Source organism: Phacochoerus africanus, chromosome 8, assembly GCF_016906955.1.
Source record: "Phacochoerus africanus isolate WHEZ1 chromosome 8, ROS_Pafr_v1, whole genome shotgun sequence".
Lineage (NCBI taxonomy): Eukaryota > Metazoa > Chordata > Mammalia > Artiodactyla > Suidae > Phacochoerus > Phacochoerus africanus.
This window is the reverse complement of record NC_062551.1, coordinates 51,250,124-51,379,950: the sequence shown is the minus strand read 5'-3', so window position 1 is coordinate 51,379,950 and position 129,827 is coordinate 51,250,124. Positions and strand designations below refer to the sequence as shown.

Sequence of the window (129,827 nt, the reverse complement as noted above, 5' to 3'; positions counted from 1 at the left end):
AGTTTTCTTTTTATTTATTTATTTAATTTATTTACTTATTGTCTTTTTGTGCTTTTAGGGCCACACCTGTGGCATATGGAGATTCCCAGGCTAGGGGTCTAATCAGAGCTGTAGCCACCGGCTGCGACCTACAGCACAGCCCACAGCAATGCCAGATCCTTTACCCCCTGAGCGAGGCCAGGGACCAAACCTGCAACCTCATGGTTCCTTTATGATTGCTTTCTGTTGTACCATGATGTGAATTCCCAGTTTTCTTTTTATAAATTTTTTTTTTTTGGCTTTTTAGGGCAGCCCCGGCGGTATAAGGAATTTCACAGACTAGGGGTCGAATAGCAGCGGTAGCCGCCAACCTACACCACACACATAGCAACGCCAGATTCATAACCCAACAAGGGAATCCAAGGATCAAACGAAAAACCTCGGGGTTCCTAGTCAGATTCGTTAACTGCTGCCTCACGAATGGGAGTCCAAATTAAAAAAAAAAAAAAAAAATATTTATTTATTTATTTATTTATTTATTTTTGTCTTTTTGACATTTCTTGGGCCGCTCCCACGGCATATGGAGCTTCCCAGGCTAGGGCTCCAATCGGAGCTGTAGCCGCCAGCCCATGCCAGAGCCACAGCAACGTGGGATCTGAGCCTCATCTGCAACCTACACCACAGCTCATGACAACACTGGATCCTTAACCCACTGAGCAAGGCCAGGGATCGAACTCGCAACCTCATGGTTCCTAGTCGGATTCGTCAACCACTGTGCCATGATAGGAACTCCTAAAAAAATTTTTAAATGGAGTTCCCATCGTGGCTCAGTGGAAACGAATCTACCTCAGAGGGTTTGATGAAAGTGTCACGTTTATTTATTTTCTTTGCGTAGGTAGCCTACTCGTTTCACCAAATAATGAGTGCCCGTGCCAGGCCTAGTCACGTGCTGGGTTATGCCTGAGCGCACATGGTGCCGATGAAGCCCTGTCCCTGTCCCCCCAGGGCTCACGGTCCAGTGGGGTGGGGTGGGGTCGGGGGGACAGGCCCATCCATCCCCCGAGAGTGATGACCCAGAGTAGACAGGGCTGAGATGAAGGGGCTCGATTCAACCTGGGGTCAAGGAGGGCTTCCTGGAGGAGGGGACATCAGAGCTGAGACTTGGAGAGGGGGGTTGGTCGGTCTGTTTGAGGGCTCTAGCCCTTGTCCACCTTTGACCTCTCTCACATCCCCCTTCATTATCCTTTGAAAGTGTAATCAACAGGAGTTCCCACCGTGGCTCAGCGGAAATGAACCTGAGTAGCGTCCATGAGGACGTAGGTTCGTTCGATCCCTGGCCTCACTCAGTGGGTTAAGGATCCGGTGTTGCTGTGAGCTGTGGGGTAGTTTAAGATGCAGCTCGGATCCCACGTTGCTGTGGCTGTGGTGCAGGCTGGCAGCTGCAGCTCTGATTCGACCCCTAGCCTGGGTACCTCTATAAGCTGTGGGTGCAGCTCTGAAAAGACAAAAATTAAAAAAAAAAAAAAAAAAAAAGGAGTGTAATAAATGCCTTCTATGTGCCTGGTGGTGAATCAGCCCAAGATAATGTTCCTTATCTTGGGCAGCCCAGCCCAGGAGGAGGGTAGTGGAGTGATTGCCTGAGGCTGGGGGCCCCGATCCAGTTGTCCACATGCTGGCTGTGTGACTTCACATCTCTGGGCCCTCTGAGGGTATTACCCCTCATGGCCTTAATAATGCATAGCACCCAAGTTCTTGGAAGGATTCTTTTTTTTTTTTTTTGTCTTTTTGCCATTTCTTGGGCCGCTCCCATGGCATGTGGAGGTTCCCAGGCTAGGGCTCCAATCGGAGCTGTAGCCGCTGGCCTACGCCAGAGCCACAGCCACACGGGATCCGAGCCACGTCTGCAACCTACCCCACAGCTCATGGCAACGCCGGATCCTTAACCCACTGAGCAAGGCCGGGGATCGAACCCGCAACCTCATGGTTCCTAGTCGGATTCGTTAACCACTGAGCCACGACGGGAACTCCTTTGTGAGGATTCTTTTAAGATCATGAAGTTCAAAGTCCTCAGCACAGGCCAAGTAGAGGATGCTCAGTCCATTTGCAACCTTGCTGCTCTTTCTCAGAAAAGAATCCCCGCCCTGGGGAATAGCCCTGGCCACACGGCAAAGACTTTCGCTGCAGCTCCGATCCGACCCCTAGTCTGGGGACCTCCATATGCTACAGGTGCAGCTGTAAAGAGAGAGAGAGAAAAAAAGAATTTCTCTACGCGCAGAGGCGATAGGGCACGTTAGGGAGGAAGTCATCCATCTTTTCTTTGTTGGCCGCCCTGGGGCATGTGGAGTTCCCAGGCCAGGGATCAGATCTGAGCCACAGTTGTGACCTAAGCCACAGCTGCGGGAACACCAGATCTTTAACCCACTGTTCTGGGCCAGGGATCAAACTTGTGGCCCAGGAGTTCCCACGGGTGGCGCAGCGGAAATGAATCTGACTGGGAACCGTGAAGTTGCGGGTTCCATCCTTGGCCTCGATCAGGGGTTAAGGATCCGGCGTATGAGCTGTGGTGTCGGTGGCAGGCGCAGCTTGGATCTGCTGTTGCTGTAGCTGTGGCGTAGGCCAGTAGCTGTATCTCCAGTTCGACCCCTAGCCTGGGACCCTCCATGTGCCAGGGATTCGCCCCCCCCCCCAAAAGTGAAAAACAAAAACAAAAAGCCTGGGTCTCAGCAATCCCAAGACGCTGCCCATCCTGCTGAGCAACAGCAGGAACTCGTTCTTTTATCCTTTTGGCTGTGCCTGTGGCATGCAGAAATTTCCGGGCCAGGGATGGAACCTGTGCCTGTCCAAGCCCAGCCCAGCAGTGACAACACTAGACCCTTAACCACTGAGCTGCCAGGGAACTCCTGGCCTGGCTTTGGAGGCCCACCATCTCTCTCTCTCTCTCTTTTGTTCGGGTGGGGGGGGGCACACCCACAGCACATGGAAGTTCCCAGGCGAGGGGTCAAGTTGGAGCTGCAGCTGCTGGCCTACACAGTCACAGCAATGCTGGATCCTTAATCCACGGAGTGAGGCCAGGGATCGAACCTGCATCCTCATGGGAACTAGGCGGGTTTGTTTCCTCTGAGCCACAGTGGGAACTCCAGGCCTGGGGTCTTCACCACCACCCAGGACCATCTCTGCAGTGTGGCTGAATGGGAGTCAGGAACCTGTCCCCTGAGATCTGAGAACCATCTGTGAGACCACAGGACTTGGTCAGCCTCTCTAGGCCTTAGTTTTCCCAGTGTGTAAATCCATCCATACCCCAGCCGTGCCTTGCCCTGGAAAAATTCCGTACATGGCCTTCGGAGGAGCCTTGCTGGTTTTTTCTTTTGGTTTTGCTTCTTGTTTTGGTTTTTTTTAGGGCCACATCGGCAGCAAATGGAGGTTCCCAGGCTAGGGGTTGAATCAGAGCTACAGCTGCCTGCCTACACCACAGCCACAGCAACGCCAGATCCAAGCCGCCTCTGCAGCCTACGCCACAGCTCACAGCAACACCGTATCCTTATCCCGCTGAGCGAGGCCGGGGATCGACCCTGCAACCTCACGGTTCATTTCCGCTGAGCCACGACGGGAACTCTGGAACTTTGCTGTTCTTGACCACTTGGACACCCTAGGTCGTCTCATGGGTTTTTCCAAATTTCATCCCCTTTCTGGGGATATAGTCCAAGAAGCTGACAAGGCCTGGGGTCACCTAGGCTGGGGCTGAGCCTACCCAGAAAAGGGGCAGGGGTGCCAAACATTCAGTATTGGGAGCTCTTGGGGTGAGACTCCAGGGATGGTAAAGGAGATCCTTGAATGTGAGTCTTGGGGGTCATGGTGTTAAAATGTAGGAGAGGGTACTAGAGCGACCAGGTGGGGCTCAAGATGCTGTGACGTGCTTTCCTCTCAGCACTAGACCAGGACCCCACCCTTTCTTAGCTGTAAAAGCAAGACAGCCAATCCCGGAGGAATGGGCATGACTACGTCATTGGCTGCCAGGGCTCCCCTGGGCAGATCACCACCCCCTGGGGGCAGCCTGAGAAAGCCTGAGCGGAACCCCGAGAGAACCCAGGTGCAGCTCCGATTCGACCCCTAGCCTGGGAACCTCCATATGTCCATATGCCGCCGGTGCGGCCCTAAAAAGAAAGAAAAAAAGAAAGAAAAAAGCCAGACAAGTAATTCAATTTACCCTGTGTCCCCAGGCCACCTCTATGGCCCCCTCCCACTTTTTCTTTTTCTTTTTTTTTTTTTTATCTTTTTGCCATTTCTAGAGCCGCTCCCACGGCATATGGAGCTTCCCAGGCTAGGGCTCCAATCGGAGCTGTAGCCGCCAGCCCATGCCAGAGCCACAGCAACGTGGGATCTGAGCCTCATCTGCAACCTACACCACAGCTCACGACAACACTGGATCCTTAACCCACTGAGCAAGGCCAGGGATCGAACTCGCAACCTCATGGTTCCTAGTCGGATTCGTCAACCACTGCGCCATGATAGGAACTCCTAAAAAAATTTTTAAATGGAGTTCCCATCGTGGCTCAGTGGAAACGAATCTACCTCAGAGGGTTTGATGAAAGTGTCACGTTTATTTATTTTCTTTGCGTAGGTAGCCTACTCGTTTCACCAAATAATGAGTGCCCGTGCCAGGCCTAGTCACGTGCTGGGTTATGCCTGAGCGCACATGGTGCCGATGAAGCCCTGTCCCTGTCCCCCCAGGGCTCACGGTCCAGTGGGGTGGGGTGGGGTCGGGGGGACAGGCCCATCCATCCCCCGAGAGTGATGACCCAGAGTAGACAGGGCTGAGATGAAGGGGCTCGATTCAACCTGGGGTCAAGGAGGGCTTCCTGGAGGAGGGGACATCAGAGCTGAGACTTGGAGAGGGGGGTTGGTCGGTCTGTTTGAGGGCTCTAGCCCTTGTCCACCTTTGACCTCTCTCACATCCCCCTTCATTATCCTTTGAAAGTGTAATCAACAGGAGTTCCCACCGTGGCTCAGCGGAAATGAACCTGAGTAGCGTCCATGAGGACGTAGGTTCGTTCGATCCCTGGCCTCACTCAGTGGGTTAAGGATCCGGTGTTGCTGTGAGCTGTGGGGTAGTTTAAGATGCAGCTCGGATCCCACGTTGCTGTGGCTGTGGTGCAGGCTGGCAGCTGCAGCTCTGATTCGACCCCTAGCCTGGGTACCTCTATAAGCTGTGGGTGCAGCTCTGAAAAGACAAAAATTAAAAAAAAAAAAAAAAAAAGGAGTGTAATAAATGCCTTCTATGTGCCTGGTGGTGAATCAGCCCAAGATAATGTTCCTTATCTTGGGCAGCCCAGCCCAGGAGGAGGGTAGTGGAGTGATTGCCTGAGGCTGGGGGCCCCGATCCAGTTGTCCACATGCTGGCTGTGTGACTTCACATCTCTGGGCCCTCTGAGGGTATTACCCCTCATGGCCTTAATAATGCATAGCACCCAAGTTCTTGGAAGGATTCTTTTTTTTTTTTTTTTTGTCTTTTTGCCATTTCTTGGGCCGCTCCCATGGCATGTGGAGGTTCCCAGGCTAGGGCTCCAATCGGAGCTGTAGCCGCTGGCCTACGCCAGAGCCACAGCCACACGGGATCCGAGCCACGTCTGCAACCTACCCCACAGCTCATGGCAACGCCGGATCCTTAACCCACTGAGCAAGGCCGGGGATCGAACCCGCAACCTCATGGTTCCTAGTCGGATTCGTTAACCACTGAGCCACGACGGGAACTCCTTTGTGAGGATTCTTTTAAGATCATGAAGTTCAAAGTCCTCAGCACAGGCCAAGTAGAGGATGCTCAGTCCATTTGCAACCTTGCTGCTCTTTCTCAGAAAAGAATCCCCGCCCTGGGGAATAGCCCTGGCCACACGGCAAAGACTTTCGCTGCAGCTCCGATCCGACCCCTAGTCTGGGGACCTCCATATGCTACAGGTGCAGCTGTAAAGAGAGAGAGAGAAAAAAAGAATTTCTCTACGCGCAGAGGCGATAGGGCACGTTAGGGAGGAAGTCATCCATCTTTTCTTTGTTGGCCGCCCTGGGGCATGTGGAGTTCCCAGGCCAGGGATCAGATCTGAGCCACAGTTGTGACCTAAGCCACAGCTGCGGGAACACCAGATCTTTAACCCACTGTTCTGGGCCAGGGATCAAACTTGTGGCCCAGGAGTTCCCACGGGTGGCGCAGCGGAAATGAATCTGACTGGGAACCGTGAAGTTGCGGGTTCCATCCTTGGCCTCGATCAGGGGTTAAGGATCCGGCGTATGAGCTGTGGTGTCGGTGGCAGGCGCAGCTTGGATCTGCTGTTGCTGTAGCTGTGGCGTAGGCCAGTAGCTGTATCTCCAGTTCGACCCCTAGCCTGGGACCCTCCATGTGCCAGGGATTCGCCCCCCCCCCCCAAAAGTGAAAAACAAAAACAAAAAGCCTGGGTCTCAGCAATCCCAAGACGCTGCCCATCCTGCTGAGCAACAGCAGGAACTCGTTCTTTTATCCTTTTGGCTGTGCCTGTGGCATGCAGAAATTTCCGGGCCAGGGATGGAACCTGTGCCTGTCCAAGCCCAGCCCAGCAGTGACAACACTAGACCCTTAACCACTGAGCTGCCAGGGAACTCCTGGCCTGGCTTTGGAGGCCCACCATCTCTCTCTCTCTCTCTTTTGTTCGGGTGGGGGGGGGCACACCCACAGCACATGGAAGTTCCCAGGCGAGGGGTCAAGTTGGAGCTGCAGCTGCTGGCCTACACAGTCACAGCAATGCTGGATCCTTAATCCACGGAGTGAGGCCAGGGATCGAACCTGCATCCTCATGGGAACTAGGCGGGTTTGTTTCCTCTGAGCCACAGTGGGAACTCCAGGCCTGGGGTCTTCACCACCACCCAGGACCATCTCTGCAGTGTGGCTGAATGGGAGTCAGGAACCTGTCCCCTGAGATCTGAGAACCATCTGTGAGACCACAGGACTTGGTCAGCCTCTCTAGGCCTTAGTTTTCCCAGTGTGTAAATCCATCCATACCCCAGCCGTGCCTTGCCCTGGAAAAATTCCGTACATGGCCTTCGGAGGAGCCTTGCTGGTTTTTTCTTTTGGTTTTGCTTCTTGTTTTGGTTTTTTTAGGGCCACATCGGCAGCAAATGGAGGTTCCCAGGCTAGGGGTTGAATCAGAGCTACAGCTGCCTGCCTACACCACAGCCACAGCAACGCCAGATCCAAGCCGCCTCTGCAGCCTACGCCACAGCTCACAGCAACACCGTATCCTTATCCCGCTGAGCGAGGCCGGGGATCGACCCTGCAACCTCACGGTTCATTTCCGCTGAGCCACGACGGGAACTCTGGAACTTTGCTGTTCTTGACCACTTGGACACCCTAGGTCGTCTCATGGGTTTTTCCAAATTTCATCCCCTTTCTGGGGATATAGTCCAAGAAGCTGACAAGGCCTGGGGTCACCTAGGCTGGGGCTGAGCCTACCCAGAAAAGGGGCAGGGGTGCCAAACATTCAGTATTGGGAGCTCTTGGGGTGAGACTCCAGGGATGGTAAAGGAGATCCTTGAATGTGAGTCTTGGGGGTCATGGTGTTAAAATGTAGGAGAGGGTACTAGAGCGACCAGGTGGGGCTCAAGATGCTGTGACGTGCTTTCCTCTCAGCACTAGACCAGGACCCCACCCTTTCTTAGCTGTAAAAGCAAGACAGCCAATCCCGGAGGAATGGGCATGACTACGTCATTGGCTGCCAGGGCTCCCCTGGGCAGATCACCACCCCCTGGGGGCAGCCTGAGAAAGCCTGAGCGGAACCCCGAGAGAACCCAGGTGCAGCTCCGATTCGACCCCTAGCCTGGGAACCTCCATATGTCCATATGCCGCCGGTGCGGCCCTAAAAAGAAAGAAAAAAAGAAAGAAAAAAGCCAGACAAGTAATTCAATTTACCCTGTGTCCCCAGGCCACCTCTATGGCCCCCTCCCACTTTTTCTTTTTCTTTTTTTTTTTTTTATCTTTTTGCCATTTCTAGAGCCGCTCCCACGGCATATGGAGCTTCCCAGGCTAGGGCTCCAATCGGAGCTGTAGCCGCCAGCCCATGCCAGAGCCACAGCAACGTGGGATCTGAGCCTCATCTGCAACCTACACCACAGCTCACGACAACACTGGATCCTTAACCCACTGAGCAAGGCCAGGGATCGAACTCGCAACCTCATGGTTCCTAGTCGGATTCGTCAACCACTGCGCCATGATAGGAACTCCTAAAAAAATTTTTAAATGGAGTTCCCATCGTGGCTCAGTGGAAACGAATCTACCTCAGAGGGTTTGATGAAAGTGTCACGTTTATTTATTTTCTTTGCGTAGGTAGCCTACTCGTTTCACCAAATAATGAGTGCCCGTGCCAGGCCTAGTCACGTGCTGGGTTATGCCTGAGCGCACATGGTGCCGATGAAGCCCTGTCCCTGTCCCCCCAGGGCTCACGGTCCAGTGGGGTGGGGTGGGGTCGGGGGGACAGGCCCATCCATCCCCCGAGAGTGATGACCCAGAGTAGACAGGGCTGAGATGAAGGGGCTCGATTCAACCTGGGGTCAAGGAGGGCTTCCTGGAGGAGGGGACATCAGAGCTGAGACTTGGAGAGGGGGGTTGGTCGGTCTGTTTGAGGGCTCTAGCCCTTGTCCACCTTTGACCTCTCTCACATCCCCCTTCATTATCCTTTGAAAGTGTAATCAACAGGAGTTCCCACCGTGGCTCAGCGGAAATGAACCTGAGTAGCGTCCATGAGGACGTAGGTTCGTTCGATCCCTGGCCTCACTCAGTGGGTTAAGGATCCGGTGTTGCTGTGAGCTGTGGGGTAGTTTAAGATGCAGCTCGGATCCCACGTTGCTGTGGCTGTGGTGCAGGCTGGCAGCTGCAGCTCTGATTCGACCCCTAGCCTGGGTACCTCTATAAGCTGTGGGTGCAGCTCTGAAAAGACAAAAATTAAAAAAAAAAAAAAAAAAAGGAGTGTAATAAATGCCTTCTATGTGCCTGGTGGTGAATCAGCCCAAGATAATGTTCCTTATCTTGGGCAGCCCAGCCCAGGAGGAGGGTAGTGGAGTGATTGCCTGAGGCTGGGGGCCCCGATCCAGTTGTCCACATGCTGGCTGTGTGACTTCACATCTCTGGGCCCTCTGAGGGTATTACCCCTCATGGCCTTAATAATGCATAGCACCCAAGTTCTTGGAAGGATTCTTTTTTTTTTTTTTTTTTGTCTTTTTGCCATTTCTTGGGCCGCTCCCATGGCATGTGGAGGTTCCCAGGCTAGGGCTCCAATCGGAGCTGTAGCCGCTGGCCTACGCCAGAGCCACAGCCACACGGGATCCGAGCCACGTCTGCAACCTACCCCACAGCTCATGGCAACGCCGGATCCTTAACCCACTGAGCAAGGCCGGGGATCGAACCCGCAACCTCATGGTTCCTAGTCGGATTCGTTAACCACTGAGCCACGACGGGAACTCCTTTGTGAGGATTCTTTTAAGATCATGAAGTTCAAAGTCCTCAGCACAGGCCAAGTAGAGGATGCTCAGTCCATTTGCAACCTTGCTGCTCTTTCTCAGAAAAGAATCCCCGCCCTGGGGAATAGCCCTGGCCACACGGCAAAGACTTTCGCTGCAGCTCCGATCCGACCCCTAGTCTGGGGACCTCCATATGCTACAGGTGCAGCTGTAAAGAGAGAGAGAGAAAAAAAGAATTTCTCTACGCGCAGAGGCGATAGGGCACGTTAGGGAGGAAGTCATCCATCTTTTCTTTGTTGGCCGCCCTGGGGCATGTGGAGTTCCCAGGCCAGGGATCAGATCTGAGCCACAGTTGTGACCTAAGCCACAGCTGCGGGAACACCAGATCTTTAACCCACTGTTCTGGGCCAGGGATCAAACTTGTGGCCCAGGAGTTCCCACGGGTGGCGCAGCGGAAATGAATCTGACTGGGAACCGTGAAGTTGCGGGTTCCATCCTTGGCCTCGATCAGGGGTTAAGGATCCGGCGTATGAGCTGTGGTGTCGGTGGCAGGCGCAGCTTGGATCTGCTGTTGCTGTAGCTGTGGCGTAGGCCAGTAGCTGTATCTCCAGTTCGACCCCTAGCCTGGGACCCTCCATGTGCCAGGGATTCGCCCCCCCCCCCCAAAAGTGAAAAACAAAAACAAAAAGCCTGGGTCTCAGCAATCCCAAGACGCTGCCCATCCTGCTGAGCAACAGCAGGAACTCGTTCTTTTATCCTTTTGGCTGTGCCTGTGGCATGCAGAAATTTCCGGGCCAGGGATGGAACCTGTGCCTGTCCAAGCCCAGCCCAGCAGTGACAACACTAGACCCTTAACCACTGAGCTGCCAGGGAACTCCTGGCCTGGCTTTGGAGGCCCACCATCTCTCTCTCTCTCTCTTTTGTTCGGGTGGGGGGGGGCACACCCACAGCACATGGAAGTTCCCAGGCGAGGGGTCAAGTTGGAGCTGCAGCTGCTGGCCTACACAGTCACAGCAATGCTGGATCCTTAATCCACGGAGTGAGGCCAGGGATCGAACCTGCATCCTCATGGGAACTAGGCGGGTTTGTTTCCTCTGAGCCACAGTGGGAACTCCAGGCCTGGGGTCTTCACCACCACCCAGGACCATCTCTGCAGTGTGGCTGAATGGGAGTCAGGAACCTGTCCCCTGAGATCTGAGAACCATCTGTGAGACCACAGGACTTGGTCAGCCTCTCTAGGCCTTAGTTTTCCCAGTGTGTAAATCCATCCATACCCCAGCCGTGCCTTGCCCTGGAAAAATTCCGTACATGGCCTTCGGAGGAGCCTTGCTGGTTTTTTCTTTTGGTTTTGCTTCTTGTTTTGGTTTTTTTAGGGCCACATCGGCAGCAAATGGAGGTTCCCAGGCTAGGGGTTGAATCAGAGCTACAGCTGCCTGCCTACACCACAGCCACAGCAACGCCAGATCCAAGCCGCCTCTGCAGCCTACGCCACAGCTCACAGCAACACCGTATCCTTATCCCGCTGAGCGAGGCCGGGGATCGACCCTGCAACCTCACGGTTCATTTCCGCTGAGCCACGACGGGAACTCTGGAACTTTGCTGTTCTTGACCACTTGGACACCCTAGGTCGTCTCATGGGTTTTTCCAAATTTCATCCCCTTTCTGGGGATATAGTCCAAGAAGCTGACAAGGCCTGGGGTCACCTAGGCTGGGGCTGAGCCTACCCAGAAAAGGGGCAGGGGTGCCAAACATTCAGTATTGGGAGCTCTTGGGGTGAGACTCCAGGGATGGTAAAGGAGATCCTTGAATGTGAGTCTTGGGGGTCATGGTGTTAAAATGTAGGAGAGGGTACTAGAGCGACCAGGTGGGGCTCAAGATGCTGTGACGTGCTTTCCTCTCAGCACTAGACCAGGACCCCACCCTTTCTTAGCTGTAAAAGCAAGACAGCCAATCCCGGAGGAATGGGCATGACTACGTCATTGGCTGCCAGGGCTCCCCTGGGCAGATCACCACCCCCTGGGGGCAGCCTGAGAAAGCCTGAGCGGAACCCCGAGAGAACCCAGGTGCAGCTCCGATTCGACCCCTAGCCTGGGAACCTCCATATGTCCATATGCCGCCGGTGCGGCCCTAAAAAGAAAGAAAAAAAGAAAGAAAAAAGCCAGACAAGTAATTCAATTTACCCTGTGTCCCCAGGCCACCTCTATGGCCCCCTCCCACTTTTTCTTTTTCTTTTTTTTTTTTTATCTTTTTGCCATTTCTAGAGCCGCTCCCACGGCATATGGAGCTTCCCAGGCTAGGGCTCCAATCGGAGCTGTAGCCGCCAGCCCATGCCAGAGCCACAGCAACGTGGGATCTGAGCCTCATCTGCAACCTACACCACAGCTCACGACAACACTGGATCCTTAACCCACTGAGCAAGGCCAGGGATCGAACTCGCAACCTCATGGTTCCTAGTCGGATTCGTCAACCACTGCGCCATGATAGGAACTCCTAAAAAAATTTTTAAATGGAGTTCCCATCGTGGCTCAGTGGAAACGAATCTACCTCAGAGGGTTTGATGAAAGTGTCACGTTTATTTATTTTCTTTGCGTAGGTAGCCTACTCGTTTCACCAAATAATGAGTGCCCGTGCCAGGCCTAGTCACGTGCTGGGTTATGCCTGAGCGCACATGGTGCCGATGAAGCCCTGTCCCTGTCCCCCCAGGGCTCACGGTCCAGTGGGGTGGGGTGGGGTCGGGGGGACAGGCCCATCCATCCCCCGAGAGTGATGACCCAGAGTAGACAGGGCTGAGATGAAGGGGCTCGATTCAACCTGGGGTCAAGGAGGGCTTCCTGGAGGAGGGGACATCAGAGCTGAGACTTGGAGAGGGGGGTTGGTCGGTCTGTTTGAGGGCTCTAGCCCTTGTCCACCTTTGACCTCTCTCACATCCCCCTTCATTATCCTTTGAAAGTGTAATCAACAGGAGTTCCCACCGTGGCTCAGCGGAAATGAACCTGAGTAGCGTCCATGAGGACGTAGGTTCGTTCGATCCCTGGCCTCACTCAGTGGGTTAAGGATCCGGTGTTGCTGTGAGCTGTGGGGTAGTTTAAGATGCAGCTCGGATCCCACGTTGCTGTGGCTGTGGTGCAGGCTGGCAGCTGCAGCTCTGATTCGACCCCTAGCCTGGGTACCTCTATAAGCTGTGGGTGCAGCTCTGAAAAGACAAAAATTAAAAAAAAAAAAAAAAAAAAGGAGTGTAATAAATGCCTTCTATGTGCCTGGTGGTGAATCAGCCCAAGATAATGTTCCTTATCTTGGGCAGCCCAGCCCAGGAGGAGGGTAGTGGAGTGATTGCCTGAGGCTGGGGGCCCCGATCCAGTTGTCCACATGCTGGCTGTGTGACTTCACATCTCTGGGCCCTCTGAGGGTATTACCCCTCATGGCCTTAATAATGCATAGCACCCAAGTTCTTGGAAGGATTCTTTTTTTTTTTTTTTTTGTCTTTTTGCCATTTCTTGGGCCGCTCCCATGGCATGTGGAGGTTCCCAGGCTAGGGCTCCAATCGGAGCTGTAGCCGCTGGCCTACGCCAGAGCCACAGCCACACGGGATCCGAGCCACGTCTGCAACCTACCCCACAGCTCATGGCAACGCCGGATCCTTAACCCACTGAGCAAGGCCGGGGATCGAACCCGCAACCTCATGGTTCCTAGTCGGATTCGTTAACCACTGAGCCACGACGGGAACTCCTTTGTGAGGATTCTTTTAAGATCATGAAGTTCAAAGTCCTCAGCACAGGCCAAGTAGAGGATGCTCAGTCCATTTGCAACCTTGCTGCTCTTTCTCAGAAAAGAATCCCCGCCCTGGGGAATAGCCCTGGCCACACGGCAAAGACTTTCGCTGCAGCTCCGATCCGACCCCTAGTCTGGGGACCTCCATATGCTACAGGTGCAGCTGTAAAGAGAGAGAGAGAAAAAAAGAATTTCTCTACGCGCAGAGGCGATAGGGCACGTTAGGGAGGAAGTCATCCATCTTTTCTTTGTTGGCCGCCCTGGGGCATGTGGAGTTCCCAGGCCAGGGATCAGATCTGAGCCACAGTTGTGACCTAAGCCACAGCTGCGGGAACACCAGATCTTTAACCCACTGTTCTGGGCCAGGGATCAAACTTGTGGCCCAGGAGTTCCCACGGGTGGCGCAGCGGAAATGAATCTGACTGGGAACCGTGAAGTTGCGGGTTCCATCCTTGGCCTCGATCAGGGGTTAAGGATCCGGCGTATGAGCTGTGGTGTCGGTGGCAGGCGCAGCTTGGATCTGCTGTTGCTGTAGCTGTGGCGTAGGCCAGTAGCTGTATCTCCAGTTCGACCCCTAGCCTGGGACCCTCCATGTGCCAGGGATTCGCCCCCCCCCCCCAAAAGTGAAAAACAAAAACAAAAAGCCTGGGTCTCAGCAATCCCAAGACGCTGCCCATCCTGCTGAGCAACAGCAGGAACTCGTTCTTTTATCCTTTTGGCTGTGCCTGTGGCATGCAGAAATTTCCGGGCCAGGGATGGAACCTGTGCCTGTCCAAGCCCAGCCCAGCAGTGACAACACTAGACCCTTAACCACTGAGCTGCCAGGGAACTCCTGGCCTGGCTTTGGAGGCCCACCATCTCTCTCTCTCTCTCTTTTGTTCGGGTGGGGGGGGGCACACCCACAGCACATGGAAGTTCCCAGGCGAGGGGTCAAGTTGGAGCTGCAGCTGCTGGCCTACACAGTCACAGCAATGCTGGATCCTTAATCCACGGAGTGAGGCCAGGGATCGAACCTGCATCCTCATGGGAACTAGGCGGGTTTGTTTCCTCTGAGCCACAGTGGGAACTCCAGGCCTGGGGTCTTCACCACCACCCAGGACCATCTCTGCAGTGTGGCTGAATGGGAGTCAGGAACCTGTCCCCTGAGATCTGAGAACCATCTGTGAGACCACAGGACTTGGTCAGCCTCTCTAGGCCTTAGTTTTCCCAGTGTGTAAATCCATCCATACCCCAGCCGTGCCTTGCCCTGGAAAAATTCCGTACATGGCCTTCGGAGGAGCCTTGCTGGTTTTTTCTTTTGGTTTTGCTTCTTGTTTTGGTTTTTTTAGGGCCACATCGGCAGCAAATGGAGGTTCCCAGGCTAGGGGTTGAATCAGAGCTACAGCTGCCTGCCTACACCACAGCCACAGCAACGCCAGATCCAAGCCGCCTCTGCAGCCTACGCCACAGCTCACAGCAACACCGTATCCTTATCCCGCTGAGCGAGGCCGGGGATCGACCCTGCAACCTCACGGTTCATTTCCGCTGAGCCACGACGGGAACTCTGGAACTTTGCTGTTCTTGACCACTTGGACACCCTAGGTCGTCTCATGGGTTTTTCCAAATTTCATCCCCTTTCTGGGGATATAGTCCAAGAAGCTGACAAGGCCTGGGGTCACCTAGGCTGGGGCTGAGCCTACCCAGAAAAGGGGCAGGGGTGCCAAACATTCAGTATTGGGAGCTCTTGGGGTGAGACTCCAGGGATGGTAAAGGAGATCCTTGAATGTGAGTCTTGGGGGTCATGGTGTTAAAATGTAGGAGAGGGTACTAGAGCGACCAGGTGGGGCTCAAGATGCTGTGACGTGCTTTCCTCTCAGCACTAGACCAGGACCCCACCCTTTCTTAGCTGTAAAAGCAAGACAGCCAATCCCGGAGGAATGGGCATGACTACGTCATTGGCTGCCAGGGCTCCCCTGGGCAGATCACCACCCCCTGGGGGCAGCCTGAGAAAGCCTGAGCGGAACCCCGAGAGAACCCAGGTGCAGCTCCGATTCGACCCCTAGCCTGGGAACCTCCATATGTCCATATGCCGCCGGTGCGGCCCTAAAAAGAAAGAAAAAAAGAAAGAAAAAAGCCAGACAAGTAATTCAATTTACCCTGTGTCCCCAGGCCACCTCTATGGCCCCCTCCCACTTTTTCTTTTTCTTTTTTTTTTTTTTATCTTTTTGCCATTTCTAGAGCCGCTCCCACGGCATATGGAGCTTCCCAGGCTAGGGCTCCAATCGGAGCTGTAGCCGCCAGCCCATGCCAGAGCCACAGCAACGTGGGATCTGAGCCTCATCTGCAACCTACACCACAGCTCACGACAACACTGGATCCTTAACCCACTGAGCAAGGCCAGGGATCGAACTCGCAACCTCATGGTTCCTAGTCGGATTCGTCAACCACTGCGCCATGATAGGAACTCCTAAAAAAATTTTTAAATGGAGTTCCCATCGTGGCTCAGTGGAAACGAATCTACCTCAGAGGGTTTGATGAAAGTGTCACGTTTATTTATTTTCTTTGCGTAGGTAGCCTACTCGTTTCACCAAATAATGAGTGCCCGTGCCAGGCCTAGTCACGTGCTGGGTTATGCCTGAGCGCACATGGTGCCGATGAAGCCCTGTCCCTGTCCCCCCAGGGCTCACGGTCCAGTGGGGTGGGGTGGGGTCGGGGGGACAGGCCCATCCATCCCCCGAGAGTGATGACCCAGAGTAGACAGGGCTGAGATGAAGGGGCTCGATTCAACCTGGGGTCAAGGAGGGCTTCCTGGAGGAGGGGACATCAGAGCTGAGACTTGGAGAGGGGGGTTGGTCGGTCTGTTTGAGGGCTCTAGCCCTTGTCCACCTTTGACCTCTCTCACATCCCCCTTCATTATCCTTTGAAAGTGTAATCAACAGGAGTTCCCACCGTGGCTCAGCGGAAATGAACCTGAGTAGCGTCCATGAGGACGTAGGTTCGTTCGATCCCTGGCCTCACTCAGTGGGTTAAGGATCCGGTGTTGCTGTGAGCTGTGGGGTAGTTTAAGATGCAGCTCGGATCCCACGTTGCTGTGGCTGTGGTGCAGGCTGGCAGCTGCAGCTCTGATTCGACCCCTAGCCTGGGTACCTCTATAAGCTGTGGGTGCAGCTCTGAAAAGACAAAAATTAAAAAAAAAAAAAAAAAAAGGAGTGTAATAAATGCCTTCTATGTGCCTGGTGGTGAATCAGCCCAAGATAATGTTCCTTATCTTGGGCAGCCCAGCCCAGGAGGAGGGTAGTGGAGTGATTGCCTGAGGCTGGGGGCCCCGATCCAGTTGTCCACATGCTGGCTGTGTGACTTCACATCTCTGGGCCCTCTGAGGGTATTACCCCTCATGGCCTTAATAATGCATAGCACCCAAGTTCTTGGAAGGATTCTTTTTTTTTTTTTTTTTTGTCTTTTTGCCATTTCTTGGGCCGCTCCCATGGCATGTGGAGGTTCCCAGGCTAGGGCTCCAATCGGAGCTGTAGCCGCTGGCCTACGCCAGAGCCACAGCCACACGGGATCCGAGCCACGTCTGCAACCTACCCCACAGCTCATGGCAACGCCGGATCCTTAACCCACTGAGCAAGGCCGGGGATCGAACCCGCAACCTCATGGTTCCTAGTCGGATTCGTTAACCACTGAGCCACGACGGGAACTCCTTTGTGAGGATTCTTTTAAGATCATGAAGTTCAAAGTCCTCAGCACAGGCCAAGTAGAGGATGCTCAGTCCATTTGCAACCTTGCTGCTCTTTCTCAGAAAAGAATCCCCGCCCTGGGGAATAGCCCTGGCCACACGGCAAAGACTTTCGCTGCAGCTCCGATCCGACCCCTAGTCTGGGGACCTCCATATGCTACAGGTGCAGCTGTAAAGAGAGAGAGAGAAAAAAAGAATTTCTCTACGCGCAGAGGCGATAGGGCACGTTAGGGAGGAAGTCATCCATCTTTTCTTTGTTGGCCGCCCTGGGGCATGTGGAGTTCCCAGGCCAGGGATCAGATCTGAGCCACAGTTGTGACCTAAGCCACAGCTGCGGGAACACCAGATCTTTAACCCACTGTTCTGGGCCAGGGATCAAACTTGTGGCCCAGGAGTTCCCACGGGTGGCGCAGCGGAAATGAATCTGACTGGGAACCGTGAAGTTGCGGGTTCCATCCTTGGCCTCGATCAGGGGTTAAGGATCCGGCGTATGAGCTGTGGTGTCGGTGGCAGGCGCAGCTTGGATCTGCTGTTGCTGTAGCTGTGGCGTAGGCCAGTAGCTGTATCTCCAGTTCGACCCCTAGCCTGGGACCCTCCATGTGCCAGGGATTCGCCCCCCCCCCCCCAAAAGTGAAAAACAAAAACAAAAAGCCTGGGTCTCAGCAATCCCAAGACGCTGCCCATCCTGCTGAGCAACAGCAGGAACTCGTTCTTTTATCCTTTTGGCTGTGCCTGTGGCATGCAGAAATTTCCGGGCCAGGGATGGAACCTGTGCCTGTCCAAGCCCAGCCCAGCAGTGACAACACTAGACCCTTAACCACTGAGCTGCCAGGGAACTCCTGGCCTGGCTTTGGAGGCCCACCATCTCTCTCTCTCTCTCTTTTGTTCGGGTGGGGGGGGGCACACCCACAGCACATGGAAGTTCCCAGGCGAGGGGTCAAGTTGGAGCTGCAGCTGCTGGCCTACACAGTCACAGCAATGCTGGATCCTTAATCCACGGAGTGAGGCCAGGGATCGAACCTGCATCCTCATGGGAACTAGGCGGGTTTGTTTCCTCTGAGCCACAGTGGGAACTCCAGGCCTGGGGTCTTCACCACCACCCAGGACCATCTCTGCAGTGTGGCTGAATGGGAGTCAGGAACCTGTCCCCTGAGATCTGAGAACCATCTGTGAGACCACAGGACTTGGTCAGCCTCTCTAGGCCTTAGTTTTCCCAGTGTGTAAATCCATCCATACCCCAGCCGTGCCTTGCCCTGGAAAAATTCCGTACATGGCCTTCGGAGGAGCCTTGCTGGTTTTTTCTTTTGGTTTTGCTTCTTGTTTTGGTTTTTTTAGGGCCACATCGGCAGCAAATGGAGGTTCCCAGGCTAGGGGTTGAATCAGAGCTACAGCTGCCTGCCTACACCACAGCCACAGCAACGCCAGATCCAAGCCGCCTCTGCAGCCTACGCCACAGCTCACAGCAACACCGTATCCTTATCCCGCTGAGCGAGGCCGGGGATCGACCCTGCAACCTCACGGTTCATTTCCGCTGAGCCACGACGGGAACTCTGGAACTTTGCTGTTCTTGACCACTTGGACACCCTAGGTCGTCTCATGGGTTTTTCCAAATTTCATCCCCTTTCTGGGGATATAGTCCAAGAAGCTGACAAGGCCTGGGGTCACCTAGGCTGGGGCTGAGCCTACCCAGAAAAGGGGCAGGGGTGCCAAACATTCAGTATTGGGAGCTCTTGGGGTGAGACTCCAGGGATGGTAAAGGAGATCCTTGAATGTGAGTCTTGGGGGTCATGGTGTTAAAATGTAGGAGAGGGTACTAGAGCGACCAGGTGGGGCTCAAGATGCTGTGACGTGCTTTCCTCTCAGCACTAGACCAGGACCCCACCCTTTCTTAGCTGTAAAAGCAAGACAGCCAATCCCGGAGGAATGGGCATGACTACGTCATTGGCTGCCAGGGCTCCCCTGGGCAGATCACCACCCCCTGGGGGCAGCCTGAGAAAGCCTGAGCGGAACCCCGAGAGAACCCAGGTGCAGCTCCGATTCGACCCCTAGCCTGGGAACCTCCATATGTCCATATGCCGCCGGTGCGGCCCTAAAAAGAAAGAAAAAAAGAAAGAAAAAAGCCAGACAAGTAATTCAATTTACCCTGTGTCCCCAGGCCACCTCTATGGCCCCCTCCCACTTTTTCTTTTTCTTTTTTTTTTTTTTATCTTTTTGCCATTTCTAGAGCCGCTCCCACGGCATATGGAGCTTCCCAGGCTAGGGCTCCAATCGGAGCTGTAGCCGCCAGCCCATGCCAGAGCCACAGCAACGTGGGATCTGAGCCTCATCTGCAACCTACACCACAGCTCACGACAACACTGGATCCTTAACCCACTGAGCAAGGCCAGGGATCGAACTCGCAACCTCATGGTTCCTAGTCGGATTTGTTAACCACTGAGCCATGACGGTAACTCCTCTTCCCACTTCTTAGTAGGTGTCTTCAGCTCAAGAGTCTTCAGGAGTCTGTGGTCTCATAGTCTGCCTCCACATATTTGCCCACCATGCCACCTCCAATATCACTTTCAGACTAGCCCTTCCAGTCTCCCCTCTCTCTGCATCTTGGAGACTCCCAGGTCTCCCTGGACGCTCTCTGGAGCCTTAATTTCACAACCCCCAATCTTCCTTCAGGGGAGGGTCTCTCTCTCTCTTTTTTTTTTCTTTTTGGGCCGTACCTGTGGCATATGGAGTTTCCCGGGTTAGGGGTGTTATCGGAGCTACAGCTGCTGGTCTATGCCACAGCCACAGAAACACCAGATCCAAGCTATGTATGCGACCTACACCACAGCTCACACAACGCCAGATCCTTAAGCCACTGAGCGAGGCCAGATATTGAACCTACAATGTCGTGGTTCCTAGTTGGATTCGTTTCTGCTGTGCCACAATGGTGAACTCCTGGCGGAGGGTCTCCTGAACCTGTCAGAAGTGCAGATTAATTTCCGTTGTGGCTCAGGATGCCAGTTCCATCCCTGGCCTCACTCAGTGGGTCAAGGATCCAGCATTGCTGTAAGCTGTGGTTTAGGTCGCAGAAACAGCTTGGATCTGGCGTGGCTGTGGTGTAAGCCAGCAGCTGCAGCTCTGATTCTAATCCTAGGCTGAGAACGTCCCTATGCTGCAGGTACAGCACTAAAATAAAAAAGGAGGCAGAACCTCAGCTGCAAGGCTCCTGATCTGTGCCCTCCACGGGGTCCACCAGAAACCCAGTTCCCTGACGCTGGGTTCCCTGCCTCTGCAAGCCTCCAGGTCCCTGGAAACACTCCATCTGCTCTCATGCCCCCTCTTGGCCACTCCTACCACCACGCACCCTCCCTGTCCCTTCCTCCACATTGGTCGGCAGAGCTGCCGGCCAAGGCTGCCCCCTTCCTCCAGCTGCCTTTGACTGCTCGTGATCCCTGGCAGCTGGGGAGAGGGGCCCTGGCCCCAGACGCTAGGTTGGCTGGCCTCGTGCCCAACAACCACGTGTCAGCCTTGGGGCGAGGGGGGGATGGTTGTGAAAGACAAGCACAGACGCTACCCTGGCCGGATTGCAACAGCCCTCCGAGCGCTTCCAGCCCCCGCCAGCCCCCCAGGCCCCTTCGATGACGGCTGCTTCCAGCCCCCGCCAGCCCCCCAGGCCCCTTCGATGACGGCTGCTTCCAGCCCCCGCCAGCCCCCCAGGCCCCTTCGATGACGGCTGCTTCCTCTGTGAGCCCAGCGCTCCCCACATCCACCCGAATATCTGCTCTCCTCCCCTCCCCACTGGTTTGGCCAGTCTCATCATCACTGTCACCTCCGTTTAGGGAGGGGGAAACTGAGGGGCAGCTAAGAACGTTCAGAGGCTCAATGAGAGGCTGCATGTCGCCCCCTTCTCTGTCCCTCATCATCTCCCCCCCTTCAGGCTGGCTCTCTGGATCCCTGCTGGGGTCAGCCACCACCCCACTGCCCCCCCTGCCAGCCTCCTTTCACTGAGAGAGGAACCGGGGCTGCTGGGGTGTGGTGGTGAGCGCCTCTCTCTGCCTAGCTGGCTTCAAACAGAATTTGAGATCCAGCTTTTTACTTTTTTATTTTTATTATGTATGTATGTATGTATGTATGTATTTAGTTACATATGCATTTATTTATTTTAGGGCCGCACCCAGTGCACATGGAAGTTCCCAGGTTAGGGGTCAAACTGGAGCTGCAGCTGCCGGCCTCCACCACAGCCACAGCCCCATCTGCCACCTACACCCCAGCTCTTGGCAACACCAGATCCTTAACCTACTGAGTGAGGCCGGGGATCGAACCCGCATCCTCATGGATACTAGCCAGATTTGCTTCCACTGAGCCATGAAGGGAACTCCAAGATCCAGTTTTTAAAATGGGAGATATGGCTGAGAGCCCCACCCCTGACATCTGGGGAACAAGATGCCCAGGCCCTGGACACACAGTGAATCAGCAGAAAATCAGGGCAGGACCAGGCCCTGCCTCAGAGCCGCAGATGTAGCCCCGCCTCACACAGTCCCAAGGGTGGAACATCTGGCTGGGGGGAGGCAGCCTGATTCCACAGGGGCAAGCAGGGCAGGGAAAGCTCGGAGTGAGCACAGAGTTTACCAGAGCCAAGCGGGGCAGAGGCCCGCCTGGAAGACACAAGTCCGCTGGCTCTGGATGGAATCCTGCTCCCCTCCTGAGAACTGAGGGCGTGGGAGGGAAGCTCCTGCTTCTCTAGACTCCAGCCATGCTGCGTGTCAGCTCCCAACACAATGGCCCCGCCCTTAATACCAAAGGTCACAGGCTGGCCCCTCTCTCCAGCCTGCGCCCAGCACCCGGTAGGCTTGTCAAGGTAGCCAAGAGGCCAGTGACCCAGGGGAGGAGAGAATGATGAGGGGAGATGGAACTCCCTGGTGGGCTAGTAGCTAAGGATCTAGCATTGTGACTTCTATGGCTAGGGTTCAATTCCTGGTCGGGGCGGGGGGGGGGGGGGGGAAAGAGGGCCCACGTGGTGGCGAGGGCAAACCTGGAGGAAGGGCAACTAGAAACAAGCAGGGCCAGGGGCAGGAGCAACCAGAGGGGGAGAGGACAGAAAGAGGCGGAGGAAAAGCGGAAGCCAGAGAAATGAAGCCTCTCAGGGAGAGCAGGACTGAGAACAGAGGCCAGGAGCAGAAAGGAGGCAGAATCGGGTAAGAGAGGGAGAGGGAGGAAAAAAAAATGAAAATGGCTCAACAAAAATGGCAGTGGGGGGAAGGGGAGGGCGTGGGATGGACTGGGAGTCTGGGTTTAATAGACGTAAACTATTGCATCTGGAGAGGATAAGCAATGAGATCCTGCTGTAGAGCACTGGGAACTATATCTAGTCACTGGTGATGGCGCAGGATGGAGGATGATATGACAAAAAGAATGTATATATGTGTGTGACTGGGTCCGTAGAAAACTCACAGAACGCTGTAAACCAACTACAATGGAAAAAATAAAAATTGTTAAAAAAAAAAAAGACACTTAAAAAAAAACCCAAATGGCAGTGGTTTCAGGTCTTTTGAGTAACAAGGCCATGAAGCAGGCATTGTAAAGCTGGGCCAACCGAGGCTCAGATGTTGATTTTTTTCCCCCCTCTTTTCTAGGGTTAAACTCTGGGCATAAGGAAGTTCCCAGGCTAGGGGTCGAATCAGAGCTAAACTGCCAGCCTACGTCACAGCCATAGCGGTGTGGATGCAAGACATGTCTGCTACCTATATTGGAGCTCATGGCAATGTCAGATCCTTAACCCACTGAGCAGGGCCAGGGATCGAACCCGCACCCTCATGGATACTAGTTGGGTTCATAACCCACTGAGCCACAACAGGAACTCTGAAGTTGCTTTTTTGCCCACAGTAGTCAGGGGTGGGGTTCTTGCCGTGGCTCAGTGGTTAACAAACCCGACTAGTAACCATGAGGATGTGGGTTCAATCCCTTGCTCAGTGGGTTAAGGATCTGGTGTTACCATGAGCTGTGGTGTAGGTCAAAGATGTGGCTTGGATCCTGCATTGCTGGGGCTGTGGTGTAGGCCGGCAGCTGTAGCTCCAATTTGACCCTTAGCCTGGGGACTTCCACATGCTGAGGGTGCAGCCCTAAAACGCTAAAAAAGGGAAAGAAAAGACAGAGTTAGAAAGGATGGAGTTCCCTGGTGGCCTAGTAGTTAAGGATCCTTCGTTGTGGCGGCTGTGGCATGGGTTCAATCCCTGGCCGGGGAACTTCTGCATGCCATGGGCGCGGCAAAAAAAAAAGGGGGAGAAGAGACAAATAGACACACACAGGCAGAGGGCAGGACAGAAAACTGGGTGGTCAGTGCAGGGAAGGAAAGGGAAACTGAGGCTGGAGCTGAGAAATCACACGGGGACACCCAGAAGCTGCTGTGAAGCTTGATGAATCTTTATTAAGCAGGGGCCCACCAAGAGGGCAGCTGAGGCTGGGGGAGGCGGGGGAGCTGGGCAGGAACGGGGCCCCCAAGGGGGTGCCCGGATGAGAGGGCACTCACTGATTATCGCTGGGCGCAGAGGTGGAGGAGCTTGTGCTCACGGCCGACTGCATCCTCTCCACCAGCCCGGCCCACTGGCGCCGCATGTCTTCCACCAGAGGCTCGAACCAGCCTTTGAGGCGGGCCTGGAAGGCCTCGGCCTGCAGGCGCAACTGGCTGCCCTGCTCCTCCACTTTGGTGCGCACCTCCTCCAGCTGCTCGCGCATCTCATCCAGGCGGTCTCGGGTTCGGCTGCCCATCTCCTCCAGCCGTCCGCGCAGCTTCTGGCCCCAGGCTTCGGCGCGCTCGCGCAGCGGCTGGCCGGCCCTGGTGCTCAGGGTGGCGGCGAGCAATCGGCCCTGCTCCACCAGGGGCCCGAGGCGCTCGCGGAGGGCGCTCACGCTGCGCTCGGCGCCCTCGCGCAGCCCGGCCTGGTAAACAGCCAGGCGCTTCTGCAGGTCCTCGGTGTCGCGGAGCAGCCGCTTGCGCAGCTTGCGCAGGTGGGAGGCCAGGCGGCCCCGCAGCTCGTCGGTGGTCTGGCCCAGCATGTTGTGCACCTCGCTGCGGTAGAGCACCAGGCGGTTGCGCACGTCCTCCATGTCGGCGCCCACGCGGGCCTGCGCCGCCTGCAGCTCCTTGGACAGGCGCGCCTGCGTCTCCTGGGTCACGGGGCCCAGCTGCGCCTCCAGCTCCTCGCGGTAGGCCTTCACCTCCTTCATGCTCTCCTCTATCAGCTCCCTGGGCGCAGAGAGGGTGGGGGCGGGGAGGGGGAGAAGGAGGGCTCCTGAGCTGGCGATGGCCAGGACGTGCCAGAGATTCAGAGACAGCAAGGACGGCAAGACTGACCCAGAGACAGGCGAAGGCAGGAGCTCAAGATGGAAAGAAAGCAAGACATGAAGTCAAATGAAAGAAAAAAGAAAAAGTAAACTCCCCCCAAAAAAGGAAGGAAAAAAAGAAACAGAGACCCAGACCCCCAAGAGTTGGCGACAAGGACAGAAGGAAACCCAGACGGGTGGAGCCTGAGGGTCCAGAACACACGGCCTGCCAGGAGGGTCAGGCGCGCGCACTCGGCGGGGGTGGGGTGGGCACTTACGTCAGTTCCTGGGTGACCTTGGTGCTGAGCAGCTCCTCCTGCACTTGGTCAGACAGGGACTGCACCCAGCGCAGGTAATCCCAGAAGCGGCCCAGGGCCTGCTCCCAGGGCTGGCTGCCCTGCCACTTGGGCTCCTCCCACCACACGTACACCTCCGGCGGCGGCCCCGGCTCGTCCTCTGTCCGGCATCCTGCACCGAGCCAGTTCACAGCCATCAGGTCCTCTGCCCCCTGGTACAGAGCAGGTGCTCCCCCAGCCCTGGTGGGTGGGCTTCTCTAGAGCACTGGTGGGCAGGGAGGGGGTGGAAGGACACCCAGCCTGTCTAATTACTGGACGAGCATGGATTGTGTGCTCCGTGCACAGCTGACACGTATCTAATGCTCACGACCTGCCAGGCAACAACGCATTAGAAACAGAAGCCCCCTTTCCTTTCTTTTCTCTTTCTTTCGTTTTTGTTTGTTTGTCTTTAAGGGCCGCACCGGTGGCATACATGGAAATTCCCAGGCGAGGGGTCCGTTGGAAGCTATAGCTGCCGGCCTTCACCACAGCCACAGCAACACCCGATTCGAGCTGCATCTGCGACTTATGCCGCAGCTCATGGCAACGCCGGAGCCTCATCCCGCTGAGCGAAGCCAGGGATTGAACCCTCTTTCTCATGGATACTAGTCGGGTTCTTAACCTGCTGAGCCACAGAGGGAATCTCTCAACATAACTCCCATTTTAAAGATGGGGAAACTGAGGCTCAGAGAGTAAAACGAGCTGTTCAGAAGCAAGGAGTGCCAGAGAGGCCTCCGATCTAGGCCTCTCCTCAAGGGGAAGAGACCAGCAGAAGAGACCCAGGGCTGAAGGAGGGGCACCGGGTACAGCGGGGATGGGGGAGGGGCAGGGAACCTGAGCAAGCCCCACCCCCATACCTGCCAGGAGGGTCACCACCAAAGCAACCCACAGAACCCTCATCTTCTGGCTTGCGATTGGCCAACCTGCAGGAGGGAGAAATTGTCACTCAACAGCGGCGGGGCTCGCTCCTCCCACCCAGAGCCCCGCCCTGTCCAGTCACAGCCTTCCAAGCCTTGCACGCCCTTATCTGAATCAGCCTAATCCAAGCAGATATTCCCCGAGCAGATCCTTTCCATTGTCCGTATAATTCCCTCATTGTCTTCTCCTATCTCCCCATCCCCAGGTCGGCTGCGGCCAAAAGCCTTCCCTCTCTCCCAGGGTTCAAATTCCACCCACGTCGCCCCCCACCCCCTCCACCCTGGAGTCCCATGTGAGCCCCAGCCTTGCTTTCTGGGCTCCAAGTTCACGTTCCTCCTGGTACCTTCACATTCCAAGCTCCAACTTCACATCTAAACCCTGTTTTCCACTCATTCCCTAATTTAATCCTCATTTACATGTCCTTCCACCAACGCTCTAGCTACCCTGCCGCCAGCCCGGTCGAGGTCACCCCTGGTCGCCGCCACCCCTGGGTCTCCTCGATGGAGCTCTTAGTGTGCTCAAAACTTGAGTAGATGCGCCATACCTGCCAGTGACAATTCGTCGGCTCTGGCTCGTCTGGTTCTTCCTACAGGTCCCGCTGCTCCCCTGACCTCCCCTTCCAGCCAAGGCGGATAACCTCCTCCTGCTGCCCACCCTCCTTCTAGGTCCAGTCCCGGGCTCTAGCCTCATCCCCAGCTCCTGCCTCGGTGGTGGCCCCGGGGGGCCAGGTCATTTCCCCCTCCCCCCACAGCCCTCCCCCCACGAAGCCCCGCGCCCATCTCTGTGCCCCCAGGTCAGCTCCTCACCGGTTCCTTCCTCCTCCTCCTTCCTCCTTCCTCCTCCGGGGCTGAGTAGGATTCAGGGAGCCCAGATTCGGCCAATTATAGGGCTCCCCCCGCCCCGCCCACTCCTCCAGAGCTGGGGCCAGCTGGGCCAGCCCCCGTCGGGTCACGAGGTGGGCTGGCCTCCCCTTTCACACAGCAGGGAGGGGGAGGGGAGGGGAGGGGTGGGGCTTGGCAGCTTATCACCCCCCCCCCCCCCCCCCCCCGTTACTCCCAGCCCCCATGGAAAGAGGTGTCTCTCACCCAGTAACTCCCGAGCCTTTCTCCATGCCGCTGGTGGGGGTGGGCTGGGCAGGGAGAAGGAGCAGGACCAGAAGGCCCGGCCCTGCCTCTCTCTTGTCCTGTGCTTGGATGAAGAGAATTGGGGCAAGGCTGGGGACCCGAAATCCTGGGTCTGAGGTCTGGGATTTCTGGGTTAAGGGGGAAGGGAGCTGGAGGCCCAGACAGAAAGGGGATGAGAGTCGTGGGGGCGGTGTAAGGCATCTGCTCAAAGTTTAGGCTTTGAGAGTGTTCTTTTTGCTTTCGTTTTTTTTGCTTTTTAGGGCCACACCCGTGGCTTGTGGAGGTTCCCAGGCTAGGGGTCGAATTACAGTTACAGCTGCAGGCCTACACCACAGCCACAGCCACAGCCACAGCAAAGTGGGATCCGAGCCTCGTCTGCGACCTACACCACAGCTCACGGCAGCACCGTGCTGGATCCTTAACCCATTGAGCAAGGCCGGGGATCCTACCCACAGCCTCATGGTTCCCAGTTGGATTCGTTTCCGTTGCACCACAGAGTTTTAACCCTCACTCCCTCTCGAGGACCGTGACCTTGGGCACATCTGAGTGCTTCTCTGAGCCCCTTTCCCGATTTGTGCAATGAGGATGCAGCTCTCTGCCCCCACATAAGCCTTGCGCATTCCAGGAGCTCGCGGCCTGCATACCGAGCCTTCCACAGGCCTGGGAGCGTCGCCTGGTTCGGACTGTGAACTCTGAAACCAAAGCCTCCAGGCCTGAATCCAGGCTCTGCGGGTTGTCAGCTGTGTGACCTTGAACAAATGACCTAGCCTCTCTGAACAGCGTTTCTCGGTCCACTAAGACGGGGAAAATGGTTGCATTTAACCCCATCATCCGGGGATAGAACAAAGAACAGTTCCAGTTAACTTCTGTGACAGGTCGGTGAGCGCTGACTGCCCCCCCCCTCCCGGCAGCCCTGTTACAGGACTCCCAGACTCAGAGTTGAGGTGTGTGGTGAGGCCACGTGGAAGTGGAGGAGCTGGCACTCGTTCCCAGGCCTTTGAGACTGTGGGAACATGGGATTCCATGGGGTCAGGGGAGGCTGGAAGCCTGGCAGCCTGGCCCCAGGAAGGGAGCCCCGAGGCCAGCCAGGCCTGAGCCTGTTTGCTTTGGCTTCAGAAGGCGTTGGCCAAGAGTGGGTGGGGGGGCTTCTCTGGGCTGAGGGGTTACCTCTGGCCAGCAGCCTCCCTCCCCAGACAGTGTGTCAGACATGGTTTCAGTTCCTCTGTCTGGAGAGGGGTCAGGGGTGTCAGCTTGCTGGCGTCCTAGGTGGGTAAAACCGACACTTCATTGAGTTTCCAGGCAGCTCAGCAGGTTAAGGATCTGGCCTTGTCAATGCTGGGGCCCAGGTGGGATCCCTGGCAGGGAACTCCCACAGGCCACAGGCCGAGACACAGGTGACCCTGCCCCCATCCTCTATCCCCACCAGGGGCCAGGAGTCCAGGCCTTTGCCCCTCTGAAGTAACTGACTCTGAAGCCTTTCCAGGTACTTGGTTATTATTATTTTTTGCTTTTTAGGGCCACAAGCCACATCTGTGACCTATGACCTACACCACAGCTCATGGCAACGCCAGATCCCTAACCCACTGAACAAAGCCAGGAATTGAACTTATGTCCTCTTGGGATGCCAGTCCGGTTCTTAACCTACTAAGCCATAATAGGAACTCCTCCTGAAGCTTCTTAAAAGCTCTGAGCTTCCTATTCCATGTCTTGACATCCCTTCATCCCCTGCCCCTTTGGGAAGCAAGACCCCCGAGGAGTCCCAGCTCCCTGCCCCCAGCCCCGCTGCTTGGTTTGCAGGGACAAAGTCCCCATCGGCCGTGCTGGCCAGGCCAAGCTGAGGTGAGTGACCACCAGACCTCGCCCTCCTGATGAGGGGAGGCCCGAGATGTCCCTGCTGGGAAGGGCACAGGGAGGCAGTGTGGCCAGTGACCAGGTATGACCCCCTGGCTGTTCGCACCCCCACCCGGCAGCACAGGAGGTCAGGTCAAGGGAGCAGCCAAACGGGCCACGGTCACGTCACACAGAGGAAGAGGCCTCTCAGTTCATTTGTTTGCTTTTTTTTCCATGTATATTTTTTGTTGTTTTTTTTTTTCTGTAAAATGTCCCGGTTCTTCCATAACTTATAAACATGATTTATACCGAGCGAGGGGTGGTGGGGAAAGTGGGCGGGGGGCGGACCGGGGACGGGAAGCTCTTCTTGCTGCCCCCTCAGGGCAGGGCCCGGGGCCCTTCGGGGGACGGGGACACCCCAACACCTCCCTGAGGTTGTCTGGCCGCCTCTGCCCCTGGTGCTCAGAATCTCGCGTGCTCGATTCCAGAATCCCTTCCTGGACCCCAGGCCCACCGGGCACGCTGCTGCTGGTCCTCCGAGTCCTGATGTGCCCGTGGTTCCAGAATCCCCCCTCCGCTACTGGGGTGATGCGTCCCCTCCTTTCCGCTGCCCCCCTGACCCCCAAGGAGGGAGGGAAGGGAGGGGGAGGGGGGCTCAGGTCTCCCCTCCGTGGCAGGGGGCGGTGGAGGTGGGGCTGAAGGAGGAAGGGCGTGGAAGGCGGGGCCCAGCAGGGGCTCAGCCAATGGTGAGGCCAAAGCCGCACTGGAACTTGTTCTTCCGGTGATTCAGGAAGGCCCCCAGGGCCAGCGTCAGGGGTAGGGGCGGGAGCTTCTTCTCCAACGTGGCGCCCACGATCCAGTTGCTGTCCACGGAGCCTGTGGGTACGCAGCCGCACTAAGAGCAGCCCTCCAGCCCGGCTCAGACACCACCAGCCAGACTGCAGGCGTCCAGAGCGCCGCCCCTGTCCTGCTCTGAGCTCAGAGACCCCCTGGCCCCAGGCCCGTCCACGCTGGGTCGCTGCTCTGCTCTCTGGGGCTGGGACTGTCCCTCCCGCTGAGCTCCGGGGGGTGGGGAGCCACCTGGGGATGGGCGCAGAGCAGGTGCTGAGCATCCGCTGAAGGAAAGACTGAGATCCCCTCTAGGGCCTCCGCACCAGACCCGCTGGGTGTGCAAGGGCCTGGAGCCACCCCATGCCCCACTGAACCCGAGCAGAGGAGCAGAGCTGGGACCCAGCCCCAGCCTTGGGCACAGGGCTGACCGCAGAGTCAGCGTCCAGAAGTGAGCAGGGGAGGCAGGCTTCAGGGCCAAGCCCCTCCCTGGGCCTCCAAGCTGCCTTTGGAAGCCCAGGCTGACGGAAGTGGCCTTTCCGGGGCGGTCCCCACACCCCAAGCCTGAGAACCACGGGGGGCCTAGAAGAAACTTAAGTCAGCCTGGGGGAGGGCTTGCATCCGGCTGTGACCGTGCCACCTCCTGAACATTAGCTAGTGGGACAGCCGGGCTGTGCTCTAAGTTGCCCTCCACTCGTGACAAAAGAAAAGAGCGGGCTGGGGAGGGAGACTGGTGAGCGCAAAGCTTGGGGCCCAGCACGCTGGCCCCTGCGCCTCCTCTGGCCTCCACACTGGCTCAGAGCTGAGCCACCTCTCGCCTGTTCCCCAAACACGGAAAGAGAGACCCATACCTTTGAAGAGGAGATTGGCCTTGGGCAGATCCAGCTGGTACCCGAAGGAGACACTTGTGTCCTGCATCCTTGTGCTGGCCTCGAACTCCACACCCACCTGTAGCTGGAGGGGCCAGGGCAACACGCGAGGTCAGCCCCCTAGCCCCTGGCACCCCACACCCCACGGCCGGCAAGCATGCCCTCCCGGCCGGTCCTTGGACCAGCTCACCTGGTCACTGGCTTTGTGGTAATACGTCGCGTGCATGCCCGCCTGACCCAGTGTTACTGTTGCCAACCAGTTGTTCACTACAAGGAGAGGTAGGCAGGTTTCAAGGGGGTGTGGGCATCCAGGAACCCATGTTCCCCACCAACCTCCCTCGACCCCAGAGTCCAGGGCCCCCAGGCTCACGTGTGTATTTCCCAGCTAGTGACATAACGGTGCCCTCCTCCCCGGGCCGCCGGTGGTAGACTAGCTCTCCGCCCAGTGCTAGACACGGCGTGATGCTCTGGAGGTAGTGGGCCACGAGGATTCCTGCGGGCCAGATGGTGAGGTATTACTTCGGCTTGGAGGCTAGTTTCTGGCCAGGCAGGGGCCAGGCTGGAGGCCTGCTCCAGGCAGCCTTCTGGGCTCGCCCTGCGGGGAGCCTCACACCTCCCACGTGGGCCCCTTGCTGGAGCGGGTCACAGGGCTCTGAGGTCGGCCTCCCAGGCCCCAGAGAACCTCATCTCCTCTGCGTCCCTTCGCCTCTACTGACAGAGGCAGCCACGAGGCTGAGGGATTAAGACACTCCCACAAGGTCACAAAATGGGTCAGAGACAGAATCCAGGCTTCTCCACTTCTCACGCCCAGGCTCAGAGTCACGCTACAGCTGAGGCTCTTGAGCCCCAGGACCGAGACTCCTTCCCGTCGGCCTGCGGCGCCCCGGGGAACAAACAGACACCGGGACGCCCTCTCTGCGGGTGGGAAGAACCAGGAGCCAGAGTGCGGGGGACGCAGAGGTGGCAGTGACAGAGAAACGGAAAACAAGATACACCTCTGCAGAGACGGGGAGACCATCAGAAATGGAGCGGGATGGGGAACCGAAGGTTCCTGGCCTGACAGGACAGGCGAGAGCCGGCTCGGGAAGCACACGGCTGGCCGAGCGAGCGGTGTGCAGGACTGGAGCAGAAGGGATGGCGGGAACGGGACCGCCCGGAGCTGGGGTGGGGCTGGGTGGAAGCCCTGGGGACACGAGCAAGAAGTGTGAACCCAGATTCCAGAAGATGCTTCCCAGGCAGATGCGAGGCACAACTAGGGCTGCCTGAGGGAGCAGGCACGTCCGGGAGGGGCTGCCACCAGCGGGGTCAGGGTGGGCTAGAGCTGGTTCCCCCACCCCCACCCCCCGCCCCGAGTGAGCAGCTGTCCTTTTCTTCTCCCTGTGAGTAGAGGATACAGATACCCCCCACCCCCAGCCCTACCCCTGGAGCCGGCTGTAACCATCAGCAGCACACCCCCGGCCAGGAGCAGCCCCTCCTTCAACAGAGGGCGACTCTGAGGCCCCAGAGAGAAAGGTGACCATTCAGAGGTCACACAGGGACTTCAACTCGAGTCTCCAGCCACGACGGGGACCCAGTGCCAAGAGACCCCGGAGCGTCTCACACCCCAGCTTCTGGGCCTGCCCCCCTCTCTGGTCTCTGGATTCCCCTCCGAGCAACTGCGCACAACCATGGTCAGCAGGAGCCGCGCGGCTGTGAGGAGACAGCAGCGCCCAAGGCGGTGGGGCCTCCCCTGCGGAGTCCTCCTCCCTGCCGCACCCTCACGGCTCGATCCCTAGTGCCCGAAGGACAGGATGAAGGATGCGCACATGGGGTGCTGAGGGCCTGACAAGGGGGAGTGGGGTGAAAGACGGGGCCTGATGTGGCCACTGCTCGGGATTTCTCTGAGCTCGTATTCTGTTCCCAGCACGGTTCCAGGCGCTAGGCACACAGTGGTGAGGCAGCCACTTCCTTCTGCCTGGGAAGAGATGCCGTCGTGGTGGGGGGGAGGGCAGGCGAGGAAGTGGGGATCTCTGAGGCCTCATGAGCTGGCTGCACAGCCCGACATGCACTCATTCGGCCACGGCAAGACCAGAAAGTTCCAAGCGGCAGGGACGGCAGATGAAAGAGGGCTCCTGGGCATCCAAGCCTTTCTGTGTCCCCCGTTTCTTGTTCTCAGGGAATAAGCCTCTGCCTCCATCACCTTCCCTGAGTTCCAAAGGGCAGCTGATATGCAGGGAAGGGAGGGGATGCGGAGTCGAGGGAGGAGCAGGGCAGCCTCGGGGCAGGTCCCGGTTCCTCCTCAAGGAATGTACAGAACGATACCTATATGCCTTTCTGCAGAACTAAACCCCCCAAAAGGGAAGAGCTACTGGATGAAGCAGTCTTCACGCAAGAGAAAGACCAATGAACTGGTCCCGGGGCCGACACACACCGGCTTGGAGAAACAGCACAGGCCGCCTCAACCCTGCTCCTTACCTATGGCCCATTTGCCACTCCCCAAACCATGAAACCACCTCTCATCACTCCCAAGGGGAGCACAGCCTTTAAGGCATTAGCCTGCTGGGCCCCCTCTGCCTGGCGAAGCAGTAAAGGCATCTCCTCCTTCACCCCAACTCTCCATTCCTATTCAGCATCTGCGGACGGAGTTTTGGCACCAATCCCAGCTGCAGTCCTCCTGGAGGGGCCGGTGAAGGCTCCCATCTCAAGGCCTCGGCACCTGCTGGTCCTTCCGGCTGCAGGTCTGCGGGGCCCCTTCCCTGACACCCTCCAGTCTGCCTTTAAACACCGCCTATGTAATGAAGCCTTCCCGTTGGGGTGGGGGTCTGCAGAGACCCCACCCGCCCAGCCACCCCTCCTGAGGCTGCCGTCTTTCTCCCCAGCACCATCTCCCCTAGTCCTTGTGGGCCGCTTTCCGTGGCTCACTAGAATGGAGGCTCCCAGAGGACAGACGTGATTGTCCCCGCTGACAACCGTGTCCTCTGGAGAGAGAACACAGCTGGTACGTGAGTGAGGAAGCCTTGCCCCGCGCATGCGGAGACATCAAAGACGGATGCCCACGGACGGGACGTGAAAAGGGGAAGCAGGGTAGAGAGGGCGGGAGGCCCTGGCCCAGGCAACCCAGACGGGAAACTGCCTCCTCAGCCCCGTGCCACCTCCCCGCCTCCCTTCAACTGCACGGGCCCCACCTGCCGTGCGGGCTGTCCTGTGCCCTGGACCAACCCCAGGGCCCCGCAAGTAATAGCGGGAGCAGCTCCGCTCCTGGGGACCCATCGGGTGCCTGATCCCGTGGGAAGCACGTGAACTCCCATGACCTACTCAACGACCCTGTGAGGCAACCTGACTTCACAGATGAGGAAAGCAAGGCCCTCAGAGGCGATGGACGTGCCCACGGTGGCGCCAGGTCAGGGGCAGAGCTGGGGCTTGAACCTGCTTTCTCATCCACAATGCGACTGAAATAGGGCGGGAAGGGGGCAGGGCACAACCTTCAAAAGAAAGACAAGGCCCTTGAGGACACACAACCACACTGGAACCAATTTCAGCCTAGCTGGATTTTACTAGCCTCAGTGGACTCTCCTCCCTCTTTGCCCCTTATCCTTGACATTCCCTCCATCACTCGTTCTGCCCCAGGACAGTTCCCCACCTGAGCAACCCTAAGGGAGGCGCTTCGGACACGCCTTTCCAGAAGCGTGTTTCTGAACATCTGCTGCTGTCAGCATTTATAGAAGATGGAACCAATTTCAGCCTAGACTCCAGGGACCTTGGGCCCTCCTTCCATCCTGACCTACATTAGTGCTCAAATGACACGCCCAAGGGTCCCAGGACAGGTCCAAAGCCAACCAGCAAAGGGACGAAGTGGGCGCGACCCAATTTCTGGACTTCCCCGCTCCTCCCCCCAGTGGCTGGACTAATGCTGGCGCTCGTTAGCCTGTGAAATGACCCAGCCCCGGAAAACCCAGCACCCCACTTCTGCGGGTCTGAGAGGCCCCCGCCCTGTCGGAGGGGTGTTGCTGTCAGGGCGGCTCTCTGGCCCTTTGCGATGGACCGCATTCTGTTGGCGGAATGCGGATCTTCCAGGGCCTTCTCTGTGTATCTCTCTCCATGTATCTATTTCTCAGCCATCACTTGGCCTCTTGCTGAATTCCTCTGTGTAGAGACACAGAGAACCTGAACCTCGCAGTAGGTCCTGAGACCACACACGCCATTCTAATGAAACAAACAAACAACACAGGGGGTCTGAGCCCCAGCCTGGGTTTTGGCTGGATTCCAGCCAAATCTGAGTTGTGCAGTTTGATGTTCTGAAGTCACACCTGTCTCAGGCCATTTCTTGGATGGCAGGAAGGGGCGGGGGAGTGCGAGAAATGGATTTGTTGGTGAAGCTGGGACTGGGATTCGAGCCATCCTCCAGGCCCTGTGCCTCTTACCTGAACCCACCAGGACATCTGGGTTCCCCAGGGTAACGGCTGCCGTGAAGTCAGAGCCCCGGTACTCCCCGTCCACCTGCCAGTTCACAAACTTCGACTGCTGGGTCTGGGGGGGAGGGGGAGGGGCAGGCGTGAGGGTACAACCTAGCAGGACCCCATGGGGCCCTCCCAGGTCCAAAAAGCCTTTCCCCCTTTTCTTTTTAGGGGTCCACCCGCAGCACATGGAAGTTCCCAGGCTAGGGGTCGAACTGGAGCTATAGCTGCCGGCCTACACCACAGCCACAGTAACGCGGGATCAGGGCCACGTCTGTGACCTTATACCACAGCTTGTGGCAATGCCAGATCCTTAACCCACTGAGCGGGGCCAGGAATAGAACCTGCACCCTTGTGGATGCTAATCAGGTTCTTAACCTGCTGAAACACAATGGGAACTCCACCTTTTTTTCTTGTATGTAGGAAAAAGGTTTCAGCCTCCTAGACCTCCAAACTCTACTAAATGGAAAAGCGAGGCAAAGCGAAAACAAAGGGAAGGCAGTCAATCAGCTGCCACGATAAGGCGGAGTCTCAGAACCTCCTCGGGTGCACGCCAACCATACGCGCCTTTGAGCTCATCCATAGGGACGAGGGCCCCCACCCCTGGGAGGTGGGTACCTTCAGGCTGAGCACAGATTCCGGGTGTACCACTCTATTCCAGTCCACCGACCAACCCGAAGAAAGGTGCATGCCTTGTAGCCCTCCCCTCAGGTCTGCCTTGAAAAACTCCTTCCTGAAAACTATTAGGGAGTTTGGAATTCCTGCTATGGTGCAATGGAATCGCCAGCATCTCTGCAGCACCAGGCCACAGGTTCGATCCCTGGCCCAGTGAAGTGGGTTAAGGATCCAGTGCTGCTGCAGCTGCAGCACGGGTTGCAACTGCAGCTTGGATTGCATCCCTGGCCTGGGAACTCCATATGCCTCGGAGCAGCCAAAAAAGAAGAAAATAACAACAAAACCAACCAACCAACCAAACAAACAAACAAAAGTTCCCCTTCTGGCTCAGCAGTAACGAACCCAACAAGTATCCATGATTGGCACGGGTTCGATCCAAGGCCTTACTCAGCAAGTTAAGGATCTGGTGTTGCTGTGAACTATGGTGTAGGCGGCTGCAGCGATTTGACCTCTAGCCTGGGAACTTTCATATGCCGTGAGTGCAGCTCTAAGAGAAGAAAACCAAAAACAAAAAAAAACCCAACCAACCAACCAACCAACCGAAAAACTACTGGGAAGCTGGGGACTTCAGCGCATAGGCCACGCCTGCTCCCTGCTTGGTCTTCACAACAAACCTCTTTCTGTTCTAAACCCGATGTTTCAGTTTGTGGGGCCTCTCTGTGCGTGGCGCGCAAGGACAAGAGCAGCCTGGGGCTCAGAGGGGTACGGGGAGCCACCGACTCCCCCTCACCTGGATGGCCATCTTGGACCTGAGGCCGGGGCCCAGCTGGTGAATGACCTGAGCATTGAGGCTGCCGCTATTGTCCATGTCACCCACCAACACGGGGAACGCCTGTGGGGTAGAGGACAGGGTTAGAGGTCAGAGATCTAGCATTAGGGAAGAACACCCATGATGGGCCTCGGTAAGAAGCCGAGGATTAGGAAGCCTCAGATTGGGTCTTCTCCTCCAGGAAGCCCTCCAAGGCCACCTAGGCTGACCAAGGCTCTCCTCTGAGCTCACACTGCTTTTGGGTTCTCCCATCTCAGTCTTGCCCACCCTGGACTACTGCTGTCTGGGGACAGGCCTGTTCCCTTTCTCCACTGGGCTGTGAGCCCCATGTCTGTTTGAATCACTGCTATGTCCCCAGCACAGGGCTGGGCACAGAATGGGGGTGCAAGGAAGGCTGGCTGAGTAAATTACCTGGAAATGGTTAACATAAGCAAAGACTAATTTAGTCCCTTAAGCCCACCCGTGTCCTGGCCCAACCTCCTTCCAGGCCCTCAGTTTTTTTCACTCCCTTAATAGCCTCCAGACAACTTGAGAAATGCCAGTTCCAAAGCATTCATCTGGCCTCTTGGCCTCGTATTTCCCTCGTTCAAATCTTTCAGTGGCTCTCCACTGCCCCCTAGTGCCCCCGAGGTGAAATGCCTAGCTTGGCCTTCGAAGCCCAGCAAGGATCCACACAGCCCAGCCCTGCCCACTCTGGGTCATCACTGGTGACCTTGGCGTCCTCAGCTTCACTCGGCACAGGGCTAGGCTGAGAAGTGGGGGTCAGGATGAAGGAATGAACCAGGCTCCAGGGCACCTTGGAGAGACAGACACCACGTCCCAACACCCTTGGCAGCTCTGACCTCCTACTGACAAAGCCTTCTTTACCTGTTTGGCTGCATTATGTGTTACAAGAAAGATACAATGAATGAATGGCAAAAGGAAGCTCACCTCTGTGGGACTCAGCTGCTTTGTCCCCACGTACGTGACCCCAAAGTGGTAGTTGGACTCCCCGATTGTGCTGAGGGCGACTGTATGGTTCACCTGGGAAAAGAGGGAGGGCTGTGGCGATGAGTCCGCGGACCACGCCCCTGCCCAAGGAATGCAGCTGAGCTCATGCCTAGGACAGCTCCCCTCCAGCCCAGGATCCGGGATCCTCGTCAATCTGGCTTTCCTATCAGGCTGGGCTGGGCTGAAGATGAAGACTGGGAGGTGTGCCCTGACTAGATTGGAAGCTTAGAGGAGGGATGTGCCAGGGCTGGGGTCACAAGCCTGGCACTTTATTCCCGCCTGGATCCTGGTTGGGGGTGAGGTGCATTATTTCTGGACTCTTGGTCCCCAAACTCTACACTGGTCGTCATGGAGTGGTCAGTCTGGCAGCAAGGAGTCTCTAAGTTTCTTCAAGCATCAAAGAGCCCACACCTTTAGGCTGCAATAAAAGGGTTGTGTGGGCAGATGCAGGGGGATGGGGGGGATGACCCCTGGAGGAAGAGGGGCCCAGGAAGGCTCACCTGGAAATGATTACTCAAACCTTTGTTGACTGTGAGCTTGACACCTTCCATCTGAATAGGAAACAGCTCTGAGGGAGAGAGAATGCTGGTTGTCACACTCCGAACACACCAAACACACACACACACACACCTCTTCTCAGGTGCCTTCCTTCCCTAGAATCCTCACTCTCCATTCCCCAGGTACCCACAAGCAACACATTGCAAAATACCCCAACCAATACAGAGGCAAAACAGCCTAGTGTTTTGATGTGCTCAGGATCAAGGCCTTTGCCTACATCCAAATCCCAGGGCCACCACTTACTGCCAGTGTGACAGGAGACACGTCAACTCATCTCAGTCTGTCAATTTTATCAACTGGAAGTTGAGGATATTCACCGCATAGAACTATTGCAAGGGTTTCATGAGTTAACACGTACTGAGTGCCAGTGCTCAGGATGTGGCCACCACTCTTCCATCATAACTATTCACGTCAGGATCCAGAAGCCTTGGCTTCTACCCCCACTGCCCCTTGCTGTCACGGTGACCTTGGGCCTCAGTTTCCCTCACGATCACATGAGGCTGGCTTGGCTGATTCCTGGGGCTCCTGAGGTCCCTATAGCTTTTCTCTGCTGCCTTGGCAGTCCATCCCGAGGTTCCACCATTTGATCCCATCGTTCTAAGCCCCGAGTTCAGCGTTGCACCATTCGACCCCAACATCAGCTCCTAACGCTGTGTTCAATGATTCCAATGGTCCGTGCCAATTCCCAAGGTCCTCAGTGTGCTCCCCCTCCCCCCGAGATCCGGGCCATCACACTCCAGCCGGGCCCCTAGCCCCTCACCCTTGCACTTCCGGTGGCACTCCTCGAACGTGCCCGGGTTGGGCAGGCAGCCACAGGCCCCATCATCCCCGGTCCCTCCAGCGTTAGCGGCCGCAGTCCCAGGGGTCCGTTCGGAACCTCGACCTGTACCAGCCCCAGCGCCCAGGCCGCCCCCGAGCGGCGGCAGCGTGAAGCCGGGAGGAGAGGGCGGAGGCGAAGGCAGTCCCACGAGGGGAGGCGCAGGTGGCGGCGGCGGCCCTGCAGGCGGCGAACTAGCGGCCAAGACGTTCCCCATGGTCGCCTGCAAAGGGAAGGGTCAGAGGGCAGAGGTCAAGGCCCGCGGGCTCCAAGCCCTGTCCCCAGCCAACACCCCCTTGCTCGTAACCCCGGTTCTCACCCGCGGCAGCGCCTCCTCCCGGTCTGGGCTCCGCTCCCACCCCGTGCGCCACGCGCAACCGAACCCGCTGCCGCCGCCGCCGCCACCGTCGCCCCGCCCCCCCAGTCCATTGGTTTAACGGGCCTCTGCGTCCGCCCACCGGCTTCAGGGTGTGGCCTTACTATTGGTGTCGTGGATGAGAGTTCCACCCACTTCCTTGGAACGTCCTTTTCTGTTGGTTCCCACTCTCAGACAGGTCAAAGCACACCTCCCCGTCCTTCCCACTGGCTCGGAGAGCCCACGCCGATTGGCTCGCGATGCCGCGGGTTCCGGTGCTCGCCCGCCATTGGCCTGTGCTGCTTGCTTTGCAACGCCCTTTTGACGTATCGCCTCCGCCCCTTTCCAGAAGTCACCCCCCCCCACACTTTCGACTCCGCCCCGCGGCGAAGTTGCCATGTTTATTGGTCGGCCTTGGTCCTTGACGCACCCTGATTGGCTCCGACAGGTACAAGGTCCTACCCTATTGACGTAATCTATCTGGTGTGTTCATTGGCTAAAGTGCCGGGGTCAAGGGACATGGATAAAGGTGGGTTGCGCGGCAGAGGCTGCTAGGCAGCAAGGTCAGGCCTCGCGTCCCACCAGGCTTCGCGGCAAAGGGGCGGCCCCCTAGTCCCGAGTCGCGGACCGAAAGCCGGAAGTGCTGGCCGTTGCCACAGTGCCACGGGAGAATTCTAACCCGTTACATGAACCCTGTCCTGTTTCTTCTTACCCACAATGCCCCTTACCTATTTAACAGGACAGTTGCCGTAGACCCACCCCTTTCGTTACCCATGATGTCTTCTGGGTCTCCTCCCACCCCTGGCCGAGTCGCTGCGGCTTCTATCTTTGGCCCATTCATTCAGGTCCCATTACCCAGCATGCCTTCCGTCCCATTCATTTCAGCTTGGTTGCCTGTACTACCTTTAGCCCCTTTATGCCTGTTCATTCCCTTCATTCTTCTAGCTCTTCCTCAATTGAGCATCTAGTTTTGGGTCCATTACACATCAGCTCCATTATTCATCCCTCTATCCCTGGCTTATTCATTCGGATCCATTACCCATCGTGCCCTGAGCTCCTATTAAAACAATACTGGAGTTCCCGTCGTGGCGCAGTGGTTAACGAATCCGACTAGGAACCATGAGGTTTCAGGTTCGATCCCTGGTCTTTCTCAGTGGGTTAAGGATCCCGCGTTGTGGTGAGCTGTGGTGTAGGCTCGGATCCCGCGTTGCTGTGGCCGTGGTCTAGGTCGGCGGCTACAGCTCTGATTCGCCCCCTAGCCTGGGAACCTCCATATGCCGCAGGAGCGGCTCAAGAAAAGGCAAAAAGACGAAAATAAATAAATAAATAAAATAAAACATTAATACTTTTGCTTTTGGCCTGTTTTTATTACCGTTTATTTATTACGCCCAAGCCCCTCGTACTTAATTACTGCTATTTCTTCTTTGTTCCCTTTATTTCTATTATTCATTAGATTACTTTTGAGGATTCCTTTTCCTTAACCACCATGCCTGGACTCCTTCCCCTCTCCTTCCATTACCCATCACTACGTTTTTGGCTTATGCATTCTTGCTCTTTAGGCCCTCCATTATCTTTGTCATATCTTTTGTCCTTTTTCTTTTTGTCTGTAACCTGTCTTGACTTCTGGTCTACTGATTCCCTCAAGTCCTCAGCCCCCTATTCATTTCCCATCCTGTTCCATCTCCATCCCCTTCACAGCCCACAAAAAAAAAAAACACTAGGTGAGACCTGGTCAAAGTACAAACTCGTATCTTGTAGGAAATGCTCTATTACAAAACAATATCACATCCCCAAACCCAGGTGATCCACTTTCCCATCCAGGGAGATGCTTGGTCCAATCCCACTGGACAGGAGTAAAGGGACTCAGTAGTCTTCAAAGTAACAGCAAATTCTCCCAAGGCTGGGGTCAGCAAGGCACACTCAGCATGAGGCTCAACCCCCATGTAGCCCTGAGTTGGGGCTTAGTTCCCTGTAGATAGGAAATGGGGTAGTGGGGGCTCAGGGAAGGGTCTGTACCCTGAGACTCCTGCCTGCAGGAGGGAGGAGATGGGGAAGTTCTGCTTTGAGCTGGGGACTCCCCTCCCTTCCACTTTTGGGGGGCAGGGTGGGGACTGGGTGAGAGGAGCTCTGCCACCTGGAGGGCTCAGGTCTGAGCAGCAGGATGCCCCCAACACCCACCCCAGCAGACCTACTGGGAGTCACCATCTGAAGACAAATCAGCGATCTGGGGTCTTCTTTGGGATTTTTTGGGGGGGTGGATCTGGAGATAGTGAGACATGAGAGGTATGATCTAAGGTCACAGTCTTAGGGGTCCTTGGGTGAGAGGTTGTGCAGAAACATACCTTCCCCAGCCCCTCAAGAGTCAAGGTGTTTCCATTGTCATGGCCCATTTCTCTGGGTCAGAGATCATGGATTAGAAGTCTTAGCAGAGCCACCGGAGTAGAATTCAGATGAGATGCATGTGTGTTAACTGACAGTGGCCTGGCCAGAGGTCAAGGAGTCCTACATCCCTGGCAGAAAGCTGAGGGATCAAAAAAGAGAGGCGAGAGGCCAGGGCCATGGCAGTTTACACATACATGGCCCGGGACATGACAAACCCTTTGCCCTGGTAGGAGTCAGAGGGGCTGGAGTAGGACAGGGCATCATAGATGGGGTTGATCTTGTCCAGATAGTCTTCCTCCTCCTCCTCGTCCTCCAGATCCAGGGAAACCCTCTCCGCAGCAGGTGGCCCAGGGGGCACCAGGATGGGGGACCCCATGCTTGTGGCCCCGAGCAGCAGGGGCCCTGACCGCTCTTCCAAGGTGGGCAACTCATGGTATCGAGGCATTTCCTGGGGGCACAGAGGGAATGAGCCCAAGGTCACCTCTTGAGCATGACACAGAATCTCAATCTGCTCCTTGACCCCCAAATCCTGACCACCCTCTCCTGTGCCAAGCAGACCTCACTCAATATCAGCCCTTGTCACGTGGACAGATGTTGCCCTGGAGCAAACATATGGCTCGTCCCTAACTCAAAGCCCAGGGCGTGGACCCCGCCCAGCTATCCTGAGCCTCTCTTTTCTTTTCCTTTCTTTTTTTTTTAGGGCCACGCCCGGAGCATCCCAGGCTAGGGGTTTAATCGGAGCTGCAGCTGCCCGCCTACACCACAGCCACAGCAACACGGGATCCAAGCCGGGTCTGCGACCTACACCACAGCTCGTAGCAATGCTGGATCCTTAACCCACTGAACGAGGCCATGGGTTGAACCTGCATCCTCAAGGATACTAGTTGGGTTCATTACCACTGAGCCACGATGGGAACTCCAGACTTCAATCTTGACCTAAGCTTCACCTCTAATAGACCTTTGAAACTCGACTTGTCTCCAACTCAACATCCTATACCTGACCTCCAGGAGGCCACTAAGGGCAGGGACCATGTCTTGTTCCAGCTCCGGGCACAGTGTCCGGCAAATGGAGATGCTCGACCAGTCTTCTCTGATGACTTTAACCTCGTATCCTTGGACTTTTACGACCATGACCTTCGCCCCTGAATTCTAGATGCATCTCAGTGCTTTAAATTCAGAGATACAGGAGTTCCCTTCATGGCTCAGCGGTTAACGAACCCAACTAGGATCCATGAGGAAGCAAGTTCGATTCCTGGCCCCGCTCAGTGGGTTAAGGATCCGGCGGTGCCGTGAGCTGTGGTGTCGGTCACAGACGCGGCTCAGATCCTGCATTGCTGTGGCTGTGGTGGAGGCCGGCAGCTGTAGCTCTGATCCAACCCCTAGCCTGGGAACTTCCCTGTGCTGTAGGTGCAGCCCTAAAAAGCAAACAAACAAGCAAAAAAGTTCAGAGACGCAGCCCTGAACTTGCATTGTAATCTTTAGTGTGTGACCTCTTAGGTCAGGAGGCCCTTTAACCCAGACACCAAACCCAACTCTGTCCTCTCCGGAGCGCCTACCTGCTCAGGGCATGGGGCGCCAGCATCAAAGTAGGGAGTCTTGAGCGGGCTGTGTTCCGAGGCCCCCAGCGTGAAGAGCTGGGAAGGCTGTAACGGGGAGAGAGGGACCAGTCAGGACCCCCTCGCAGTCAGCCTCTCCAATCCGCCCTCCCTCCCAGCCCCGGCCTCTGTGGGGAAACGTGGGTGGGACGGTGGGGCAGCCGGGGGTTCCAGGGGGAGGGCTCACCATCTCTGGCTCCTCCAGCTTCGCCTTGGGCGTCGGCGGCTTGTATGAGGGAGGCCCCTCCAGGCTGTAGGGGAGAAGGCAGGTCAGGTGGAGGCCAAGCCCCGAGAAGCCTGGTAGCCCAGGGCCCCAGCACAGTTCTTGCCTCTGCCTGATCCCCTTTCCACTGCCCATGTCCCCCTGCCCAGCTAACTCCTCCACACTTCTTCTGTCCTGGCTCTCCGGAAGGATTAGGAAACTCCTGGTATATGATCATAACTAGCTACATCTTCCTCGTGGGGTGCTTGCTGAGTTTGTATATGAAACATTACTTCCGGTATCATCCAACGGCTGTGCCGCACTATGAGCCACGTGAGGGCAAAAAACCAGATCTGACGCTGCCAACGGAGTGTTCCCACAACCCACTATGGGGCATATAGGGAAATACTTGTTAAAAGAAAAAATGAAAAAAGTGAATGAAATGCTTTCCTGTCCCCCGAATTATGTTAGATTCTGTCATTCTACATACGCACAGACCAGAGCATCCTGTATCTGTAATGATGATGGCTGCTGACTATGCCTTCAAGCCCCAGCTTGGATGTCCCCGCCTCCAGGAAGCCCTTCTTGACCTTTCAAGCTGAGTCAGGTGCCCCCTCTGGCCTCGTGTCGCTCCCTCAGCTTCCCTAGCCTATTGCTGGCTGTGCTAGACTGTCGCTGCCTAGGGACAGGTCTGTCTCCTCCAGACTGTGAACCCCAAGAGGGCAGGGTCAAGGCCGTCTCAGGCACCACTGGGTCTCATGGGCTTAGAAAAGGGGATCAGAGTTCCCACAGTGGCTCAGTGGTAACGAACTTGGCCAGTATCCATCCGGACGTGGGTTCGATCCCTGGCCTCCCTCAGTGGGTTAAGGATCTGGCATTGCCGCACACTGTGTTATAGGTCAAAGACGTGGTTCGGATCTGGCGTGGCTGTGGCCAGCTGTTGTGGCTCCGATTCAACCTCTAGCCTGGGAACTTCCATATTCCACAGGTGCAGCCCTAAAAAGCCAAAAAAAAAAAAAAAAAGAAAGAAAAAAAAGAAAAGAAAAGCAAAGGGGATCAATAGCAAGTCTCTGGTCTGCACTGCCTGGGTGACTGAGACAGAGCTTCACACACTTTCTTATGCATCGCAGGCAGCTTGTTATAAATCTGGGCACCAAACTCTTCTTGCAAAAGTTCTGATTCGGTAAATTTGATGTAAGCCCAGGCATACCCATTTTTTTCTTTTTTGGCCACCCTCCCCCTGGCTCCCGTATACAGAAGTTCCTGGTCCAGGGATCGAACCCGAGCTGCAGCTGCGACTCACTGAGAGAGGCCAGGGCTTGAACCCATATCCTCACGGAGGCCAGGCTGGGTTCTTAACCTGCTGAACCACAATGGGAACTCCCAGGAATATGCACTTTTAACACGTGTCCCCCGCACACAGGCTGGGTAGCCGTATTTCGGGACCACTTTGCCCCCAGGACACTTTCTTGCGGGATAAATTTCAGCAAGTGCTTTCGGCTCTCTGAAACCTGTTTCCTCTTGGACAAAATGGGTATCCTTAGCTCTGAGAATTTAGGTGTCCATGGTATGATATATTTACGTGTGTGGACATCTTGGAAAGGTTCATTGTGTCCCTAACTTTCAGGGCTTTACCCCAGGTGGGTACTTGCTGAATTGCCATGGAACGAACCAGCGGACGCGAGGCTTCATTGAGTTGCTGGTTTCTTAATTGCAAGGGCATTTGCGGCGTCCTGCAATTGTGCTCCCCCTCTTCTCAGTAGTTCTGGTTTGGGGAGCTATATTGGGGGGTGGATGAGTTCCCACATTTACTCTGCCTTTGCCGGTGAGCCTTGTCATTTGTCATTTTTTTGTTTCTAGTTGCGACCTTTTCTTTTCCACCTACAGAAGTTCCTTTAGTATTTGTTGTAAAGCTGGTTTAGCGGTGCTGAATTCTCTTCGCTTTTGCTTGTCTATAAAGCTTTTGATTTTCCTCCTTCAAATCTGAAAGCATTGCTGGGTAGAGTAATCTTTTTTTTTTTTTTTTTTTTGCAGCACATGGAGGTTCCCAGGCTGGCAGTCCAATCGGAGCTATAGCTGCTGGCCTACACCACAGCCACAGCGACGCCAGATCTGTGCTGGGTCTGCAACCTACACCACAGCTCACAGCAATGCTGGATCCTGAACCCACTGAGCGAGGCCACGGATCAAACCCGTGTCTTCATGGATACTAGTCAGATTCATTAACCGCTGAGCCACGACGGGAACTCCAGGGTACAGTAGTCTTGGTTGGAGGTTTTTTCCTTTCATCACTTTAAGTATATCATGCCACTCCCTCCTGGCCTGCAGAGTTTCTGCTGAAAAATCTGCAGATAACCTTACCGGGGTTCCCTTGTATGTTATTTGTTTCTTTTCCCTAGTTGCTTTCAGCGTTTTCTCTTTGTCTTTTAATTTTGGTCAGTTTGATTAATATGTGTCTTGGGGTGTTCCTCCTTGGGTTTATTTTGTATGGTACTCGTTGTGCTTCCTCGTTTGAGGGAGTGGTTCCTTTCCCATGTCAGGGACGTTTTTGGCTATTATCTCTCCAAATATTTTTTCAAGTCCTTTCTCTCTTCTCCTTCTGGCGCCTCTAAAATGTTGGATGTCGGTGTGTTTAATGGTGTCCCTGAGCTCTCTTAAATTGTCTTCATTTCTTTTCAATCTTTTTTCTCTTTTCTGTTCCACATCAGTGATTTCCACTAGTCTGTCCTCCACCTCGCTTATTCGTTCTTCTGCCTCCTGTATTCTGCTGCTGGTTGCTTCTAATGAATTTTTTATTTCAGTCATTGTATTTTGCACCTCTGCTTGCTTACTCATTAAATCTTGTATTTCTTTGCTCAGTGTTTCTTGTAATTTATCGATCTTTGCCCACCAGTTTATTTCCAATTTTTTTTTTTGGTCTTTTTTTTGCCATTTCTTGGGCCACTCCCGTGGCATATGGAGGTTCCCAGGCTAGGGGTCTAATCAGAGCTATAGCTGCCGGCCTACGCCAGAGCCACAGCAATGAGGAGTCCGAGCTGCATCTGTGACCTACATCACAGCTCATGGCAACGCTGGATCCTTAACCCACTGAACGAGGCCAGGGATGGAACCCGCAACCTCATGGTTCCTAGTCGGATTCGTTCACCACTGAGCCACGATGGAAACTCCTATTTCCAATTCTTGAATCATCTTCACTATCATCAGTCTTTTTCCTGGAGGCTGATAATCTCCAGATCACTTAGCTGCTTCTCTGGTTTTTTTTTTTACTCCCTTATCTGAGTCATAATTCTTTGCCTTTTCATTTTTATAGATTTTTGATGTGGTCTCCTTTTTGCAGACAATAGAGTTGTAGCCTCTCTTGCTTCTGATGTCTGCTTGCCTTGTGGCTGAAGTTGGTACGGGGGCTTGTTGTAGGCTTCCTGAGGGGAGGGACTGGTGCCTCATGAGGCTTCAGTGAAATCGCACGTGTAAGATGCATCTTACCAAGCCTGGCACACAGCAAGTGCTCTATACAGAGAAGTAGGGGTAGTGTCCCTCAATATCCAGGCTCCTCTTTCCTCCTAGTAATAGAGATTTTGGCTGGGGACATGGCTATCGAGAACAAAGACTACATTTCCCAGCTTCCTCTGCAGCTGGAGCAGCCATGTGACTAGATTCTGTCCAATGGGAAAGGAGAGGACATGATAGGTTCCCTTACAGGGCTGCCGACAGCCGTCTAGTTCCCTTTCCCTTTCCCACTGGCAGGAATGGGGTCATTGAGGCCAGGATGGCCACGTCTAGTTGTCATGTACGGAGACAATGATACAAGAGAGGGGAGCCATCTTGGAATGGGAAGGAAGGCCAGGCTCTTGCGTAGGTGGAACAATGAGATAGCAGGAGCCTGGGCTCTGATGACATCACAGAGCAGAACTGCCATACCCATGCTTTTCCCTCCATTTAAGTCATAGTGCTTTGGGGGTCACTCTGATTCACACAGCCCTTACGGATGACCTCCTCCCAGCCTCCTCCCCCGCCCTGCCCTCCCTAGTTCTGGGACCCCTCCCCCACCCACTTCCTAGGGCCCATCACTCACTCCTCCTCCTCCTCAGCCCCCTGCAGCCTCTGCTCCTTCCGCTGCTGCCGGCAGATGAGGATGCCCGTGGCGGCCACAGCAGTAGCGATGATGGCAGCAATGATGCCCCCAATGATGCCACCTGTGGCCCCTGCGCCTGCTGTGTTGGGTGTCTCTGCAAACAGAGGGACAGAGTAAGAAAATCTCTAGCAGGAAACCACAGCAGTCCCCTCCACGGTGCAATGGGATCAGCGGTATCTTGGGAACACCGGGACGCAGGTTTAATCCCTGGCTGGCACAGCGGGTTAAGGATCTAATGTGGCCACAGCTGTGGCTTAGGTCGCAACCGTGGCTCAGGTCTGATCCCTGGCCTGGGAACTCTATGTGCCATGGGGCAGCCAACAAAGAGGAAACCAGAGCACCTTATTTCCAGCCCTGCCCCTACCCCCAAGTCACCACCTACCTGCCCACCTCCTCTTCCCAGGGCAGGGGACTTTTTAAAAAAAATTCTCTTCATTCTTACCGAGCAATTATTGTGTGACAGAGTGGTCAACAAAACATATACAAGTCCCAGTCCCAAGGGACTCTTTTTTGGGATCGAGGAGACCAACGACCAATAGAGAAATGAACATAGTAGCTAATGTGCCAGGTGAGAGAGGATGTGGTACATGGGAAGGTGATACATGACAGAGCAGGGGCCCTCAAGGGTGGACAGAGAGCCTTACTGCTAGGTGACATTTGTGCAAAGACCTGAAGGAGTAGCAGCGAGCAAGCCATGAGCACTGCAGAGCATTCCGGGCAGGGCCAATGGCCAGTGCAAAGGTCCTGGGGAGGAAGCCTCCCATTGTTCTTCTTTTTTATTTTTTGCTTTTTTTTAGGGCCAGATCTGCGGCATATGGACGTGCCCAGGCTAGGGGTCAAATCAAAGCTGCAGCTGCCGGCCTACACCAGAGCCACAGCAATGAAGGATCCAAGCCACGTCTTCGACCTACCCCACAGCTCACAGCAACGCCCGATCCTTAACCCAATGAGTGAGGCCAGGGATCGAACCCGCATCCTCATGGATACCAGCTGGGATTGTTATCATTGAGCCACGACGGGAACTCCTATTGGTTTTAAGGACAGCTGGGCAGCCATAGGACCAGAGTAGAGTGATGATGAGGAGAGCAGGAAACTGAGGGGAGGTAATGTGGGGTGGAAAGAAAACGCAGAAAATTGGGCGAGGGGGGTGATTCTGGGATTGGGATCAGAAGCCCTCTTTCTTTATATGGAATGGAGTCATCCTGGGCAGAGGATCACAGCTCCTCCAAGCTAACAGGAAAAAGGGTCGAGAGAAGCCCAGGCCCCCAGGTCTCTCGTTTATAAGCCCTCCCACTTCCTGAGTTGTTATGGGAGCAGTCACCTGTTCACTTGCCAATTTCCACACTGTGCACTCCGAGGGGCGGGGTCTGGCACACAGCTGGCATTTCCTAGCCGCGTAAGGAGGGGACCAGCAGGGACCCTCAGGGACCTACTCTAGGCCAGGCTGACCAAATTCCCACGCCTGCCTTCCTGGCACTACCTGCCTGTGGTGGGAGGAGGTGGCAGCAGAGGGCAGTGGGGACAGAGGGGGAAGGGGGCTGCACAGGGTGGTACAGACAACAAACAACCAGAGGAAATAGCCCCTGTGCCAAAGCCCCCACCCACAGGCTGCCCCCTTCCATCAACCCCACCAGGGGGACCAAGAGGGAAAAGCTGCCAGGGAAAGGCTGCCTGCCTCCCTGGACTATCCGATTTCCACCACTTCCCGTTCCACAGCCGGCATCCTCTGGACACCTTCGGGGTGTGGGGGAATCAGAGTAATTGCCGCTCAGGCCACACATGCTCACCCTGCCTGCATGTCCGGGAGGGCAGGGCGGGCTCTGCCCGAGTAAGTGGAAAGCACTGCTGGTGGAAAAAACAGACTTGCCATGGGCGTTCCCTTCGTGGCTCAGCAGTTAACGATCCCGACTAGGATCCATGAGGATGCAGGTTCAATCCCTGGCCTTGCTCGGTGGGTTAAGGATCCGGCGTTGCTGTGAGCTGTGGTATGGATCGCAGATGTGTCTCAGTTCCCATGTGGCGGTGGCCGTGGCTGTGGTGTAGGCCGGCAGCTGTAGCTCCAATTTGACCCCTAGCCTGGGAACCTCCATATGTTGCAAGTGTGGCCCTAAAAAGCAACAAACAAACAAACAACAAACAAAAAACCAGACTCACCAAGCCCCCTCTCCAGCGCCCAGGTGCTCAGGCCCCTGCTGGGTGTTCAGGTGCAGCCTGAGGCCCTTGACCACCTCGGGAACAGAGATGAAGTCCATCTGCGTTTTAGCGAGGTGGCCGTGGGGCTCAGGAGGGCAGAGGTGACTGAGACTGAGCCTCACCCACACCCTGTGCCCCCACCAGTCCCCAGCCTGGGTTTAGATTTTTCTTTTTCTTTTTTTTGATTTTTAGAGCCACACCTGTGGCGCATGGAGGTTCCCAGGCTAGGGTTCGAATTGGAGCTGCAGCTGCCAGCCTACACCATGGCCACCACAGTATCACCAGATCTGAGCCACATCCACAACCTAGGCCGCAGCTCACAGCAATGCTGGATCCTTAACCCCCTGAGCAAGGCCAGGGATGGAACCCGTGTCCTCATGGATACTAGTTGGGTTCATTACCACTGAGCCACAACGGGAACTCTTGGGAGATTTTTCTAATGGGGGGGGGTGGGGCATGAGAAGGTTACAGAGCTGCAAGTCCTCCTTCTGAATCACTGAAAAGCCCCTTGGGCCCAGCCTGGGGACAAGGAACAGGAAGGAGGTAGGAAAGACCACTGCGCGGTCCTCCAGAGGTGGGACCACTCCGGTGGCTCAGCACTACCACCTGCCCGGTCCCCTCAGACCCCTGAGAATGCAGGTGGCAGCCCTCCCTCCCAGCAGCCTAGGCCACCTGGGGGAGGATCAGATCACAGCACCGCCCCACCCCGAGGCCCAGGAGTCCAGGATCCCAGCTCTGCGCTCCCAGGGAACTCAGGCCTCCCGGCAGTCTGGCCACTCCACCAGCGAAAGCAGCCTGGAAGCCCAACCTCTAAGCCCAGTTCTGGGTCCCACGGTTCATAGGCTTCTCAGCATCCAGTGTATCCTTCAAGGACCCAGATGACCAGAGGCCACCTCCTCCCACCAGTCTCCCCAGTTCTGGCCCCCACCAGGCTCCCAATCTCCACGGAGTCCTTCCCCCCTCCCCCTCCCCCCCGGGGGGGGGACCTAGCTGTCCCTGTCCCACCCCCCAAGGAGGGGGGTCTGATGTATTGCGAGACATCCCCGATGTTTTCCTCCAAGGCGTTTATTAACTCCTGAGTGTCACGGGGCCGGGCAGGCTGCAGCCAAACCCGAGTCTCTGGTGGGGGAGGGGGGCCCAGTCCCGAGCTCCCCCCGGCCTCCCCTTCCCCATGTGGCCCTGGAGACAGAAGTCCAGTGTGTGATGTCCACCTCCCGCCGGATCCCAGGAAAGGAAGTGGGAGGTAGCATCTGAGCTCCAAAGTCGACCGGACAAACGAGTTCAACCAGCCTGGAACCCCTGGCCGGTGAGGAAGGGGCGTGCCGGTCTCTGTCTCTGTCAGCTTGGCTCCGGGGGTCACACGTAAACCGCCCGCCGGGAGATCAGAGAGCCGTCCAGCTGGGACTCCATGTCGTCCTCGATGGCCGGGGGTGAGGGCAACATGAGGCCCTTCTCCTCCTCCTCCTCCTCGTCCTCCTCCTCCTTGCCCTCTGGCCTCAGGGGACCAGCGGCTGTCGGCGTCCAGAAGACGGGGCCCCCATTGCCAAACACCTGAGTTTTCGGATCATCGTAGGTCCCTCCTCTGCCGCCGTGTGCTCCTCCTCCAGGGCTCTTCCTCCTCCTCCTCACCCTCAGCAGGATGAAGGCCAAGGACCCCCCAGCCAGAAGCAGCAGCACCAGCAGCGTCCCGCCCACAGCCCCCCACACCACTGGACCCACGTCTTGGGGCGAGGCCCGGGGGGTGTCTGAGGAGAGAGAAGAAGGGATGAGAGAGAGAGAGAGAAAGGGAGACACCAGGTCAAGAGGATACATCTGGGGTGGGGGACACAGGGCACAGCGGGGCAGCGACAACGGGAACCAGGGAAGTGACCAGACCCACCAGGCAGAAGAATGGAGGAGGAGGTGGAGGAGGGAAGGGCGAATCCCTCACTCTTCGCTATAGGTTGGAGGGGTCCAAGGGGTGGCCCCCAGAGAGGCTTCCTCTTTTCTTTTTCTTTTAATCCTTAACCCAGTGAGCCCCCAGGGAACTCCCCGGATGGCTTTCCTTACAGTTGCACAGTGTTTTCCAAAAATTAAACTTGCTAACCAAACCAAATCACGAAAAATAAAGCAAGAAAAGCCCCTAAACTGGCTAGCCAACACTGAAAGCACCAAGCCACTTCACTGCAAATTCCATATTTCTTTTAGAGGAGGAAAAAATAAAATCAGATCTGTCGACACTAAACTCTCACATCCCCCACCTGGTGATGGGCTGTGGCTGAGGGAGGCAGGTGACCCTGAAGGGGACATACCTGGCCACCCAGTCACTCACCAGGACCTCATCGGCATCTGAGTTTGCGACCCCCTCCCAGAAGCTCTGAGGTCAGGGTCATGGCACTGCGGGGCCCATCCAGCCAGGAACAGGCAGATCTGGATTTGAACGGGAAGCTCTCTGCTTCCAAAGCTCTTTGTGAGGCAGGACAATAACTCAGGCAGGTAGCGTAGGAGCACGGACTCCAATGCTTTCTTTGATACGGCCACTGATTAACGTCTGTGGCTTAAGGGCTCCAGGGAGCAACATCCCCACAGGCCTTGTTTACTGTAGGGAGTGTACCTACGCCCACATGGAAGTTAGTCACTAACCCCACTAACCCGCCCCTCAACTGATCAAAAAGGAATGAGAGGAATGGCGACTCTCAGTCTAAGGAAGAGAAGAGCAAAGACACCATAACACCTAGGGGGCGTTTCCACCTCCGAGCCCCCTAGTGGACAAGGACTGAGAGAGGTAACTGGCCAAGGCCCATGGGAGGAAACCACATCTTTCTGGACCCCACGCTGGTCCCCCCATCCTCAATGGGTAACCCTCCCATAGGACAATAGAGAGGGGGACTCGTCTGCCCCCTCCCAGTGTCTGTGCTGGGAGCTGTGCGCTTTCCTGTCCTGAAGACTTTGCTTGCTGGCTGCCTGTGTGTTCTCGAAGGTCATGCTTCAGCGCCCTGAACAAGAACCCGGATTCGGTAACATCTTTCCAGCATCCTCTTTTGGGGGGTCGTCCGGGATCTGATCCACGACACCAGCGCTCACAAGGTACGCGGCACTTTCTACTTTATTCAGTTTCGTTTGCCTCCGAGAGGAGGGGGAACCCGTGACCGAGCTTGCCTGGACATGAATCGAGGGCGGAGTCCCGATCCGCTGTTCTGTTTAAGCTCCTGCGCGACCTTATGCGGCCAGAAGTCCTGTTGGGAGTTTATACCGTCCTGCCACATGCCCAGAGGCACCAAACTGAGTGTCCCAAGAGGGAGGCGGCTGGAGATGGATGAACAGAGTCCCAAGCAAGCTTTCCCTCCCAGTCTCCCACCCTGAGGTCTCCTCCCTCTATCTACTCTGCCTCTGTAAAGCATTTGGGAAATCATAGGTTACCATAGTTCTGAAGCTTAGCAATTTGTTATTATTATTATTATTATTATTATTATTTGTTTTTTAGGGCTGCACCAGGGGCATATGGAGGTTCCCAGGCTAGGGGTCCAATTGGAGCTACAGCTGCCAGCCTACACCACAGCCACAGCCACGCAGGATCCTTCACCCACTGAGCGAGGCCAGGGATGGAACCCGCAACCTCGTGGTTCCTAGTCGGATTTGTTTCCGCTGCTCCACGACAGGAACGTCAGCAATTTTTGAAAGACATATAAGAAACACAAATGTTTTTGTGAATTCTTGAAGGGTTCAAGTGGCGTCCCTAACTCCTTACGAGACTCTCATCTCCACCTCCCCTGCCTCATACAGTCTGTTAGGAGCCAGCATTTTACAGTAAATGATGCTAGTCGAGGGGCCGGAGTCTGATGGAAATCCACCTTTTAGCACCCCTAAGAGGCCAAGACGCAAGGAGACCCCTTGCCCTGCGGGAAAAAAGGTCCAGGGCTGTATGGACAAAGCCCTCATAATCCGGTTCTGTAAGCTTTGAATGATAAGTCCATCCCACTACATCGCACTTCCGGTCTTCTGTCTGCCCCTCGCTATTTTTAGCCAGTTCGGCTCAGCCCCCCTCCCCCGGGCTTTGATGCCACCAATTGGTACCCCCTCTTATACGACTTCAGCCTTGTCCCCTGGACTGGCTCATAGTCTTCTGGTCAAGCGATGCCTGATCTCCTTAGGAGTCCTTTAAGGGACTAATCTGCTTCCATCTCACTTGCTTTGCTGTTACCGTGAATGGAGCCCGAGGGCAAAGGAAACAGCCATTTAGATGCTCGGAGCACCCGGGGCTGTTACCGTGCCTGCGAGGGAGAAGGGGTTCATAACCTGATTCATCTGAATTGGGCCAAGGACCTCGGTCAGGACCGGCAGGGTCAGTTTTGCTTTTTGCTATTTACTTTCACCCTGGTTGGAGAAACCCACAACCGGTTCCTCCAACTTAGCCGGTGACTGTGGCTCAGAGACTTTTCCAACACGGGTCAAGGGCACGCCTTGTCAGAGTAGCACAGAATTTGCCAAGCTCAGGACAGCGCCTGTGTGCCTGGGTTTCTTCACTGCTGTCCAGAGACAGGCCATGGGGTGGGGGGGGGAAACGATGGGAGGAGAGGCTACGCGGGTAAGGAAGTGGTTAATTCCAGTCGGCCTGGGGTCGGGTGGGACATTTGACCACGAATGTCTAGCTGCTCCTTCCAAGAGAGGGGACACCCTCCCATAGCTGAGAAAGGATAGTAGGCGCTGGACGCTGGCCTTTTCTCTTTTTCAGATGGGACCCCCCTCCTCGAACCTGGCCCACAGCTCAGCAGCCACTCCTCTCACACGTGCCTTGAAGAACTGGGAACAACTTGACGCTCAGACTCTGAGAAAGAAACAGTTCATTTTCTTTTGCACAAAAGCCTGGCTGCCGCATAACCTGTCGGACGGAGGGCGATGGCCATCTGAGGGCTCTCTGGATTCTGCTACTATTCTCCAAAGAGACCCACTGTGTAGACGAGAAGGGAAATGGTCAGAGGTGCCTTATGTCAGATCTTTGCAAGGAGGAAGACACTACACTGAGGAAGGAAGGCTTGTGGACGTCCTGTTATTACTAAACCAGACATTGACAGTAAGTGAAAAAAATAAAGCCTTAGAAGAGCCTGAGGCTGGGGAGATGGGCGGTGTGCTAGAAAACGCCAGAGGCAGATCTGAAGAGTAACCAACAAGAGTCCCCACAGGGCATCAGGCAGTCCCTGTGAGCGACCCTAATTGGTCTGCTGATGAGGGAAAAGATGATTGGCATAGGAACCACTTTACCACCTGCATAGTTGAGGGACTAAACTAACAGGCAGCATGAGTGAAGCCTGTTAACTACTCCAAACCATCGGAAGTGTGTCAAGGGGAACGAGAGTCCATCGGCTTTCTCAGAAAGACTCAGAGAGGCACTGAGGACGCATACGCCAATGGACCCAGAATCCGTGCAGGGCCACATAATTCTTTTTTTGGTTTTGTCTTTTTCTCTTTCCTTTAGGGCCGCACTCACAGCATACGGAGGTTCCCCGGCTAGGGGGTCTAATCGGAGCTGTTGCTGCCGGCCTACGCTACAGTCCCAGCAACGCGGAGTCCGAGGCTCATCTGCGACCTACACCACAGCTCACAGCAACGCCGGATCCTTAACCCACTGAGCAAGGCCAGGGATCGAACCCGCAACCTCATGGTTCCTAGTCGGATTCACTAACCACTGCGCCACGACGGGAACTCCTCAAATAATTCTTAAAGACAAATTTATAACTCAATCGGCGCCAGATATATGGAGAAAGCTCCAAAAATTGGCTTTTGGCCCTGATCAGGACCTGGAGCATCGCCTTAGAAGAGCGACTCAAGTATATTATAATCGGGACCAGGAAGAACGAAAGGAGAGCAAGAAGAGAGACAGAGAAAAGGCTGAGGCTCTGGTTATGGTGCTACAGGGAGTCAGTCTGGGAGCTTCCAAGGCGAGAGGACCAGGGCAAAGGCCTAAGTCTGGAGTCTGTTTCCTCTGTGGAAAAGAGAAACACTTTTTTTTTTTTGTCTTTTCATCTTTTATAGAGCCGCTCCCGCGGCATATGGAGGTTCCCGGGCTCGGGGTGTAATCGGAGCTGTAGCCGCCGGCCTACACCAGAGCCACAGCAACACCAGATCCGAGCCGCGTCTGCGACTTACACCACAGCTCACGGCAACGGCGGATCCTTAACCCACTGAGCAAGACCAGGATTCGAACCCTCAACCTCATGGTTTCTAGTCAGATTCGTTAACCACTGAGCCACAACAGGAACTCCCCTGAAAAGAGGGACACTTTAAATGGGAATCCCCCAAGGCTCAGACACAGCACTGAGGCCTTGCCCCATATGTTGGGGCGATCACTGGAAGAGGGACTGCCCCCAAAGACAAAGGCCCTGGGTCGACCCCTCAGGCCCAGGAGCAGGACGGATGGGACCTGGGGTTTTCCATATTGGCACCTCTCCTCACCACCCAGGAGCCCCGGGTGACTCTAAATGTGGGAGGACAGCCTATCGACTTGCTCCTGGATACAGGGGCCACCTTTTCGGTCCTCCTCTCCAACCCTGGGCCCCCTTCAAAGAAATCTGCCACATTCGCGGTATTTCTGGCAAGCCAGTTACAAAATTCTTTGCACAACCTTTGAGTTGTGACTGGAAGGCCATTTTCTTCTCTCCTGTCTTTCTGATTGTTCTGCAGAGTCCAGCTCCACTTTCGGGAAGAGATTTTTTTTCTTTTTTCTTTTTTTTTTCTGTCTTTTTGCCATTTCTCGGGCCACTCCTGTGGCATATGGAGGTTCCCAGGCTAGGGGTCGAATCGGAGCTGTAGCTGCCGGTCTATGCCAGAGCCACAGCAACGCGGGATCCAAGCCTCATCTGCGACCCACACCACAGCTCAGGGCAACGCCGGATCGTTAACCCACTGAGCAAGGCCAGGGGCCAAACCTGCAACCTCATGGTTCCTAGTCAGATTCTTTAACCACTGAGCCATGACAGGAACTCCTCGGGAAGAGATATTTTGTCAAAGGTGAAAGCCTCCATGCACACGACCATGGAGCCTCATCAAGGTTTGGGCCTGCCTTTGATGGGAGTAGATATTGACCCAGGAGTCTGGGCTGTAGGTGGAAAGACATGAAGAGCAGAAAATGCTCGACCAGTGGAAATAACTCTTAAAAATCCAAATGTATTTCCTTGCCAAAAGCAGGACCCTCTGAGAGCCGAGACACGACAGGGACTTACCCCGATTATAAGACACCTAACAGAACGAAGACTATTAATCCAATGCCACAGCCCCTGTCACACCCCTGCGTTGGGAGTGTGAAAGCCTAACGGGGATTGGCGCCCAGTGCCAGACCTTCGTCTAATAAACGAGGCAGTGGCCCCATGACATCCAGTGGTGCCCAAGCCCTACTCACGCCTCTCGCAAGTTCCAGAAACAGCAGCCTGGTTCCCTGTATTAGATTTAAAGGACGCCTTTTTCTGCATTCCCTGGGCTAAGGCTTCACAATTTTTATTTGCCTTTGAGGAGCCCTCCGACTCATCCACACAATGAACTTGGACCGTCTTGCCTCAGGGGTTTCTAGACAGCCCTCATTTCTTTGCAGGCATTGGCCAGAGATGTGGCAAACGTTAAGGCCTCCAAGCCTGTGAAAGGTGTTCAAATGTGGGCGACATTCTTCTCTGTGCTGACGCCAAAGAGCAATGTGAGGTGACGTCTTGTGATCCTAACTTTTTAGCAATGTAGCCATGAGGCCTCCAGATCCAAAGCTCAGATATGTTGACCTGAAGTAAAATATTTGGGTTTAAAACTGTCTTATGGGCGTTCCCATCATGGCGCTGTGGAAACGAATCTGACTAGGAACCATGAGGTTTCGGGTTCGATCCCTGGCCTTGTTCCGTGGGTTAAGGATCTGGCGTTGCTGTAAGCCATGGTGTAGGTCGCAGACGCAGCTCGGATCCTGCTTTGCTGTGGCTGTGGTGTAGGCCGGCAGCTGTAGCTCCTATTCAACCCCTCGCCTGGGACCCTCCACATGCCCCGAGTGCGGCCCTGAAAAGCAGACAACAACAAAAAACAACTGCCTCATGGAACCAGAGCTCTAAGCGAGGAAAGGACGGGACCTATCCCAGAGGACCCACTCCCCAGCACTGTCAGACAACGCCGGGGATTCCTCAGCTTTACGAGAGGCTGCGGGATGCAGATTCCTGGTTCTGGAGAGTAGGCACGCACCGCAGAGAAGATGTCAAAGGAAGCACAGCAGTTGGTACCTGCACCCTACAGTGGGAACCTGAAGACAAAAAAGCCTTTAAGGTGCTTCAGCGGGCCCTTCTCTAGGCCCCAGATCTTAGTTTACCTACCAGACAGCTTTTTTTTTTTTTTGCTTTTTCAGGACCGCACTCTTGGCATATGGAGGTTCCCAGGCTAGGGGTGGAATCGGAGCTGTAGCCGCCAGCCTCTACCACAGCCACAGCAACGCGGGATCCAAGCCGCATCTGCGACCTACACCACAGCTCGAGGCAATGCTGGATCCTTAACCCACTGAGTTGGGCCAGGGATCAAACCTGCATCGTCATGGATGCTAGTCGGGTTCGTTAATCGCTGAGCCACAATGGGAACTCCACGGAGAACTTTTTAATCTCTTTGTCACGGAGACATCTGGAGTAGCTCTAGGGGTTTGAACCCAACCAAAATCGGCATCTCAACAGCCTGTAGGGTACTTAAGAGCTGGAGTCAGTAGCTCAAGGTCAGCTGCCCTGTTTATGAGTCGTAGCCTCAGTGGCCTTACTAACCTCTGAGGCCAGTAAATTAACCACAGGCTGAGACTTAGCCACACCTTGCACCATCTAACAGGGGTTCTAAACTCCAAGGGCAGACTTTGGCCCTGTGATAATCGGCTTCTCAAATATCAGACCTTACTCTTAGAAGGACCTAGAGCCCGGTTACACACCTCCTCAGCGTTACATCCCGAGACTCTTCTTCCTGACTTGCGAGATCAGAAAGTCCCGCTTGATTGTCACCAGATCTTAGCTGCCAATTACGCAGCCAGGGAGGACCTAAAGGATGAGCCCTTCCCTAATCCTGATCTTACTGGGCTTACGGATGGCACCTCCTTTATCGAAAAGGGACAAAGCGGCGCAGGATGTGCAGCTTTCACTCTACATGAGACCCTAGAGGGGGGACCTTTGAGACCAGGAACAAGCATTCCGTGAGCAGAATTAATGGCATGAACTACAGCATTGGAATTGGGGTCAGGAAAGAGGATACATGTTTACACCGATTCCGACTATGCCCTCTGGTTCTCCGCGCCTGTGCAGCCCTCTGGAAGGAAACCAAAGTTTCAGACCTCAGACGCAAGTCCTATGAAGTATTTTCAAGAAGTCATGCATCTCCTAGATGCCATCAGACTGCCTTAAATTCACTCTCGAGGACACCAACAAGATGCCTCCGAGACAGCTGAGAGGGAAATCCCAGGGCAGATGAACGAGCTAGAAATGGCTGCTCCCCAATCCTCCTGTTGCAGACACCCGGGCAGCGGAAGGAGACAAACAGGCACTGGGAGATGCGGCACAGCAAGGTTTATTCAGCACGAGTGCGGCTCAGAGGAGTCACCTCTGCAGTCTGAGCACCAGGTCTTTGTTCTCAGAAAGCGGATACAATACAGGGTCTTGTTTTTCCCATGTAAGCAACCCGGGACCTCCTTCCCCGAGCAGTGTTCCTGCCTAAGGAACTGAGCAAGCAAGGTTACAGAGCGAAACTGATAAGCCACGCTTGGAGAAGAACTTCGGGGCTGCTGCCTTGGACATAGCGCGCGGAGTTGCTGCAGAATTACAAGGATGGTATGAGGCCAGCATAGCTGAAGAGGCATGCAGCTGCCTCTTCAGCCCGGGCGGGGAGTGGGGGGGTTTGTGTTCCTTAGTTAAAACTCTTTTTTTTTTTGTCTTTTGTTGTTGTTATTGTTGTTGTTGCTATTTCTTGGGCCGCTCCCGCGGCATATGGAGGTTCCCAGGCTAGGGGTGGAATCGGAGCTGTAGCCACCGGCCTACGCCAGAGCCACAGCCATGCGGGATCTGAGCCGCGTCTGCAACCTACACCACAGCTCACGGCAACGCCGGATCGTTAACCCACTGAGCAAGGGCAGGGACCGACCCCGCAACCTCATGGTTCCTAGTCGGATTCGTTAACCACTACGCCACGCCGGGAACTCCGAAACCCCACCACTCTTAATTGACGCCCTAAATCATACTCCTCACAAGGACCTCATACCTCATAAGGTAACTTTCTGTTATACGCTGACCAAGGACATGACATACAGATATTTCATGGTGAGAATACAGATATTTGATGGCGAATCAGAAAAATCATACAGGTTATAGGTATTTTAATCCATTTTATCAAATACGGGTTCAATATATGTGATCACTCCTGAGAAGGGTTATTTATTAACCCAGCCTGCAACTATTGGCTGGGAGCAAAATCAGGATTGTGTCGGATTTGGAGCGGGGCGGGGGGGGGGGGGGGGGGGGGAAACACCCCATCCTCTAATGAGCTAAAACCTTTAGGATATTTAGTGACTGAATGTTGTTTACAAATCATCCAGGCCACATACAATCCAGATAAGACCCCCGTACGGCCTGGAACAGACTGGGGATTTAATCGTGGAGTATGATGGCTAGCCCCAAATGGAATTTATGGGATATGGGGAACTAATCTGTGGCCTTGGCTGCCCCCAGGATGCCGTACGGCGCTGCATTGTGGGATTGGCTTTTGCTCACGGCAACATTATGAAAACTCTGCGCCAAGCACCAGCCAACCTTCCCTATGTATGTGCTGGATGGGCCCGATCAGCGTTCCACTGGTCTGATTACTTAGCAGCGACATTTGGGTTTTTATTGGGAACCACGGACATAGCGCTGCGGGTGGAAGCCCTAACTAATTTTACCCTACAAGCTCTTAATGATACTGCGGAAGCTATTTTTACCCTAAATATGGAACAGCAACAAATAAGAGAAGTAGTGCTACAAAACCGAATGGCCTTAGATATACTCACCGCAGCTCAAGGAGGAACCTGTGCTATGATAAAATCTGCATGTTGTGTCTATAGTCCTGACTATTCAGAGAATGTGTCTGATTCCCCGTGAGATCTCCAGCAGCAGATTCATAAGCTGTCCGATCCAGCTCCAGCTTTTGGAGCTGCTCTCTGGAACCGGCCGACCTCCTGCTCCTGGTGGAAACATATGTTTACCACCCTCATCACCGTGATCTTGATCTTTTATTCGGACCCCGTATAATTAATTGTATTCCTCGATTCATTCCATCCCGATTAGAAGCTATCAACCTTCAAATGGCGATGGAAGGGGTACCCAATGGAATGGATCCAAGCCCTCTCGGCTGTCCCAGGAGGGGAGACCTGCTTTCAGCTAATGATGCCCCTTGTCCGCAGGAAGCAGTCAGAGGGGTCGAGTCGCCACACACCACCCCCCCCCCTCCACCCCCGCAGTTAGCGTGTCCAACTCTAGAGAGGGGATGCAGGCAGGATAATAACAGGTAGTTAGTATAGGAGCACTGGCTTCGAGGCACTGATTAACATCTGTGGCTTAAGGGCTCCAGGAAGCAACATCCCCACAGGCCTTGTTTACTGTAGGGAGTGAATCTATTTTATGCCCACATGGACTTTTGTCACTACCTCGCTCCTCAACTGATCGAAGAGGAATGAGAGGAATGGCGACTCTCAGTCTAAGGAAGAGAAGAGCAAAGACACCATAACACCTAGGGGGCGTTTCCACCTCCGAGTCCCCTAGTGGACAAGGACTGAGAGAGGTAACTGGCCAAGGCCCATGGGAGGAAACCACATCTTTCTGGACCCCACGCTGGTCCCCCCATCCTCAATGGATAACCCCCCCTATAGGACTCGTCTGCCCCCTCCCAGTGTCTGTGCTGGGAGCTGTGCGCTTTCCTGTCCTGAAGACTTTGCTTGCTGGCTGCCTGTGTGTTCTCCAAGTTCACTCTCCCTGAACAAGAACCTGGATTCCCGTGACATCTCTCCGGCATCATTTGCTCTTAGGGGAAAGGGGACAGAGAAGGGCAAGGGGCCTCCTGGGAATTCCTCCCTCCGGGAGTGGAGCGGGGAGCGGCTGGGAGCTCAGTCTCCAGTGTGGACAACGGGGCTCCTAGAGCCCACTGTCCTGGTTTCCTCTCCCGCAGGGGCTGGGCTGGCAGGAGGGGAGGGGTCTAGGGAAAGTGGGGGCGGGGGAGGTGGAGAAGGAAGCGGATCGCTGGCGGGGGTGGGGGGGTGGGGGGGGAGTGAGCATGAGAGAGGGCGGGGCCTGGGCACTGGCATTTATCCCTCCCGCTCCCCCCACCTCTGCAGGCGGGGCCTGTCCGGGAGTGACTGGACGGGATCTGATCACACCTGCCCCGCCTCTCGGGAGCTGGGCCTCTGCACACAGGAGGGGCTGGGACCCTGGCTCCCAAGGGCATGGGGGGGGCGGGTCACGGCCTAGACCTAGGGGGCTCAGCCGATCGCCTGGGTGACTCAGAGCCGCAGGACAGACAAAGCAGAAGAGAAAAAGGTGGCCTCAAGCCTGAAGGGTAAGTACAACTCCGCGAAACTTTCCTTCACACAGAAGAGGACCCACGGCGCCTCCTGCGTCAGGAACGTCTGGAGAGCAGGTGGAGCGCATGTTGGAACGTGTGTCAGGAGGTGGTGTTTTGGAGACGGTGGGTGGCTCTGTGCCCGTCTGTGGGTCTGAACCTCTCTAACGCTTCCCTGACGCCCCGTCTAGCCTGTGGCGTGACCTCTGTACTTCTGTTTTCGAGCGTGACAGCGCATGCGTGGGTCTGCGTGCGCAGGAGGCTGGGGAGGTGTCTCTGAGACCCTCCGAGGTGACTCTGCCAAGAGCTGCGAGGGGGTCACCCCCTGGGGAGGCCCATCTGGTGGCACACTCACTCCCTGTGACTGGGTTTCCTGGGTGCTCAGAGCGTGCCCCCTGTCCACGGGTGTCCATCTGTAGGTGTGTGTCTTTGGGAGTAGGTTTTTGGTTTTTTTGGTCTTTTTGTCCTTTAGGGCCGGATCCACGGCATATGGGCGTTCCCAGGCTAGGGCTCGAATCGGAGCTATCGCCACTGGCGTACGTACAGCCACAGCCACAGCACTGTGGGATCTGAGCTGCATCTGCAACCTACACCACAGCTCACGGCAACACCAGATCCTTAACCCACTGAGCGAGGCCAGGGATCGAACCTGCATCCTCGTGGATGCTAGTTGAGTTTGCTAACTGCTGAGCCATGACAGGAACTCCTGGGAGGAGATTTTTGACCGTCTGCAGTTCTGTGGTTGCCTTTGGAGGAGTCGGGGGGCGGGGTCTTTGCATGGCACTGAGTTTCTCTCTGGGGGCTGTGATTTCTGCCCCCCCCCCAGCCTCGCCCCACGATCCTGAAGAGGCTCTGAGTCCATGGGTTTCACTGGGTGAGTGTTGCCACGGCTGAACTCTGAAGCTGGTGTTCTCTTCGGTGGGTTCCTTGGGGTTTCTGGGTGTTTCGGGGGCAGTGTCCTTGCTTCCGTGGCTGTGTGTCCCCCGATGGCCCTCCCGTGTGATGGCCTGTGCGTCCCACAGGCTCTGCTCCAGACATGGACTGAGTGTGGGTGGGGAGACATGTGTCTCAGGCGGTGTCCGGGGTCGAGGTTGCGGGGGTGCTATTTCCAATCGAGCACCTTGCTGACTAGGTGGAACTGACTCTCCTCTGGGTGTGCCTTTCAGGGCAGGGACTGTGACTCGGTCGCCTGCTGTATCCCCGTCATCGAGAATGCCTGGCCAAGAGGAAACCTCAGCAAATATTTGCCATATGATTTGTTGAAAGAGAATGTCGGCCATGGGGTTTGGGGAGTTTCTGAGGGCGCGCCCTTGAGAGCGTCTTTGAGTTTCTTTCTCAGAATCTGTGGATCAGGGGCGATGCTTCTGCCTGTGGGACTGCTGCTGTCCCAGGTTCTTGTAGCTTCTAGCTCGTCTGTGTGACAGCGTCTCTGTGCAGGTGGCCGGGAGTGTCAGAGGTCTGAGGGTCGGCCAGTGGTCCGTGGCTGTTTCTGAGGGGGCTCCTCCCACCGGCCGAGCCCCCCGACAGTCCCCGCTTCCCTCTAAGCCCATGGGTCTACATGTGTGATTTCTACCCCATTTCCATCAGCCTGCACCCAGGCTTGGCTTCATTCTTTTCCTCTCTGGCACATGGACGTTCCCGGGCTAGGGGTCAAATGGGAGCTGCAGCTGTGGCGTAAGCCACAGTCACAGCAACACTGGATCCAAGCCACATCTGTGACCTACACTGCAGCTCGTGGCAATGCTGGATACTTAACCCACAGAGTGAGGCTAGGGATGGAACTTGCATCCTCGCGGAGGCTATGTTGGGTTTTTAACCCACTGAGCCACAACGGGAACTCCATCATCATGGAAACTCAGAGAATTTTTGACCCACAGACATCAGCCACCACCTCCAGAAACACAGACATCCCAACACACAAACTGGTTTCTGGATGGTACTGACCAGCGCTCACTGTAAAAAGTCCATTGTTTCGGAGTGTTTGATCCTGCGTCGCTGTCTCACCAATTTCATCCCCGAGTCTATGGGTGTGGCTCGTTGGCCGCAGGCGGGGCCAGTGACCCTGGGTCTCTTTCTGAAGACAGTTCCCAGGCCTCTCTACCTTCTAGAAAGCCCCCAGCACAGGCCTCGACCTCCTAACTCCTCTGTCAACACCTAACCTGTCACCCCGATCCATCCAGATGCCACCTAGGGGCGAGAATAAAAGCCACAAGGCACCTCCCCCATCAGCGAGGCGGGTCTGCACCCTCCCTAGGTCGGCGGCGCAGCCTCCCCCAGTGCGTCCCCAGAACCCAGGCGGGAAAAGCATGTGGGGAGCAGACCCCGTCGTCACACAACATCCCCGCGCTTACCTCGAACGAGGACCACTTGCTCGGCATGGCCGGTGCCCACGGCGTTGGTGACTGTGCAGATGAAGGTCGTGTTGAACAGCTTGTCCACCGAGTGGATGATCAGCTTAGGGCCCTGGGCGACTGCTGACGCCGGGAAGACGCCCGAGGTCCTAGAGGGCAGGGGGGTCACGTGAGAGGGACGGCAAGGTCCATGGGGAGCAGAGGTCAGGTCCCCGCTGCCACAACCCTCAGGAGCCAAAGTCTGTGGACCTGAAATTTACTCCTGGACACCCCAAACTGACAGTTCCCTCCTTTTAGAGGACTCACGGTCTAGGGCTCTGTTCTCAGGACCCAGGAGTCCCACCCCCGGCCCCGCCTCCCTCAGACCCAAGATCCAGGCCCCCCCAGCCCCTCCTCCTTCAGACCCAGGATCCAGGCCCCCGGCTCCTCCTCCCTCGGACCCAGATCCAGGCCCCTGGCTCCTCCTCCCTCAGACCCAGAGTCCAGGGCCCCAGCCCCTCCTCCCTCAGACCCAGGATCCAGGCCCCCTGCCCCTCCTCCCTCAGACCCAGGAGTCTGGGTCCAAACAGGAACTCACGTGCTCCAGTCGTAGCCTGTGGGCTCTGGTTTGCTGCGAACGTCACAGTTCAGAGTGGCCTCACTACGGCCAATGTACCAGTTGTCATCATAGCCGGATATGGAGACCTCGGGGGGGTCTGGAGGAAATAGGGGGACTGGCTCAGAGACAGGGAGAATCCCAAAGTGGGTCATAGGTGAACAGATAGACGGGAACCCCAAAGAAATGGGGTAGGAGTTCCCCTTGTGGCTCAGTGGTAAAGAACCCGACTAGTATCCATGAGGACACGGGTTCGAGCCCTGGCCCCCTGGCCCCACTCAGTGGGTTAAGGATCCAGCGTTGCCGCAAGCTGCAGCTCGGATCTGGCACTGCTTTGGCTGTGGCATAGGCCAGCAGCCACAGCTCTGATGTGACGCCTAGCCTGGGCACCTCTCTATGCCATGGGTGTGGCCCTAAAAAGACAAAAGAAAGAAATGGGGTGGGCTGTCCTCAGGGACGCCACTGAGGGCCATTTCGAGGAAGTTACTGTTCCATGCAGGTGGCCACTGCAGATAATGCGTGTTATTTGTGACATGCCCAGAGTAGATGAGGAAACTGGTTTAACTGCAGGCATTGTCTGGGGAACTAGTATAGAAAGTGCTGAGCTGGGGTCTGGAGTATATTTGGACAGTGGCTGGAAAAGCTGCTAAAGCTACTGTTGGGCAGGCTCCATGGGGAGAGTGCCAGGGGAGCTCTCTGGGTAATATTAGTGGGTGATGGTGTAGACAGCTTTGGGATGAACTAGCACAGAATGTATTGGAAGGGGTCAGTATTGACGGGTCCAGTGGGGCCAGTGTGATCATATCCGGGTATACAGACCTCTGGAGAGTCAGTATAGACAGTGCCCATGGAGCCAATTTAAACAGTGTGAATGAGGGTGTGTGCATAGACAATACTGGGTTGGGCGGTGTAGACAAGAGTAGCTGATATAGATAGAGAGGAAGCAGGGTCTGCTGGGGGGCCATGGGAGCCAGAAAAAGATTGTCAGGTGCAGCTGTGTGCTGGGAAACTGGCTCTCTGAAAAGAGGGGGCCAAAAAAAAAAAAAGTAGCCTTGACTGGCAGTGTTTGCCAGTTGCCTCGGTGTAAATATTCCCCGCACATCAGGCTATCCGTGGGACTTCACTGGATGCAGAATTGGGACGGAATGTATAAAACTGACCCTTGCAGACCCATTCGGAGTTACCATCGATGGTGGCATCAAGGGGAGAGTCTAGTGAAGCCAGCATAGACAGTAAGAGGGCAATGTGTAGACGTTATCCAGGGGTGCCAGTGTAGACCGTGAGAAGGAAGGTAGTGCAAAATGTGACCCAGAGCTGGAGTTCCCATCGTGGCTCAGCAGAAACAAAGCCGACCAGGAACCATGAGGTAGACTCACAGCGCACAGAGAGGGTCACAGGCAGCAGGACGGGCTCCTTGAAGCTCTCGTGCTCCACTCTGCAGGTGATCTTGACACCATCTGCTCGGCCCAAGGGTACCAAGGTGAAGCGGCTGGTGACGGTGACTGTGCCAGGCACGGGCCCTGACACCTGGCTCTCTCTGGTCTCCCCATCCAAGGGCGAGAGCCAGGAGACTCGGGCGGGGGGCCGGCCACCTGCAGACACACAGCGGGCCACAGGGACGGGCTCCAGGCTGAGGGTGACCTCCTGGGTCTCGGCGTGGTTCTGGGGCTCGGCTGCAGAAAGGAACAAAGCGGGTGGGCGCTCCTTTCCTAGAGTCATTCAACAAACACCTCAGCCGTGACGCTGAACACTTTAGCCTCGATGGGCTGGGTTCAAATCCCAACTTTGCAGTTGTGGAGCTTTGGGCAAATCATTCCCTCTGTCCTTCAGTTTGCTCTTTTGTAAAGGGAGGCGGATGATAATACCCGCCACACGGGATCATTGTGCGCGTGAAATAAATTGTCATGTACAGCACATTGGACGGTCCTCGACAGTGTGCTAAGCATCAGCCAGTAGAGTTTCTGTTCCGCTCTGCTGGAAAGGCAGAGGCAGGGTCCACTGGCCTGGAAGAGGCTGAGATTTTAAAAAGAAAAGCCAAACCATGGAGTTCCCATCCTGGCTCAGCGCCTAACAAACTGGACTAGCATCCACGAGGACGCAGGTTTGATCTCTGGCCTCGCTCAGTGGGTTAAGGATCCTGCCTGGCTGTGGCTATGGCTGTGGCGTAGGCTGGTGGCAACAGCTCTGATTAGACCCCTAGCCTGGGAACCTCCATATGCCTCGGGTGTGGCCCTAAAAAGACAAAAAAAAAAAAAAAAAAAGCCGAAGCAGAATAATATGGTTTAAAGGTCCAGCTGAGAAGGCCTCCTACTTCTTTTCCTGCAATTAGGTGGTGGTGTCAGAAGTGGGACAAAGGCAGTGGAGAGTCCCCAAGCTGGGAATGTTTTTCCCTTTTCACCCAACCTCCTGGAACACATGGAAAAACGTTAGGCGGGCTAAACCTCCATGAGGGCTGATAATGCCAAAGTGCAGTTACTGGGCTGTGACCTGACCAGAGGGTTCTGAGTTCCGACACACCTCCTTAGCTGCCTTCTGGATCTCACTGGGGTATCTCCTGCACTTCCCTCTCCTTTTTTTTTTTCTTTTGTATTTTTAGGGCCGAACTGGAGGCATGCAGAGGTTGCCAGGCTAGGGGTCTAATTGGAGCTGTAGCTGCAAGCCTACACCACAGCCACAGCCATGTGAGATCCGAGCCACGTCTGGTTGGCACAATCCAAGACGGGCCTCTGCACATCCTCCCTGGGCACCTGTCCTCTGGCAGTACCAGGCATGGCCACGTGGCCCCTGTAGGGTCTTAGCGACTCATGCTGCCTGAAAAGCTCTGACTTCCCTTCTCCTTGTCTTGTTCCTCTTCCTTCCCCAGAGTCCTTGCCTCACTTCCTGGGGGGGGGGGAAGCTTCCCTGACGTCTGACTCTCCAAGAAAGTGGGGGCTTCGCTGCCCTGTGGTCTTGTAGGTTCCGGGTATATGGGCGGTGCTCTCTATGTATCTCATGAACAGAACAAATGATTGCACAAGAGAGATGTTTCCAAGAAATGAGCGAAGGGAAGCTGTGCTTTACACAAAACAACCAATGTCCTTGCTCTTCCTCAGAGGTTCCAGGCGTGCCCTGCCTCAGGGACTTTGCACTTGCCCTTCCCTCTGCCTGAAACACTCTTCCCTGCGGGGCTCCTTCACCTCAGTGGTTTGGTTCAAGGAGCACTGGATTCCCCCTCGCTGAAACTAACCTGCCCTCCTCCAACTTCCAAAGCACCTATAACCACCTGACTCACTCTTATTTTTCTAGCTACTTTTGGGTTTTTTTGGCAGAGCCAGTGGCCTGCAGAAGTTCCTAGGCCTGGGACGGCACCCAGGCCACAGCAGCGACAACGCTGGATCCTTAACGCACTGAGCCACCAGGGAACTCCTTATTTTTCTTATTCATGTTATCTACTCCCTTAATGGGAGTCTGAGTCCTCTTCCCTCGCTGCTTTATCCCGAGAGGCTAAAGTAGCGCCTGGCACAGAGCAGGTACTCAGTATATATGTGCTGAATGCTTGTTGCCGGCTGTGTCACCAACTTGCAGAACAGCGTGTGGCAAACGGTAGGTGCTTCATGCATATCTGCCAATGGACTAAAGACCACCAGGTCGCTATCACTGCTCAAGTGGAGAAACCAGGTGAGGCTCTCCTGCCTGGCACCCCTCCCACCTTGCTGCGCCCTGCCCCCCCCTTGTCCTGCTCACCTATGACTCTGAGCCAGGTCACCCCCCGACTGGTGCCCTGGGGGAAGGTGGCAAACTCGCAGGTGTAGTTGCCCTCGTCCTCCACCGTCAGCCCCCGGAGGGCCAGCGTGGCATCGCGCACCTCCACCTCCATTCCCGGCCCGGAACCAGTGCTCTGCCCGGGTTTGACGAAGGACAGCCGCTCCTTGCCAGGCTTCGCTCTGGGGAAGCTAGGACCATACTGAGGGTGGAAGATGGCCACGTTTTGGTTGTCCTCGGCCGTGTCCAGGCGCAGCCAGGTCACCTGTGACACTCGGACTTCAGGTGCTGGGGGCAGCAGGTGGCACGGCAACTCTACGGTGTCCCCCAGGTGGCCCCGCACCTCAGCTGCCACCTGAACTCGCACATCTTGGGCTCCTGGAAGGGAGAGGAGAGAGAAGCTCGGGTCGGAGAAGGATCCAGACACCTCCCAGCCAGGAAGGGCCATCACGGAGCCAGCTCCCCGGGCAAATGAAGGCCCCAGTGCAATGCAGGGACCTTTAGGGAGTCCCAATTCCCAAGAGGCCAGCTGGAGAGGGCAGTCTGAGGAAAACTGGGGACATTTGCATCGGGCTAGATTGCACATGATTATGGAATTACTGCGCAGGATGTTAGGCGAGATGGTTCAATTGTGGCTATGCAGCATTCCTTTCTTTTTTCGGCCCTGCTTGCGGCATGCAGAGGTTCCTGAGCCAGAGAATTAAACCCTCACCCCGGCAGGGACAACATCGGATCCTCAACCCGCTGAGCCACCAGGGAGCTCTGAGTGTCCAACTTGTAACATGGATCCGTGCCTGTTTCTTTTTACAGCTGAGTAATACTCCATTGCATGGTGGACCATGTTGTGTTTTATTCATTCACTGATGGACATTTGGGTTGTTTCTACCTTTGGGTGGTTATCGGCTTTTTTTTAATCAGCATTTTTTTTTTTTTTTTTAGAGCCACGCCTGTGCCACATGGAGGTTTCTGTATCGAATCAGAGCTGCGGCTAGGGGTTGAGTGGGAGCTACAGCTGCCGGCCTATCCCACAACCACAGCAACAAGGGATCCAAGCCAAGTCTGTGACCTACACCACAGCTCACGGCAATGCCAGATTCTTAACCCACGGAGTGAGGCCAGGGATGGAACCCGCATCCTCATGGTTCCTAGTCTGATTCGTTTCTGCTGCGCCACAATAGGAACTCCTCCCTTTGGGTGATTATGGGTAAAGCTGCTGTGAACCTTTGTGTACTAGTTTTTGCCTGAAGTTATGTCTTTCATGTCTCAGCTTATCTTCTATTTTCTGACTTCAAATAAAAAACTAGAATAAAGATGAATGTTTCTCTGCTGTGCAAGGCAATACAGCATGGCTACTGAGGGCAAAGACTGCCTGGGTTTGAATCCCAGCTCTGCCTCTTATTGGCTGTGTGGTGTCAGGCAGGTCCTGTAACCTCTCTGTGCCTCAAAAGCTCCCTCAGCTATAAAACGAGGGTAACACTTGTCCCCACCTCCAGGGATTGCCCATAAGGATTAAAGGATGTTTGCAGAGCACTTAGCACAGGGTTCCAGGAAACACGAGATCAGTGCTTGGTGAAGAGACACAGCCCAGTAAGTACAAGGACAAGTAGCCCTTGACATTCAGCCTCGAGGCAAGGCCCGGGTTCAGCTGTCTCTGCCCGAGATGCGAGCTGAGGTGCGTGCACAGCCCCTGGCCTCCCACTGGAATCTGGGGGACATTAATGGGTGGCCCAGGAGGACCCCTTCTGGTGCAGGGGGATCAGCTGTGTCTTGGGAGTGCTGGGTTGCACGTTCAGTCCCTGGCCCCACACAGTGGGTTAAGGATCTGGCGAGGTTGCGGCTGTGGTTCGGATCTGATCCCTGGCCTGGGAACTCCATGTAACTCGGGGCGGCCAAACAAACACAAAAGCAAACAGGTGCTCCAGCAGCCTCAGGAAGGACCCATCCCAGGCACTTCTTGAAAGACGCCATCCATGAAGGCCATGGTGTGACATGTACATCACCCCACGGAACCCCTACACGTCTCGCAACTCGGACCCAAGAGGCCACCTTGAGAGATGGTGTCAGGTGTGGGACCCCAGAGCACATGGCTGGGGGCTTCTGGCTGGCTCTGTCCCTGTCCAGGTGGGTGACCTTGTTTTGAGCCTAAATTCTTTCATCTGTGAAATGGGGACGTTTGAGCAGCCCTGTAGGGTCCCTTGGGACGAAGCCATTAAGATGATTTTCTCCAGGGCTGGCAGGATGCGGCAAGACGAGGCAGCCAGCCGCCCCCGCTGCGGGCCAAATCCGCCTCGCGCCCCCCCTTGGCCCACATGAGCGCTGTTCCAGAAGCGAACGAGCAGCACAGAAGGGTCTGGAGATGAAAACTCAGAATCCAGACAAAAATCAGGATATGAGGCCCTGGGAGTAACAGTTAGGTGGAGTTGAGGAAGGGCCTCGTATCCTGATTTTTGTCTGGATTTTGAGTTTTTGCCTTTGGATTTTTGTCTTCCCTCAAGGGGCTCCCTCTGGTGCCAGGACCCATTACTCACGTGGCCCCCAAAGGCACTGAGTATGGGACAAGAGTCCCCAAAGGCTCTGCCCCTTTCTAGCTGGGAGAGGAGGGAAGAAAAAAAAAAAAAAAAAGCCCAGACCAATGTGAGAGGCAGAGAGCAAAGCACGGTAGGGCCAGGGACTTAAGTCTCCTTCTTAGGGCAAGTGGGAGCCATTGAGGGTTCTTCAGTTGAAGGACTTGGCTAAAACTGAAGAGACTTGAGGGGAACGTGGAGCTGGGCGGAAATGGCTTATCAGGTAGGCCTGACACTCGCTGGGGAAAAAACAGCAACCCAGACTGTGGAATGAATATCATGCTCTGATCTGGGCGCAGGCACCACGGGTGTGTCAGGACAGGTCAGGCACCTGTCCTCCAGGGGCTGACACGCCAGCAGGGGAGACAGCACACAGATATTCATCAGGACCCCAAAGACTGAAGGGGTGGGGCTGGGGGTGCTAGAAGAACCTGGAGTGGGCTGAGGGGAGGGGCGGCAGGGGAGGGCTTCCTGGAGGAGGAGACCCTTTCCAAGGGAAGCCAAGCTCCAGCCTATGGAGCCCCACACCCTGCTCAAGGCCTCTGGGACTTGGATATCCTGTCCTAAGGGAATACTTGTTTTTTTGTTTTTGGGGTTTTTTTTTCTTTTTCTTTTTTTTTCTTTTTAGGGCCACACCCATGGCATATGGAGATTCCCAGGCTAGGGGATTTAATCGGAGCTACAGTTGCCAGCTTATGCCACAGCCACAGCAACACAGAATCCAAGCCGCATCTGCGACCTACACCACACAGCTCAGGGCAACACTGGATCCTTAACCCACTGAGCGAGGCCAGGGATCAAACCTGAGCCCTCATGGATTCTAGTTAGGTTCATTTCCACTGAGCCAAAGGGGAACTCCCTAAGGGAGTCCTTGTGATTGCAGATGCCTCTGTCCTGAGGGAGGCTGCCCCCTTGTATCTAGGCCGGCTTCTCAGCCCAGGCAGCTTCAGAGGATTTAAAAAAAAAACCACTTTTAGGAGCTCCCTGGTGGCCTGTGGTTGAGGACTGTCACCACTGTGGTTTGGGTCACTGCTATGGCACAGGTTTGATCCCTGGCCCAGCAACTTCCACATCCCATGGGCCCAGCCAAGCCCCCTTCCCTCCCACTCACCCCCCAAAAACACTTTTAGTTTCTTGTGGGACCAGCGCCTCAGGAAGTTCGTTCCTCACCAGTACTCTGCCCCACAGGGCCACCCGCCTCTCTTCTTCCTGATTAGCTGGGCCTCATCCCCTCTCCCCACACCTCACTTTCTCCGCATAGCCCGCTCCCCATCGCACACACCACATCTTCATGACCCTCCTGAGCTCTCAAAGGGCAGAAATTCTTTGCCTTGTCTTTTTTTTTTTTAATTTTTTTTGGTCTTTTTGTCCTTTTTTTAGGGCCGCACCTGCAGCATATATATGGAGGTTCCCAGGCTAGGGGTCGAATCGGAGCTGCAGCCACCAGCCTATGTCACAGCCACAGCAATGTGGGATCTTTAGCCCACTGAGCAATGCCAGGGATCAAACCCGCATCCTCACGGAGACTACATCGGGTCCTTAACCCACTGAGCCAGAGTGGGAACTCCTCTTGTTCACAGCTCTGCAACATGGACTGGGTCCAAGAAAATGCCTAATATTTATGGAATGAATAGGGTCCTGAAACCCATGGCTATACAATCCCTGTTTTAAGTTTCTCATTCTGAATGAGTGGATAAGGCGGTTCAGCTCTCTGTTTTTGTTTTTGTTTTTTAGTTATTTCCGCCTCAGCAAAAACTTCGGGATGGAAGCTTCAGAGTCATCCCTGACTCCTCTCTCGCCCCACATGCAATCTGTCCGGAAACCCTGTCAGTTCCATGTGCAAAATATATCTGCAAGCAGGCCAGGTCTGACCCCTGCATTGCCTGTATCCTGGCCCAAGCCAGTGGCCTCTCTCCCCTGGGTCATCCCCCACTCCCGCCCCAGCAATCTGTCCCCACACACAGCCTAGGAAGTTACGACAGATCGGGTCCCTTTTCTCTCTGCTCAGATCCCTCCTGTGGCTCACCCCTCAATCAGAAAAAGAGCTCAATCTTTTTTTTTTTTTGTCTTTTCAAGGGCCACACCCACTGGATATGCAGGTTCCCAGGCTAGGGTTGAATCGCAGCTGTAGCTGCCGGCCTACACAACAGCCACAGCAACGCCAGATCCGAGCCACGTCTGCGCCCTACACCACAGTTCACGGCAACGCTGGATCCTTAACCCACTGAGCGAGGCCAGGGATCGAACCCAAAACTTCACGGTTCCTAGTCGGATTCGTTAACCACTGAGCCACGAAGGGAACTCCAAAGAGCTCAGACTTTACAGCAGCCCACAAAGCCCTGCGTGATCTGTGTCCGTCCTCCTTCTGACCTCATTTCTCACCCTCTTCCCTTGGGGTCTCACCTCAAGCCATACCCAGCCACCTCACAGTTCCTCAGACACGCCAGGCGAGTCCCACCCCAGGGCCTTTGCACTTGCTGTTCTTTCGCCCAGGAACGCTCCTCCCCAACAGGTCCCACGGCTCCCTCCCTCATTCTCTTGGGATCTTTACCCTGACCACACTAAGGATGAGAACAGCAACTTCCTTGACCCTGCTTCATCTTCCTCATGGCACCTGGTATACCCTCCCTGCTGGAATATCAGGGCCGGGGGCAGAGATCTTTGTCTAGTCACTGCTGTATCCCCAGAGCCTAGAGCAGCGCCTGGTACCCTGTAGGAGCTCCATGAATGTGTTGACTGAATGAATAAGGTGAAGATGGGGAATCAACAGGGCACTGGATCACATTGGCTGAGGCCGAGTTAGAGTTTGGGCTTTTTCCTGAGGGCACTGGGGAGCCATGGAGAGTTATGGGGAGGGGGAGGTTTGTGCTTTAGAACGAGTCCTCAGAATGAAGTGGCGTGGGGCTCAGAGGTCAGGGCAGTGGAGATGAGGAAATAACGATTGGACTCACATTCAGAAGTTGGAAGGGTTGGAGTTCCCATTGAAGCTCAGTGGAAATGAGCCAGATTAGTACCCAGGACGATGTGGGTTCCAGCCCTGGCCTCGCTCAGTGGGTTAAGGATCCAGCATTGCCGTGAGCTGTGTTGTAGATGGCAGATGTGGCTCGGAACCGGTGTTGCTGTGGCTGTGGCACAGGCCAGCGGCAGCTACAGCTCTAATTTGATCCCTAGGCTGGGAACCTCCATATACGGCATGTGTGGCCCTAAAAAGACAAAAAAAAAGAGAGAGAGAGAAGTTGGAATGGTTGGGCCATGGAGGCTGACAGGGTGAGGGGACGGGGTGTGGGGTCATGCACAGATGTTTTGCATTTCAGGCAGAGGTCGCAGAAATGAAGCCAGGAGGATGGTTGGCCTGGAGTTTGGAACCTCGTGTCCAGCAGGCTGCTGGGTGTGTGCCTGTGCCCTGACCTTGGCCGGGCCATGGCTAGCACCACAGTAGGGGAGCGTGTGGCCTTGGGAACACTGGCCTCCTTTAGCTTCCCTTGGCAAGCCAGGCAGGTGACGGCTTCACTAGATGTCAGCTGGGTCCCCAGACACACTTCCTCTCTCGGCGGGGGTGGGGGGTGGGGGCTGGCGCTGCCCAGGGCATTGTGTGAGCCTAGGAGAAACCTTTGGCGGGAAACTGAGACGCAGAGACTGAGACCCTGAGACCCTGAGATCTGGGGAGGGGAAGTCAGGGCCGAGGGGAAAGGGCTGGGGGCCCAGACTCCTGGGTTCCGGACCTCTCCCCATGGGTGCAGCACACTCCCTCGGGCCCTTGAAGGCCAGCGTGCTAGGGGCGCTGGCCCCAGTTGCTGCCTCAGCCACCTTGTTAATTAATTAATTGCATTAATCACAGTGCCCGCCCCCACAGCGGACATCCGGGAGCCAGGATATGGGGCTGTCAGCCTGAGCCTGCATTTCTGCACCTGCCTCCCCGAGCCTGCCTCGCGGGGCGGGGGTGCTGGTCATCACTCAGCTCAGGGCAGGGCGCCAATCCCCTCTCCCTTGTCTGAGACTTGGCTGCCTTTCTGCAGGGACCTGACCACCCCGAAGGCCTCCCCTGGGGGGGTCTGACACTTCTTGGGATAAATCTCAGCCACTCAGCCCGAACCCCTCCCCCACCATTCTGCCCGGGCCAGAGCGGACCCCCAAATACAAGCACGTCCGTCTCTGGGCCTCTGGCCTCCTCCTGCTGCAAGTGCCGTCTCTCTGATCTCTGTGTCTCTCTCTGCCTCTCCTTCTTAGGGTCTCAACTCCTAAGGCCTCTGCCTTTGTCTCTCAGAGTCTCCACCACTTTTACCTGTATCTCCCAGGGGCTCCTGCTCTCTGCTCTCTGTGTCTGTCTCTCTAACAGCCTTTTTTTTTTTTTTTTTTTGCTTTATAGGGCCGCACCCACGGCATGTGGAGGGTCCCAGGCTAGGGGGCAAATCAGAGGTACAGCTGCCGGCCTACCCTACACCACAGCCACTGCAACACCAGACCCTTAACCCACTGAGCAAGGCCAGGGATCAAACCCGCATCTTCATGATGCTGGTCGGATTCATTTCTGCTGTGCCACACGGGAACTCCCTAATAGCCTTATTGAGATCTAATTCCCACACCGTACGATTCGCCCATTTAAAGTGTGCAGTTCAATTGGGCTTTTAATAAATTCATAGCATTCACCACCACAATCAATTTCAGAACATTTTCATGAGCCCCCAAGGATCCCAGCTGTTCTCAAAGTCTCTTCTGTCTCTGCCGTCTGTCTGATGGCTGGGTCTTCCCGGGTCTGGGTCTCCTAGTCTCTGGAATCTGGCTCCCTGCAGACTCCTGGGGTCTCTAATCTCTGCAGGCTTCTGGGTTCCATTCCTCAGAGTCTCTGTTCCTCGGTGTCTCTGACCCTTGCTCTCTCTGCCTCCTGGGTCCCCCCCTCTCTGCATGTCTCTCTGCACCTCCAGCCTCCTTTCTCTTTGCAGGGCCATCTCACTGGGTCCCTTCCTCTCCTCCCCCTCTTGCTCCATTTCTTAGCATCGCTGGGACATTAAAAATGTAACAGTGTCCCTGGTAGGGGCGGGGGAGCTGGCTGGCGTGCCCAACTCCCAGTCCCTCCCATGTCCAGCACTCCCTGCGGCCCCCACACACTGCTGGCCTTGAGGCTCGCCTGTGCCCTGACCTCCCTGGGTCATGGCCTCACCATCACTGACGGCTGGGGTCTTTGGGGCTCCCCAACTTTCACCAAATCCTCGGCTCTCTATTTATGCTGTTCCTGTCTTTATCCTGATAGCCATCCAGCTCCCTTCCCCCTGCCTTTCTCTATCCCATCCTAGTGTCTCTCCAACCCATCCCTGTAGCTGTATGTCATTCCATCCCTCAGTTCCATTCCTGTGTCTCTGACCACGACTCCAAATTTTTTCTGACGTCCTCCCTCTTTTGGCTTCTGCCCCCATCCCTGTAGCTCTAGCCTCTCCCTGTATCCTTCTCCCCTTCTCCTCCCAACCCCGCCCCCCAGGATGCGAGCGGACACCACCCCCCCCCAGCTTCTCCCCAGTCCAGTCCTCCTTCCCTAACAAGAAGAGACAGAAGGCAGCGGTCCCCTCTCCTCCCATCCCCCTCCACTACCGTGGGGCTGCCTGGCTGACAGGGATGAGCAGTGAAAGCTGGGAGGACTGGGGAGGGGAGCTGGCCCAGCAAGAAGCCCAGGTGGTGCCCCCTCATTCCTGGGGGCCAAGGAGGGGGCAGGTGGAGGCGCTGGGGACAGGGAGACGGAGACGGATGGAAAGGAGACAGTGAGGGCGAGAAAGGAGGAGAGAAAGAGCTTGGAGAGAGATTAGAGAGCCAGAGGAGCTGAGAGGGAGAGGGTGAGAGACAGAGAGAGGAAGAAGGGGGGGGAGTGAGGGAAGGAGCAGAGGGAGAGAGAGGAGAGGGAGGGAGAAAGGGAGGGGAGAGAGAGCAGAGAGCAAAAGCACTAGGCTGGAGGGTCAGGAAAGGGGAAGACCTCCCCATCAAGTGCCACCTCTAAATCCTCCCAATGGCCTTGCAGGAAAGAACTATGATATCTGCTGTGCTAAGGAGGAAATGGAGGCTCAGGGCCACTTGCTGAAGCCCACGGGGAGGAGGGGGGCGGAGGGGGGGTGCTGTTCTCAAAGTCTCTTCTGTGTCTCTGCCATCTGAAGGCTGGATCCTCCTGGGTCTGGAGGATCCTGGGAAAGGCTCTCAAGTCTGCAGATGGCTGTGGATCCTGGGAAAGCGGTTTGCCCTTTCTAAGACTCTGTTCCCTCCTCTGCAAAATGGGAACAGGAACTGAACGTGTCTCATGGGGGTGATCCCGCGCCTTCCACAAGACCACGCACCGAGTCCCCACCGGGCGCAAGGGGGGATGGGTGGATTCTGAGCATTCTTCTAGAGGTGGCGGGGTCTGACTTTATCTCCCTATCTCCCACACAAGAGGGAGAGGCAGGTGATGGAAGCGGCAGTCCCTGACTCCAGGTGGAATCTGGGAGACAGTTCAGAGACCTGCTGGGAAAAAAGACCAGAGGCAAGACCAGAACTTCCCCAAGTTGCCTCCGCACTTTCTGGCAAACCTTTGGGAAACTCCAGTACACTAAGTTTCTAGCTGGGAATAAACAGCCCAGTCACCTGCAAGGGGCGGGGCCGGAGCCTCCTTCACCTGTTTCCTCCCAGCCCCTCCCTCTCCTAGGTCTGTGCCCCTCCCCTCTGGGAGGTGGAGGGAACGGGAGGGGGCTAGAGCGGAGGGAGAGAGAGGGGGGATTAGGGCGGCGTCTCCTCCCGTCCACCCCCCGCAGCGGCTCCGAGGACAAAGGCACGACTACAGGAAAGATAAGGTCCCGAAACCGGGAGTCTGGAACCGGGAGCCAGGCGAGCCCCCGCCCGGCCCGGCCCGGCCTGGCTCGCCAAAAGTGAAACCCGGAAAACTTCCCTAGGGGCCTCCCCGCCGACGGCTCACAAGGAACGGGAAGGGTCCCGGCCGGCGGGACTCGGCCTCCTTAGTCTACCTGAAACACAGCCCACCGAGCCTCCAGTTTCCAGGCAGGGCCTCAGGCCCTGCATTTTATCTAGAACCCGAGTCGGGATTTCTGCCCACATGTGTATCTGCATCTCACGAGACATTCCAATGCCCCACAATTAAATCTGGAGCCCAGGAGACAGGGCGTTTGCCCTCCCCTTCTCCCAATTCTGTCTGGCACCTAGGAGACAGAGCCCTCGGCTCACCACACGGAACTCCTAAGTTTGAGCCCTTCCTGCCCTCAACTCTACCAAGACCCCGGCGTCCGTAGCCCCTAGCCTTCACACTACCTGGCACCCAAGAGACAGAGCTCTCACCCTCTAATTTTTCTGAGGCCCAGGAGTCAGAGCCTCGGGAATCCTGAGGCCCGGGATTGGAGCCCTCAGGCCCTTCCCCAGGTCGCCCGAATTGTCATTCTTGGCCCTCCAAGAGGCCCAAAGTGCTAGTTCCCCGTCCCTCTCGAGGACCTCGGCATCTGGCTCCCTGCCCTCAGTCTCCCAACTCCAGGAGAAGGAAAGATTGGGGCGGGGGGGTCTCGACTCATCATCTCGACCCTCTGCTGGGGTGGGGAAGGGGAGGGGTTCGCGCGCGCCAGGGAGGCGTCTGCGGTTTCTCACGGATTTCCCGGAGCAGTAGTAGCAGCAACGGCAGTAGCGGCAGCGTCGGCGGCGACAATCTTGACGGCGGGAGGGCTGCGGCCCGGGCCATGGGGGGCCCGGGGAGGGGGACCGGGACCGGGCGGGGGCCTGAGGGCCACTCTGCGAGCGCCAATCGGTTGAGAGGACGACCAGGTGCCTGGGTGGCTCTGGCTCCCGGCCGGTTCCTGCTGCGCTCTCTTCTCCCGGCTTGGCTCTCACTGCCTGGCTCGTTGCCCACGGTTCCTAGCTTCTTTCTGGCTTCGGACTCGCTGACGTCACAGGATCCACCCCTTTCCTCCCCCCAAGAGCCGACCCGATCCCAGGCTCCGGCCACGCCCCCTCATGCTGTTCTGACCCGCCCCCTCCTGGGAGGCCCTGTCCGCGCCTCCCCAGGATTCTACGCCCGCCCCGCCCCCCAGCATTCCTCTCCCTCCCCTTCCTCTTCCTCCCCTTCCTGCTCCTCCCCAGGATTCCAAGTTCGCCCTTCCCAGGGTTCTTTGATCACCGCCTCCTTGCCCCAGAATTCTATCTTTGCCCTCTCCCAGCGTTCAAGCTCCGCCCCCTAGAGTTCTTGCCACGCCCCTTTACTCAAGGTTGCCCTCGTGCCCCGCCCCCTAAGGGGCGCTATAGTCACGCACGCGTCGGAGCTTTCGGCTGTCTCCGCCCCCGTGAGGCTCCGCCTTCCGAGGTGCACCCCGCCCACCCGTTCTCCGCCCCTTCTCGGGAGCTCTGTTGGCCTCGGCCCCGCCCCAAAGACTCCCCTTCAGGTTTTTTTTTTTTTATTTCTTGGGCCGCTCCCAGGGCATATGGAGGTTCCCAGGATAGGGGTTGAATCGGAGCTGTAGCCACCGGCCAGAGCCACAGCAACGCGGGATCCGAGCCGCGTCTGCAACCTACACCACAGGTCACGGCAACGCCGGATCGTTAACCCACTGAGCAAGGGCAGGGACCGAACCCGCAACCTCATGGTTCCTAGTCGGATTCGTTAACCACTGCGCCACAACGGGAACTCCCCCTTCAGTTTTAGACTCGGTCTTCTCGTCACACCTGCGTGAGGAGCGTGGGTTCTCATAGACCCGCCCCTCTGGAACCCCGCCCCCACGCAGAGTCCCCACCCCCTTCCCTGCCTCTCGAATTCCCTAGTTCTCACCCCGTGCATACTGTCGTTCATATCTGTGCGCATCTCAGCCTGTCCTCGTCGCTTTCTAATCTCTGCTTGGGACTCTAGGAGTCGCTGCATCGTTTCTTTTTAAATTTCTCTTTTAGTGTCTCTTTGTGTCTATTTTTTGCCTTTCTTTTTCCGTCCCTGTTTCTCTATCTCTGGGTTTTTCAGTCTTCACGTTTCGCTGTCACTTTGTGTAGCTGGTTTCTTTCTTTCTGGTGTCTTTCTATTGCTGTTTCTGTGTCATTTGATCCTTGTCTCTTTTTTCCATCCCTTTGACTGTCTCTGTCTGCGTCTCTGGGTCTCTGTCTTCCTCTATGTGTTCCTATCTGTGTCTCTCTGCCTCTTTCTGTGTCTGTCTCTGTCCTTATGTCTCAATGTGTGTTTCGGTGTCTCTTTCCGTGTCTCTTGTTTCTCTCTGCGTCTCTCTTAACCTCCCTTCCCTCTCCGCATCCCCCAGTCCTCTCGGGTGTCTGGTCCTCACCAGTTCCTTTCCGCGGCCTCCCGCCAGGGGGCAGCACAGACCACCCCCCCGCAATCCGCTGGCCCTGACGCCTGGCTAGGGCCTCCAGACACCATTGGTCCCTCCCCGCGTCCTTGTCCCACTTCTCTTATCTTTCCAGCCTCCTTGCGTCTTTGTTGTCTCTCGCTCTGACTCGGCCCCTTTGTCTCTCCTCAGAGGCTCCCGCTTCTCCCCACCCCCACCTACCTCTTCACATTCTTTGGGCTGCGGAGGTGGGGGGGAGCTGGTGAGGCCGCCCAGCGTGTAGGGGTGAGGGGGGGAAGCAGGAGGCCAGAGGGAGGGGATGCCACTGAGCTCCTGAAATCCTTCCGTTCCTGTTCATCTGAACGAAAGCTGATCAGCTGGGGGCAGATGCCTGGGAACTTCCTGCTTTACCAAAAGGAACGTCCCCCTCCAAACTTGCCATCCTTTCCACCTGCTGCACACCTGAGCTTTCTTCACCAGATGGGCAAGATCTTAAGTCGTGGAGACTGTTTCTGATGGGCATTCACATCTTGGTAATAATACTTTTTTTTCTTTTTTTTTGTCTTTTTAAGGCCGCACCCGCAACACATGGAGATTCCCAGGCTAGGGGTCCAATTGGAGCTGTAGCCGCTGGCCTGTGCCACAGCCACAGCAATGCCAGGTCCAAGCCGGGCCTGCGATCTGCACCACAGCTCACGGCAACGCCGGACTGAGCGAGGCCAGGGATCAAACAGCGACCTCATGGACACTAGTCAAGTTTGTTAACCATGGAGCCATGACAGGACCTCCTTTAATAAATGTATTTAGCGCTTACTTTGTGCCAGCCGCTGATACAAAGGCTCTAGAAGTATTGTCTCAAATAACCTCCACAGCACCCAATGTGAGGAAACCAAGGCACAGAGAGATGAAGTGACTTGACCCAAAGTCACAGAGTTTGCTACTTGGCAGTTAATTCTGCACAAGAATCCAATGATGGGAACACCATCAGTGACCCCCATGTCATTGAAAAGTAGGCAGAGCACAGAGTGGTTTTTTGCCCCATGCTGCCCGGCAAGCAGGTAGCAAATAATGCGTATCTCAGGCTCAGCACTAGTCTGGTATGAGGCCAGCTAGATAAATACAGAGGTCTCCCTTCATCTGCCATTGCAGCTACCCTGAAGTCAACCACAGTCTGAAATATTTAATGGAAAATTCCAGAAATAAAAATTCTGAAGCTTTTTTTTTCTTTTTTTAGGGCTGCACCATGGCACATAGATATTCCCAGGCTAGGGGTCAAATTGGAGCTACAGCTGCCTACCATGGCCACACCCACAGCAATGTGGGTTCAGAGCCTCCTCTGTGACCTACACCACAGCTCATGGCAACCCCAGATCCCTGACCCACTGAGCAAGAGCAGGATGGAATCCGAATCTTTGTGGATACTAGTTGGGTTCGTTAACTGCTAAGCCACAATGGGAATTCCAAAACTCATAGGTTTTAAGTCATTCTGAGTAGCATGATAAAATCTCCCTTTGTCTAGTGTATCCCACCTTATATGCTTACCTGCCCCTTGTCACTTAGTAGTGGAATCACAGTGCTTATATCCAAGGAACCCTTACTTTATAATGTCCTTAAAGCCCAAGAGTAGTGATGTTGGCAATTCTGATACTCTCTTACTGTGCCTCATTTACAAATTAAAGTTCGTGGATTTCCTGCTGTGGCGCAACGGGATGGGCGGCGTCTTGGGAGCGCTGGGATACAGGTTTGATCGCAGGGCCAGGCACAGTGGGTTAAGGATCCAGTGTTGCTGCAACTGCACCTTAGGTCAAAACAGCAGCTCGGATCTGATCCCCTGGCCTGGGAGCTCCATATAATGGGGGGCAGCCCAAAAAAATAAAAATAAATAAATAAATAAAAAAACCCCAAACCAAACCAAACAAACAAACAAAATTAAAGTTTGTTATAAGTATGTATGCGTAGGGAAAAAAAACCCAAAAAACATTGTATATGTAGGGTTTGGTACAATCCATGGTTCCAGGCATCCTGGGGGGTCTTGGAACGTATCCCCCAGAGATAGGGGAGAATTACTGTAGGTGCATGATAAATTCTCTCCAGAACTCTCTGTCCTTCCCTCCCCAGTCTGGGGCCAGACTAGAGGGCCAGGATCTCTGGGGTTAGTGCCAGATTTGCTACTAACTTGCTTTGTAAAATTCTTCCCCCTCCCCCATTTCTTCCTGGAGCGAAATAACCCGTCCCCAGGGAAACTTCTTCTAGGGAGCTGCCCCCTTCCCTGGCCCTGTTTAGCACCCACTCTTCTCCTGGCCTGCAAGGAGCGTGCTCAGGGAGTTTTCATCGTGGCTCAGCAGAAACCAATCTGACTAACATCTGTGAGGACGCAGGTTTGATCCCTGGCCTTGCTCAGTGGGTTAAGGATCTGGTGTTGCTGTAAGCTGTAGTGTAGATTGCAGACGCAGCTCGGATCCTGAGTTGCTATGGCTGTGGCGTAGGCCAGCTCTGATTCGACCCCGAGCCTGAGAACCTCTGTATGCTGTGGGTGTGGCCCTAAAAAGACAAAAATAAAATAAAATGAAATGAAATAAAAGAGTGTGTTCAGCTGTCTCCTGGCTGTTTTGAGCAGAGGTGAGCCCAGGAGGGAAATCCCTGAGGGTGGGAGGCTGGAGTTTCAGGCCCCAGGTCACATGCTTAAGGGGCCGTGGATAAGGCTGAGCGCGATTGTGTGTGTTTGTTGACAAGTGACTGGGTGGGTCTCATACCTGGGGAGTCGACTTCCAGTGTCAAGGAGTCTTGGAGGTGACACTTCACTCAAGAGCCATAACCACCAGGAGGTAGGGGCACAGGGCCAAGGTTTTCCTAATGAAGCTGGGGAGTTGATGCCAAGTATTTTACCTACCCAGTAACCTCTTCCACACTGAGCCTTTATTGGTTCAGAGTGGTGGTGGCCCAGTCCTGGCCAATCAGAGCATTCCATCCCCTGGCCACAGGGATTGGTTCAGGGTTGGGGGTGTGACCACTTCCTGACCAATGAGAATTAGCCCTGAGACTTCTGCTTGAGCTAATAGGAAAGGGACACCCTCTTTTGATGGGGGTTGCTAAATTGGTAGGGTGGAAATCTGGTACTATGGGTGACACCAGAGACAAAAGCCCTGCAGAGTTGAGAAGTGGAAAAAGACTGCTTTCTGGTGAGACCATTTGAGCCCCTGGATCCAACTGTGCCCAAAGGTAATTAGCCTTTGATCTTCCTGGTTATATGAATGAATATTTGTCCCTTTTCACTTACAGAAGTTTTTTTTTCCGCTTTTTTTGGGCACACCCACAGCATGTGGAATTTCCTGAGCTAGGGATCGAGCCCAAGCTACAGCAGTAACAACACCAGGTTCTTAACCTGGTAGGCCACTGGGGAACTCCTTACAAAACTTTTTTTTTTTTTTTTAGGGCCACAGTTGCAGCATATGGAAGTTCTAGGGATTGAGTGGGAGCTGTAACTGCTAGCCACAGCCATAGCAACGCCAGATCTGAGTCGTGTCTGTGACCTACACCACAGCTCATGGCAACGAGGGATCCTTAACCCACTGAGTGAGGCCAGGGATCAAACCCAAATCCTCATGGATACTAGTCCAGTTCTTAACTCGCAAAGCCACAACCGGAACTTCCATACACAACTTTTTGACTTCAGTTTTTTGTCATTTGCAATGAAACATATCTTTATGAGTCCAGAAGAGGCACAAATTCCAGTAGAGTTCCAAGGATAAGGAACAAGGAGTGAACACATGTCAGAATTCTTCAAGATGTCCAGGCTTTGAAGGATAGGCAAGCCTTGTTACAGGGATGGTGAGGATGGAGGAGGAAGGACATTCCAGGATGGGAAGAGTGAAGAGTGAAGAGTGAAGTCACAAAGGCAAAAGGTGGGGGCGCGTGTGAAAGAGGGAGCAGTGGGTGTATGTCAGGGGCAACATCTTAGTAGGCCAGGCAAAGGGTGGCGCATGCTCCTGAGAGCAATAGGGAGCCACAGAAGGTTGAAGAGCAAGGGAAGTCTAATCTAAACTTTACTTCTGTAGCTGCAGATCCTGGGGTTTGTTCCTCCCCCTTCCCCCCCTCCCCCAGAACCCAGGTGGGAGGAGGGGTCAGATTGAGGGGGGAGGAGGGGTCAGATTGAGGGGGGGCGAAGGCTACCATCTGTATCCAAATTGCCTGGGATGCCATGCAGATGAGGGATGTTATGCAAATGTATGCCCTCCTGGGAGGTGGGCCAGGACCCTCCCCTCATCAAGTCGGGGACCAGGTGCTGGGCAGAGCACACCTTCCTCCTTGGGGTCCTCTCTCTGCCCTCCCCTCAGCCATCTGCTCACTCCCTCTCCAGCTCCCCATATTCCCCTCTCCACCTGGTCCCTTTTTTCTCTTTCTTTCTTTTTCTTTTTCTTTTTTTTTTTGGTCTTCTTCTCTTTTTAGGGCCGAAGCCACGGCATATGGAGGTTCCCAGGCTAGGGGTTGAATCGGAGCTGTCACTGTCAATGTCTTACACCACAGCCACAGCAATGAAGGATCCTTAACCAACCCACTGGGTGAGGCCATGAGCGAGGCCAGAGATCGAACCTGTGTCCTCATGGTTGCTAGTCCGGTTTGTTAACCACTGAGCCACGATAGGAACTCCATGGTTTTTTTTTTTTTTTCTAATTAAAGCTTTGTTGGAGTTCCTGTGGTGGCGCAGCAGAAACGAATCCAATTAGGAACCATGAGGTTTTGGGTTCGATCTCTGGCCTCGCTCAGTGGGTTAAGGATCTGGTATTACTGTGAGCTGTGGTGTAGGTCGCATACGTGGCTCAGATCTGGCGTGGCTGTGGCTGTGGCGTAGGCTGGCAGCTACAGCTCTGATTAGACCCCTAGCCTGGGAGCCTCCATGTGCCACGGAGAGGCCCTAAAAAGAAGACAAAAAAAGAAAAAGAAAAATGAAGCTTTTTGACAAAGCTGTGTCCAGTGAGTCTACCGAGGCCATTTTCCAACAGCATTTGCTCACTTCGGGTCTCTGCACTACACTTGGTAACACTTGTAATAGTTGAAACATTTTCATTGTTATTCTCTTTGTGCTGGAGGATCTGTGACCAGTGGTCTTTGACGACACTGCTATGACTCACTGAGGCCTCAGATAATGGTTGGCATTTTTAACCAGAAAGTGTTTTTTTTTTTTTTGGCTTGTGAGGGCCACACCCATGAACATGGAGGTTCCCAGGCTGGGGGTCTATTTGGAGCTACAGCTGCCGGCCTACACCACAGCCACAGCAAAGCAGGATCCAAGCCACATCTGCCACCTACACCACAGCTCACGGCAATGCCAGATCCTTAAACCACTGAGCGAGGCCAGGGATTGAACCCGCATCCTCATGGATACTATTCGAGTTCATTACCACTGAGCCACGGCAGGAACTCTCTGGCTTTTTTTTTTTTTTTAAGACATAATGCTATTGCACACTTACTATAGTATAAATGTAACTTATATGCACTGGGAAACCAAAAAAGATTCATGGGACTCGCTTTATTGTGATATTCGCTTTATTGCTGTGGTCTGGAATCGAACCTAAAATAGGTCCGAGGTATGTCTCTATTTCGCTCCCTGTCTCTCCCCATCTCAGTCTGACTCTGGGCTCCCTCTTATCTCGGAGCTGCCCTCCTCCCTTCCATGAAGCCTCTACATCTGCCTCTCCAATCCCTCTGCCTCTGCCTCAGTCTCTCCAGCTGAGCTCACTCTTCTGCCCAGTTTTCTGCTGTTTCTTCTCGGCCCCAGGTCCCTTCAGCGGGGTTCCTCCAGGCCACCCCTCCTCCCCCAGCTGCAGGCACCAGGCTGTCCCCCAGGAGGCAGCTAAAGCCCTGCTTCCATCCACTCCACAGCTCAGAGAAAGCTTTTCCTCTAGAAGCTTCAGGGCCTCCAGGGAGAGAGAGAGAGAGAGAGACAGGGAGGGAGACTGGAACTTTTACTTAGGGGGACAGCACCCCATCCGCTAAGCAGGCACTGGTCCTGGGGGACCAGGTTCAGCTACCTCTGGACCCCCAGCTCCTCTCTCTTCCATCCTCTTCCAGCCAAGTCACTCTCTGCTCTCTCTCTCTCTCTCATTTCTTTCTCCGTGACATCAGATTTCTCCCAAGGTTCAGCAAGGGGGCAGGAGGGCTGGGGGGTGGAGGGACGGGAGGGCATTACCTGTGCCCCCTTCCTCCCCCCCCCCCCCAGGAGGCTCTGGCTGCAGGATGGTGTCCACGTGACAGACAGCATTTATTCTAGACTCCAGTGTCCACAGATGATGGGGCGGGGGCGGGGCGGGGGGTGGGGATCCAGTGTCAGACTCTGCAGCAGGACGTCAGGTGGGGGGAACCAGCATGGAGGCAGGAGGTAAAAATAGCCCCGGCCAGCCGACCCTCAGAGCCTCCTTCCCAGGCTGGGCCTTGGGCTTGGGTCCAGGAGCTATTCTGGGGCCTGGGAGAGTCATACTCCCTGAAGGAAGGTCCCCTCCCTCCCAGCAGAGGCAGGCAAGCGGCTGTGGTCCCTGCCCAGCCTCCAGAGGAAGGAAGGGAGGGCCCGAGAGGGAAGAGGGAAGGCCAGGAAGGCAGGGGCGGGTGGAGGCGCACGCGCAGGACTGGTTTTCTGGTGCCCACGACTCCAGGTCGGGTTCCTTAAGTGCTCCTGTGAAGGCCTCGGGCTTAGCACTGGGGGGAAGAGGGAGAGTCAGCAGGGCCCCTAGAGGCTGTTCCACTCCCAGCAGGTCCCCCTTTCACCGGGGTGCCCAGTGCCTGACCCACCTCATCTCCGAAGCCCCCACTCCCATGCTTGGCTCCTCCAGAGGCACCCCCCATGAGAAGGCCCGTCTGCTCCGGCCCCTCTGACCCCGAGTGGCTCAGTTCTGGCTCCCCAGGAAGCCTGGGGGGGATGAGGCAACATGTTGGCAGTGGTCCTGGCCATGGGGGGGGGGGAATGGGGTGCATTGGCTGGGGATTGACTCGGGGATGGGTGGGAATGGGCTGGGGATGGGGTCGGAGGTGGGAATGGCGCTGGGCCTGTGGTCAAAGATACTGCTGGGGTTGGAGGTGGTGGTGATGCAGTTGGGGTTGGGTTTGAGGGTCGGCTTGGGGAATGGCTACAGCTGGAGAGTGGCCATGTGGTTGCAGCTGGAGATGAGGTTAGATCAGGGTACGGTTGGAGTTAGGAAGGGAAGCGGGAGTGGGTTTGGAGGGGCCCTGGGGAGGGGGTATGGTTGGAGTTGTGTCTGGTGCTGGTTACGGGCTGGAGTTGAGGATGTGGCTGGGAGAGGTCTTGGGGGTGGGGAGGACGTGGGAGTCTGGGGTGAGGTTAGGGGCCTGGTTGGGGTCAGGACTGGAGAGGGGAATGATTAGGTGTGGGGGCTGAGGCTGGGGATATGGTTGGGGTTGGGGAGAAGATTAGATGGGGATGGGGCATGGTTTGGGTTGGGTTGGGGTTGGAGGGGAGGACGAGGTTGGGGACGGAGAGGAGGCTGGGGTGCAGAGAGGGTGAAATTGGGGGTTGGGATGGGTTGGGGTTGGGAATAGTGGTAGGGATGAGACTGGGGATGGGGTGAAAATGGGCTGGGGGTGGGTTTGGAGCTGGTTACAGAAGGGGTGAGGGTGTAGCTGGGATGCCGGTGGGGGAGGGGATGGTTATGAGAGTGGGAGGCTGGAGATGGGATGGCATCTTATTTGGCGATGGAGGCGAGATTGGGGGTGCGGTTGGATCGCGGTTGAGGCTGGGGATGAGGTCAGAGGTGGGTTAGAGAGGTCGATTCCCAGCTTGCAGGCCACTCACGGGGACCCCTTTTCCCCTCGCCGGCAGCAGCGGTGTCCCTTGCGTCTCATGCAGTAGAAAGCAGCAACGACGAGGAGCAGGAGGCCCACGCTGACGGCCACGGCCATGACCGCCACTCCGGCCTGGGAGGTCTGGGGGGCCACTGCGGGGCGGGACAGAGCGGGAGGAGGTCAGCCAGCAGCGCTCCGGCCGCCCCCACCGGGCCCTGCTCCCACGGCTGTGCTGGCTCACCGGTGCCGAAGTGGAAGACGTGCCGGTCGTTCCCGTGGGGGTTGGAGGCCTCGCAGGAGACGCCGTCTCGGCTCAAGGCACTGGTCACCTTCAGGGTCAGGGAGCTGCTCACCCAGCCCTGGCCTCCGGGGGCCGGCTCCGCTGGCTGTGGAGGCTCAGGTCAGGCCGGGCTCATGGATTGAGGGCGGCTCAGACCCCCGCTCATGGGCTCAGGGGCCTGGGGTGATGGAGGAGGTGAAGAGGAAGCCGCGGGGAGAACCCAGTGCTTGGACCACTGAGGGGCAGGGGCCCTCGAGGGCTCTGGGGAGGGCGCCTGGGTTCCAGAAGGTTATGGATGGGGGGGGGGGGTCCCTTACGCTGCCGCCCAGTTGGCTCCAGCTGAGTTTGGGCTCCGGGTAGCCGCGGGTGCGGCAGATGAGTTTGACCTCATCTCCTTCCCTCCAGCTGCCCTCCGCCTTGGGTTGCACCTCCTCTGCCCTTAACTCTGGTGGCCCTGTGGGTTGGGGGAGGGGTGGAAGGGGTGAGTGGGAGGCACCGGGGGGAGGGGGAAGAGAGAGGGAAAGAGGAGAGAGCGAAGAGCCAGCGGTGGACCCGGCTCGTTTGTCCTGGCTTCCCAGCCCCCCAGCCCCCCAGCCCCCCAGCCCCCTTTGCCCCCGAACCTTGGACCAGCAGCTTGAAGCTCCGGGTGCGGCTAAGGAGGGGGACCGTGGGCATGGAGGCCTCACACGTGTACGTGCCGGCGGAATCGAAGGTGATGGAGCGGAGCGAGAGCGTGGGGTCATCCCCCAGGGGCACCGAGTCCTGGGTGGGGAGGGGACAGGCCGGTGGCCGGGCTGTGAGAGAAGGGGAGGGGCCGGTGGGAAGCGGGGGCGGGGGGGCTCCCCCGCGCTGGGGGGGGCTTCTTTCCCCCTCACCTTGGTCCAGCGCAGGGTCGGGGCGGGCAGGCCTCGCACGGAGCAGTTGACGGCTGTGCTGTTGCCCAGGGGTAAGGAAAGCTCCTCCCCAGTGCTGAGCTCCAGGGGGTCCAGGTCTGGAGGGGGGTTACAGACTGTCACCTTCCCCAGAGCCTCACCCCCTTGGTTAGGGGCTCTTCGGGGCTGCTGGGGGTGCGGAAGAGAAGGAGCAATCGTCAGCGGAGAAGGCCAAGCTCGCCCATGGCTGCCACCTCTCCACTCTGCCATCCAGGCCCTCGAGTCCAGAGCTAGGACTCTCACTGTAAGACACATGCCCAGGAGTTCCCATCGGGGCTCAGTGGTTAATGAATCTGACTAGGAACCATGAGGTTGTGGGTTCGATCCCTGGCCTTGCTCAGTAGGTTAAGGATCTGGCGTTGCCGTGAGCTGTGGTGTAGGTTGCAGACGTGGCTCGGATCCTGCATTGCTGTGGCTGTGGCATAGGCCAGCAGCTACAGCTCCGATCGGACCCCTAGCCTGGGAACCTCCATGTGCTGCAGGTGCGGGCCTAGAAAAGACAAAAAAAGAAAACAAACAAACAAACAAATAAATAAAACACATGCCCAGGAGTCCCCTGGTGGCCTAGCAGTTAAAGATCTGGTATTGTCACTGCGGTAGTGTGGGTTCCATCCCTGGCTCAGCAGTAATGAACCCGACTAGGATCCATGAGGACGCGGGTTCGATCCCTAGCCTTGCTCAGTGGGTTAAGGATCTGGCATTGCTGTGAGCTGTGGTGCAGGTCACAGACTTGGCTCGGATCTGGCGTTGGTAAGGCTGTGGTGTAGGTGGGCAGCTGTAGCTCCGATTAGACTCCTAGCCTGGGAACTTCCATATGCTGTGGGTGTGGCCCTAACAAAACAAAACAAAAACAAGACAAAAACCAAAACCAAAACAAAACAAAAACAACCCACATGCCCTCCTGGACCACTTGCCACTAGAGCTGATGTCTGGGGCCAAGTTTAACGGATACCCTGGGGACATGAGGTGTCCCTCTCGGACTTACCCCCCAGAGCCCAGCCTTCTCCTCCACTCTACCCGCTCAAATCATCTTTCTCTGCTCTGCCGTCAAAATGGACCCTCCTGCCTCTTTCCATCTCAAACCCCTGGGATCCGACAGCCCCAACTGCAGCCGTCACCTCCTCACTGGTCTTCCTCCAGGGCAGCTCTCTTGTCCTGCCTGGACCATCCTCTGCTGAGCAGCCCGAGAGATCTCCTCAAAACACGCACTGCTCAGCCCTTGTTGCTGCTTATTATCCTGTGGTGGTTTCCCAGTCTCCTTGGCTTAAAGGCCACATTCCTTGATGGAGCCAAAGGATTCTGCCTGGTTGAGTCCGCCCACTGCTTCAATCTCAACTCCCACTCTCCCCCCTTGTCCCAAGCTCCTGATACCTTATTCTTCCCCTTTCTCTCTCTCTATATATCTATATCTATATCTATCTATCTATATATATATATATTATTTTTTTTTTTTTGGGCCACGTCTGGGACATGAGGAAGTTCCCTGGGCCAGGGATCGAAACTGCACCACAGCAGTGACAACACCAGATTCTTAACTAGGCCACCAGGGAACTGCCCCCTCCCCTTATATGGTGTTACCCTATTCGCTCACTGTTGTTCTCCAGGATGCCATGTTGGGTCCTGCCTCAGGGCCTTTGCACGTGCTGTTTCCTCTGCCTAGAATGCTCTTCATATTTCTGATTCCATTCTTTGGTTTCCTACTCAAATGTCCCCTTCTCAGAGAGGCCTCTCTGACCTCCTAACATGCATGCACACTCCGATTTTCCCTTCAGCACGGAAGGGTTTGTTCCCCCAGCTGTTGAGGAGGATGTCAGCTGTCAGCCCTCAGCTGTCAGGCCTCTCTGGGAACTGCCTGAGCTGCAGAGAGCCCCTCGCTCAAGGTCATACCCTCTCCTTCCCCAGGCAGCTCACATCCAATAACGGGCTGATGTCAGGGTACAAAGGCTGGTCCCCCTTGCCCCAGCTGGGGACACCCCAGCTTCCAGGCTCCCTTAGACTGAAACTCAACTTGCCCCTCTGCTCAATCCTGCTTCCTTCCCCTCCCCACCCCCCACGTAGACACGGATCCCATAAATCCCAAGGCGCGCCCCATCAATTTTCGACCCGTAGTCAGAATCTGCTTCCCAGGAATGCAGCCTCTGACATCCCCCTGCTAAAATAATCCCCGTTCACCCGGCCAAGCCCTCATCCTGTTACTCGTGTTAGTCTCTGTAGATGCAGCATCACTGCACAATGTGTCTGGTTCAGCATTTACCATCTCTCTGCCCTACTGGACCCGGAGCTGTGCGGAGGCAGGGACGGGACTGCCTTGTTCACAGAGATGTCCCCAACATCTGACACAGGGTCTAGCCCCAGGGAGGGAGGGGGAGGAATGCCGAGGGGGCACAGAGCCTTTGCACAGGGCCTGGGTGCAGGTGACCTGAGAAGGCTTCTTAGAAGACTGGACCGAGACAGTGATTACAAATGGGCCGTAAAGAGCCTGAGGAGGCATTGTAGGCAACAGGAGAGGAGCGTGGGGTGTGATGGGGAGAATGCTTCGGAGGAGAAGGGTCTGCCAGGTGGCCTTGAGGGCCCTGGTAAGGCATGTGGGTTTTCTCCCAAGAGCACCAGGGAGCCATAGCATTCCCCGAAGTCAGGGGAGGTCAGGTTTGTGCTTTGGAAAGGGCTCTCTGGCTGCCTTGTGTGGGCGACTGGAGGGGGCTGAGGCATCTGGACCGGGGCAGAGGCCATAGAAGTGGAGAGAGAGGGTCGGAGGCAGGGCTGCCCCCAGGGCTGGCGGAGGGCCGGCCAGTGCCAGGGGCCCCCCTCCCTGCTCTCTGGCGGCTCTTACAGGCCACGTGCAGCTCCAGGGTCTTGGAGAGCTCCGCGTCCTCGGCAGCATCGTAGTCCTCCACCCTGCAGCCATAGGTCCCACTCTGGCTCCGCTGCACTCCCTCCAGGGTCAAGTTCCCCTCGAGATTTGTTTTCAGCACATCCTCCTCCTGGTCCTGGGGGACCGGGAATGAGCAACCCGGTTCAGGAGATGCCCTGGGCCGATGGGTCCTGCTAGGTCACGGGTCCCCCAAGTCAGTCATCAGGCAGAGTCAGGACTCTCTCAAATCAGAGGTTGGAGATCCTATGGGCTCCTGGGTCACCAGTCAAGTGCCCTGTTAAGCCAGGGGCCACCAAGTGAAATGTCAAAAATTGGTGCAGGAGTTCCCACTGTGGCTCAACAGGTTATGAACCTGACTAGTATCCATGAGGATGTGGGTTTGATCCCTGGCCTCGCTCAGTGGATTAAGGATCTGGCATTGCTGTGGCTGTGGTGTAGGCCAGTAGCTATAGCTCTGATTCAACCCCCAGCCTGGGAACCTCCATATGATGCACATGTGCCCCCCCCAAATATACATATATAGGTGCAGGTGAGTATATCGCAGAGGTCGGGGCGGGCTGTTCCAGTGATGGGCTGGGGTACCTGAAGGCGGAAAAACGTGTACTCGGGGGTGGGGCTGCCGTCCCCTCGGCAGAAGAGCTGGACAGAGTCGCCCTCGCGTACCCAGCCCGCGGTGGTGGACGGGCTGCCCAACCAGAACTGCACATGCTCCGTGGGATCTAAGGGAAAGGGCAGACTCACGATCAGGGTCAAGGGTAAAAGGCAGGGCTGGACTGAGGGAGAGAGGTCAGCCAAGGAAAAGGCTGTGGTTGCTCAAAGGTGAGAGGTCCTATCTTTCAAGGCTCAGGTTCACACTTATTCTGCAATCAGGGACCAGAGGTCGGAAGTTGAGACAAGCCGAGAGTATAGGTCAAGGGTCAGAGGTCACTGCCGCTGAAAGGTCAGTGTGGGATTCAGGGACCCGATTTGGCATGAAAGGGTGGGGCTCAGCGTTTAGTCATGAAACTCCGTGGGGTTCAGGGTACTGCAGGGGGCGGGGGGCAGAAGTCAGGACGGGGCTCTTACTACTGTTTGAGGTCAGCGGTCAGAGGTCAGGACACACTTGAGCGTGAGGTGGGGGAGTGGCAGGTGGCTTGGAGGGTCAGGCCTCCGTGAGGCGTGGGGTCCAAGGTCAAGGCAATCAGGGGCTGCTTCGGACTCACAGTGCAGAGTGAGGCGGAAGGCAGGGCTGTCCAGGCGGCCGTGCCGGCCGGTGGGCAGGCGGTAGTGCACGGAGCAGTGGAAGCTGGCGTCCCGGTCGGCCTTGCGGAGCCGCAGGTAGAGGGTGCTGGTGAGAGACAGCAGGCCCGAGGCCTCACGGACGGTGCGGCTGGTCATGTAGCCCTCTGGGAGGGAGGGGAGGTGGTCAGCCGGCCCGCCGGGCGCCGGCGCAACCCCCCACGTCTAGCTGGGCTCCCAGGCACTCACCAGAGTTCACCTCCAGGGGCACCTCCAGGCGCTGCCCGTTCCGATACCACGTGATCTGGGGCACAGGGTTCCCGTTGCGACTGTTGCAGGTGGCGATCTGGGGCAGACACAGGCCCGGCACTGGGCTCGGAGCCAGGACCCTGAAACCTGGTTCCACCTCAGACACAAGAGTCCAGCTCCCACCCCGATTCCTTTGGACCCGGGTTGGAACTCCCAGGCCCCTGCATCTCATCCCAGCCCATCTCAAACTCTTATTTTCTTTAGGGCCACACCCGTGGCATATGGAGGTTTCTAGGCTAGGGGTGGAATCACAGCTGCAGCTGCTGGCCTACACCACAGTCACAGCAACACAGGATCCGAGCTGCGTCTGCGACCTACACCACAGCTCACAGCAATGCCGGATCCTCAACCCACTGAATGCGGCCAGGGATCGAACCTGCATTCTCATGGATACTAGTCGGGTTCGTTTCTGCTGAGCCACAACAGGAACGCCTCCCAACCTTAAGAGGCAGGAGTCCAGGACCGCAGCCCCCTCCTCCCCCAGACCCCCTGGAATCGCGGCGTGGCCTGAGGTACCTCCTGGGCAATGTCCTCCATCACAGACAGGGTCCCTTTGTTGGGGGAGACCTCGGTGGCCTCGGGTTTTGCTGTGGGAGAGATGTTACTGTCAGGAGCCCCTTCCTAAGCAAGCCTCCCCCAGACCCCGCAGATACTCACCAAACACGTTGAGCCGTGCGGTGGCCTCGGCGGTCCCCGCTGCCCCGGCCCTGACCACACACACATAGTCCCGCTCGTCGCCCACCTGGGCCTCGGCCAGCACCAGGCGCCCCTGGGAGTCCAGCTGGTAGGGGGGGCTGCGACCCCAGGAGTCGTGCATCTTGTCCTGGAGCTCCGAGCCCTGCAGTTCAGCTGAGGCCAGGCGGTGGCGGACCCCAGTGCGGTCAGCCTGTCGGGGGGCGGGTGCCTCAGCTGGGGGCCCTTCACCCACTCTCCGTCTCCTGTCTCTCCACTTAACTTTCTTTTCCCTTTTTTTTTTCTTCTTTTTTTGTCTTTTTTACAGCCGCACCCATGGCATGTAGAAATTCCCAGGCAGGGAGTTCCTGTTATGGCTCTGCGGTTAACAAACCCGACTAGGAACCATGAGGTTGCAGGTTCAATCCCTGGCCTTGCTCAGTGGATTAAGGATCTGGCGTTGCCGTGAGCTGTGGTGTAGATCACAGACATGGTTTAGATCCCATGTGGCTGTGGCTGTGGATGTGGCCGGCAGCTGTGGCTCCAATTCAACCCCTAGCCTGGGAACCTCCATATGCCACAGGTGTGGCCCTAAAAAGACAAAAAAAAAAAAAAAAGTTTCCAGGATAGGAATCAAATCAAAGCTGCAGCTGAGCCTATACCACAGCTCACAGCAATGCCAGATCCTTAACCCACTGAGTGGGGCCAGGGATCAAACCTGCAGCCTCATGGGTCCCAGTCAGGTTCTTAACCTGCTGAACCACAATGGGAACTCCATCCACTTGCGTTTCTTTCTGCTGCTCCGTGGGTCTCTGGCTCCCTCCCTCCCTGCTCCTTCTGTCCTTCTCTCCACTCCTGCCACCCCTGCTCTCTATCTGTTGTCACATTTTCCTGTTTCCCTCTTTCTCCATCTCGCTCACGCTGCTCCCACCTCTGCCTCCCTCTCCGGCCCTGTCTCTCCTGCCTCTTATGTTCTCTTCTATCTCTTTAGTCCCAACCCCAGGGCTCTTGCTTTCTGGGCGTCCACCTCTAAATGTCCTCTCTCAAGAGCCAGCACTTTGAACAGGGGGTGTGGGGGTGGGGGAGCATCGTTCTAGTCTCAGCTGTGCTTGGGGTCCCCGCAGAGGGCCTCCCCTTTTGGGCCTCCATTTCCCCACCTGTGAAAAGTGGAGCTCCTAGGATCCTGTGGGCTCTGATGAGGGAGCGAAGGATTGCAGTGCCACTGCGCCGATTCCCAGGCCCCCCTCTGGCACCCCCCCGGCCCTCAGCCCGCAGCACTCACCAGGAACCATTCCAGCACGAAATGGTCATGAGTCCCCAAGGGGGTGCAGTCCAGAGTGACAGGCTCCCCCCTCATCACTTCCACCAGCGGGGGCACGGACAGGCGCACCTCAGCCTCGGCACCTGCGGGAGGGCGACTGAGCTCTCTCCCACTGCCACCAACAGGCAGAGCCCTCCGGACACAGCCCCTCCTCCCTTGGACCCAGGATCCAGGTCCCCAGTCCCTCCTCCCTCAGGCCCAGGAGCCCCAGCCCCTCCTCCCTCGGACCCAGCTCCATCCCTCCCTCATCTTCCACCTCTGCGCATTCTCCCTTCACCTGCAGAACTAAAGGCTCGTCCCTTGGGCCACTCAGGGCCCAGGTGGCCTCCATTCAGTCCTCCTCTTGGGCTAAAATCATGTCTGTTCTTGCTTTTCCCACTAGACCAAACGCCCCTCAAGGGCAGGGCCAGGGCAGGCTCGTTCCTTGGCCTCCAGCACTTTGCGTAGGGCTGGGCCCTGGGCTGTGGGACAATTGTCTCTCTCCATCTTAGTCACCACCTCGGCGTGTGCGTTCCTCACCCTGGGTCTCCATCTCTCGGTTCCACAGTCTCTGTGTCTCTCATCAGTCCCTGTGTAGCTCAGCCCTGCCCCTGGGTCCCCTCCCTCAGGAACGGGGTGGGGGGCAGGGGGGCTGGGGGCTGGGGGCTGGGCTGGAGCTGAGGCAGGATGGGTGTGTGGGCGCGGTGAGGGGGACAGGGCTGGGCAGGTTTCAGGAATGTGGGAGGGACAGGCTGGCTCAGACCTGCCCGAGCCCCCTACCCGCTCCTTGGCCCCTCTAATGCTTTGATAGAGCAGTGCGTCACCTCAGACCAGGATGGGACTGAGGCCCGGGATCCTGGGTCCCGAGAGAGAAGGGAGCCAAGGGCTTCCACTCTGGTGCCAGGATCCTGGCAGATAGAGCCGCTCGAATTAGGAAAGGGAGCTCTTTCACCCTCTGGGCCAGCATCCTGGCCTGAGCTCTGGTTTTTAGACCCTCCTCCGCCTCCCCCGCCTCCGCCCCCGCCCAGCCCAGCCCGGCTCTGCCCCTGGGGACCCACTGTTGGCCATGCTGGTGCCAGGGGCCCGGATTCTCAGGCACCCACCTCTGGCCCGAGCCTGCCCCCTGGGAGGGCGTGTGGGGCCAGGCTGGTGCCCGGGGCTGGGTCTGAGCAGCAGAAAGTGAGGAGAGACGGAGAGATCTCTCTCTTCTCCGTTCTTTCATCTCTCTGTCCCTCTGCTGCCAGGCCCCTGGGGGCCTCTTCCTCCTCCACCCTCATGCAGGTGTGTGGGTTTATCTGGGGCCCAGGGAAGGGGGCACTGTCACTCGGAAACATTTGATTCTGCTGTCACTGCCCAGGGCCAGGGCTCCAGCCCTTTCCAATGGCGGAGGGGGCCAGGGAGGCAGGTCCTTTAGAGTCTGGGCTCTGAATCCAGATGGGGGGGAACCCCTCAAATGCATGTGACTTGCTAGTTTCTAGCCACAGGGTCCCTGACTCTCTCAAAACTTGACAACTTTTGAGCGGAGAGCCCTGTTTTGGTTGGAAAGCTGCTCCAGCCACTGGAGGCCTGGGCCTCTGGATCTGAGGGAGGAGGGCCTGGGTGGGCAGGGGGTGGGGGTGGGGGGCAGATCCCAGGGTATGAGGGGGGAAGGAGCGGAGAGCCCCGCACTCCTGGGTCCCGAATTCTCAAGTCTCTAATCCATAGCTGACTGTCCCTAGCCCTCTGCCCGACTGTACCCAGGTCTCTCACAGGGAGGGGTACCCCATGCTCCCATCTCCCTCCTCCCTGGGGTCCCCAAGTTGGGCTTTCTAGGGTCCGTGAAAGACCCTTTCCTCTTCCCTTCCCGGGGCCCCCAGGGGCCACCCCCCAGCGGCGTCCTGCTCTCAGCCCGAGTCATACCTGGGTGCGCCCCCAGCAGGAGCGCGAGCACCAGCAGCCGCGGGGCCCGGGCGTCCGGGGGCTCCATGTTCAAGGCGGCGGCGGTGATGGTGGTGGCGGCGGCGGTGGTGGTGGCGGCGGCGTCGGCGGCGGCGGCAGCAACTGAGCCCGGGCTGGGGCTCGCGGCGGCCGCGGGTCTGGAGGAAAGAGGCCCCGCCCCAGGCAGCCCCGCCCCGCCCCGCCCACCCGGCCCCCCTCGTCCTCCCTCGTCCCCCCGCCCCAAACCCCGGCGCCTGGCCAGGACCTCCCACTGCCCGGAGCCGACCTCCCAGCGCTCGGCCGCCGGGAACGGGGATCCCTCCGCCCCCAGGCCCCGGGATGTCAGGCTCCGGCTGACCAGCGCCCGCAGCGGGTGGCCTGATCGACCAGTCCAGCCGGTGTCCTGAGCTGAGCGGGGACCTCACTGGAGAACAGCGGACTTTCTCCTCATTCTGAGCAGACGACTCGTTCCCACTATGGCCAGTGGCCTGGGCTCGCCCCGGTCCAGGACCAGTGGCCTGCACTGGCCTCGCCCCCTACCACCGGCAATCCCCAGCCTGACCAGTGGCCTAGAACAGCTTCTCCCAGTACGCCCTGTGCGGCCTCCCCAGTGGCTGGTGCTCTGGGCTGCTTTGCTGTCTGACCAGTGGCCTGGAACCCACCAGTTCGGTCTCCAGGGGAATCTACCCGTCTTCCACACCCCGGGTCTGCCCAGGCCTCTGTGAGGGTGGCAGGGCTGGGGCTGTGGGGTGCTCTTGCCTCCGCTCTCTTCCCCAGGGCCCTCCCTCTCTTCCCTCCATCCAGGGAATCCCAGGAATGCCACCCCCCCTTCCTCCCTTTCTCTCCCCTTGCCTCCCTCCCAACCTTGGGGGGGGAGGGGAGGAGAATCAGGCTGGCAGGAGCAGGTGAGTGGGGGAGGGGAGCAGGCCAGGGCACCTGAGGGAAGGGAGGAGGCGCCCCCCCCCCAACCTCTGCCGTGGCCATGGGTCAGATGGAAGGGTCAGACGGAAGGGTCAGATTTGGATCACAGATCAGACGGTCCAAGGCTCCTCACAGGCCAGGCCTGATTGGGACAAAATCCCCAGATGCTGGCAGGGGTGGGATGGGGTTGGGGGAGAGATGTCACTGGTTACCCTGGAGAAGCTAGCCCTCAACACTGGTCAGGGTGGGAGCAACTGGTCCTTTGGGGAGATCTTCCCCTGGCCTCTGCTCAGACAGGGGTGGGGGTCAGTGGTAAGACACCCGGGAAGGCTTAGGTTACAGGTTGGCCTGGGAGTTATCAGTCAGACTGGTTAAGACTACTTTGTCCATACAGAAGGGCAATTGTTATAGAGGGAAAAGTGATCTTTTAGTATGAGGTGCACCACCCCTCCACCAGGAAGCCCTCCTTGGTTCCCCTAAGCTGGGTCAGCAGCCCCCTCTGGGCTCTGCCCACTCCGGATCGTCCCTCTGGGGACGGGTCTGCCTCCCCCACTGAACCGTGAGTCGTTAAGGATTGGGCCAGGGCTGGGAGTTTCCATTGTGGCTCAGCAGTAACAAACCCTTCCACGAAGATGCAGGTTCCATCCCTGGCCTCGCTCAGTGGGTTAAGGATTCAGTGTTGCAGTGAGCTGTGGTGTAGGTCACAGATGCTGCTCCTGCTAGGATCTGGCGTGGCTGTGGCTGTGTCTGGCAGCTGTAGCTCCGATTCAAGCCCTAGCCTGGCAACTTCCATATGCCGCAGGTGCGGCCCTAGAGAAAAAAAAAGAAGATGGTATATGATGGTGGTTGTCCCATTATGGGTGATGGCTTCCATGGCTTGGTTAAAGTGAATCATGGAATCCCAGACTCACCGACTCACCAAGTCAGTGTGGCTCCAAAAAGACAAAAAAAAAAAGAAAGAAAAAAGGGTAGGGTCAGGGCTGTTTCTGTCATGGTTGTGTCTGCAGCACTGCCCAGCACAGGCCAGACACAAAGCAAGGTTTGCAAGGCACCAGCCCAGGGGGAGGGGAAGGTTTGCAAGGCACCAGCCCAGGGGCATTCAGATCCTTGCAAATCCTACCCAGACTGCTCTGTGCAAACTTGTGGACCCAGCTTACACACAGTGACTGCAGGCACCATGGCTCCTCTGGCCCCTCTGGCCCCCAGCTCATGCACCCACTGCTTGGGCTGATGGGCCCCCTCTCAACAGCACCCCCTTTCCACCTTCCTCAAGCCCCAACGAGCTGAGGTTCTAGGTGAGGGAGGATTACCTGAGTGTGTGAAGAAGGGAAGTGATAAATACCAGCGCGGCTCCTGGGTTCCTAGCAGACTTGCAGAAACTAGCACTGAAATATCATCAGACTTTGTCCCCTACAATTTATTGCTACAAAACAGCCGGAGGGATCCCATTAAAATGTGAGTCAGCCCCTGTCACTCTTCTGCTCAGAACCTGTCCGTGGCTCCCCTCACTCAGAGGAAATGCTGCAGTTGCCTGCATGGTGCACAAGGTCCCGGATCTGGTTACATTACCTCCCTGACCCCCCCCCCCCATTTCCCCCTCCTTTCCTATCTCCTGCCACTTTGGTCTCTTTGCTTCCATGTGCATCCTCCAACACCAGGCATGTTCCAGCCTCAGGGCCTTTGCACGTGCTTTTCCTGCTGCTGGGCCATTCTTTCCTGCAACAGCTCCCCTTCTCACTTGCTGCACAGCATCCCTTGCTAGCTCAGCCAGACTACTTCCTCTATCTCATTTTTTAGTGTCTCGCTCAGAACAGAAGCATCAAGAGAACAAAAACTCTGTTTTGTTCACCGCTGTCTCCCCAGTGCCTAGAACAGTGCTTGGCATGAGGAGAAGCTAAGTATCTATGGAATCAATGTATTCCATCCTTGCTGTCGCCTATGTAGATACTGATACATTTTAATGAACAAGCATTATCTTTTTTTTTTGCTGTCCCAGGGCGTGTGGAGTTCCCAGGCCAGGGATCAGATCCAAGCTGTAGCTGTGACCTCTGTGGCAATGCTGGATTCTTTTTTTTTTGTCTTTTTTTTTTCTTTTTGTTGTTGTTGTTGTTGTTGCCATTTCTTGGGCCGCTCCCGCGGCATATGGAGGTTCCCAGGCTAGGGGTTGAATCGGAGCTGTAGCCACGGGCCTACGCCAGAGCCACAGCAACGCGGGATCCGAGCCGTGTCTGCAACCTACACCACAGCTCATGGCAACGCCGGATCGTTAACCCACTGAGCAAGGGCAGGGACCGACCCCGCAACCTCATGGTTCCTAGTCGGATTCGTTAACCACTGCGCCACGACGGGAACTCCTGGATTCTTTAACTCATTGTGCTGAGCTAGGGATCGGACCTGTGTCCCGGTGCTTCATTGTGCCATAGTGGGAACTTGGCCCAATCTTTTCTTTTCTTTTTTTTTAGTTTAGGCATATGGAAGTTCCCAGGCTAGGGGTCCAATAGGTGCTGCAGCTGCCAGTCTACACCACAGCCATAGCCACAGCAACTTGGATCCGAGCCATATCTGCAACCTACACTGCGGCTCGTGACAATGCAACACTGGATCCTTAACCCACTGAGCAAGGCCAGGGATAGAACCCACATCCTCATGGATACTAGTTGGGTTGCTAACTTGCTGAGCCACAATGGGAACTCCCTGCCCAGTCTTTTCTTTATCCCATTATCTTACATACATTGTGGGACCATTTACTCTAAAACTACTTCATAGCTTGGGGAATATGGAGGTTGTGACGCATTTGGCGGGGGGAATATCTGTCCCCCATTGATTCCAGAGGTGCATTTGCAAAATATAATGACTGAAAATTTGTGTTGTCTGGGGGGCAGTGTGATGCCTTTCTAGTTGTGCAAGAGTTAGTTGTGCAGGGAGAGCATGGATAAGAACTTGTGGGGGAAGAGAATGTAAGTACAGAGCGAAGGCTACATACTGAGGTCGACCATTCAAAAGGGTGGATTGGGAGTTCCTGTCATGGCACAGTGGTTAACGAATCCGACTAGGAACCGTGAGGTTGCGGGTTCAATCCCTGGCCTCGCTCAGTGGGTTAAGGATCCGGTGTGGCCGGGAGCTGTGGTGTAGGTTGCAGATTCCGGCTCGGATCCCGCATTGCTGTGGCTCTGGTGTAGGCTGGCAGCAACAGCTCCGATTGGACCCCTAGCCTGGGACCCCCCCCCCCCCCCCCGGTATGCTGCGGGAGCGGCCCTAGAAAAGGCAAAAAGACAAAAAAAAGGGTGGATTGTAGCGGACTTTGGGGGAGGGTTAGCTAGCATCTGCACCCCCTCCCCCGACTTAAAAAAAGTCCCTGCCACCTGAAAGCCTCTTGCCCTTTGTTGAACCCAGTAAGGACAGGTGCTTTCCCATCTCTGTTGTCTCTCAGGTAACCTGCGTTTGGTGAATCTTGCTACACATCCTGCTATACTGAGGAATCAGGGGCTAACAGTGCTAAAGAAGAAACACAGGCTGGCTAGCCTATGCCGGCCATGGCGGCTGGGACATTTCAAAGATGGCGGCAATGGGAGTTCCCATGTGGCTCCGTGGGTTAAGAACTTGAGTAGTATCATCCATGAGGATATGGGTTTGATCCCTGGCCTCACTCAGTGGTTAAGGATCAGGCATTGCCATGAGCTCTGGCGTAGGTTGCAGACATGGCTCAGATTCCATGTTGCTGTGGCTGTGGTGTAGACCAGCAGCTGCAGCTCTGATTCACCCCCTAGCCTGGGAACCTCCACAGGCCACAGGTGTGGCCCCCAAAAGACAAAAAACAAAGATGGCGGTAACAATAGCTCCCGCCCCATACGCTCCTCTGCTGTCAGCTTGACGATCTTTCCACTGGGAGGTGGGGTCCAAGCCCCCTCCTAGAATCTGTGCTGTTTTGTGACTCACATGTAACTATTAGAATGTGGCAGAAATGGAGTTCCTGTTGTGGCTCAACGGGAACAGATCTGACCAGTATCCATTAGGACGCAGGTTTGATCCCTGGCCTCCCTCAGTGGGTTAAGGACGCAGCATTGCCATGAGCTGCGGTGTGGGTCGCAGATGTGGCTGGGATCTGGTGTTGCTGTGGCTGTGGTGTAGACCGGCAGCTGCAGCTCCGATTCAACCCCTAGGCTGGGAACCTCCATATGCCGCGGGTGTGGCCCTAAAAAGACAGAAAAAAAAAAAGTGGCAGAAGTGATACACCCCAGGACTCCCAAGATTAGGCAGGAAGAGCCACAGAGCTTCTGCCTGGCTCACTGGAATACTCTCCATGAAGCCTTCGGCCACCATAAAGCAGTCTGACTACCTGGAGGCAGCCTTGCTGTGGGAAAGTGCAAACTAGCAAGTGTGGAGCTCCCAAAGGTGAGGCCTGGGACTGCAGAGGCGGATACTGTTCCCCTCACCCACCCCCGCCCACCCCCGCCCACCCCCGCTACCCCGCTCCAAGCCCCTGAGCCCAAACCACCCAACTGAGTCCTTCCCCAAATCCTGGCCCAAGGCCGCTGAGAGCCATGAGAACGCTATCGCTGTGGTTCGCGAGTTCTGGTGCAATCCGTCCCACCCAGTGGCTAGAAGGCACAGCCTGTTTCTGGGGCAGCAGAGGCAGCAAGAGGACCGACCAGGGGCCAGCGGTCGTCGGGCACCAGGGTCGCCTCGCCAGCCCTGGGCTGTGGTGTGATGGTGGCTGGGCTCTGATTGGAGGCCAGCTGCCCGTCTTGTTCTTGATCCCGTTCCAGTCCTGCTTCTCTCATCACTCCTGGGAATCTCTGATGGATCCAGGTCCTCAATCGATTTCCTTTCTGCCCCTGAGGAGGCTTCTGTTGCTTGGAACTCAATCTGTGACGCATGCTCTGTTTACACTAAGACACCATTTCCTCATCTTTTCAGACTCATCTTCCATGTCCCCTCCTCCTGGAAGCCCTCCCTGACCTCCCCAGCTGGGTCAGCCGTCTGTTCCTGGCTCCTCATCCCCCTGGTCTGCCCCCTATCCCCTCAATCTCAGCTCTGCCCACTCTGGGTCATCACTGTCTGGGGACGGGTCTGTCTCCCTCACTGGACTGTGAGTGCCAGGAGGCCAGCAGTCAGTGCCACATGCCCAGCACTGCTCGGCCTGGGGCTGACCTCGAGGCAGGGGCTTGGGAGATGCCAGCTGGTTTAAACTCAAGCAGAGGGAGGCTTGGGTCCTCTTGGGATGAGTGGTGAGGTCGGGAGATGCTTCTGCTGCTGTGCTGGGAGAAGGATCCCAAGAGGAACAGAGGGAAGAGAGAGGGATGAGGACGGACCAGGGCAAGACTGGGTGTGTAACTGTCACAGAAATGTGGGGTCTTTTTGAGGAGGGGACTTTGAACTTGTATACCTGGCTCTGGGTCCAGGAATTTTTTTGCTATGATAGGGAAAGGGAGTTGGATGCCTGATGCTCTGAGAACTTGGGACTCTGGATTCCTAGGTCCTGGAGGGTGGGACTCCCGGAGGGGAGGCTGGAGGCCAGACCCCTGGTCCTCAGGGCAAGTGGGAGGTGAGGAGTGTAGACTCCTGAGTCTGGGAGAGGAGGGGTTTTGGGGGGTCCAGAATCCTAGATCCAGAAATGCTGGGTCATCCCCCACCCCCACCCATCCTGTTTTCAGAACCCCGGACACCTGAGTTAATCAAGCCCCCGGGGACCACAGGTTCCCGACTCCAGGCTGCCCCCTGGTGGCTGCGACACTCCATCTCCACACAACAGAGGACCGACAAGGCTTGGCAGTTTATTTCTGCTTCACAAACCCCTTCCAGGCCCCGGGGCTCCCTTTAGCAGCGTATCTTGGTGCCCTGTGAAGCGGAGAGAGGAGGTTTATATTAGATCTTATCGCATCCAGATAGGGTGGGGCCGGCAGGGCCAGGCTGAGGGAGGGAACTTGGGGGGGGCTCACCTGGCATCCAGGCCTCGGAGGGCCCCTCAGGGGCAGCTGAGGGGGGCGCTTTCCCTTTAGGAATTCCTGCAGTGGGGAGAGTTTCAGGGGGGGCTGTGGATACCCTAGCATCAGTGTTTCCCTCCCACCCACCCCCTTTCTGTCAAACCCAGGAGGAGTCCTGGACCCCAGCTGCCCTCTGTACTTACTCTCTGGCTCCCTCCCTGGCCTGGGGGCTGGAGGTGATTTCCCATGGGGCTGAGGCTGAGGTCCAAAATCTTGGCAAGGTAAAAGGGGCCCGAAGTTTGGGGAGGGCCAGAGGCGCCTGCAGGTGACGAGATGAAGAAATTCCACAGCTGGGCTGCAGCTGTGGTTCATGTCACAGCCCAGATGGGGTAACACAGGGATGATGGGGGCGGGAGGAGGGGCAGTATGGAAGGATTACGTCCCCAGTCCATGCTGGTTTTTTTCCCCTAAAGCCTCTGGTTTGAATAGAAACAAGTTTTGTTTATCCGTCTATCCATCCATCCATCTACCCATCCACTCACCCACCCCCTGTCCATCCATTCACCCATCCATCCCCCCACCCATAAATCCCTCCTTCTATCCCCCCATCCATCTGTCAACCCATCCATGGATCTGTCCACTCCCCCATCCATCCATTCACCCATCCATCCCCCCATCCATCCCTTCTTCTATCTCTCCATCCATCTATCTGTCCATCCAACATTCATCTACTCATCCATCCATCCATTCATTCATCCCACCAATTTCCTGAGCAGCTCTGGTGTGTCAGGCAATGTTCTGGGCTCCAAAGAGACAGCCATGAACCAGACAGACCAAAAACTCTGCCCTCATGGAGCCAACAGTCTACTAAGCAAAGGACTTTACCATGAGTGACCAGCTCATGAACAGGGGAATGTACCAGAGTGTTAGGTGTCCTTAGGAGAACGGAAATTGTGCGGTTGAGGGGGTGATCAGACATGAAGGTGGCCGGGGAAGGCCTCTTGGAAGAGGGGGAGACTGAGCAGACGCCCGAGTGTAGGAAGGATGTGGGCAGAAATGCTGCAGGGGGTGTGGGGCTTGTTGGCTTCTTGGGTTCATTGTTGCTGGAAAGAAGCTGAGGAGGTGGTAGCAGGTTAGAAAGGTGGGGAGGGGTCAGATCCCCAGACCTATGGGCTGATAGGATGTTGGCTTTAATTCTTGGAGTCCTGGAGTTTTGGGGAGCTACTGAGAGGTGAAGGAAGGGATCTGATTCAGGTTACAAATGCCCAATCTTGCAGACCCCACCACGGGGCCCATGCCATGCCTGCCCTCACCCTCTGCATGGAGACAACTGAGGATGGGAGAGGTCCCCAGGGGCCACCTTGAGGTGCCAGGTCCTGTGAAATGATGGTGTCAGCCCCTCGAGGGGGACAGCTGGAGAACAGCAAGGTGTGGGAGTGTGCCCAGCCGGGGGGATTCATCATGCCCACAGCAGGGCACACAGCAGGGACTGGCATCACGCCCATTTTACAGACAAGGAAATCAAGGATGGATTTGCTGGAACTGGAGACCTGGGTTCCAGTCCTGACTCGCTCACCTTTCAGCGGGGTGACCTCCAGATATCGGAGCCTCAGTGTCCTCCTCTGTATAGTGGGCGTCATAGTTGCCCTACCGTATCAGATTGTCATGACAATGAAATGACTATGTTGAAAAGCAGGACCAGGCATGTAGCAAGGGTCAGACACGCGTTAGCTGTTTTCACTGGGACAGTCCCCTTGCTGGGGCTCTCCTCTGCCGAGGGTTTTGAAAGATGGCTGGCATTTGAATCAGGCTGGGTTCGGGGAGAAGAGGAAAGGAGCTGCCAGGTGGAGGGTGCAGCCTGGGCAAAGGTGCGACCATCCGGCCAGAGGTGCCCTGTCAGCCCCTGTCCCTCCCCTTCCTTGTCCTCAGAGAGCCAGCTGAGTGCCTCTAAATGTCTCCATTTGTTTTTGGCTGCAGGTTGGGATCTGTTTTTAGCTTCCCTGGCCGGTGTGGCCACGCCCCCGCTGGCTCTCTTGTTTGCTGTGTTCGAATAAGATTCCCGGACTTCCTGAGCTGTTTGTTTGAAGACCGCCCAGTATCGATCGGATGTGGTGTGTACTCAGCCTGAGATGCTAACAGAGACCTGCCCCTCCCCAGCCTGCAGGGAGCTCGGAAAATCCTAGGATGGGGGATGGGGAGACCAAAAAAAAAAAGAAAAAAAAAGGCAAGGCGGGGCCTCACTTAGAAAATAAGCCAGTGGTTTGGGTTTTTTGCTTTTTTTTTTAAAGATGTCTCCTCTTTCAGGCTGTGGGTTTGGGCAGGTGCAGTCACCCCTCTGAGCTTTCTTCTGGAAAATGAGGAGAGGAACAATTTCGACTTCATGGGGCTGTTGGGGAAACTCATTCAATTGATTCAGTCAGTGCCTGGTTATTGAGCGCCTGCTGTGTGCCCAGGCACAGTTCAGAGAACAGAGAAGGAGGCAAAGTTCTAAGCCTCGAGGAGGGTTACAGCCTGCTGAGGGGGGCAGAAGACAACAGACAAAGAGCAGAAAACAACTCTGCAGCTGGCGGACTGCACCCTCTTTCCCAGGGCTGAGAGAATGCAGCCAGGCGGGGGCTTGCAGGGGTGCTACTTTCTTTTCTCTTTTCTTTTTAGGGCCAAACTCAAGGCACATGAAGGTTCCCAGGCTAGGGGTCCAACCCGAGCTGTAGCTGCCGGTTTACGCCGCAGCCACAGCCACACCAGATCCCAGCCACGTCTGTGACCAACACCGCAGCTCACGGCAACGCCAGATCCTTAACCTGCTGAGCGAGGCCAGGGATCAAACCGGTGTCCTCATGGATATTAGTCTAGTTCTTAACCCAGAGCTGCAGTGGGGACTCCGGGGTGCTATTTTCAATAGGGTTGGGGGCGGGGGTCAGGGAAGGTCTCCCTGAGGAGGGGGTGAGAAGGTGAGCCCAGGGAAAGGAGAGCTGGGCAGAAGGAACAGCTTGTGCAAAGGCCCTGAGGTAGGGCGCGCCTGGGATGCTGGAAGGAGGGCCAGAAGTCCTGTGAGGGGGGAAGAGTAAGGATGAGAACGAGAAGAGGCCACAGGGGTGTGGATGCGTGACACCTTGTAAGTGGGTGCGAAGAACGAGCACCTGGCCTGCACCCCTGAGTGCACGGCCAGACCGGGGGTCCCAGGGGTGAAGGGGACCCGAGCTGAGACCAGTGCCTGACTTACCACTTCCAGCTGGTATTTGCTTCGGGGACTCTCCGGGGTCATATCCAGCTGAGGGGGGCGGGGAGGCGCTGAGGGGGTCACCTAGGGGAGACAGAGGGTGGGGAGGTGTCGTGAGCTGCCATGTCTTTCTCCTCCTGCCATGTGCCCTGCCTGGAGGCCCAGCGTTCAGGCACTTTCTGGGCTAAGGGGGTAGATTGGACAATGAGACACAGTCCTAACCCTCAGAGGGTTATTTTAGAGAAAGCCAGAACCCCAGACCCCAGGGGAGGCCCCAGGATCCTAGAATCCTGCCACCAGCCTCCTCTTTTCTTAAGCCGCAAGAGACTGGGCCCTCACCCCTCCTCCTTCAGACCCAGGAGTCCCAGCCCCTCCTCTTTCAGGCCCCAGGGACTCCATTTCCAGCTCCTGCCTGCCCTGTTTACCTGGCCCAGCTCCTCCTCCCCATCTTCCTGGTCACTGCTATCCCCTGGGTCCTCAGCGCCGGCTTCCTCTGGCCTCCCTTGGAACTGATGGATACTCACAGGCTCTTGGCCCTTGATCTGGCAGCGGCAGAAAGGGCAGGTCTGGCTGTCTGAGTTCTGGACAAGGTGGCAAGGGAGAGAGTTAGGGTATCGTTCCCAGCCACATCCCCTGGGGTGACAGGGACCCGTACCCCCGACAGAACGATGTGGGGAAGAGAGACAGACAAGGAAAATGGAGGGAGAGAGAGAGAGATGGAGAGAGAGGGCAGGATGGGAAGGAGGGGCTTGACCAGAGCCCAAGGTTCAGTTGGAGGAACCCTGAGAGAGGAGTCTGGATGCCACGGGGGCCTCAACCTCATGGTAGTGATGCTATGGGCTAGGAATGCCTGAGACACTCGCCCGGGCCATATGGGCTGCCCCACAGATGCCCCTTTGTCACAGTGCTGTAGCTGGACCAGCCCTTTGGTTCTTTTTTTTTTTTTTTTTCCCTGCTTTTGAGGGCCACACCTGCAGCATATGGATGTTCCCAGGCTAGGGGGTCCAATCAGAGCTATAGCTGCTGGCCTATGTTACAGCCACAGCCACACCAGATCTGAGCAGCGTCTGTGACCTACACCACAGCTCAGGGCAACGCCGGATCCTTAACCCACTGAGCGAGGCCAGGGATGGAACCCACATCCTCATGGATACTTGTCTGGTTCGTAACCTGCTGAGCCCCAACGGGAACTTCCTTTTGGTTCTTAGGACTGCAGGTGCACCTCAGCATCCACCATCAGGGAGCTTTGAAGAACAAGATGAATTACTCCTAGGTCCTGGAGGGTAAAGGGGTTGCAAGTGGAGAGAATGGAGAGAGAGAGGGAGGGAGCAGGATGGGGGGGCTCTGCCTTCATTGGGGCTGAGTGGGCTTAAGCAGAGGCTTAAGGTGGAATGCTTACATCACAATGGAAAAGCTTGCTCAGGCATCTAAAAGGTGTCCACAGGGATGCCCTTTACCCAGAGGCCTGGACCCTCCCTTTGGGAGGTGACTACCTTCAGCCCCTCTCTCCTGAGAAAGCAGCGAAGGCTCAGAGAGGGAGAGCCACTGGCCCCAGATCACCCAGCGAGGGAATGCTCTTGGCTAGGAATGCCTGGGCCAGGCAGTATTAATTGCAGCCATCCCCACAGACACCTGCCGGCCCCCCCCTCCCCAGTCCGCTGGGACCAAAGTTGTAGCATTTTCCACGAATAATGTAACTGGAGAAGGAGACACAGAAGCGATAGATGCAGAGTGAGAGGGACAGAGGCACACATCAGTCTGCTCTCCCTGGGCCGCAGGTTCCCCATGTGATAGATGAGGCTTAGCGGCCACCCTCTGGAAGGGCTTTGGCTGTGGAGGTGGGGTGGGGACCAGGTGGGCCGGGGGCCTGGCAGGGTCAGACCCACCTGCCAGGTAGCCAGGCAGCGGCTGCAGAGCAGGTGCCCGCACGGCTCAATCTTCACGTCCTTGTTTCTCTCGGCACAGATCTTGCAGAGCTCGTATGTGGAGTTCATGGCCCAGTACAGCTGCAGCTGCTCCTGGCGGGCGAGAGGGGGAGCCGAGGGAAGGAGGGGTGACGTCAGCCAAGGGGATACAGGTTGTGCCACCGAAAGTAAGTCTCGAACCTCTGCACCAGCCCCGAACCCTCTCCCAAGTTCAAGGCCATGTGTCCCACGGCCTCCTACAGGTGCTCTTGCTATGGGACTTGTTCTTTGGGGTTGTCTACACACGGGGCTGCCAGATCCAGCTAATAAAAATACAGGGGAGTTCCTGTTGTGGCTCTGCAGGTTAAGAACCCAACTAGTATCCATGAGGATGTGGGTTCGATCCCTGGCCTTGCTCAGTGGGCTAAGGGCCCACTGTTGCTGCAAGCAACAGTTGCAGATGTGGCTTGGGTCCCGAGTTGCTGTGGCTGGGGTGTAGGCTGGCAGCTGCAGCTCTGACTCAACCCCTAGCCTGGGAACCTTCATATGCTGCAGGTTCAGCTCTAAAACGACCGAAAAAAAAATTTTTTTTAAAGGTATAAGTGTGTCCCCAAATATTGCAGGGGATATACTTATACTAAAAAGCTGTATTTGTCATTTCTCTCACCCATGGGATGGCTGGAAGGCTAGAAGCTGGCACAGGGGCTGCCACTGGCAACTGTGCAAAGTGCACTGGCTGCTCTGATGATCTCAGCTGTATCATTTCTGGGTTTAATCCCCATGAAAACCCTTGGGTAAGAGGCAGGAGAAGCTGTGCCTTCCAGAGGAGGTTCCGAGAAGGTCAGAGAGGCCAAGTGATTTACCTCAGGTCACACAGCCGCCAAACCAGCACAAAACCCCAAGGCCTCTGGGGGTCCAGGGCCTGACTGAGTGGGAGAGGGTTCCTGAGCCAGGGGAAGAGGGGGCGGCGGGGCGGTGAGCAGGGGCGGGGCTCCGGCCGGGACCGCACCTCCGACACGTGGATGCGCTGATAGGGTCCCGTCCCACAGAGCTCCGTCAGGTCCGGGTTGTGGTTCTTCCCATCAGGGTAGAGGTAGCTGGGAGAGGGGGAGAGGGCAGTGAGGCCAGCAGGCACCCCAACCTCCCTTCCCTTCAGATTGGGATTTTCTAGGGCAAGCTGTGTCGCTCAGACCCCAGGGCAGGACCGTGTCCCCTCAGACCCCAGGATAGGGCCTTGTCCCCTCAGACCCCACAGAAGGACACCCTGAATGACTCAAACTGGAGACTCAGACCAGATGAATGAAGATCCAGAAAACGCAAAGCCTCCCGCCCAGCGATCCCAGAGGGCTGGGGTCTTCTAGCGCTGGCACAAGAGAATTTGTTGCAGATGCTCGAGTGTCCAAATCTTTTTTTTTTTTTTTTGATCTCTTTGTCTTTTTAGGGCACACCCGTGGCACATGGAGGTTCCCAGGCTAGGGGTCCAATTGGAGCTGTAGCCACCAGCCCACGCCACAGCCACAGCAACGCGGGAGGCAAGCCGTGTCTTCATCTCAGCTCATGGTAATGCCGATCCTTAACCCACTGAGCCAGGCCAGGGATCAAACCTGCATCCTCATGGATGCTAGTCGGATTTGTTAACCGCTGAGCCATGACGGGAACTCTGAGTGTCCAAATCTTAGCGTCTTAGGCCCACAGGGCTGGAAGGACCTCCTAGTCTGTCTACACCACTCCTCATTTCACAGATGGTGACCCCTGTCAGTGCTCAGTGCAGGAAGGGCGGTGCCCGAGGCCGCACGGGGAGGCCTGGAGGGATGCGGAGCTCGGGCTGGGGCCCAGAGCTGAGCACCGGGCTCCCGGACAGCCCAGAAGAAGGGCTGCACACTCTGGGTCTCCCATCCAGGTTGTCACCACACCTCTAGATCAACTCAGGGTCACAGGTCTCCCGAGGCTGGTGGCCCTGCCTGGCCAGGTAGAGTCGTGCGGGCGCCCCAGCCCAGGGCGAGGTGCAGCTTCCTGCACACACACCGTGTGACCTGAGCTGGGCAACACTACCTCTCTGGCCTCAAGTTTTCTCTTCTATAAAATGGGCACAACCACTCCCAGGGCAGCTCAGAGAACAAGCAGCACATGTCCCCACACAGAAACACCCGGGAAGGGGGCCACTGCTAGGATTCACTTTAGACCCAAAAGTCGTCTCACTCTGTGGGAGAAAGACCTTGGCAGCCCTTCTCTCTCTCTCTTGGTTTTCCCACCTTGAAAATAGTAGGGGGTTCCCACTGTGGCTCAGCGGATTAAGAACCCGACTTGTATCCATGAGGACGCAGGTTCGATCCCTGGCCTCGCTCAGTGGGTTAAGGATCCGGCGTTGCCATGAGCTGTGGTGTAGGTCACAGAGATGGTTTAGATCCCATGTGGCTGTGGCCGGCAGCTGTGGCTCCAATTTGACCCCTAGCCTGGGAACCTCCATATGCTGTGGGTTCGGCCCTAAAAAGCAAAAAAAAAAAAAAAAGCAATATACTATGTGCGTACATGTAGAACCCCCCCAACACACACCCAATCTTGATTTCTCGTGGATTCTCTATTTGCAGGCTTGCCTACTTGCTAAATGTATTTAGAACCTCAAAATCAATGCTTGTGGCATTTTTATGGTCATTCACAGCCAGGCCTGCCCCCAGCTGAGGATGAACAAGGCAGAATGTGGCCCTTTCCTTTCAGCTCTCCTATTGCAAACGTGTCCTTTCCCAAGCCTACTTAGTGTCCACTTTTCAGCTTTTTTTTTTTTTTCCTCCTTTTAGGGCCACACCTGTGGCATATGGAAGTTCCCAGGCTCGGGGTGGAATTGGAGCTGCAGCTGCCAGTCTACGCCACAGCCACAGCAACGCCAGATCCGATCCGAATCTGCAACCTCCACAGTGGCACACAGCAACACCAGGTTCTTAACCCACTGGGCGACGCCAGGGGATCAAACCCACATCTTTTTGGACACTAGTGGGGTTCTTAACCCACTGAGCCATAAGGGAAACTCCTAAAGTAGGTGTCTTTATTTATTTATTTATTTATTTATTTTTACTTTTTTTGTCTTTTCGCCATTTCTTGGGCTGCTCCCATGGCATGTGGAGGTTCCCAGGCTAGGGGTCGAATCGGAACTGTAGCAGCTGGACTACGCGAGAGCCACAGCAAAGCAGGATCCGAGCCACATCTGCAACCTACACCACAGCTCATGGCAACGCCAGATCCTTAACCCGCTGAGCAAGGCCAGGGATTGAATCCGCAACCTCATGGTTCCTAGTTGGATTTGTTAACCACTGAGCCACGACGGGAATTCCACGTAGGCGTCTTTAAACAGACACACACATAAAGCTTATTATGTAGTGACTGGTTGACAAAGATGTGACCAGACTCTTTCAGGAACCTACTTTTCCCAGGAGCAACATCTCAGTTTGCAAATTCAGTATTTGCTGTGATTTTGAATAACAGAGTTGCCACAAATAATGAGAAATAATGAGAATCAATTGCATATCATCTATTGTCTATCTATCTATCCATGCATCTATCATCATCTATGCATCTATCCATTAACTATTTCTTTTTTTTTTGGTCGTTTGTTTTTTCTAGGGCCGTATGCATGGCATATGGAAGTTCCTGGGCTAGGGGTTTAGTCGGATCTACAGCTGACAGCCTACGCCACAGCCTACGCCACAGCCACAGCCACAGCCATGTGGGATCCAAGCCGCGTCTGCAACCTACACCACAGCTCACGGCAATGCCAGATCCTTAACCAACTGAGCAAGTCGAGGGACAGAACCCACAACCTCATGGTTCCTAGTCAGATTCGTTTCCACTGCACCATGACGGGAACACCTCCATTACCTATTTCATAGCATATCTTATATGACCCCCAGCTAAGGAGGCTCTGGTTAAAGATCTAGGGTGAAACTCAGGAATCGCACCTGTCTTCCCCCCCTTCCCTCCCTCCTACCCTAGGCAGATTTCCAAGAGGGCACTGAGGCACCCAAGATGACAGACCGAAAAACTGTAGCCTAGGAGTTCCCATCGTGGCTCAGTGGTTAATGAATCCAACTAGGAATCATGAGGTTGCAGGTTTGATCCCTGGCCTTGCTCGGTGGGTTAAGGATCCGGCATTGCCGTGAGCTGTGGTGTAGGTTGCAGATGAGGCTTGGATCCCACGTTGCTGTGGCTCTGGCGTAGGCCGGTGGCTACAGCTCCGATTGGACCCCTAGCCTGGGAACCTCCATATGCCACGGGAGCGGACCAAGAAATGGCAAAAAGACAAAAAACAAAACAAAACAAACAAAAAAACCCCCGAAGCCTAGCTGTTTGCCCAGTTCTCCTTCTGCTCTAGCAGTCTAGACTCTAGAACAGGAGGTGGATATCTAGAAGCAAAAGCTCTTAAGCTCAAGTTCAAGGAAAGTGGCCACTGGGGTTGGGTCCAACTCCCCCACTCTCCTGGGAGCTGCCACTAGCCCAACATGGCAGCTTTGCGGGAACCAGGAAAGGCGTCCATTCCTCCTGACCCCTGTCTGCCACCTGCTGGAAAACTGTAGTATTGCAAATTTATGTTTGCTCTGTGAACCGCGAGCCCTGGGACGTGATCTCGGCCAGTGCTCAATAAGCATGACCCTTCCGAGTGCGTTCTGCTGACACCCTCCCCCTGCTAGGAGGGCGACTCACAAGCCTTCCTTTTGTCCTTCCAGGAGTGCTTGGAACAGAGGTTTGTTGAGAGGGATGGTCTGCAGGATGCTGCCATCTGAGCTCACGTATCCGATGGCCCACTGTCCCAGGCGAGTGCAGCTGGGCCGGAAGATGTAGCTGGAGGAAGAGGTAGGAAGGGGTGGGGAGAGGGAATGGCCACTGCTGTCCCTCCTGGCCTCTCACCCTGTTGGGGATCCAGGTATCTTAAGACTTTGCTCCCTTATGACCCAGCTTCCTACTTTTTCAGGCAGTGAGGTGCTAGGTCCCTGCCTGCCGCTAACAGGACTCTCTGCTGTTTTTGCCTGCCTGGCTCCTCCACCTCCACTGGGGTTTGGAATGATTCTGGCTTGGCCACCCAGGGCATTTTAGAACCCAGATCAAAGTGATGGGAGTCAGCCCTGGAACTTTTGCTAGAAGCATCAAGAGCAAGGCACCCCATTTCTATAGGGGTTGCCAGGCGGGTAGAGTGTACAGCTGGGGCTTCTAGAAACCATTTGTTACCATGAGTAAAGATTATGTCTGAGAATGGGGCTGACACAGAGGAGAGCAGGCTAAGAACAGGAATTTCTTTTTTGCTTTTTCTTTTTTTTTTCGCTTTCTTCGGGCTGCACTCATGGCATATGGAGGTTTCCAGGCTAGGGGTCAAACCAGAGCTATAGCTGCAGGCCTACAGCAGATCTGAGCAGTGTCTGTGACCTACACCACAGCTCACAGCAATGCCGGATCCTTAACCCACTGAGCGAGGCCAGAGATTGAACCTGCGTTCTCGTGGATACTAGTCTGGTTCTTAACCCGCTGAGCCACAATGGGAACTCCCTAGGTGGTCCTGGGAGAACCCAGGTTGCAGGGGGCATTCAGCAGCCTACCTCTGAGTTCTCCACTCTCTGGGGACCCATCGCACCCCATCCCTGGGCCCAGACCCCTGCACCCCTGGCAGCCTCCTTCTCCTTGGGAAACCTGGCCCTTTTACCTGCCTGGCTTGTCTCTGCAGGCCTGCAGACGCGCCTGGACCTCATCGTATGTGAGGAAGGCCATGTAGCCTGGGTGGTTGACCGCCAGGAGCTGCCAGTTCTTGAGGAGTGTTGGCCACGGCTAGGGTGGGGCAGCGCTAGGGTCAGGGGGGCTGAGGAAGCAGCCCATGCCCCCAATGCCTCCCGGGGTCCAAGAACACAGCCACCTCTTCACACCCACGGTGGGCTACAGGAATATCTTTGACACGGGAGATTCCAGACCCTTCCTTCTCCAGGACCCAGGAAACTGGCCCCGAGCCCCTCCTCCCTCAGACGCAGGATCCAGGCCCCCGGCCGCTCCTCCCTCAGACCTGGAGTCCAGGCTCCCAACCTCTCCTTCCCGCAGGACCCAAGAGTCTGGGCTTGCAGCCTTGGCCTTCCCTGACCTGAAAGAGCCGGGTGAAGATGTCAAACTCAAAGATGGACACGTGGCCGCTGCAGGTGAGGTCGATGGTGGAGCGCAAGGCCAGGGCCGTGGAGCCTGGTTCCACCGGGTGGCAGATGCACAAGAGGGCCTCGAACTCGGCCCAGGGCAGCACACACCTAGGGGGCGGGGGTGGGAGGGGACGCAGATGACGCTTCTGGGAGCCTGGGGTGGGAGCACTTTGGGGAAGCAGGAAACTGCGTCTGAGGGAGGAGGGCCTGGCTGAGGTCCCAGGCCGGGAGCCCACTCACCGGGCACCGCAGTGCTCCCTCCAGAAAGTGTGCGCTGCCACCTTGGTGAGCTGGTACAGGTGTCCACAGTACTTGCCTTGGGGGAAGAGTGTGCCGAGCTCCGCGTGCATGTAGCTGAAGACGAGGGCCAGCTTGGCCAGCTGTCTCCTGCGGGGATGGGCACGGAGGACCTGGGTTGGTCCTTGGGGCTCCCACGGATCCCTCCACCCTCTGTGGGGAACATCCACAGGGACGAGCCCCTAGACTCTGTCTAAGGTGCCAGTGCAGGAGAAAAGGCGATTCCAAGACCGCCTGCTGAGGTCCTGATGCCGCCCCTCTCAGAACCTCAGCTCCCCCACCTGCGATGCAAGAGGGGGTGCTGCTGAACAGCCAAGGCATCCTCCAGCCAGCAAATCCCAGCCTCTGCCCGCAAGCCTTGTCCAGTCGGACAGGGGGACCACGAAGGCCGGGGCCACTTAGGGTGGTGTGAGCGTAGGTCACACTTGGAGATGCCTGTTTGGTTTTAGCAGCACTGGATGGGGGACCCCTGTGCTTCCTCCTGCTGGCCGCCTCCCTGAGGGAAAGCTCAGGATGTGCGGAGCGGCAGAGGGTAGCTCAGACACTGGAGCTGTGGGATGTGGGGCAATTCCGTTTCCCCTCCAAGCCTCAGTTTCCTCATCTGTGAAATGGGCATAAACATAGGCTAAGGACAGCCCCTGCCTCATGGGGGGAACGATGAGGAGTTTTGAGCACATAAAATACCAAGCACACCTGGCAGAGTTGGCACTAATTAGTATTAGTGTTCTTATTATGTAATGAAGTAACTTTTTGAGGGCGTTCCTGTCATGGTGCAGTGGTAACGAATACAACTAGGAGCCATGAGGTTGCTGGTTCGATCCCTGGCCTCGCTCAGTGGGTTAAGGATCTGGCGTTGCCGTGAGCTGTGGTGTCGGTTGCAGATACGGCTTGGATCCCGAGTTGCTGTGGCTGTGGTGTAGGCCGGCAGCTACAGCTCCGATCTGACCCCTAGCCTGGGAACCTCCATATGCCGCGAGTGCGTCCCTAAAAAGACAAAAGATTAAAAAAAAATTAACGTTTTGGCCATACCCAAGGCACTCGGAAGTTCCCGGGCCAGGGATGGATCCTGTGCCACAGCAGTGACTGGAAGCACCTCAGTGACAATACCAGATCCTTAACCCTCTGAGCCACTTGGGAACTCCCTTATTATTTTATATTAATAGCCTTCAAGTCTGTGGGATTCCTGATACCTCTTACAGAGCCATCTTTGATGCTTTCTAAGCACCTTCCCTTCCCAGAGTCTACAATGCAGTCACTATCCATATGTGACTGGCCCAAATGAGATGTGTGCTCCAAATGTGAAATACACCCCAGATTTCAGAAACCTAGCACAAAGGGAAATTTGTTTTTTTTTTTTTGGTCTTTTTGCCTTTTCTAGGGCCGCTCCCTCAGCATAAGGAGGTTCCCAGGCTAGGGGTGTAATCGGAGCTGTAGCCACCGGCCTACACCACAGCCACAGCAACACCAGATCCAAGCAGCGTCTGCGACCTACACCACAGCTCACGGCAACGCCGGATCCTTAACCCACTGAGCAAGGGCAGGGACCGAACCCGCAACCTCATGGTTCCTAGTCGGATTCATTAACCACTGCGCCACAACGGGAACTCCAGGAAAAATTTTTTTTAAAAAGAATGATCTAGGAGTTCCCGTCATGGCGCAGTGGAAACGAATATGACTAGGAACTATGAGGTTGCAGGTTCGATCCCGGGCTTTGCTCAGTGGGTTAAGGATCCAGTGTTGCTGTGAGCTGTGGTGTAGGTCACAGATGCAGCTCAGATCTGGCATTGCTGTGGCTGTGGCACAGACCGGCAGTTGTAGCTCCGATTAGACGCCTACCCTGGGAACCTCCACAAGCTATGGGAGCGGCCCTAAAAAAGCAAAAAAAAAAAAAAGAATGCGATCTACCTCATTAATCGTTACCTTATATAGGTTATACTTTGAGATGCTAATTTTTTGGATATAGTGAATTAAAGAAAATGTTACTAAAATTCACTTCACCTGCCTGAAAAAACCCTTTTTGCAATACCTCTACTAGAAAATGACAACCTCATTTCAAATCCAAGTCATGGCACCAAAAAAAAAGAAAAGAAAAAAAGAAAGAAAAAAAAGAAAACGAAAACCTACATATATGGCTTGCATTAGATTTTAGTGGAATTCCCGTCGTGGCTCAGTGTCTTAAGAACCTGACAGTGTCCATCAGGATGCAGGTTTGATCCCTGGCCTTGTTCAGTGACAATGCCAGGTCCTTAACCTGTTGCACCACTAGGGAACTCCATGGTGATTTTTAAAGAATTATGAGGAATAGAGTATGAACCCTATGCATTTCGTTTCAGAATGGATTTAAGGAGACGCTACAAAATATTTGCTGTAAAGAAGGGGCATAGAAAGAACATTTGCAGCAACATGAATGGACCTAGAGATTATCAGACTAAGTGAAAGCAGTCACAAAGGACAAATATCATATGATATCACATATATGGAATCTAAGCTATGACACACATGAACTTGTCTGTGAAACAGAAACTGACTCACAGACAGAACTGACTTGTGGCTGCCAAGCGGGGACGAGTTGGGGAAGGAATGGATTGGAGTTTGGGATTTGCAGATGCAAACTATCCTATAGAGATTGGATGGATTCCCATTGTGGCTCAGCAGGTTAATAATCTAACTTGTATCCATGAGGATGCGGGTTCCATTCCTGGACTCTTGCTCAGTGGGTTAAGGATCTGGCGTTGCCCTGAGCTGTGGTGTAGGTCACAGACACGGCTTGGATCTGCTGTTGCTGTGGCTGTGGTGTAGGCCGGCAGCTGCAGCTCAGATTTGATCCCTAGCCTGGGGACGTCCACGGGCCACGGGTGCGGCCCTAAAAACAAAATGAAACAAAAAAATGGAATGAAATAACGACGAGGTCCTACTGTACAGCACAGGGAAATTATGTTCAATATCCTGTGAGAAACCATCATGGAAAAGGATATTAAGAAAAAAGACTATGTACAGATGTATAACTGAAGCGCTTTGATGTACAGTGAAATTATACAACATTGTATATCAACTATACTTCAATTAAACAAACAAACAAACAAAAAGGGGCATGGGGGCATGACGGAGTTGAGAGTCACTGTCCCAAACCTAGCTCTGGGCTCTAGGTCTCAAACCTGCTGTCATTCATCAGGACCTTCCCCAGGATTCAGAACCAGACAAGCCCCAGGTCCCAAGCTGGCTCTTCCTGGGGAACTAAAGCCAGGCCCTGGCAGTTCCCCAGGCAGGGGCGGTGATGGGGGCTTAAGAATACACTTCTCGGAGTTCCCGTCGTGGCGCAGTGGTTAACCAATCCGACTAGGAACCATGAGGTTGCGGGTTCGGTCCCTGCCCTTGCTCAGTGGGTTAAGGATCCGGCGTTGCCGTGAGCTGTGGTGTAGGTTGCAGACGTGGCTCGGATCCCGTTTTGCTGTGGCTCTGGCATAGGCCGGTGGCTACAGCTCCGATTCAACCCCTAGCCTGGGAACCTCCATATGCCCTGGGAGCGGCCCAAGAAATAGCAAAAAGGCAAAAATAAATAAATAAATAAATCACGCTTCTCCCGTTCTCCTCATGCAGGACGTCCCCTGGGGCCCCCACGTTCCAGAATATGTCTAAATCCTCCGGGAGACTAAAGCCTGGGCGGCTTCTTAGCCAAGAAAGGAGGGAACCGGGTTGGGGTGGGGGGGAGTGTGTGTTGAGGGCCTAGATGCCCAAGGAAGGACAAAACCGGGCGGCCCAGTTTTCCCGGTTCCTTCAGGGAGAAGGGGTTGGGATGGGGACGCCAGGGTCCGAGGGAGGAGGGAGCAGCGAGCGAGCCCCGGGCCTGTCTCGCGAGATCACCTCTGTCCTGGCGCCGGACCTCACCTGAGTCTGGAGCCCTCCCGGAAGAGCTCGTCGGCGGCGGTCTTTCGGCCCCGGGGTGGCAGGAGCGCTGCCACCTGCCTGCTCTTGGCCTCCAGGTTAGCGAGAAAGACCATGAGAAAGTCCCCCGCACCCCCGGGACCCTCGGCAGCCTCGGGACCACCTCCGCCGGCCGCCCGCCGGGCTTGCGCCACCTCGCGCAGCAGCTGCGCGGTGCGGGGCAACAGGTCCCGCAAGGAGGGGGGACCGGAGCCGAGCCGGGGGTCCCTGCATTGCTCTCCCAGGCGCTGCAGCAGCCTCACCGCCCGGCCGAACGCGCGGGATTCTCCCCACTGCGGTCCCCGCCGGGCCGCCGCAGCCATGGGTCCCTTGGGTGCCCCGGGAGGGACGCGAGCGGCTGAGAGAGGCGCGGCCCCGCCCAGGCCTAGGTGGGACGGGACGGGGCGGGAGAGGTGAGGGCAGGCCCTGGAGAACCGGGAAGGGACCTGCCGGTACCTGTGACACCAGAGGGGGCAGGGGCTGGGGACTCTTGACAACTGGGTTCCCTCTAGATGGGATTGTAATATCTGATCCCCAAAGAAGAGCCGGATGGGGTGGCTTGGGTGGGTGGCGATAGGACTTCCCAAGCGGGTAGAAATTGCAGGTAGGATACCTGGGCCCCTTCTGAAAGGGCGGAGAGTCCCTAGTTGGCACTGGAGGGGGTGGGGGAAACCTGGGACTTGTTGGATGCCAGAGTGGGGCTGGGAGTTTAGCTATCCAGACCCTGAAGGGAGCTGGGGTTGGGACGTAACTTTCCTGGGCTGCGGTGGAAGGTGTGGCTCATTGGTCGTCGCTCGGGATTAAAGGTCAGAGAGCTGAACTTTCTAGGGTTAAATGTTAGAGAGATAGTACGGTCCCTTTGTCCCCAAGAAGGAACGCAGTGTGCCCAGACCCCTGAGTCCTCTGAGAGCTGGAGTGGGGGAGAAGGGTGTCTGAGAGAGCCGGGACCTAATTCCTGGGTCCCGATGACAGGCGCCTGCAAGAAATCAAGCTGGAGATGAGACACCCAGATTTACAAAGGGGGTGGGGGCTTCTGGGTCCTTAGGGGACGAAGCGGGAGGATAGGGTTCCTGAATCCCGAGGCCCAGGCAGGGCTGGCCTGCGAAGGGCTGGAGGGGCGTGGTTCCGACCCCCGCCAACGGCCCGGCGTCCTGTAGCCTCGGCCGAGACCCTGCAGTCCTCTGGGGGGCCACCAGGGGGCGTTGTGGGCCGGACCATCCCTCCTCTCCCACGGGATCCAGGCCACGACCCTGGGCGTCCTGGCTACGCTCTGGCCAGGAGACCTGGACGAGGACAGATTACAAATATCCGCATACCTACAGAATTTCTAATCAGAGTGATATAGTAACAGCTAACGGTTATTGAACAATTACTCTGTGTCGGGCCGTGGGTTTCAGGCTTTACATTTTCTCACTGAATTCTCAAAAACTCTTTGAGGAAGGAGGGGGATGAGAACTGAGAGGTTTCTGCTGTGGCACAGACCAGATCGATGGTGTCTCTGGAGCACTGGCACGCAGGTTCCATCCTGGCGTGGCACAGTAAGTTAAGGATCTGGTGTTGCCAAAGGTGCAGCATAGGTTGCAACTGCAGCTCTGATCTGATCCCTGGCCTGGGAGCTCCATATGCCGCAGGGCGGACAAAACAAGAAAAAAGAAAAAAAGAAAAAAAAAAAGAGCTGAGGCTGAGGCTGAGGCTCATGGCACCCTCCTCAGTACCTACCCCTTATCTCTTAGAACTTGAGAATCCTTAACTTGTGAAATTTTGGAATCTTCAAATTTGCATTTCAGACTAAGCAGAGACAGGGTCTTTGCATCTTTTCAGTCAGGATGGAGGGTTCTGTCTCCCAGCTTCTTGCCTTCCTGCCCTCTCTGAGCCTCAGTTACACCTCTGTGAAATAGGTTGAAACCCCATTGGCCTGTGGATGAATTAGGTTGGAGAGTAATTTGACAGCAGCCATCCAAGCCTTGGCAGGGCAAGTCCGTTGCCAGCTCCATCTTTCAGCACCGTGGCTCATAAACACCTTTGCTCACATTGGGGTGTGAAACACCTGAAACAGATTGCTTCACAGGGTCGGCCTCCCCCTGCCTGTGTGCATGCACTCTGATATCTTCTTTTCTATTTAACTTCATTTCATTAATGGGAAAATTGTGTTTGCAACCCACTAAATTGATTTCACAACCCACTAATGGATCTTGTTGGGCAGTTTGAAAAATACTGTGCTGAGAGACTCCAAGAGATATATTCAGGGATGTTAACTGCCGTCCTGTCCGAAATGGAGAAAAAACTGGGAACAAGGCGAGTGTCCATCATCAGAGAAAGAATGAACACAGTGTGGTATCCTTTACCCAGAGGACTCCTGCACGGCCGTTCAAAGGGATGACCTGGATGGAAGCTGTGGCATAGGTGGCAGATTTGGCTCGGATCTAGCGTGGCTGTGGCTGTGGCGTAGGCTGGCAGCTGCAACTCCGATTGGACCCCTAGCCTGGAAACTTCCATATGCTGCATGTGCGGACCTAAAACACAAAACAAAACATAATGATGAGCATCCTACGTTGAAGAGTGCCCCCCCTGCATTTCCTGTGAATGTGACCTTGTTTAGAAATAGAGTTTTTGCAGGTGTAACCAAGTTAAGACGAGGTCATAGCAAATTAGGATGGGCCCCAAATTCAATATCACTGGAAATTTGGAGACAGACACAGGTACACCCACGGGGAGACAGCCATGCGATGATGGAGGCTGAGACTGGAGTGTCGCGTCTATAGAGCAAGGAAGGCCAAGGATGGCTGACAAGTTCCAGAAGTAGGAAAGGCAAGAGGGATTCTCCCCTAGAGCTTTCAGAGAGAGCATAGCCCTGCTAATAAGTTGAATTGGGGCTCCTCCTCCCCAGAGTTGTGAGGGAATAAATTTATTGTCTGAAGCCACTCGGTGTGGGTGCCGGAGTCCAGCTCCAGCGGCCAGGGATGCGCACCCTGTCGGGGATGGACAGTGTCGGCGAATGCACACGGAGACAGCCTCTTTGTCTCTTTTTCAGAGCGCTGGACTGCTCGATTTTATTGGTATAGATGATTGTTTACATAGACAGTTTTTAATTACAGATTACGTCACCATGTTAAAAGTACACCACCTAAAGGTTAAGTTCTAAAGGTTAACTTTGAGATTATGTTTCCTGGTCACACGGTGCAGTAGTTATGATTACGTTCTAAGATCTTTAATTAAAACTAAGATCGATAAGCCCAAAACATCATGAGTACAAAACATCATGTGAAAATAAGAAGATTCAGGACAAAGCATCTTGTGGTTAGCTAATCTTTAACAGTTAAAAAAGGCTACACATAAGGATTTACAAATCGTGTTTTTAGATTAGTGCTTATCTTCAAAGCGTCGTGGTGGGAAGACAGTATGAGAAACTATAAATCAACTTTAATTAACTAAAACTTAAAAGTCTCTTAGAGAATCAAAGGCAACTGATTGTCTTTTTAATCATGAATAATATATGTCTAACCTCTATGAACCTTATTAAAATCCTAACTCTAAAGCTTACTGTATAACTAGTTAGTAGATAAACACTGTGTTTTTAATTAGATTAGATTTGAATAGGGGAAAGTCCTTCAGGATGAAATTCTTATTATATTATTTCTGTAATTTTGTTAAATCACAAATCACCACAGGAAAATAAGAATGGAAAATAAGAATAATAAGCAAATAACAGGAAAAACTGAATAACAAGTAAAACAGCAGGAAAGACTAGGTCACCCAAGAAACAATCCATGTTCTCCGGCGCAAACATGGAAACTGTTTTCCCGGGAAAGCCCCAATTCTTCCCCATCAACGTCAACATGAGAGCTGTGTAATCTGAGGCCTGCCCTCGGAATTGCACCGCACAGGCAGGCCTCAGCCTGCCCTCGGTTTTTCACCATTCAGGCAGGCTTTTATCCTGACCAGAAGCCCACCTTCGGCTTGCACCGTTAAGGTGAGCTCCCTTCCTTGGTTAGGAACCTGCCTTCAGGTTTTTCTGCCGTCAGGCAAGGTCCCTTCCTTGAGTCCCTGCATCTCCTCGGCTCCCTGCATATGGGGTCTTTTGTTATAGCAGCAACAGGAAACTAATACAATGAATTAAAAAAAAAGCAAGTGCAGAAAGATGAGTGAAACACAATGTCATTGATACCAAGTAAGAAAACCTGCAAAATCAATGCGCTCTATTATTTGGGGATGCACTGGATGTGAAAATAATATGAAACCCTGGGTGGTAATGCTGAGTCCTAAAGGCAGGACATGGAAGAAAGAAGATGGACTGTGAGGATACACTCGAACTTCAACAATATCGTAGATGCTTTCATTTAAAAAATCTGGGGAGTTCCCTTGTGGCTTAGTGGTTAAGGATCCAGCATTGTCATTGCTGTGGCTTAGATCACTGCTGTGGCATGGGTTCGACCCCTGGCCCGGGAACTTCCGCATGCTGTGGGCATGACCCAAGATACATAAATAAAAATAAAAAAGCTGGACCAAATGTGGCAGACTGGTTAAGAGGTCATATAGTTGCACAGTGGATAAAAAAGAAGTGGATGATATGAAAAGATAATTGAAAAAATCATTATCAGGGAAATGAAAATCAGAACCACAGATCCCACTTGACATCTTCCAGAAAGGCTGTACACAAAAAGACAGACGATAACAAGTATTGGAGAGGCTGTCGAGAAACCGGGACCCTCAGAAACTGCTGATGGGGATAAAGTGTTCAGCTGTTTTGGAAAATGTGGCAGTTCCTCAAAATGTTTAGAATTCCATGCCTACATACATGTACGGCAAATAATTAAAGACATATACCCACAACAAAGATTTGTGGAAACAAATGTCCCTCAAATGCGAATGGATAAAGGGGAGTTCCCATTGTGGCCCAGTAGGTTAAGGACCAGATGTTGTCTCTGTGAGGATGCGGATTTGATCTCTGGCCTCACTCAGTGGGTTAAGGATCCAGAGTTGCTACAAGCTGTGGCATAGGTCACAGATGCGTCTTCAGAGCCGGTGTGGCTGTGGCTGTGGTGTAGGCCAGCAGCTCTGATCCACTCCTGGCCCAGGAACGTCCATATGCTGCCGGTGTGGCCGAAAAAAGAAAAAAGATGGGGGGAGTTCCCATCGTGGCTCAGTGGAAAGTAATCTGACTAGTATTCATGAGGATTCAGGTTCAATCCCTGGCCTTGCTCAGTGGGTTAAGGATCCAGCATTGCCGGGAGCTGCGTCCTCACGGATGCTAGTCAGGTTCATTAACTGCCGAGCTACGACGGGAACTCCTGTCGGGTTCTTAACTTGCTGAGCCACAAAGGTAACTCTGGGGTTTCTTTTTTTTAATTTTTTTTTTTTCATTTTTTGGCCACCCCGTGGCATATGGAGTTCCCAGGTCAGAGATCAAGTCCAAGCCATAGTTGTGACCTAAGCCACAGCTGCGGCAACGCCAGATCCTTAACCTACTGTGCTGGGCCAAGGATGGAACCTACGACCTAGTTCTCCCAAGTCGCCGCAGATCCTGTTGCGCCACGGAGGGGACTCCCAGGGCTTCTTTTTAGAGTGAAGAAATGTCTTAAATTTGATTGTGGTGATGACTTCACAACTCTGACACTTTTCAATAGTTGGCTTATATTTCAATAAAGCTGTTCACAAAGCAGCCACAAGAGGACGCGCTAAGCATAGATGTACCTCCTCCCTTGGGAGCAGAGTTTCTCTGACCCTGCCCGCAGGACCCTGGCCACACCTCTGAGGCTCTGGCCACGCCCCAAGATCCTGAACGCTCGTCGGGATCTGGCCGGCCCCTCATCCAGGCCATGCCTCCTGAGACTCTGGCCACACCCCTAGACCTTAGCCATACCCTAAGGCTCGGGTCACACCCCAAGGCAGTGTCTGGAGCAGCAAATTCACCCTCCTAACTCCCCAAACTCAGCACAAACGCATCCACCGACTTAGATACTCTTAGAAACACAGAGCCTTAAAACCATAGACTTTTAAACCATGACTTTTTATTTGCAAGCATTCCCTTCTTTTTTGAAATCATTTAAAACTTAGAGAAAAGTTGGAACAGGACAAAGGCTTCTTGTATATGCTTCGCCCAGACTCATCAGTTGTTAACAACTTGCTTAATCATTTGCTCCCCAACTCCCCCCTCCCCCACCCCAACCATTTGAGAGTAAGTTCTAGACATTATACCTCTTTGCCCCTAAATACTCTGGGTATGTATTTCCACATCTAAGGACATTCTCTTCCACAGTCACAGTATGGTTAGCACAAGCAGGACATGTTTTTTTTCTTTTTCATCCACATCCTCGGCATTTGGAAGTTCCAGGGCCAGTGATGGAACCTGAGCCATCGCAGAGATCCTTAACCCGACGCACCACAGCAGAAGCTCCCCACGGCAGGACATTTCACAGTGACACAAGGCTAGCATTGTCACTGCAGCCTATATTCAAATCATTTGAATCACTAGTTGTCCCCAAACTATCCTTTATAGCAAACCATTTTTTCCCCAGTCACCTGCTGCCTTTAGTTTTGATGTCTTTTTAGGCTCTGGTTCGACGGCTCAGCCCTTCTTTGTGATTCATGATGTTGACGTTTTGGGCCATGAAAGACCAGGTCTTAGTTCTTCTGTAAGATGTTTAGATTTGGCTTTGCCTGACATTTCCTCGTGATCAGATTCTGGTAGCAGGAATATTATAAAAGTGATGCCATGTCCTGCTTGATGCATGGGATCATAAGGTCCACAGTGGGAGTTCCCGTCGTGGCTCAGTGGTAACGAACCCCACTAGTAACCATGAGGACATGGGTTGGATCCCTGGCCTCACCCACAGGGTTCAGGATCTGGCGTTGCTTTGAGCTGTGATGTAGGTCACAGACGTGACTTGGGTCACAGAACCCCGGACCGACCGACTCACCAAGTCTGTGTCTTTCCTTTTGGGGCCTGCTTCCTTTTCAATAAAATGGATGAGTGGCTTACATGTGGGACTGCTAACACACCTAGCCAGCAGATGTGCTGCAGCCTCGCCCAAGGCATGTGGATGTTCCCGGGCCAGGGATCGAACCTGAGCCACAGCAAGAATCAGAGTCACAGCAATGACAATGCTGGATCCTTAACCTGCTGAGCCACTGGGGAACTCCAGATAGGTTCTGTTTAGTTCTCATGCTCTTAAGATCATTTTGGGGGGCACAGCACCAGCCTTTAAGATTTGGCAGATTCGCGCAAGCACTTGGAGGAGAGAGTCTCTGGCTGAGCGTCTGGGTTTATCCAGGGTGGTGCTGACAGGGGAGACTTTGCAACAGGGGCTGGGGCCCTGGAGAAATGCGTTGAAAGTATGATTTCTCCTTCTGGAATGCTAGGACTTTCACAGGCCAACAGGCTTGGTGGCAGTGGGTAAGGGAGGCCTGTTGAATTCCCGGGGTGGGGGTGGGGTTGGGGGCTGGGGACCGGAAACCCTCTAGATGGTCCTCCTCCCCCTTCCTCGGAGTCAGCCTGTCTTCAGGAGGAGGAGGGCTGGGTGTGGAAGGGCTTGCACCCAGGCCCAAGGTCAGGAGACCGAGAGGGGATTTCCATGTGTGGAGAAGCCAGATCCTTCGTTTAGAGAAGTAACTTACCAAGGTCAGTGCCGGGTTCAGCTTTTGAACCCGGGGGTAGTTTCTCACAAGCAGAGAGGCGCATCGCCCGCAGCCTGGACCCACAGGTACAAGGAGACACACACTTCAGGCTGACAGTGGGGCCGGCGCCTCCTCCACTCGCAGCAGATCCTCATCAGCCCGGCAACCATGAGAGCCGGGCTTTCTGCCCATCTTACAGATGAGGAAACGGAGGCTCAGCGCCGTGAAGTCACCTTGAAGTCACACAGCCAGGGAACAGAGAGCAGGACTCAAACTCAGTTCTGACCCAGGGCCTGTGCCCTCAATGACACACCTACCTGCTCTCCTACATCCTTTCCACACACATGTGCACACACTTAAAATCAGAGACAAAACCACACACGCCCTTCCTGTGAGGCAAGAGGCCCCCTCGCCCATGAGCGTGGGTTTGGGAGGCTGCAGACCTGGCCTTGGACAGGTGACTGCCTCTCTCTGAGCCTCATTTTCCTCATCTGGAATATGGGTGCCAGTCAGGTCAATACATGGCTGCCAGTATTTGCATTTCTTTCAATATATTCACACCCCCAAATTGGTCACACAGGGTGACAGGGGCCCAGACACAGCCAGAAAGAATCACAGACATATAGCCGAAATTGACAGAACATTGTAAATCAACTCTAATAGAAAAAATAAAAATCTTAAAATAATGAAAAAAAAAGAATTGCAGACATTGTAAGGCAGCAGAAGTGGGGGTGGGGTGGGGAGTGCACAGGGCTCAATTTTTTTTTTTTTTTTTGGTTTTTAGGGCCACACTGGTGGCATATAGACCTAGGCTCGGGGTCAAATCGGAGCTGTAGCTGCTGGCCTATGCCACAGCCACAGCCACAGCCACAGCAAGGTGGAATCCGAGCCGTGTCTTTGACCTGCATCACAGCTCCCAGCAATGCTGGATGCTTAACCCACTGAGTGAGGCCAAGGATCGAACCCGCATCCTCATGGATACTAGTCAGATTTGTTTCCACTGAGCTACAACAGGAACTCCGGGGCTCACCCTCTTTACCATCTCTTCTCAGGATCTGCTCCCTGCCAGGCAGGCAGCATGCTGGCTGCTGTGGGTGGAGCAGCAAGAGGAAAGTGCCCTCCCAGAGTCTTCGGGAGAGACAGCCATTGCACATGACCTTGCCTGCGAGGAGGGACGATCACATGAGAAGTTCTCATGCACAGCTGCTTGCAGGGCCCGACGGTCACCCTCTGCAGTGGGCGGAGTGGCGGTCTCCCACAAAGATATGTCCCCGACCTACTCCACCCGCAAACCTGTGAATCTGACGTTATCTGGAAAAAGGGTCTTTGCAGATGCAATTCAAGTTCAGATCTCAAGATATCATCCTGCGTCATCTGAGCCCTAAATCCATGACAACTGTCCTTACAGGGGATGGAAGAGAAGACAGACACACAGAGGAGGCCATGTGAAGATGGAGGCAGAAACTGGAGTGAAGTGGCCACAAGCCAGGAATGCCAGCAGCCACAGAAGCCAGAAGAGGCAAGGTAGGCTCCTTCCCTAGAGTCTTCGCAGGAAGAGTAGCCCTGCTGACACCTTGATTTTGGACTTCTGGCCTCCAGAACTGTGGGAGAATCCATTTCTGCTTCAAGCCACCTGGTTTGTGGCCATTTGTTAATGGCAGACCTAAGACGCCATAGTATCTCCCAAGTCAGGCAGCTAGAGGGACACCATAGCCCAGAGGCAGGGTCAGAAGCACTGGTATGTGGTCACAAAGATGCATGGCCACTTAAGTCAGGAGGGCCAGGTGAATGTGGGCCACCCAGTCGGAGCTGACCCAGAAGTGCACGTTCACACACACACACGAACACACATACACAGCCATTCACGGGACCCAACGGTAAGGCACTTGGCCCCACAGATACAACATGTTGTAGTCATGGCAGCAGCAATGTTCACAGTCACCAAGACGTGTAAAGACCCAGAGGCCCAGGGAGGCCCCCCAGATTGCAAAAACAGCACTCACCACCACCCAGAAACACAGGAACACGTGGTCACCTAAGACCGACAGAACGGGACGAAGGTTGCCAGCTTCTCGCAAAGGACACCCATTTCACCAAGGCTGGAAGCGGGGGTGGGGGTGGGGTGGGGAGGTGCTGACATGGGGTCCAGCACATTCTCGGTGGTTCCAGCTTATCCCTGATGCCCCTCCCCCATACTGTACGTCCACCCTTCCCTCCGGACAGGCACGTTCCTGTGCCAAATCCCTGGTCCACATACCCACCTCCTGC

General features: G+C 55.5%; 5 protein-coding genes across 6 annotated transcripts; all 5 read right to left on the bottom strand.

Annotated features, from left to right (window-relative positions):
* Positions 1 to 23,311: 23,311 nt before the first annotated feature.
* APOE (apolipoprotein E) lies at positions 23,312 to 26,371 on the bottom strand. The gene is made up of 4 exons (XM_047792390.1): positions 26,292 to 26,371; positions 25,425 to 25,490; positions 24,511 to 24,700; positions 23,312 to 24,155 (listed from the first exon to the last, which is right to left on the bottom strand). The coding sequence occupies exons 2-4, from the start codon at positions 25,465 to 25,467 to the stop codon at positions 23,435 to 23,437; spliced, it is 954 nt and encodes a 317-aa protein (XP_047648346.1). The 5' UTR covers positions 25,468 to 25,490; positions 26,292 to 26,371; the 3' UTR covers positions 23,312 to 23,434.
* A 2,354-nt stretch (positions 26,372 to 28,725) lies between these two features.
* TOMM40 (translocase of outer mitochondrial membrane 40) lies at positions 28,726 to 38,803 on the bottom strand. The gene is made up of 10 exons (XM_047791262.1): positions 38,698 to 38,803; positions 38,322 to 38,601; positions 37,504 to 37,571; positions 36,944 to 37,036; positions 35,975 to 36,076; positions 34,537 to 34,642; positions 30,507 to 30,629; positions 30,327 to 30,403; positions 30,119 to 30,221; positions 28,726 to 29,315 (listed from the first exon to the last, which is right to left on the bottom strand). Exons 2-10 carry the CDS (start codon positions 38,593 to 38,595, stop codon positions 29,176 to 29,178), a joined length of 1,086 nt encoding a protein of 361 aa, XP_047647218.1. The 5' UTR covers positions 38,596 to 38,601; positions 38,698 to 38,803; the 3' UTR covers positions 28,726 to 29,175.
* Positions 38,804 to 40,465: 1,662 nt separating this feature from the next.
* NECTIN2 (nectin cell adhesion molecule 2) lies at positions 40,466 to 78,923 on the bottom strand. 2 transcript variants are annotated; one of them, XM_047789384.1, is made up of 9 exons: positions 78,640 to 78,919; positions 68,453 to 68,848; positions 66,106 to 66,402; positions 64,712 to 64,829; positions 64,135 to 64,283; positions 46,985 to 47,138; positions 42,898 to 42,961; positions 42,672 to 42,758; positions 40,466 to 41,563 (listed from the first exon to the last, which is right to left on the bottom strand). In XM_047789384.1, exons 1-9 carry the CDS (start codon positions 78,728 to 78,730, stop codon positions 41,300 to 41,302), a joined length of 1,620 nt encoding a protein of 539 aa, XP_047645340.1. In that variant the 5' UTR covers positions 78,731 to 78,919; the 3' UTR covers positions 40,466 to 41,299. The 2 variants fall into 2 exon arrangements, with proteins under 2 accessions (XP_047645340.1, XP_047645341.1); XM_047789385.1 differs by lacking the exons at positions 40,466 to 41,563; positions 42,672 to 42,758; positions 42,898 to 42,961; positions 46,985 to 47,138 and adding an exon at positions 50,285 to 50,982 and having other exon boundaries at positions 78,640 to 78,923.
* A 6,912-nt stretch (positions 78,924 to 85,835) lies between these two features.
* Positions 85,836 to 97,728, bottom strand: BCAM (basal cell adhesion molecule (Lutheran blood group)). Its single transcript, XM_047791072.1, has 15 exons — positions 97,583 to 97,728; positions 95,666 to 95,787; positions 94,369 to 94,597; positions 94,228 to 94,298; positions 93,652 to 93,748; positions 93,387 to 93,569; positions 92,767 to 92,903; positions 92,143 to 92,299; positions 89,256 to 89,371; positions 89,001 to 89,142; positions 88,698 to 88,834; positions 88,342 to 88,486; positions 88,111 to 88,252; positions 87,093 to 87,210; positions 85,836 to 86,999 (listed from the first exon to the last, which is right to left on the bottom strand). The coding sequence occupies exons 1-15, from the start codon at positions 97,647 to 97,649 to the stop codon at positions 86,994 to 86,996; spliced, it is 1,869 nt and encodes a 622-aa protein (XP_047647028.1). The 5' UTR covers positions 97,650 to 97,728; the 3' UTR covers positions 85,836 to 86,993.
* A 6,547-nt stretch (positions 97,729 to 104,275) lies between these two features.
* Positions 104,276 to 120,365, bottom strand: CBLC (Cbl proto-oncogene C). The gene is made up of 12 exons (XM_047792017.1): positions 119,910 to 120,365; positions 115,968 to 116,114; positions 115,679 to 115,835; positions 115,253 to 115,374; positions 114,262 to 114,399; positions 110,579 to 110,666; positions 109,552 to 109,683; positions 108,091 to 108,246; positions 107,669 to 107,749; positions 104,649 to 104,764; positions 104,461 to 104,526; positions 104,276 to 104,359 (listed from the first exon to the last, which is right to left on the bottom strand). The coding sequence occupies exons 1-11, from the start codon at positions 120,266 to 120,268 to the stop codon at positions 104,517 to 104,519; spliced, it is 1,506 nt and encodes a 501-aa protein (XP_047647973.1). The 5' UTR covers positions 120,269 to 120,365; the 3' UTR covers positions 104,276 to 104,359; positions 104,461 to 104,516.
* Between the last annotated feature and the right edge of the window lie 9,462 nt (positions 120,366 to 129,827).

Excerpts from the sequence above, each read along its gene's own strand:
- APOE (XM_047792390.1), bottom strand. The coding sequence starts at position 25,467 with ATGAGGGTTCTGTGGGTTGCTTTGGTGGTGACCCTCCTGGCAG. Across the intron at positions 24,701-25,424 it reads GGTGGTGACCCTCCTGGCAG|GATGCCGGACAGAGGACGAG; the intron begins GTATGGGGGTGG and ends GGCTCGGTGCAG. Across the intron at positions 24,156-24,510 it reads AAGGTCACCCAGGAACTGAC|GGAGCTGATAGAGGAGAGCA; the intron begins GTAAGTGCCCAC and ends CTCTGCGCCCAG.
- TOMM40 (XM_047791262.1), bottom strand. The coding sequence starts at position 38,595 with ATGGGGAACGTCTTGGCCGCTAGTTCGCCGCCTGCAGGGCCGCCGCCG. Across the intron at positions 37,572-38,321 it reads GTGCCACCGGAAGTGCAAGG|AGCTGTTTCCTATTCAGATG; the intron begins GTGAGGGGCTAG and ends TCTCTCCCTCAG. Across the intron at positions 30,404-30,506 it reads ACTAGCTGGGAAATACACAC|TGAACAACTGGTTGGCAACA; the intron begins GTGAGCCTGGGG and ends CTCTCCTTGTAG.
- NECTIN2 (XM_047789384.1), bottom strand. The coding sequence starts at position 78,730 with ATGGCCCGGGCCGCAGCCCTCCCGCCGTCAAGATTGTCGCCGCCGACG. Across the intron at positions 64,284-64,711 it reads ACAGGCTACGACTGGAGCAC|GACCTCGGGCGTCTTCCCGG; the intron begins GTGAGTTCCTGT and ends CCTGCCCTCTAG. Across the intron at positions 47,139-64,134 it reads GCAAGTGGTCCTCGTTCGAG|AGACACCCAACACAGCAGGC; the intron begins GTAAGCGCGGGG and ends CTCTGTTTGCAG.
- BCAM (XM_047791072.1), bottom strand. The coding sequence starts at position 97,649 with ATGGAGCCCCCGGACGCCCGGGCCCCGCGGCTGCTGGTGCTCGCGCTC. Across the intron at positions 95,788-97,582 it reads CCTGCTGGGGGCGCACCCAG|GTGCCGAGGCTGAGGTGCGC; the intron begins GTATGACTCGGG and ends GCCCTCCCGCAG. Across the intron at positions 88,835-89,000 it reads CTTCAAGCTGCTGGTCCAAG|GGCCACCAGAGTTAAGGGCA; the intron begins GTTCGGGGGCAA and ends CCCAACCCACAG.
- CBLC (XM_047792017.1), bottom strand. The coding sequence starts at position 120,268 with ATGGCTGCGGCGGCCCGGCGGGGACCGCAGTGGGGAGAATCCCGCGCG. Across the intron at positions 116,115-119,909 it reads CGGGAGGGCTCCAGACTCAG|GAGACAGCTGGCCAAGCTGG; the intron begins GTGAGGTCCGGC and ends CCATCCCCGCAG. Across the intron at positions 107,750-108,090 it reads GGGAGGAGGAGCTGGGCCAG|GTGACCCCCTCAGCGCCTCC; the intron begins GTAAACAGGGCA and ends TGTCTCCCCTAG.